Source organism: Sceloporus occidentalis, unplaced genomic scaffold (genome assembly GCF_023333645.1).
Source record: "Sceloporus occidentalis isolate IW3139 unplaced genomic scaffold, rSceOcc1.0.p SCAF_12, whole genome shotgun sequence".
In the NCBI taxonomy this organism is placed as follows: domain Eukaryota; kingdom Metazoa; phylum Chordata; class Lepidosauria; order Squamata; family Phrynosomatidae; genus Sceloporus; species Sceloporus occidentalis.
Genome location: NW_028316992.1, coordinates 15446801 through 15573293, shown reverse-complemented (window position 1 = coordinate 15573293; position 126493 = coordinate 15446801). Strand labels below are relative to the sequence as shown.

Genomic DNA, 126493 nt, shown 5'->3' with positions numbered 1-126493 from the left:
CAGCCGCCTCTTTTTGCCCTGGATTTCATTAGCTGGCTTCTTCTTGCACCCCAGAAAGGATGTCATAGGTGCTGGTGTGCCATGATGATGCCCCTTCCGCCCACTGCCGTTTGGACGCAGCGCCAGCATGCGTCATCATGGCCTATGCTGTGTGGGTAGGCGCGTGCCATAATGGTGGCTGGGCAGCATGGTAAGGGCTGTGAGCGTGCTGACGCTCAGCTCTTACCACGCATTCAGGCTGGCACAAAGTGCTGATCTGTCAAGCCCGACAGTTTCAAATTCATATTCAATCAACATCACCTTTCTCACTGAGATTTACTTTTGAGCACAACTAAAATTTATTTTCTGTTATATTCTTGGTAAAGATAGTTTTTAAAAAATCCATGCTGTAAAATAAAGTGTATGCAATTTGTGTGTGTGTGTGTGTGTGTGTGTGTGTGTGTGTGTGTGTGCGCGGGTACTTATGTCTACTTTTCTGGGGAGGAGGTTTTACAGTTTTCTTCAAATTCTCAATGTGGTCCAAGATCCCTGCAAAAGGGTTTAAAAACCCTGCTCTAGAAGCAGCAGCAGAAGCTTGAAAGTCTTACTTCCTTACTGATTTATTATTTATACCTCTTGTTTTAAACACAGAAGGGCTTGGAGCATGTTCTCAAGTTGCTGTGGTCAGAATCACTCATGCGTGTATCTATGCTTCTCAATTCCAGAATTAGAAAAAATACAACAGAAGGAACAGTAAAAGTCTTGGCATTAGCATTCCACATTATTATTTCACATATAGCACTTGTCTTGATCTTGTGCTCCTCACCCTGTGAAAAGCACCCAAAGGCCTGAGATCTGGTAAAGTCCAGCAAAAGAAGACAGTGAAATTTCCTTTTCCCATTTGCAGCCACAAATACTTCCCTTTAAAGATTTGGGTCCATTTCTATCCTGCATGTTTACTTATATTTAAAGTGAATTGAGAGTGTTTGATATTGCTACCTACCATCAAGTTAATTTCAACTCGTGGTGACCCTATGAAAGAGAGACCTCCAAGTCACCTTGTCATCAACAGCCCTGCTCAGGAATTGTGAGCTACTCCCTGCAAATTCAGAAGGAATTTTGAAATTTCTGCCAGACTGCAGCTCTTCTGTAAAGATAACACTCTGCCACAACTTTAAAAAGTACAGCAGGTCTTTCTATCCATGGGGATCCAGTTCCAGCCCCCCATCCCACCACATATGGGGGGAAATGCAAAAGCTTAAGTCCCATATTATCCAGTGGATGGTGACATGAATGCACCTATATCAGCATGCCCATGTGCATGCAAGCACTGCCACTGGATAACAGGGGATAGGATGATCTGCAGATGCTCAATTCCATGGATGGGAAGGCCGCTGATTCTGAAGGCCTGTTGCACAGTATGTGTAACCTATACCACTTTATATTCACTCTTTCCTTCCCCTTTTCACCTCCTCCTCCATTGCTTTAACTTGTCATGCTACTCTTTCTATACAGAGTGCATCCCTGACTGTGGAACTCCTTTCCATGGGAGATCAGGACGACCACCTCGCTGCTCTCTTTTTGCCAGCATCTGGAAACATTTTTATTTAGACTGGTGTTTGGTGGGTGAATTTTACTTATATAGTGTTGTATGCTGTTTTAAATGTTGTAATGCTTTTTATTTTTAAATGGTTTTAACTATGCTGCTTTTAAAGTATATTTTAATATGTTTTAATACTAGTATTATTTAATTACATTTTAACTTTTGTAATTAATGTTTTAGTTTTATCTTTTTAAATTGTTGTAAGCTGCCTTGAATCCCATTTTGGGTGAAGGGAAGAATATAAATCCCATAAATAAAACCAAATATTACTTAGGCCAAGACATAACCCATATCCTAAAAAACCAATCTGGCAGAGGAGGAACAATACATTAGCATGAAATTACAGAAATCTCATTTGCTTTGAACAGGTTGGGAACCAGGTTTGTCTTATCTCCTTTTAGATCATTCAGAAGGACCTCCATATGGTGTCCTGAAATTTTATATTTGACAGTTTGCTCAATATGCACTGAGATATATCAACAATATATTCTAGTTTTCTCACACACCCCAAGAAAGACACTATTTCTAAGAGTCAGTTTGCACATTGCAGTTGGGATTACGGATATGCAAAGACTAATTTCTCAAGCTGTGTGAACAATATAACATCTGAAAGCTGATCCTGAGTCAGATCTGTCTTGTCTTTTTAAGATGCTGACTCATCTGCCCATAGGTGAGTTTCACAGATCAGCAGTTTTATCCAGAAGCAAGTTCAGCTCATACATTTACATTAACACCTACTCTGTAAATCATCCCTAATACTCTGCTTGTAGCTGTAGCTTGCAGAGAAAGCTGCGGGGTACCAGTGCTCCTGACTGGGATTTATTCCTTTAAGGAATGCCGGTATACCGTTGCCCTTCAAAATATCTATGAAATATTGCTAGATATTTTTGTTTAGATGGGGAGCTCATTGATTATAGATAAAAAAAGAAGAAGGAAGGAAGGAAGGAAGGAAGGAAGGAAGGAAGGAAGGAAGGTAGTTCTCAATACATTGCAGTTAAAGATAGCAGTGCACTTAGGGAGATGAAAGCAAGATCAAAGATAGACAACAAAGCCTATGCCTGAGAACAGATAATCATGACTGAAGCTTTGACAAGACTCAAGACTTAACTAGTATAGGGAGATGTGTGAGAAATGAAATACTGCTGTATGCAGGTATGTTTTAGATGCTGCCTCCCTGAAGGAAAGCATTTCTTAGGCCTGTTACAGACTGCCAGAATAAAGCTGCTTCGAGTCTCTTTGGAGGTATGCTATTTAAATGATGCATGGGTCCAAAGAATCCAGAAGCTGCACCAAAGCTGCACTCCAGTGCTTAGGAATGGAGTGTGGCTTTGGTGCGACCTCCGGATTCTTAGGACCAATGCATCATTTAAATAGCATACCTCCAAAGAGACTCGAAGCAGCTTTATTCTGGCAGTCTGTAACAGGCCTTAGTTACAATTAGGAATGTTCTGTTTCTGGATCTGTACTACATAGTTATAGAAGTTTTAACTGTACTATGGAATCCTGGGATTAGTAGTTTAGTTGAGGTGCTCAGAATCCTCTTCCAGAGAGCTCCTAGGGCTTGCAATTTGAGGAGAGTTTGCACTCTAGCGCAAAGGACTTTAAGTACCTTACTGTATGGCAAACCCCAAGAACTCATAGCATAGAGCCGTGACAATAAAAGTGACATCAAACTGCTATAACTGTGTAATGGAAATACACTCTGACTCACATCCTCTGACAATGCTGCATTGGGAATGGTCAGAGTGTGGAATTAATATGTTACAAATACTGGCATAACTTGTAACATGCAAGGGGTGGGTGGGGTATAATGTAGTTTCAACAACGATCATCTTGATAACTGTATAGCAACTGACAACTATACAGCAACCATTACTTCTCCTTTCCCACATAACAAGCAAATTTTACTCATTACTTTTACTTGTTGAGAAAAGGCTTAAAAACTTGTAGTCAATTTGAGGTCCCTCCTTCAAAATGTTTATGGAATTTTTTGTTTGTTTAGATGGATTTTAAACAAACACACATACACATACATATATATTTTTGTGTTGTTTAATACGTTTTTACATTATTTAAGTTATTCGTTGATTTTAATCTGGAAATGTTTAAATTATATTGTTCTATTTATTTGCTGCCCTAGTGGGATGAAAATACTTTTAAATAATAAATAAATAAATATTGTGCTGATCATGAGCTATAAAGCCATAGAAGGCTTAGGTCCAGGCTATCTGAAAGACTGTGGCCCTATACAGACAGGCCAAAATAAAGCTGCTTCAGGTCACTTTGGAGGTATGATGTTTCAATGATGCATGCGCCCTAAGAGTCTGGAAGCTGCACTCCAGTCCTTAGGACTGGACTGTGGCTTTGGTGTGACTTCTGGACTCTTAGGATGCATGTATCATTTAAACAGCATACCTCCAAAGTGACTCGAAGCAGCTTTATTTTTGCCTGTCTGTATCAGGCCTGTATCTCCCTATATGGACTTACTAGAGTCTTAGGATCCACAGGGAAGAGCTTTGGGTCCCACCACTATCAAGTTTGGTGAGGACATGAGAGAGGGCTTTCTTAGTGGCTGCTCCCACTTTCTGGAATTCCCTTCCATGGGAAGCTTGGTTGGCCTCCTCCTTGCTCTCTTTTTGATGGCAGGAAAAGACTTTCTTGATCAAGCAGGCATTTAATGATTAATAGGTGGCAACGAGCCTTTTATGGGTCTGTCTATATTGCATTTTTAATGTTACTGTTATTTTTAAAGAGAATTCGATACTTTAAAAAACCTAATGGTATATTAATGATATTTCAATATGAGTTTTGTTTAATTGTGTTTTGACATTTTTATTATCAAGCATTTTAACTAATCTTGTTTTTAATCCTATGTCAGGAGAAAGGTGGTGAAATAAATAAATAAATAAATAAATAAATAAATAAATAAATAAAATTTAATTGAAACAAGTACTGGAAACATGCTCTTTTTCAACAGTAAAACGAATAAATGTAAGAATGCCTTGTGAAAGGCAACTCTTCACCCTCTGGAAATGGTGTGGGAGTAAAGGCAGAATCCTTAAAGCTGGGGAAATTTCTTGGCAGAAGGAAACATCAGGAGGAAATGATGCTGGAAAGGAAATCAGAAACAGAGAGAGCAAAGTCTCTTGGTATTCACTCTTTTTCATTCACAGGTATTTTGGTTCTTGCTAAGGCCTAGTAAGGTTCCCATATTCTTAAAGTCACTAATTTACTGGGACTCACCTTCCAACTGTTCCAATTTGCCAAGGACAGTCCTAACTAGCTCTCTGTCATCCCCCTTTTCAGCTGCTTTTAAAATGTCCCAATCTTTCCCACCCATTTTCTCACTTTGTTCTCAGGCTTACTTTAATAGCTGCAAACTGAGTTCAAACTGCAAAAGCAGTTTGCACTCAGTTAATTTGGCACAGAGGAGAGGAGGTGGCAGATTCTTGTCCTTCCCAGTAGGTTAATGCAAAAGCAAACTGCAGCCTCCCCTAGCTTGTGTGTTTTTCCTTATTAATAACTTTTGCCACCCTGGTCACATTTTGATGTTGCATGGCTCCATCTGTCCCAGTTTTCCTCTGTGAAATGTTGGAGAGTATGGACCCCATAACATGACAAAGATGAGTCTGAGCCTAAAACAATGGCATATGTTACCCTTAATGTAGGCTTGAATGAGGGGGAATTGTTAAAACGAGACAAGGTGATTCTGGCTCCTATCAGACCCCATGAACCACAGAGTTTAGGAAATTTCTTTCTGCTCTATTAATACTATTTTAATGCTTGACTCTGGTCACAATACTCTAGCATCTGTGTTGTTAAGACCTCCTTCACTAAAGCTATTTAAAAGATTTTGGCCCAGCTGACTTGGCTAGGGACTTCTGATTTTAATCATTTAATCATTCACCGTAAAAAATCATGACAATTTGCTGTTCATTGATATTTCCCTCCTCCATCTTTTCAGTTTTGTGGACTTAAGTAGGTACTTGCTGACCTGCACAGTATTTTTCTTTCTGATCCAACTTCTAAATTCAACTTTCATTAAAATCCCTATGAAAGTATTTAGTTCAGAAATACATAAAGGGCCTTGAAGTTAGCTCCTGACCTCTTTGAGCTCCAAAGCAGCTTCCTAACCAAAGCCCTGATACATAAAGCTTTACCAAATTACTTATGTCCACCTCAGTTATCCAGCCAATTGGAAAGAAGGGTAGGAGAGATCAGCATTTCATAAGCTTTTTCTCTTAAAATATACTATGAATTCTTAAATTATAATCTGTGTTAGCAGCAATTAGCCAATTGGACAGGAGAGTGGCAGAGATCAGCATTTGATAGATTATTGCATATAATCGACTATAAATCGACTTCATGTATAAGTTGAAGGAAAGTTTTGAGACCCAAATTATGGATTTTGATATGAACTGTGTCTAAGTTGAGGGTAAAACTTAGGTCCATGTAACAAAACATGCAAAGGATGAAGCAAAGGAAACTCATGCCAAATAACATACAAAATTCCAGCAGGCATAACTGTTTGCAATCACACTAAATGATGGATGGATGAGATAATAGAGGGGATCAGTGTTTTCAGGACAGATTACACTCTTGCCTTTCATCAGGGGATGGCTCCTTTATTAAATAAAAGTACAGTACTTACATTGACCCATGGATAAATTGACTCAGATTTTGTGGGTCAAATTTTTGGTTAAATTTTTTAGACTTACACATGAGCATATAGAGCATGCTTTCCCCCCTTAAAATGTAGTGTGAATGCATAAGTTAAAATCTGTGTTAGCAGCAAAATGTGCTGGAAAAAGCTCTGCCTCCCCCTGCCACTTGTGCTAATGAACAACATGCTGGCAAGTCAAGGCACCACAGCATGAAAAATAAAGCTAAGACATGTAAACAGAAAGATAGGAGGCATTAGGGAAAATCCTGCTTTTGCTCAGGAAAAGGCAGAGAGGATGGCGTTCAGGCGGAAAAATAATTTCAGAATCCCCAGTTTATGGATCCCGGCTCCAGATTGTCAGAAAGGACTCCTAATGGGCCCTGTATACTCATAATGTATGTATGAAAACAGATGCTGCAGGGCTCAGAATGAAGTCCTGTGCATTTTCTTATTCACTAAAAGCAAGCCATTTGCCCCGACAATGACCTCGGCTCTGACCCAAAGGGACTCTCTCTGTTTTGAAAGATGATTCATGCCCTCTGCAAGCAAAACTGAATGAAAAGGCAGCATTCAGACTTCAGAGAACGTATCAGCTGGGATTCCTTCAAATTTTCAGTCTGACATGACTGGGTCAGTAACCATGCACTTGTTCTATCTCTTGAGGCTCTAAAGTCCTCCTTTCGCCTTCTTAAGAAGTTCCTTGAAATCGGATTGATTTTCCACGGCTCGCTAATTATTGCTGCTAGACTTCTGCTGGGCTGTAAGAACCATTTATGCAAAGCTTAAAGTTGACAAAGTTAATCATCCTCTATCTAGTGTCAACTTGTAGTCTGTAAACAGTCGCATGGAGATGACTGTTACCCTCTTAACAAACTGCAGCAGCTGCTCCTTAAGATGCACCAAAGATTTCATGGCAAATTGTATAAGAATTATGATCATAGTGCTAATTGAAGGGAAGGGGACATGAAACATATTTTTAAAAGAAAGATATTGTAAGGGGAAAGCATTCAGGCACATCATTTTATTCGATAAATGTTATAAAAGGCATTATTTTTTGCCATATTGAGAACGAATCCACAGTAACTATGGCAACTATTGGACGTGTGTATTCAAAGTCACACAGTAGTATAGGCCAAAGTCTAATGTTTTTAAATTTAGTGGGTTGTCACAATGCCCTGTTAGCTCTGAATTCAGCTCAAGTTGCCATATTTTATTTTTCACAATTTGGGACCTTATTTCACTACCATGCCAAATGTTTCACATGCCCTTATCCAAATCCATGTGACTTCAAGGAGATTTTGTTAAAATGGGAATGTATCTCAGTTTGTTAGCAGAGGCGATGTTGTTTTATCTATTTTAGGTTTAAAATTGCTAAAATTCAGCAGGAGCACTTTACAAGTATAACTCAAAATCCAACCATCCGAAATGTAAGGTGTAAGGTGGTATACACTCCTCCTAACTCTACCAAAAGTCTTGGAGGGAAATCTGTGGGTACTTCCGTAAAATGACTTTAACAATGTTGGCTATTAATACTATGAAAACAAACCACAGGATTTGTTGATATCGTCAAGGAATATCAACCAGATGGTGGCTGTGCCAATAGTTCTGTCAAATAGTTAATATATAATGGAAAACAAAAGAATCACCAGATTTCAAAAGCTGTGCTGTGGCACTACATTTCTTAGGCTAACTTTCATAGACTAACCATAAAATCTCTCCAAAATCTGTCCAAGCTTTAAAAAACTCCAGATCTCTTCACCAAGCAGGATGGGGAACAGTGGTTTTGGGGAAGTCAAGTTGTTTGCAAGTTGTTTTAATATGTAATGGTGAAATAAGAACTGCAAACTCTCAAATGAGGTTGATCAGGTTTTATGTTTCACCACAAATGAATATTATATGTGTTGGAATGGGTATCCAACAGCACTCATAGAAGATCCCAATAAAAAAATTGGTAATGAAACTAACAATAAAAGTGGCTTATGGAGAACCTGATGAAGAACGGTAAGATTTTGTTAAACATCTGAGTCTGTGGAGAAACAGCTACCGACACATGGAACAGCTGCGACACAAACTAGAATTAAATAAAAAGGGACCATTTTTGGACATATATCTTCGGTCACCCTGCTACCTACCACTCCCTTTAGTCCTTTTGCGGCACACCTGGAAAGACACTGTGATCCAGTCTTAGACACATATAATGGTATTTACTATTCTTGAGTATATACACTAGTGATGGCGAACCTATGACACGCGTGCCAGAGGTGGCACTCAGAGCCCTCTCTGTGGGCACACATGCTGTCACCCTAGCAGAGTTTGCCAGAGTTTCTTACTAGAAAGCCAGAGGGACGTGGCACTTTGCAATAAAAAAGTGGGGTCTGGGTTGCAGTTTGGTCATGCAGTCTGTAAAAGGTTCACCATCACTGATACACCAACAGAGGGGTAGTGATGTGCACCAAGATGTTGATCCCACTGAATGCTATGTGAAGTGTGGACAGATTGCTTCCACATGTTCAAATATGCATTCCAAATCACATCCAATTTACCTTTGTGGTTCCAAGTATCATAAACGGTGCATTTGCAGATCTCCTTTTCTTGTGCAGGGCACTGTGCCCACACTGTGACATCTACATATGGCCCAAGGAAAGTAACTAAAGCTGACCAACCAGCTGCTCTCTGCGATCAGATAACCAGCCAACAGAACATTATCATTTTTCCCCAATGTGTTTCAATGTGTATGTACACACATTGGCCATGGTGCATACACTAATACTTAAAGGAAGAACAACACATTAGTCTAATCAAAGAGAAGTTAAGATTTTGGAAGAAACTGCTCTGCACACACATATTCATTGAGAGATATGTTTCACTGCATGATAAAGAAGCTTTAACAGAAAACACCCATCGCATTACACCACTGCAACAGTTTTTTAAAATTCCAGAAAGGCAGGCTGAAAGAATGACAGAAACCAAACACAGTAATGCTGCTCCTCAGTCAAAGCAAAGCAAATTGGAACTACTTCATCTGTCTGGGGAGAATGAGGCTTGAATAGCACATACTGTTGCTCAAATAATATATCTTCTGGCTCCTGTTTCAGAAACCATTTGGGGCTTCTATTTTCTAAATGCACTAACATAGAGCATCTCCCCCCCCCCCCCTTTCTATTTGGCATTCTTCCTGCATTAGAGGAACTGCAATAATGAACAGTTGTACTGCTGCAGTTGTATTGATTTAGCACAAGAAACACACAGAAAAGACCAATTTTTTTTTGTTGGTTCCAGCACTTTTAAATTGCTATGTTTGTTACCATGAGAACTTGATTAAAATACTGCCTCCATTCTGGGGAGGGGGATGGTAAGATCTTCTTTCAACCTTTCAGTAAAAGCTACTTCTAGTACACACTTGCTGCATTGCAGTATTTTCACGATCACCATCGTGTTCTGCAGCAAAAGGCAGCAGAAATGCCTTGGCAGGTTTTATTTTGTTGAATCTCCTTTCCTCAACAATATTTAACTGTCAGAGCAGCTTTCATCCAGTAGTACACATAATGAGTTTGCATATTCATACATGTTATTTAGATTTCATCCTGATAAAAGCACTATTAATCCAAGGATCTAGCTCTCAAAAATAATGCAAGTTCTAGAGGTGTGCATCTTTGTCAAAATAACTCTGAAGTGTTGTATATTTTCATGTTTTTTTTCCTATCGTCTCATTTTTATCTGTACAATTTTACAAAATATATTCATAATGTTAAACAGTACAACAGGAACAGTTTAATAACAGATTTGCCCTACAATTTCGCTTCCCTATCTCATTCTCCCCAAAAGGATACAAATAGCCTTTTAAATTATTAAGGACTATTCTCAAAAGCAGTATTTTAATCTGTAGTAACTGGAGCGTCATTATTTACAGCAACCGTGATGTGAGTTAACCCACCCAAACCTGATGTAAAGAAGGAGATAAATTATGGAGACTAATTATTAATCCAAGAAAGGGGAGGATAAATCTCAACCAAATATCGGAACCAATGCATCAATATGAATTGCATTAATTATGGAGGAGGCCTGAAAAAAGTAAACCAGAATGAAAAGTACTGTTTGCCCCAATGGAATTCAATACAATTTTGAGGATTTTTTCTGGGAACAATATGACAACTCTATGGAGTTTAGCTGCTAACGTAGCACTGAGGAGTGCAAAGAAGGACAAGCAGAAAGAACAGGAGGAAAGGAGGAGCAGAAAAAGTAAGCCTGCAGCACACTGAGGGAAAAGCTGGAGAAGGAGCAAGAGGAGAGAGGTTCGACAGAAGATGACAAGAGGCAAGAGAGGTAGTAGGTATGGATATGGCCACTGACAAGGAGTATTAGGAGAAAGAAAAGAGTATTAGAGTATTAGGAGAAAGTAAAAGAGTATTAGGAGAAAGAAAGAAAGAAAGAACCAGAAGGAGTGGAGGATAAGAAAGAAAAACATGCAAAGAAAGAATGAAAGGAAAAGAGACTGTAGGTCTTGGAGGAGATGAAATGTTGACAACATATTAATTTACTGAAACATGGGTAGGCAAAATTTGGCCCTGAAGCCCTATTGTTCTTCCAAGCCTTGTTTTACAGCCCATTTCACCCCAATTAACCCTTTTATGGTGAAAAAAAAGGGGGGGGGAGAATAAAATTGGCACATTCTAGAAGCTTCCAGGAGTGATTCGCCTTTCAAACTGGTTGCAAACCTTCTGCTTTGTTTAACATTAAAATGCATGGTTTCCTAAACAAGAAGAATAGTTCTGGCCACTTCTGGTTTTGTTATGGGGAGGAAGCATTTTTTGATGCTCCGTGGGCCCCTTTGGGAGTTTCAGGGCAGAAACTAGGTCCCCATACCCACCAAAGTTGCTTGTTACTGTACTATGGTCTTTTTCACACAGGGAAAATTGGAAGGTTAAACTAACATCAATCCAGGATCATCCATGGTTTTCATGTTATTTCGCAAGAGAATTTCAAACGACATCTAAGGCAATGCAAATGCAGTCCAAATGCAATCGCAAGTCATCCCAGGAACAGGTAAATTCAGAAAAACATCAAATTTATAAATCATTTTCCACTGTGAATTTGCAGTCAATTTGCATTCGCCTTAGTATGAAATGTTTCTCTAGATTGGCCATGGGATTCCCTTTGTTGCAAACAAACAACAGTTCCTATGATCCTTTTGTTGTGATTATCCTTACTGTATTCCTTCTTCTTCTTAAAGGGACACACACACACACACACACACCTCTTTCCATCTGCAAGGGCAGAAGCGACCCAGAAGAGGAAGACTGGGGATGGGGGGAAGGAAAGGGAGAAGAGGATGGAGGGTGGGTTGGGTTTGTGGTTGCTTTTGGGTGCCTTCAAGTCGATATGGTATTTTCTTGGCAAGTTTCTTCAGAGAAGGTTTGCCATTGTCCTCCTCTGAAGCTGAGACAGTGTGACTTTGCCCAAAGGCAGCCCAGTGGGAAATCGAAACCACAGCCTGTCTTCCTCTGAAACAGCTTCTGGGGCAAGGAGGATTTTCCTCGCTGGTTTCCCCTCCCTTTCTGGAACATGTGGGCATATCTAAACTTGTGGAAGTGACAGTTTGGAGCATGCGCAGAAAAGGTATTTCTAAGCTAGAAATGGGGATTTGTCCTTATCCATTTGAAACCCAAATTTGCACTCGATACACTTACGTGCCTAAGTAATGTGCTTTTAGCTCCTTGTTGTGCTCTGTGTGTGATAAGCATTAGCAAATTGGCTTGCTTTTCTGGGATGCCCACACTTTAACCATTTTCGGAATGGAAGCACATAGGTCCCTGTGTGAAAAAGTCCTACATGGAAGGCAGAGAAGGAGGCTGGAAAGTGGTGAAATCTACCAAGGAAGTTCACTCTTTGGAAACAAAACTCTAAATTAAACAGTGTATGTGTGCAACGACTGAATTTCCGCCTTGCTTTTGTTGAATAAAACTTTCCCATGAAGAATATTCAGCTGTTTTACCTTGGAGACTTTGAATTCCTTGCTCACACTCACTAAGCTGATTACTGTCCCATAAAGGGAAATGGGGCAAACAAAGAAAAGCAATTGCTGCTTATATAAACATATTTATTTCATTAAAGATATGGGGCATTTTCCTAATAATCTGGCTACTACAGACAGAGGAGCCCTTCTTAACTGACTCTACATTTGACAAGACACTTACCTGGCCCAATGAGGGTCATTTTGTATCCAGATTAAGACTTGCGAAGTTAGGAACAATTTTATTAATTTTAAAAAAGTCCTGGCATTGTTTTCATACTCACTGCCTTACATCAGAAGTGCATACAGCAAAATTAATGGTGAATCTCATCTATTGAATATACAGTCAAAGCAAAACAATGTGGAGTCGCAGGCTTTCATGGCCGGCATCCATAGTTTTTTGTGGGGTTTTCAGGCTATGTGGCCATGTTCTAGAAAGCAGACATTAATCCTCTTTTGCATATCCTCTCATCCTGAGGCCTGCCATTAGCAACAAAACAATATGCATGCAAATCACTCCTCCTTTCCCAGGGTCACACAGTACATATATACCAAACTCTTTTCCAGGCAAGCAGTCTCTGAAGATACCAGCCACAGATGCTGGCAAAACATCAGGAAGAAACTCTTCTAGAACATGGCCACTCAGCCCGAAAACCCCACAAAAAAAAAACTAAAGCAAAACAAATTTGACAGCATATCCTGAATTCAGATATAATATATTTGGGGAGATATTTTTTCTCTGAATCAAATCTACAATGTTCAGTTGTTGCAGAAATAAATTTAAAACCACAAAACATGGACACTCCACTGCCCAGTGCTTCATGGGTTGCTGAGATCAACAACATATTTTATTTTTAGACTGAGTTTGATAGCCAACAAACAACTTGCTATAACAAGAAATGCAGCCCTTATTTAACGACATAGCCATGTTAGTCTGTGGAATCAGTCTTGAAGCACCTTTGAGACTAACTGAAAGAAATAAGTTGACAGCATGAGATCTCATAGATTTGAGTCTATTTCTTCAGATGCATTTGGATTGTGGAAGTAGACTTAAGTCTACAAAAGCTCATGCTGCCAACCTTTCTTTCATTTAGTCTGAAAGATGCTACCAGATCTCTCCACAAACTGAGCCCTTATTTAAGACTACTAAAGACCAGAATTACCATATCTGGAGGCTCTCAAGCCCTTCTCTACATGATAAAAATACTCCTCATTCCAGTCGAATAGAATGTGATCCAGCCACACACAACTTGAAGAATCTTGGGCTTTTTTGCAAGAGGGAGCAAAAAAATTATTTAAACTTCACAAAAAAAGGCTTCAAGATTTTCACCGATGTACCAATGGAAATTGGCAGAAATGTGTGCTATTGTACATGGGGCCATCTTTTTGGTTTGCATGGATTCAGATGGGTGCAGCTTTTCAACAGAGAAAGGACGAATAGTTGCAAATAGGTGTGAATTTGCAAAGGAAAGTGAAGACAGTCAATGCAAATATGCAAAAATCTGCAGCTATGTGAATAATAGACTTAAGTACAGACCTTGTGGGATCATAGAGAATGAATGCCAATTATTTAAGGTGGAAGGTAGGAACAAATGTGGAAAAATTAACAGTAAGATAGCAAAAGCCACAAAGCAGTGATCCTGCAGGATCACTATCACTAACTTCTGAGCCAGCAAATATTAAGGACATTCAGTATTTCAGATATTGATCACTCCCTCTTGCTGGATCCTGGTTTGAGGACTTTTGGGAGGGGAAGGAGGGAGTTGAGGAGATGGTCAAGTGGGACATTTTGAGACTAGACCTTGGAATTGGGCACAGTGAACAGGTTATTTACTGGGCTGCAATCCAAAATGCAGCCCAAACAAAGTTTTATTTCCTCAGTCAGAGCTAGGTCTTAGTTTACTACACGACCCTCAAACCCCACCTACACCTTAAAATCCAGCTGCAAGCTGGCCAAAATAGGAACTGGAAGTGATGTTACTTATTTAACACTGCTGACAAGCTGGTGCAATGCATGCGTATGGAAATCAGCCCTGCATCCCATGCAGTTGCAAATACTCCTGCCTCAGTACCTCTTTACCCTTGACTCAATACTTCATTTGATAAGAAGAGTTCATTTCCTAGATGTGTAAATCTGTCAGAGGCCCAATTCGTGGAACACAGTTGAACCAGAACAAATTCAGATTATGGGGGAGGGGGGATGATGAGGAGAGTATGTTGCTCCTTTGCAACTGGCTTCCAGTGCCAGACAGACAGTTATCTACATTTTCCCAAAATAAGCATATTTACTGTTGCAGGGCTAGGAAGAATGCCACTTCTCATTTATGTCCAACCTCCACTGGGTCTGTCTTACAGTAACCTCAGGCAAATAGAATAGGATGAAAAGTTCAGCTTACAAAACAAACCATTCTCCTGAAATGTCAGGATACTTATCGGGTATTGGACTCCTCCCAACGGAAAAGGTAGTGCTAATTAGGAGGAAAAGCAGTTGCTTTGATTTGCTTTATTTGGGGATTTTATTTATGAATTATTAACTTTGCATTTTGCTAGAAATCAAGCCCAGCTGTGTAACAGATGGGCCCCCAAACAGAAAAGTATAGTGCCTGATTTCTTAGGAAACCAAGAAAAGGCTTTCCCTTAACTTTCCCTTTTGCAGTTGCTGAGGAAGACTTGGCTCATTCAGACAACACTAAACCAGTATGAGAACAAGCCTAACATCTCTATATACTGATCAGCTCATAAAAGCCCATTGTCACTGGGAAAAACCATCAGTTTCTCTTTCATCCACTGTGGGGATTGCAGCTAAATTCAGAGGAAACAAAAGAGTAGAAGACTAATGTTGGTGGCAGAAAATGGCATAATCCATGCTAATGAAAAAGCCCAAGGTTTTGATCCGGTGATCCCTAGCTTCACTATACCATTGGTAGCCCTGATGTCTCTGTGTTTTCCTCATCCCCATGGGTACATCAAGAAAACTTTTCACATCTATTTTTGATTAATGTGTTCTCTAAAGCCAAGCAAACTGTGGTGAGTCTTAACTTTTATGAGGCCAAATAAACTAACATCACACCATAGTTTTTGAAACTGGATTGCTTTCACTAACCATAATTAGGATTAACCACAAGTTGGAGTGCAGATAATATGCTCAACTGCAATTACACTGGACGCTTTGTACTTGCTGGGGTTCTGTTCCAGGATCCCCCGTGGGTACCAAAATCAATGGATGCTCAAGTCCCATAATCTACAATGGTGTAGTAAAATGATTTCCCTTACATAAAATGCCAAAACCAAGCTTTTGTTTTGGGTGTTTTTAAGTGTGGGTGTGTGTCTCTGTGTGTGTAGCTGTGGATGTTTGAGTCTATAGATTAGAATCCAAGGATACAGAGGTCCAATTGTAATTTAAATCAGAAATGATCTTATCATCTTCTTTTCCCAGTCATGCCAGAAGGGCAGTGGGAAGTATACAAGCCTGGGAGTGGCTAGACTTGTTCTCATAATGCTAAACCATCCTTTAGTATTTCATCCAAAAGCATCTGCATTCCATCCTAAAGCAGCTATTTCAATGGTAATAATGCTTCTCATTCATTCTAATCACTAATGCGAGACCAATGCAACATCTTTTATTCCCTAATACTTAAACCCTCACTTTGATCAAGCAGAACCTTCAGAATAAGGGAAGATCCTGCATTATGAACATTTATAAGATAGGTGGGAGCCTAGCAGAGCAGAGTTTGCCTTCTGACTCAGAATATTATAGACTGATGAATGGTGGGACAAAGCTAATAGCAAAAAAAGTCTCACGTCATCTATGAACAAGTAACATATTTACACACCAGTTACATCTAGATTGGACTACTGCAAAGCATTCTTCATTCTTTGAGGGCTGCAGAAATAGCAGTTGGTCCAAAATGAAGTAGCAATAATGCTAGCGGGTCTTTGTGTACACAGTAGTTTTATATAAGTCTTTGTCAGCTCTGATAATCACTTTGTTTCAGGCATAATTTTGAGAGTTGGTAGTCTCCTTTAAAACTGCAAATGAGTTAGACTCAGAATATTTTAGGAACTCCCTATTTCCACATCTGCCTGGCCAAAGGTTTGATAGAAAGCCTAACTATGTCCTAACTATGGGGGGAGTACAACTGATGAGAATAAAAGAAACTCTGGAATTACTTGCCCCAAGAGGCAAGAGGGTCTATTTTCCTACAGCGCAGGACAGACGGTCCCAAAGCGCCATGCCATCACCATTTCTAGGGCTAGGGACCATGCACCAACCACACAGTCCCTAACCCTAGCATGGAGGGGCGGTGGACTAATGGTGGCATCCTGTGTACATGGGCGCCGCCATTTTGATGTAAGCAACATGCAGCATATACACATAGCTGTATGTTGCTTATGATTTGGCAGCTGCGATATCCCTCCAGAGGGAAATAGGTCGCAATCAGGCCGCCCTTTTGGGGCAGTCTGTCCCGGGCCTAGATTTCTCAATATAATGATAACCTTCTTGTTCAGGAAGGCATTTCCTTCTTGAGTTGCATATAATGTTATATTTATACTGCTGTATTATTTTATTATTTTGTAGTTTTCTTGCTATGTTATTTTTGTTTCAATTGCCGTTATCCTTAGTGGTGTTTAAACACTAGGAGAGCAGAATACAATTTTCAATAAAACAGAGAGGAAAATAAACAAAACCTGCTCCCTTCTCACTTCATTTTGAGGCTTTAGTTCCTTCCTTTAGAGAAGGCATTAGGGACTGGTGCTGCAGATTGTAGACAATCCAGGGATTTGCAGTCAGATGAAGCACTAGAGTTCAATGGCTGAGTATTTTAAATGCTACTCTTTAAACTACCCATCCCAAGTTTCCATGAGATGTTGCTATGATAGTTAAGATGGAAGACAGTGCTATATTTGTGAAATGGGAATGAGTCCCAACTCTTCCTTTCTGCTTGTTCACCTGCCTCTTCTGAGGATTACAGCCTTGATCTGAATGACATCCTCTATTTTTCTGTTGTTTGCACTGGGAACATTATGTGATAAAAAGCATGTCTACTTTTGGCACTGAATGGGGATGCAGCAACAAAAATTCAGAGAAGACTACAGGAAGGAATATGTTTTTAACCCAATCAGACCCATGTTCCCTCTAGCACAGTATCACAGGTTCTAACTGCAGTGGCTCTCCAGAGTTTCAAGCAGGATCCTTTCCTAACTCTTCCTGTGAACTCTGGAATTACTTTGTGGTTTTCCTATCCAGGCACTAACCAGCTCTGTCCTTGCTTAGGTTCCAAAATCAAAAGAGATCAGTTGTGTTCAGGGTGCTGTGACAAGTGACCTCCCCTTGCACTGCCCATTCCCAGGCTGAGATTGGGCCCGGGAGGACAGAAAGCTATGGCAGTGGCATAGAAGTGGACTAAGACAAGGGGTTCACTGACTGCATCTTCTATAAATTTAGTCTCCCTCCTGATCCCCAAAAAGTGGAACTGACACCGCTTCTCTAAGGAGAAGGACAAAACCTTGGGAATCTGAAAGACCCGAAGATATCACCTCTGAATTACTCAAAGGTAAGATGAGCTGGTGAGCTTCAATTTTGGCCATTCTGTTCTCCTTTATTTCATGAAGGCATAGTGCCATCAACATAGCCAAAGGGAACTGTAATTGAAACCTTTAAGAAAGTTGTTAGATGGGATCCTAGCCATTGTAGAGCCTTGCATTTTCTTTTTAATAACAGCAAAAATAAGCAAGCAAACAAAGTATGCTCTTTTCTTTGATAACAAACTCAAAGATTAAGTGGTTATTATTTTATTTATTTGTTTATTTATTTTCTGCCTCTCCCTATGTATTGAGGTGGGGAGCAACAATAAGTGAATTACAAATAAGGGTCTGTTCACTCGGTACTGGATCATGGAATAGTTCTGACTTAGCTGGTAAATACACAAAATCAAATTGCCAAGTTGTTTGCAGCTTTTTTAAAAAGGCAAGACATTTTTTACTTGTAGGAAGAAATTTGACACAAAGTTGTTTTGAGGTTTGGAGTTTTGAGATTCAGTGTCACCGATCTACTGACAGCATCCAATGCTATCTCTCCTATCCATCCATTTCAAAGAAGCTGTCTCTGTACTGAATCAGCATCTGTTGTCAGTAATGGATTGAATGAGGGAAATAAAACTGGAACTTAGTCCATACGAGACAAGGCATTCTTGGACAGTTCAAAAGTAGATCAGGGAACAGGGATTCACCTGTGCTGGATGGGGTTTCCCCCTGAAATCTCAGGCTTGCAGTTTGAGTGTCTGGACTAAACTCTGAGCCTGAATGCCCAGGTTTCTGCAGTGGCCAGGAGTACATTTGCAGTTAAAACTAGTGTGCCAGCTGTGCCTGTTCCTTGAGATGTCAGGTCTGGCTATGGTGACACATGCCTTGATTGTATCACATTTAGACTACTACAATGCACCCTAAGTGGGGCTGCCTTTGAAAACTGTTCAGAAAGTAGGTCCAAAATGCTGTGGTCAGCATTCTGACCAAGGCCAGGTATTGGGACCACGTGACTCCCTTGTTAAAAAACTTCACTGGCTACTAATTCATTTCCAGGCACAATTCAAAGTGCGGGTCATGACTTATAAAGCACTATATGACTTAGGTCCATGATCTGAAACACCCTGTCTCCTATACAACCCTGTCAGAATACTAAGATCATCAGGAGGACCCTGTGAATCTTGCCACTAACGCAGGCTCACTTGCTGAATACAAGAGAAAGAGATTTCTCAGTGGCTGCTCCCACCTCTGGAACTCATTTTCATGGGAGGCTAGATTGGCTCCCTTTCTGATCTCATTTCACCAGCAGGCAAATACCTTCTTGTTCAAGCAGGCTTTTAAAGAGGAATCACTCAAGGGAGGCTTCTTATTGGTGGGATGTGTGTTCTATTTTTTTTTTAACTTTTGTGTGCCTTTTAAATAATATAATACTGTTTCAACATGATGACTTTAACTGGGTTATTATTGATTTCTTTTTTTGACATGCTTCCCACCCCAGGAGAAAGGCAGCATATAAATGAAAATTCAAAAGGAGGGGGACAAAAGGGGAAAGTGGTGGTAGTAGTAGTAGTAGCAGCAGCAGCAGCAGTAGCAGTCCAACCTTGATAAACATCTACTATTTCTTACCCTACACACACACACACACACACACACACACACACACACACTCATCCACACACACAACTATCAATCCCATTTATCAGAACAGAACTGCAGTCCTCAAAGATTAAAACAAGACTGAGTTTCAAACATTCTTCCATTCCATTTAATTCATACTTGACAGATTTTACCAGGTCTCCTCAGCAAAACTGATTCTCATCCCCCAAAATAGAACCCTAATATTTGCTTGTTTTTAATTAGTACTGTACTGTCTTACTTTGCATTTTTCTGGTATTATACAGAGATCCAGCATGGAATTGTAGTTTCTGCATTGGACTATGATCCTGGAAACCAGGGTTCAAATACCCACTTGAACATAAAAACCCACTGAGTGACTGTGAGCAAGTCACACTCTCTGAGCCTCAGAGGATGGTACAAGCAAACCTCCTCTGAAGAAACTTGCCAAGAAAACCTTATGATAGTTTCGCCTTAGGTAGCCATAAGTCAAAATTGCTTGGAGGCACACAGCAACAACAAATAGCTATTATTTAGGGCTGTGCGATATCCTCCCCTCCCCAAATATTGTGGAAGAATTAAAAGAGAAGTTATGCTAAATCCATGATTATGGTATTCTTAAGAAGGGAGTTCAGGGATTTATGCACCACTGGTGATCACAGATCGGAGCAATGACATGTTTTCAATCGCCTTTGTTACTTCATTTCACAAGCCTTTCCATGGAAAACGTGGGAGACATCACCAAAGGCTTAAAGTAGAACATAGCACTGAAACAACTGTACAGTCATGTTCTTAAAATTATTTTTTAAGCAACCAGTTGTACATTTTTTCCAGCAGCACTGCAGGGTTATTGCAGTGGTGGGGGGAGCATTTCATCTTCTGTAAGCTATCCCTATTGTAGTTTTCAAACCTGCAGTTTTCTTTGAAAGTTTTCAGACTTTTTGTCACCTTGAAAAAAAGGTGTGTTGTGAGTGAGGGTGCTCCTAAATGTCCTTGAGCAAGCAGGGATCACCAGCATTGAGGCCATGCTATTGAGGACGCAGCTGCGCTGGGCAGGACACGTTTCTAGGATGAAGGACCATCGCCTCCCAAAAATAGTATTCTATGGTGAACTCGCCACGGGTCAGCGTAAGAGGGGCGCCCCAAAGAAGAGATACAAGGACTCCCTGAAACAACATCTCAGGCTTGGCCAAATCGATCACCAACAATGGTTCGCCCTGGCCTCGCATTGGGAGGCATGGAGACGCACTATACATGATGCTGCAGCCTTTTTCGAAAGCTCACGGCGAACAAGTCTCGAAGAGAAACGACAACACAGAAAGAACCACAACCCGGAAACATCACTCAAGGAGACTTTCCACTGTGCATTCTGCAACTGGACCTGTTTGTCCCGGATTGGCCTTTTTAGTCACCAACGTGCTTGTACAAAGCGCGGGATGTGTCCTTCCTGAATCTTCGTTCGTGAAGCAAAGCCAGAGGTTCCTAAATGTGTTGCTAGTGATGCCCTAAATTTGGAGGCTCATTTCACTGAATAGTCTAACTTAGAGCCATGCTATTCTTTCTTGGTTTCAAAATTTGTCAGTAACTGTTCAGTTCCTGTGTGCCCTTATATAAGATAGAAATATTAAATAAAACTCCTTCATCAGATCTTCTTTTTCCCTATATGTTGTCTGGGGATGTAGATACAGCTCACTAACTAAACAAAAACTAAAGTCTCTTTCACACTACACAGTTATAGGATTATGATCCCACTTTAACTGCATGGCATCTTCCATGGAATCTGTGATTTGCACGAAGAGTATTTAGAATTCTTACCCAGAGAGCTGATCAGACCTGATCTGATCAAACTATATACCACAGGTTCCATAGCATTCAGCCATGGCCTTTAAAGTGGAATAAAGCAAGGCTGGATTTCAAACCTCTCCCCATTCCATTAAATCCATACTTGACAGATTTTCCAGATTCAGTTTACAGTGTTATAGCCATGTAACCTGAAAGAAACCTAAACAATCCAAGTTTGCAGAAATTAAACTCATGTCCATCAACCTTGAACTCCATGAATTTTTTTGGTTTGCTCAATTTGTAGCTAAAACGTGTATTATTGTTGTTGTTTGTGCTCAGGTCAACTCCAATTTATGATGATCCTATTTTAGGGTTTTCTTGGCAAGAAATTTCACTAGGCAAAACAGTAATAGACAAGAATTCATTAAACAACCAAGATGATGGTGGCAAAATAAACCACCAGCAAGTAATCATTAAAATACAACAGTATGCTTGATATCCTAAGGGAGGGTCCAGTTTATTAATCCTTAACATCATTTCATGGGTTTCCATGTATGTGAAGAGGGGAATAAGAGTCTCTGTTCTCATTTAAATGACAAAAAAATGGATACCACTTAAAATTCTTCACTGTTCCTAACTACAGAAATATTAGTTCTTTGACATGCTGTAACTGTCCACTTCTGAGGATTTGCAAAGTTTTTTCTATGAGGCTGGATGTTGCTGTTGCACTTTTTGTCAAGTTCCAAAATGTCGACTATTACCCTGTGACATGAATCCTAATAAACTGTTAATTTTAAAGTTGAGTATGACTTTTATTTTTAAAATGTTATTGTTAAAATGTGTTATTCCACCCCATTTGTTACCCTGTATTCTGTAGTTTATTATTTATGTGTTCCACATGACTGCAAATAAAATTTCTCCATCTGATCTGCTTTCTAAATCTCCTCCAATGTGACCAAGCAAAATGCACACTGGTGCAAAATTATGTAAAATAAAAGAAGTTTCATTTCAGTCTCTTTACCTATGATTTAAAAGGAGAGAACATGTGTGTATTTATGTATGTATGTATTATGCACCAGTCCACATTCCATCTTGCAGAGTTCACAGAGAAAAATAGATGCCCCCCTGTTTCCCAAGCAGCTCAAGATTGAAAACAAACAATCAGTTTAAAACCAAAGATCACGAAGGAATAAGGAAGGTGGGTTACGATGAGCACCGGAAAAATAAGTGACATATTCTTTTAACTTGGTTACAGTTAACCAAGTTAATTGAGGATTAAATGAATAAAATGAAAAACTTTACAGAAAAGTTGTGCTTTGAGAAGGAACCTGAAGGTGAAGAAAAAGGAGGCAACATGGACTTTTGATGAGAGGAATTCCATGTCGTGTGATCTAGACACAAGAATAGTCAATGTCATGATGAGTAGACAAGAAATTTTCAGAAGACTGAATGCTGTAGATTTGGAAGGAGACACAAGGATGAAACAAGAAACAAGGGCTGAAAGTTAGAATAGAACCAGGTCGTGGGTAGCTTAAAAGGCATCTGAGTGTCGTAGACTGTTGTGGGCAAAGAATTCTGCTTTAATAACTCTATACATTTTAAACCCTATTTAAAAGGCAAATATCTGGCCTGAAGAGTTTATAATCCAGGTTTAAACAAAATAGGCTTGACAGATCTCCACTCAATGTGAATTTGGATATATCTGGCCCACATGCTGATTCTTAAGCCTCTAATTCCACCCCCAAACTCCAAACCCTTTCATCAATGCTCTGGCTTTCCAGTGTGTTCAATCCTTTATCGCAACAGATATGCAACTTAAGCAATAAATAAATAAACGGGAAATATTTCCCACAAAGATATTAATTCTGTCAAAACACTCACCATGACAGGATGTTAATCCTTATTATCCTGAAAAGATTTACCTGAAACCATGCACTTGTCCCATATTTTCTTATCTGTTGTCTTGTGAACGTGTCTAATTTTCTTGATATGAATGATTCATCTTTATTCATAACTTGTGATTATAATTTTAGATGGTATTTTCTATCCCTCACAAGCAAAATAACTATGGTCCCAAGTGATGTGTCATGACACTTTCTCTAAATTACAAATGTGCCCATCAGCTCATAATCAACTCAGAGACTCCTACTTTAGAGAGTCCACTGGTGGAAAGAAAACACTGGGCCACCTTATCTTTCATAATAATAATAATAATAATAATAATAATAATAATAATAATAATAGGATTTATTTATATGCCACCCAATCACTGGGAATCCCGGTGGCTTACAACAGAGGGGATAATAGACAGTTCCCTGCCCTCACCAGCTACTTTCCCCCCAGCTACTTTCTTAGGATCCCTTGATACCTTTAATCAGTTCTTCAAGAGAGCATTCTACTCCCCAGATGTGAAAATTATTAGATCTAATGTGTACTCAGAGTCATTTTGTTTCAGATTGACATATATCTGGACCTCATGTGTGGCCAATCCTCCCTACAACTTAATAGGACGGAAGAGATAATCAAGCTAGTCTGGGGTAAGTATACACTGGAGGTTCAATTAGTGAAATGTAACCTTTGACAAAGTTATCTCTGAAATGCATTGTGAACAGAAATCTTTCTTTATACAGTAGTTGTGTTCACAGGGACCATATATAGTGTATATTTACACCACATTCATATTACCAAAGCATCCTAGGAGCTCTATTTTCAGTCATTATGTGGAGACATTTCTGACTTGACCACAGAACGGTAGTTCCCAGAAGGGAGTAAAAATTAATTTTTTCATGCTTTTAATGTAATTTGTTTTGTTCTGAAAATACATTATACCTGCTTGACCCATTTCTGTGTAGTAAATGACTATTAGATAAATAATTTTACAGTGCACATCTTCAGCTTAAGTCAATGATGGCGAACCTATGGCACGCGTGCCAGAGGTGGCACGCAGAGCCCTCTCTGTGGGCACATGTGCCGTTGCCCCAGCATAGAGTTTGCCATAGTTTGTTACTAGAAAGCCAGAGGGACACGGCACTTTGCAATAAATAAGTGGGTTTTGGATTGCAGTTTCTAAAAGGTTCACCATCACTGGCTTAAGTGATGAATCAGGGGTGGCTAATACTTTAGGTAAAGTATAATAAAAACAAATCTCACAAGAGCAGGAATCAAAACTAATGACCGTATATTTAGACAACCAAACAATACTCCAAAATATCCAGAAGTGTAAAATGAGGATGGGCAACTATTGCAGGTCCAGGGGCCATCTTTGTGCCCTGGCAGCCTTCAGGGTCAATAGGAATTACTCAAATCTAAAAGAAAAAATCCAAAGTGGCCAGAAATACACTTCTGATTTTCAAAAAATGTTTTGTTTCATTTTGTTTTTAATCACAGGGAGGCCTTGTACCTACAGGCTCCCAGTGCAGAATTTCGCCCTCTTTTTCAGCCATCAAAAGACTGACCTAGAAATTCAAGAGACACTGAAAGCCATAAAAATATCCTTGGAATCACACTTTGCCCACTCCTGGTTGTTGTCATTTCCTCCAGAGCATTTACAATTTATGGCAACTCTAAGGTGAATTTATTGGCAAGGTTTGTTCTGCAGTGTGTGTGTGTGTATGTGTTGTCATTGCCTTCCTCTGAAGTTGAGAGAATGTGACTTGTCTAAAGTCACTCAGTAGATTTCTATGGCTGAGCAGGGATTTGAAGTTTGGTCTCCCAAAAGTCCTAATCTAAATTTGGTCTCCTAAGAGTCTTAAACTCAAACCACTACACCATGCTGACTCTGGTTTAGATATTTCAGCCTATTTTCTGGAAGATAGTAACATACATTGCAGGTCAATTCTCACCCGGGAGGACATTCCAAAGACACAGAAATGAAGAGAGGCCTGACATGAGGAAGAGAGATGCTCAAATTATAACATGATCATGATGAAAGACAAGTACTGCTGGACTTGGTTCCCTTCCCACCACCTTTCCCTTCTCCTTTTGTGTCGTGTCTTCTTAGATTGTAAGCCTGAGGGCAGGGAACCATCTAATTAAATGATCATATATACAGTGCTGTGTAAATTTCAGCACTATATAAATAAAGCTTAATAATAATAATAATAATAATAATAATAATAATAATAATAATAATAGAAATCTAAAGAAATGCTTTAAAACAAAACAAGAGATAAATACAGAGTCAAAAAGGGTCAAGAAATGATACACATAGCTAATATGGTTTTTTCCCTTCCTGCCTGTTTATGAGACCTCCACCTACCCAGAGACTCTCTACCATCACTAATTTTGGTGCTGAGCTATCCACATTTCAGCAGCATGAGGTCTTTTGAACGGCATGTGGAGGTTTAAACCAAGTCCATAGGGATGTGTACCATGTTTTAAAGCAGTACTATTTTTCTGGAACCCTCCAACATGTATGATTCTCATTGAAACCAAGGTATGTTCTTTCCATGTGCCTTGTTGATAATAAAAAACACAGGTTGTGTATCCTTGGTGTGGTTTCCGCTTCCAGCAGCAAACATTCAGTGCAGTGTGGTGCAGGGGAAGAGTGCAGCCCCTTGTGGTTCAGAGGGGAAGAAAGTTGGCCCTGTGATCCAGCCCACTTGCCTGGCTCTGTTTTAAAACAAGGATTGTTCCCCACAACATGAAAACATGAAAACTATCTTACCTATTTATGTAGGTGGTAGCAATTCCTGTGGTCTGTCCTGAAGAAATCAAGAAAAGTCTCAGTATCCTGTGAAAAACAAATAAGTTCCCTTTCAGTTAAGAAGCAATTATTTTCAAAATACTTTTATTCCTTGTCATTGTCACTGTGGATATTTCTATGTCTAATCCTAAACATTTCCTTCTGGGTCAAATGGTTCGCTTGGTTCTGGGCTTAATGTTTGTGTTGTTGTTGTTGTTGTTTTTGAAAGAACTATTTTTCTTCTGTCTAGGTTTAGTGATCTTAGGGGGAAAGCAGACTGGCAATATGCAGTGTCTTCCCAATGACTTGAGGGCACAGCATAAGCATGACGCATGCCCCCAAGATACTGGGAACACGCTGTGAAGCTGCCCCACTGCCCTCATGGTGGAAGTTTTTTGGTGCTCCAGTGGCATGGTGTTTAGACACGTTGCGCCACTAGAGCTCTGAAAAACCACCGCCACAGCAGCAAAAGCACCTTTGTGGGCTTTCTGACGCTTGTTTTTGTGCCGTGAAAATGCCAGGTTGGGGGTGTGGTGTTGCTGAGGTGCCATGTCATGCAGCTCTGCGGCGGCCCCAATCCATCATTTTTGGTCTGTCTGTTTTGGTCCTTAGTATGTTTTATCAAACTTAAGACATGCCCTGTTAGACAAGAATGACTCAATTAATAACATATTAGTTTTTCTATAATGGATTAATCTACTTAAGGATTGTGTTAAGTTTTGATATGACGTCATTTTCACTTTTTTCCACATTTGAATTCTTCTAACTTTTCAGAAATTCCAGTTAAAATGCACTGAAATAAAATTATCAGTCATCCCCAGCTAGAGCTGGTTTAGATGTAACACACGTGAAGTAAAAAAAATTAGGGATGTATGCAAGTCTTACTATTGCCTGTTGATATGGTGACTCCATGAATTTCATAGGGTTTTCTTAGGCAAGGAATACTCAGCAGTGGTTTGGCCAATTCCTTTCTCTGAAACACACCCTACAGTATCTGGTATTTATTGGTGGTCTCCCATCAAAGTACTATGCAGGGCTGACACTGCTTAACTTCCAAAATCAAGTGGGATCTGATGTTTTTAGAGCATTTGCTTGGGATGTATACCTTCATAAAATTCATTTTTGCATCCAAGAATGAATAATTTTACCATTTTTGTCTTCTGTGTAAGAAAGTTGGTGAAAAACTGTATAGTCTTTGACTATCATTCACAGTTCAGGATTTGTCCCATATAAAAAATTGCATGTGGATTTTTGGGTGGAAAACATGATATTTTCTCTACATTTTGTTCAGAAAATATATCTTCTGCACAGAACAAGTCTCAATTGTGAAGATTCTTGTCCATCTAAAATTTTCCTCATCAGTATTTCCTGACATTTAAGAAACGTTTTAGCCATCATTCAAATATCTTTAAATATTCTCCCCTTCCCAAAGAAAAGAAATGATCAGAGAATAAGCTAGAAGAACTTAAGGCAGGTATGAGCCAGCATCTCCATCTATGAGAATCCTCCTTCTCAGCACTTCTTTCACAGCATCTCTGTGTGACAAGTGAGGCTTCTCTCAAGGATGTGTACGTGTGAAAGATTCACACCTTTCTATTTTAGGTACAGATCTAAAAATATATAAAGCATGACAGAGGGAAAAATACAGTTTTGGAAACAAGCACACCCACCCACCAGGTAGACAGGATTGTGGAAAAGGCCTTTGACAACCGACCTGCCAGTGAATTCTCACTTGTTTTGAATTCCAAAAGTAGTTTATCTGTTTGTTTATATAATATGCCACCTTTCTCCCCGAGTAGGACTCAAGAAATCACTTAAAACATGATACAATTAACATTGTCACATTTAAAGCAGTATAAAATTATATTAAAACAGTATAAAATTCATTTTAACACATACAAAAGTTAAAAATAAATAAAAACACCCCCATAAGAAACCTCCCTGATAGTGATACTAAAAGCCTGCTTAAACAAAAAGGTATTTTCCTCTGAAAGCAGGGAGGGAGGCATCTTAATCTAATGTGAAAGGGATTCCAGAGGGTGGAGCAGCCATTGAGGTGGCTCAATCTCATGGCCTCACCAAGCATGCATGTGATAGAGGTAGGAGTGAGATAAAGCCTTCCCCTGTAGATGTTAGCACCCTTGCAAATTTATATGGGGAGACATGGTCTTTCAAATGGTCTGGACCTAAACAGTACGGGGCTTTATAGGTCATAACCAGCACTTTGAATTATATCTAGAAACAAACCAATATCATGTGAAGCTGTTTCAAAGAGGGAGTTACATGGTCCCTATAATTGGCTCTGAGTTACAATAGTCCAAGTGTGATGCTATCAAGGCACATGATAGTATGGCCAGATCTGACATCTCAAGGAATGGGCATAGCTGGCAGACTAGTTTTAGCTGTGAAAATACACTCCTGGCACTGCTGAAACCTGGACATCCAAGATCAGAGTTGAGTTGAAGAGAACACCCAAGCTGTGATCCTGAGATTTCAGGAGGTGTATAACTCCGTCCAGAACAGGCAAAGTCCCTATTCCCTAATCTGCTTTATGACTAACCAGGAGCATCTCTGTCTTGTCTGGATAAAGTTTCAATTTGTTTGCCCTCATCCTTACTAACAACAAACATTGGTTCAGTGCTGATACTACTTCCTTTGAATCAGATGGGAATGAGAGAAAGAGTTGGATGTCATGAATATATTGGTGACACTGCACCCCAAAACTACAGATGACTCTCTCAATGGTTTCGTGTAGATGTTAAACATCACAAGGGACAAAACAGAATCTCAGAGGGAGATACCCAGAGCAATGAACAAAAATTCCTCAGCACCTCTGAGTTCACCCCTGTTAGAAAGACCAGAACCACTGCATAACAGTGTCCCCATCTCAGAGAGTATGCCCAGAATGATACCATGGTTGATGATATTGAAAGCCACTGAGAGGTCCAGAAGAACCAACAGGGACACACTCTCTTATCTAGTTCCCTGTATAGGTCATCCACCAAGATGACCAAAGCTTTCTCCTTTCCTTAACAAGGCCTGAAGCCAAATTGAAATGGATCTAGACAATCCATCTCATTCAAAAAACCCTGGAGCCAGGAAACCACCACACACTGCAGACCTTTGCCCAAAAACTGAAGACTAGCCAATAGCTATTTTTATTATTGGCCTCCCCATGATTCCCTTTAGGCAGAATGGAAACTTTCCTTGCTGCAATGAGGTATTCACCGCTCCCCTTACCACTTTATTGGTCCTCCTCCAGAAGCTAGGAAGAGCAAGGATCCAGTATACACATGGTGGCTTTCACTTTTCCAAGGATCCTGTCCACATTGTTAGGCTGACAAACTGAAATATATACAATAATACAGGAAAGGCAGGCACCAAGATTATGTCCACTGGACCTATCTCAATTACAACATCAGAGCAAATCTGAGCAATTTTGATGGCAAAATGTCTTGCAAATTTTTCAGTGGTCTGTTGAGTGGTCTTTATGTTCTTCTTGTGTGCCCCTGTGTAAAAGGCCCCTGACCACTCAAGACAGCTCAAGAGAACAGTGCTATACAGATGCAATGCTCCCCTGTATAATTTCTTCACTGCCACCATCACATTGTAGGCCTTCCAATGAGCTCTGACACGTGTTCAGCCAGACTAGCTCCAAATCTTCCACCATCATCGCTCTGGTTTCTGTTTCACTTCTTTCATCACTGCCAGCTCCCTAGTGAGCCAGGCCCAGGAGTCTCACTTGGCTACACTTCATGGTGGTAGGTTGCTTTGGGGCAATTGTGTCCACCAACCTGACAGGAGCAATTCTTTTGGGGGGTTTGATACAACAAGGCCAAACTTAATTGTGTGTTAGACATGGAGGAGAGGTGTCTCGGTATAAAAGAGTGTAGATTAATAAGCTTCAGTGTGTTTACAATGAGCTCATGCCAAAATGCTGCTCTATCCTGCAGCCTTTGCAAAGCCCTGGAGGAGGGGGGAAGAGGCACCCGTCATCTCAATGCAGTAATGAGCTGTATTAAAACGAGCTGATTGGAATGAGGGCTATAGCTCACATTGATTTGCAAGCAGTATCCATGAGATGCAGAGGAATTTTAAAACAAATTAATTAAGCATCCTCTGGCTCAGCAGAATGATCAATAGAAGGGAGACATCTAAGCGCCTTCAGTATCAGCAACCTTGCTATGCCTTCTGATGTGCCACTGCAGCAAAAAAAAATATTCAGCATGTTTTAGCTCAGGGGATGCAATCAAGAGTTTCGGTAATAGTAGTTATTTGCTCTAGAGATACCTATTAGATGGAGATATAATCAAAACCATGGTAAGGTCTGCAGCATCTAAACATTCAGATAATAGGGATGAAAAAACAGATTAGATTTGCCTAGTCCACTTATTTTACAAGAAATGAAATGAAATAAGCCAATTAAGAGTTGTAAATTTTTCCTAAAGTGAGGTCTGGTTTTAAAAGCCTTAAAGCTGTATTAAATACAATTTATATATTATAGGCAAGGCATTCATATAAACAAATGTGTGCTTTTTGTGTGGGGATTGCTGAAGATGTTAGCATTTACAAAACCAAATTTGGCTAGTACTTGTCACATGGCCACCTCTCTGCTTAAAATGATCCCTGATGTTTTTATCTGCATAAACCAAAATTATTTTTCTAACATTTCTTAACTATGTTGGGCATTCGAGATTACAGTTACAAATGTGTAACCTAGAATTATGCATTTCCAAAAAATATTTATTATAATTTCACATATAGAGAAAAACATATTTGAGATAGTTATATATCAATATAATAAACATCTTAATAAGCACTTTTACCCATTTCCCTCCTCATGATCCCTATGTACTGAATAATGTAGGGAATATGTAGGGATCATGAAATTCACCTACGTAATCCTGATTTACCAGGCAGCAGCCTCTACAAGGGATGAAGGTCTATTCTCCAGTCAATCATGATGCAGGAAAATGATGTTTCCACCAGCCTCCTGTGAGCGATCTCACAAGTACCCTGGTTCACGCTGTCACACTAGAGATTGCTTGCAAGAAGGAGGTGGAAAATACGGTCCCTGTTGCTTGCAGTGACTGCTGCCCAGTAAGTCAGGCTTGGGCTGTAAGACACAACTTAGCTACACAACTAAGGCAACTAATGTAACTATGTAGTGCAGGCAGAATTTCAGCCATGGTTTGCACAGATGTATTCATTACTCTGCAAGAAAATATAACAGATTACATATTGAGAGCAGACCATCGTAGATAAAATTAGGGGTGCTGATAATAAGGGAGACAAAATGAGGGCATTATCCTCCAAATATGAATTCTGCCTCCTAATTACATGTCTTTCAGTCCCCCAGTTTTTAACATTGCAGAGAGTGAGACACTGAAAATTGTTAACAACTATTTGTTTTGTTCACATTCCATTCATCACTTTGCCTGCCTCTTTTTTCTTTGGATGCCTAAACTGTATAGTGGGTCCTCCACATTCACTGGGGTTAGGGGAACAGGATCCCTGTGAAAGTGGAAAAACTGTGCGCACATATGTATATACACACACACACACACACACACACACACATATATATATATATACACACACACTTTTTTCTTAGTTGGCAGAACACTGGCCTAGGAATCTCTAGGTCCTCCAGTGCAACTGTATGATCAACATCTGCTGGACATTGACCATAGGATTACACTGGATGACCTACAAATATCTAGAGAAGTGTTCTCTCTAGGAATCTCTAAGTCTTCCAGTGTAGCTTTTGGTAGAAGTTGACCACAGAGTCACACGGGATGACCTAAATATTGCTAGAGAGAACATAATAATCAAATTTGTGAATAATCAAATCCCCCAAAAGACGAAGTTGCAAATCTTGAGGACTGAAAGTTCCTTCTTCTAAGTGCTCAACTGAAGTTTTCAATTTCTGCAATGAAAATTTGGGGAATGAAGAAAAATGTCACTGAGCAGAATTTTTATGGGGGGGGGGGACAAATTTAGGGAGTTCTAAGGTGTAAGAAGCAAGGCACTGAATGATACAGCAGACTGTGAAAAGCAATTGCAACAGGACTGCTTGGAATCAATTCAGCTGGTGTGGCTGCCTGGCTTTCTAAGGTGGGTTTTAGGGTGTCAAATCAGGTGATGTAGCTATGATGACAGATCTTGGCCACTGTGTCCCCTTCTCTCCTCTGCCAAGCAAAGTCTGATGTGCTGGCAGGATTTTGTTTTGTATTGCATTTGTTAAGAGAACAACAACAGAGAAAATACTTCAGGGATGGAACATTTAAAGCAAACATCAGGGCTCTGCCTGCACCTGAGGGTGACAGTTACATGGGGGTAGGGGAGACAGTTATATGTAGCACAGCATGGTCACAGCCATAGAAACTCTCCAAACCAGTGTAATCATTGCTGTATAAATGACATTTGTTCTTTGCAATTATGGCCCACATAATATAAGTGAAAAACCGAGGAAGATGTTTAACTTATAATTAATGCTGCGGCACTTACAATGCTTTGCACAGAGTAGCATGTCATTAAAATTACATCTCTTTGGGGGGAAAACAAGGTGCCTGGCTTTGTAGCCAGTCAGACAGGAGTGAGTCTGAGGGTTGTTTTGTTGATCCTGTCAAGAGGAGGCATTTTAATATGCTGCTTGAAATATGTGCCACCTGCTCCTTTTATTAGCTATAATTTACGATGCAACCAGCACTTGTAAATTCTTACAATAGTTTAAGAGACCAATAAAATCATGTGTTCATGGGTTTCAGTCCCACAGATCACCCTCTTTGCCACAAAACCTGAAGGTGGAGGCTACAATCCCAAATGTTTTGTACATGACACTGAGCTTTATAGGACAAATGTCAAAATTAACCACAAAAACTATTGTTGATTTTGGAATTATTTCCAGCTACTGCATTGTAAATTATGAAGAAAAAGAGACTCTGATGGAAGGCAAAATAGCTAACATGAAGGTTTGAAATCCTAATAGACTGCATTAGTTCTTAGTTTTTAAAAACACAAATTGGCACCCTGCCTCAATGCAGACTTTACACTAAGGCATAGTTTGCATTAGTGATAGCTAAACGCTCAAGTGATGTTTTGAACTGCTGGTATTTATGTTATTTATATTTATAGCAATATACGTCTCTGCCTGCTTCATTATCACGTGCAAGAAATAATAATTTCAAAGGTTTTCTCAGTGCTAGGTAAGATTATGAGTTTTTCAATTATTTTTTTATTACAAATATTTATGCACATCTTTTCAGTAGGTTTTCATAGTATTTTCATACTGTTTTTGGAGATAATTTTTTTGTACAAAAACCTTTTTCCATGGAAAGACAACATTTTTGCACAGAAAACAGCATTTTAGCACAGACTATGTTGTTGAGAGGCAGTGTGTTGTAGGGTTTTGAGTGTTGGAGTACAACTCTGGAGACCAGGGTTTGAATCCCTTCTCAGCAAAGGAAACACACTGGAAGACCTTGAGCAAGTCACACTCTCTCTGACTCAGAAGAAGACAAAGGCAAATCCTCCATGAACAAATCTTGCCAAGAGAACCATGTGATAGGTTTGTCTTAGGGTTGTCATAAGTTGGAAATGTTTTGAATGTGCACAACAACAACCATGCTTTAAGCACAAATTATTTTTTGCAAGGAAGTTCTAAATGCAAAAATCAGAGTGTATGCTGCATATATTTTACCTCTTTGCACTTCGTTTTTTTATTTTTCCTATTTGTCCCCTTTTAATTGTGTTTCATGTTTTGGTGGCTCCTTTTCTATTTATCATATAACAGCAAGTTAGTGCTTTGATATACCATGTATTTGTATCTTTTTTTGGCTTTTTAGAGTATTGGAGGAAGGGAAGAGTTCCAGCTGGAAGGATTGTGTATGTAGATCTTTAGTTATACTGTGCCCATTGTATGTTTGGACATTGAAAAGATCGTTTAAATTTGTTGGTTAGCACAAATTGTGGCTTCTCATTATGACTGAATTGATTCTAAGTTAGAATGCCTGAGATGAACTCTCTTGTATATAACAAATGCCATAAGAAAACATATTGTGGCTTATGCCAGGATGCTTCCTTGAGCTCCTATGCTCTGATGAGAGAGATTCTACACTAGACCATTGTTCTTCCTAATTCAAGTATTGACGTGTCCCAAAAAAAAACCTAATGGCCTTCTACTTACTCAATTCATCTTCATCTATTGTTTTAGGATAGGCATGGACACAGTGTAGTCCGTGTGCTGCATGTGAGCCCCAGGAACCAACTTTTGTGACCTCTGAAATTCACTCACCCAAAACCCAATACCTCACATTTTTAAAAAAAATCAGCATGATTTTGGAACAATGTTTACTGCCAAATGAGGCAGAAAGCCGCTCAAACACATGAAATACCCACCACACGCACAGTCACTGCAGAACCCTGTCCTACTCCAAATATCTCAATTTTCCTCTGCATTTCCTCTCAAAAATGTAATTTCCTCTTACATTTTAAGAGGAAAGCAAAGAATTTGGGCCTGCTCTGTAGAGTGTAATCCATTGCCCATTGGCACTAATGAAGTTGCCCACTCTTTTGTTAGGGCAATAAACCTTTGCTTCAGGATAATAATGTGGCCCTGGTACCACATGCACCACTCCCAAGGTTGTTTTTATAGCCCTCAACCCTTTCAGATTCTCCAGAGCACCCTTTTTCTGCTGCTCAAAAAGAGATGAACATTCTTTCCTGAAGGAGAGAATAGAGTAATACAATGTCCCAAAATCATGCTGATTTTTTTTTAAATGTGAAGTACTGGGTTTTGGGTGACTGGGTTTCAGAGGTTACAAAAGTGGGTTCCTGGGCTCACATGCAACACACTGACTACACTGTGCCTATGCTTACCCTAAAATAATAGATAAAGATGTTTGATTTTTAAAATGTCAATTTTTCAAAACCAGAAGGGGATTTCTCTCCACTTCCTTTTTGTTTGGTTTGGTTTGGGTTTTTGCAGTCCATGTGGGCCTGGGGTGATCCACAGTCAGAAACCTGCCCTCTAGATCTGCTGTTAGCCATCCTTATTCTAGGGGATCAGAAAAATGATATATGATTCACTTTCATATTATTCTACAATGGACAGATATCAAACATTACCAGACCACTGTCTTTCAGGCTTTCCTCTGCCATGTTAACATTTCGCAGTTGGCTGCAGAAGCACCCAAAAATCTAAACGCATTCTCATGGGAATATAGCAACAGCAATACCATTTACATTTCTAGACCACTTAATAGTGAAGTCAGCACTCTCTAAGCAGTTTACAATCTGTAAGCCGATTGCCTCCAACAAGCTGGGTACTCATTTTACTTACCTACAAAAGGATGGAAGGCTGAGTCAACCTTGGAGCCCTGGGATCAAACTCACAATGTTGCGGCTGCAGCACCAGCATTTAACCATTGTGCCACCAGGGCTAGGGCTCCTTCTAATCTCCATCTAATTATTTGCATTTACAAAAAAAATAGAATATTTGGGGGAGGATCCCCCCAAAGAAAATTGCATTGCACTGAGCTGAAACAGAGTCACTTAGCAGTGAATCAATTGTGTGATGTCACACATCCACAATGCCAACAGAATATCGTGTAAAAGAGCAAAATATTAATATCTGCCATCTGGCCAACAATAGCTAAAAACCAAAATATACCTGGTACTTGAATTAAAGGGCATAGCATTTCTTTTGAATATAAGCAAAGTGGAATCTCTCTGTCTCTAACCAAAACAATGATATTTATTTTACTATCTCTGTTACACACATTATAGACTCTTGGAATTCCTACAGGCATACTGTATTTAGTTTGAGAATTTTTACAGCAACAAGAAAAATCTGTGGTGAAAGTTTTAGATAGCCATGAAGATTACACAAACAGCAGCTGTGTCGGCATGGAGGAAAATAAGCATTCCACCCCGATGTCTGTACTAAACTGTTTAGATTATGCACGGGGCCAAAATGGATGAAACATGAACTCAGTCCATAGTCCAAGGCAAGAGTAAAAGAGTTTCCATTTGCTCTAAATCTTGGGAAAAACTCTGGGGAATCCCCTGAGCATTGGGACTGTGTGCTGATGTGGGATAGGGAAAGGAGCATTGGCAGATGGGTGAGCTGCTGACCTCTTCTCACCCAGAACTTCAAACTCCCCACTGTAGCACTTTCACTTTCAAGTTCACGTTAGTGCCTCTGGTACCATTCCTTTTGAAGATGTGCACATTGATTCCACAAGCACACATTAGCACATAAGCACAACAAAAGCACATTAGCACAACAAAACCATCAATACAGTGCACTGACACTCAATAGGATGGTTGTTGCCCTCACCAGTCATGCAAAAGAGGGAGAGGAATCTTCTTAGGAGTAGGCAGACAGTGCTGCTAGTATTGGCCCATTGTGGGTGCCAGTTGTGTAGACAGTGGATCCGGAAGCCCCAACAGTAAGACAGGTTTTTCCAACAATGAGGACACAACCATAGAGTGAGTAAGACAAACTGTTTACAGTGGACAATAAGGTAAAAATAATTTAAATTTCCTAGAAGCCCTCAATAGTAATACTCAAATACAAAATTCAAACACAGAACAAGTAGATCCTAAGACTTACAGAGATGCAGAGCAAAAAAAGTCAGCTTCCTCCTTTCCTGGTGGTAGGGCAGTTTCTCACTGACACCATGTTTGTCCCTGAAACATTGTCTTGAGCCTAGCCAATCCAGTGTGAACTTGCCAAGCACAGTGGGTGAGGCTTTAGGGTACTTTGCCAGTGTACAGTCCAGTGCTCTGCCCATTACTGAGAGAAAAAATTCTCAGTAACCAAAATTATCTCATCAAAACCAGTGTAAACATTGCATTACAGTTGAACTTAAAACTTGAGGCATGTGCAGTGGGCCCTTGGTATCCACTAGGGTTTGGTTTCAAAAAACCCTGCAGGTATGAAAATCCATGGCTGCTCAGGTCCCATTATATACTATGACTTAGTGGTGTCCTTTATTTTAAAAAAATGGCAAAATGAAGGTTTGCTTTTTTAAAAAATTTCAAGCCGTGGATGCTGGGATCTGTGGATAAAGTATCTGTGGATAAGCAGAGCTCACTGTAATCGAAAACTCTTAGGGCAGTATCCACTGCTAGGCTTCTGTCAACACATGAGCAGAATCCAGCACTCCCTCCTACAACTCTGCCTCCCAATGTTCCCCCAAAACTGGCCTTGCAGGGATGAGAAACTCTGCAGAACTGGTTTTCAGGCACCACAGAAAGCTGAAGAAGAAAGGGGACAAAAGATCCATTGGGTAACATCAAGCCATTGTTGTTATTGTTGCTGTTGTTGTTGTTACTGCTTTCATTAGGTAGCCATGGCACTGGACTGAGGCCTAGATGCTTAACCACATCACTATAAGGAGACGGTCACCTTTTATTTTTCTAGGGATCACTTTCATTAATTCACAGCACCTCTGCTACAAAAGACTTAACTGCACAGGGATGCTCTAGCAGTTAACAAGACAACCCTGTGAGAGAGCAGCTGTGTTTTGGCTTGGGGAGCACTTGGATGAGCACCCTATCATTACTCAACAATGCCTGTCTGCTCTGCTCTTGGGAAGGATCCCGTGTTTATTTCAGCAAGCTCATTTTCAAAGTAACACAGCAGGCAGACAGGCAGCATGAGAGAATGAGGGGCCGACAAATAAACCTACTGACCTGAATTTCTGCTGCTGGAGGATTGCTTGACAAAGAAATCAGAATCTGCAAACAGTTTATTTTCTTCACAACCAGCTCACCTAGCACTTTTTTTTTTTTTTGAGTCTCTCTGGGTGATTTTTATTACTTTAAGTAATCTATTGACTCTTCTAGCCAAGGTTCTCAAGGAATTATTTACTTCAGTCTGTACCCTGCTTGTTGACCTACAATTCATCCCTGCAACCACCACCAGCATGTATATATATTTCAATGCATGATTAAACAAAAATTAAAATAATTTAATATTAGTGGCCATGCTCCCAGGGAGATTCTAGTAGTTTTTGCACCTTGAGTTCTTGTCCTAGTGCCTTACAGCTCAGACGTCTGATAAAACGGATCAAAGGGAGGAGTCTGAAATATCTTATTGAGTAACTACCTCAACAAAAAGGGGGCTGACTTTGTTCTACTACCACAAGATGTGAGACTGAGATCTAACCCCAGTTGTTACTAGTGGTTTTCGTGTCAGGCATGTGGTGAATCTGGGGCCCTTTTACACTACACAGTACTATGATTCCACTTTAACTACCATGGCAGCATCTATGGAATCCTGGGATTATCCATTGAGGGAAGGGCCTTTGGATTCCTCAGCCAGAAAATCCTCCTCTGGTGCCTCTGACCAAACTACCTCTAAAAGAGGCAGCCACAGCGGCTAAAGTGGAATCATAGTATTTCAGTTATGTAGTATTAAATGGCCCCCAGTCTGAATATTAATTCAGACTTTAAGGCAGTATCCAAAGTGCTGAACCTGTTTTGGGGTAAAGTTACACAGGCTGGATATCTCCTTTAAATCCTGGAATAAAACTGATAATGAATTCACTTCATCATTGACATGAAAGCCAACAGAATGAATACATGTTGCAAATTTGCTAAGGTGCATTTAAGGGAACATGTAAGTCACTTGATTTATAAGAGATATTCATATCTCATTCACATTATCATTTGAGTCTGTTTTTGTTGGCCTATCACCCCTCTGCCATGGCTTTCAAGTCTTAAAAAAATCAACACATGCTCATATCATCTCGACTGGTCTACTGCTGCCATATACAGTCCAAAGTACTTTTGGTACTCATACACCCACAAACTGTTTGCATGTCTGTGGGCCATTGCACAAAGCAAACCTGTTGAGCATGTTACCACAACAAGTGACTCCCAAGTGTATGACTGAAGAGTTCCCAAGTGCTATGTGCAAAAAGACAATACCTGTCACAGCAAATACTCCAACAATTCAGTTTAACAAAACACACACACACACACACACAAAACTGGAATTTATATGATGCATCGCAGAACTTGAAGTCACATTATGCAACTTCAAATGAAGTGCTACTGTTTGTACATCTACTAGATAATAAACTTTAAATTTTGTTATAGTTTTCTTGAAGAAAAGGACCCATAAGTTTCCTTTGCAAAGGAATGGAGTGATCTCCCAGTTGACTCAAACTTATGGATACTGCTTCCTAGTGTTTTCTTGATCAGATTGATTCAGAGGAGGTTTGTCCTGTGTGATTTGCCCAAATTCAACCAGTGGGTTTCTATTGTTGAGTGGGGATTTGAACCCTGGACTCGCAAGTCGCAAACCACTGCATCATGATGGCTTTTGCGGGGGGATACTTGTTGCTCATAAGAGTAGCACAAAAGGTTTAAAAAAGAATTTCTTAACATGTGAGTCATGGTCGGCAGAACAGTTACAAGGCTACCTGCCTCTCTTACTTCAGACCAATTTAAATGACAACCATATCCACTGTTCATGTACCTTGTCACATTATTTCATTTAATCATACTAAGCTGGTGCATAAAGCATGTCAGATTAATCACTAGAAAATAATAACATAGCATTTCTTTTATCCCTTCCAAAGAGGCTTCCATACTTGTTTCTTTGTGATCTTTAGAACGCATTCCACATTTTTTTAAATAAAAAGCTAACTGAAAAATGCCTTTGATGCACAGTTATTCAAAGTATACCACACACAAGCATGTGATGTTAAGCAAAGTGTAATATTCATGCATGCCCCTCATAATCACTGTATGCCATGCAGACACATGATATGGGGAAATGATGTCAGTATCTAGAATTCAGGTTCTGAGTACTGACACCAAAATTCAGATTTTTGTAATCAGGAAACTTAATGGCCAGATAGGTAAGTCACCATCTTTCAGTCTGAGCTACCTCAGAAAAAGTATTATGAAGTTGACACACCACCTTGAGTTCCTATAATCTTCAGAAGGATGACAGAATAAATAAATAAATAAATAAATAAATAAATAAATAAATAAATAAATAAATAAATGTCATGCTCTTGTATTCACATGCAAGCATATGCGTGTGTATGCACACACACACACACACACACACACACACATCTTTATGTTTGCTCTTGCATTCAGGAAGAATGCAGACCCTTCAAAGAATATAAAAGAGAGCAAGAGCAAATGAAACAGAAAGAGAGAGTTCCAACAATATAAAAATAAAAAAGTACTTCGGAAATGCTAAGTTGATTAGCCAAAATACACAAAGTTTAATCAGATTTAGATCCAGTCTCTCTCTATATATATACAATCTGTTTGTGTTTTAAAGGCCTGAACATTTATCTTTGTTACTCCAAAGTTTCTTACATCTGAACAGATGACTTTGTGCAGTCCCATTTGTGGCACTATGATACAACATGCAAAGAGAAATTTCCTTTCATTTGGAGACTTTACATTTTAAGAATGGCAGTGAGATGTGCTAATAATCACAAAAGGCTCCATTAGCCTAGCTTTCTGTTAATTTTCAGATGTTTTCCCACCATCTTCACCCTACCTGACATACAGTAGTTGAAGCAATACTGCCTCTCCTCAGTTCTCCTGGCTACATACAATTTCCATTCTTTCATTCTTTTTCCATCTAATCCCACTCCCCAGAGCTTTATCACTTACTTTCGCCTTCCCTCCCATTCTATCAACTTGTTCTCCCTTGAGCTCCCCCCAAGAAAATCATTACTGGGATATATTATTAGATTCTCAGCATTTTAAAATGTTACCTCCATTACACTCAGAAGCCAGTAAGGGTCTCTGGTTAATGGAAGCAACCCATTAAATGCAGAGTTAATGTCTTTTCTTGTACAAGTATATTTGGTTGGAATGTAACTCCCACATGTTACAAACAGTACTTACAAAAGTGTTAAAAACAGCAGTGAAAAAAAGTTTCAGGGTTTCTACCCCTGTTCAATGCAGAGCATGGAAATTTCCATTTCTAACCAGAAAATAATATTTGCTACATATTTTTTTGGAATGCCATGCTTTGAGGAGCTGTAGCTGATTTTTAATCTGGCATGCTTAATGACTTCAGCACACTCAACCCATGGTAGCGTCACTAGGGCTTGTCTCCTGTTAGACATCTAGGGCCTACCCTTGCGGTTTCATCATCAGTCATCCTGTGTTTCAGATTTGGGCACTGAAATCTCAGATCATGATTTAGCAATATAATTGGTTTTGTTTTGTTTTAAGTGCAAAAAGTAATGTATGAGAGAAGACATGGCTGTGTAGTTTGTCACTAGCAACAACACATGAGGAGCCATGCAACAGGAGCTTCTAAATACAGGGTCTTGTATGCAGATGAATAAATGCATTTTTAAAACGTCAAGAAGTGCACATTTCTGCGGCATAAAAACTGTCCTATTGTGGGCTCAGTGCTGGGAAAAGATATAATCACAACAGAGAGAGAGATTGGCTGTGGGCTTGAAATAAGAACGTTTATACCACACACATGTGCATATACATACGCACACTGATTGTGTGGAAAACCCAAAATAATTGTGTTTTTTATTCTGGCAATTTAACAAAATGGATTTCTGGAATCAACCTATTGTCTCAAAGGTAAAAGGTAATATAACCTTAGTAGACAAAAGCTCACCCAGTCCCATTCATAAAATAAACTAGCCTCTCCTATGCACAATGATCAAATTGGAAATGATAAAGCAGAGTTTAGGTCAGTCATATCCCCCTTTTTCCTCTAAGCCTCTTCTGCCCCCAAATCAGAGCCCTGATCACAGGTCTTACTTTTAAACTGTTGCCTTTGTAAGCAATGGGCCAAAAATGAAAGGATGGATCAGGGTTCAGTGCTAGAGTGCATGTGTTTTTGCATGCCAGATGTCCCAGGTTACATCCTGACAACTCCACTTAAAAAGGGTCCAGACAACAGGAAAAGGGAAAGAACACAGTTTGATAGCCTAAACAGCTGTTAACTGTCACAGGAGAGGAGACAATGTTAATCTAGATCAGGGGTTCCCAACCTGGGAGATAGAATTTCAGTGGATGTGACAAAAATACATGTGTGAATCTGGAGTCAGTCTTCTTTTGTTAATCACGATAAAATCTAGGAATCATCTGAATCCAGAGGCAGAATTACAGGCTGCAGTCAGCAAGAAAGTTCCACGTTTTGACAAAATTATGAATGAGAAATGGGAGCACAGAAGTAAATGAATTTTATGTTCACAATTGGAATTAATTTTATTATTAACATTTTTTTCTGAATAAATTAAAATCTAACTGCTCAACTTAGATTTACATTTTATGCACTGAGTTAAAAGCTTACTTTCTAAAGTTCGATTTATTCACCCGCAGTACTGTACGGTGGTTCAAAGATTAGACATGAGACTTCTTCATCTTCAAATGTGATATTACTTTTGTAAAGGGATGCAAATATTAATCAAACATTTCCTAGGAGTATGGGGCATAGGAAAGGCTGGAAATCACTGATCTAGATGCACTGACCTGGGATAAGACATTCTTTGTCTCACATTTGCAGTTTTAGACAACACCAGAATTTTGTTGGTTGTCATGGTTTCCTTGACTTCGAGTGAGTTTGCCTTTGCATTCTGTTTGCCTTTGCATCCCCACACCACTGGAATATTCAACATACTTTGCTAGGTAGTTGGACAGTGCTGAGAAAGGGCCATAAATTCTAACTTCCAAGTCTATCCAGATAAAAACACACTGCCTATGAACAGAGAACAAAGAGCAAACTGCCTCTGTGATTCTATGTAGTCAATTAATCCACCAGGAATTTATCAAACTCCTTTTTAATGCCACCTAAGCTACTGACTATTGTCACCATAATGGAATTAATTCCACATTGATTCAGCATTACATGAAGTATTATTTTTGTCTGTCATGGTTCTTCTGCCACCCAGCTTCAACAGATAATGGTCTCTCTGAGTTCTAACACTATGGGAGGGAGAGGGGGAAAAATTCAATCCACATTCTCCACACTTTTATACAGCTCTATCACAATCTGTGACCCACCAAGCCAAATGCAATCCACTAGAGACTTGATCACTTGTAGTGAATAACCTCCAGGTTTTAATGTGACTCGTACAAGAACTATCTAATGTACCCATACAAATAAATTCAGCACTTTGGATAGCACCTTTAAATGCATGGTTTCCTGAAGCATATTTGCTGTCTGAGAGGGAGCCAATAGTCCTAACTGGACTAGATCAATACCCAGCTTTTGCAGCCTGCCTGAGAAAGTGCAAACTGGAAAACTGCCCAGCTTCTGAATATGTCATGTGGCTGGTGTACTGGGCTTGTCTTGGTGAAATCACAAGTTGTACAGGCTTGTTCCGATGAGATCTTAGTCTACACTGCATATTGCACTGGATAGCATTTTGCCATCTAACAAGTATAATATAATATGCATGCCATCTGGACAAAGCACAAAGTTCAGTATATCAGAACTGATTGTTGTGACTACAGCAAATCCGAAAGGCTAATTCCCAAATTATCCAAATAATGTGAACATTACCCTCCATCTAGATATTTTCCTGTAGGTCCTTTATGGGATCATTGGGAAGAATGAAGAAAATGAAGAAAAACCTAAAGGTCTATTCAAGGTTGATTACATGTCAAGAAAGACCTGCTAATATGAATAGTGTTTAATAGGTTTTTTTAATGGACACACTTCCAAATACAACAGTATAAAAACAAGCATCCTTACCAATTCAGTACAGTGTTAAGATATGTAAAACTACTTTGGACAGTGTTGCTTTGACCACTGAGAAGGTTTGCTTTTGTTCTCACAGAGAGTCGCCTTAACTTATGTTTTTAAGACTAGATTTCTGCATTCCATGGAAAATGAAGCGGAAGATGATTAGCCATTTCATATTTCTCTGCCACATTTCCCTTTGTCAGTTTAAAAATACAGATATAGCATGATATGGGAGCTGGGCTTTGATCAACGCACACCCCAAAATTAGTCTTGAGCCACCCCAGATCAAATGGCCAGAAAAGTGGGAGGTTGCCCCTGTGGGGTGCTGTATACTGCTAGCTTTTCCACCTATGCAAGTCATGATCCTGAACACTGTTGTCCACAAAGAAATGTGAAGCTGGGATTAGGGTTTAAACTCTTGGGCCCTCAACATGGCCTTTGGAGTAATCCAAATCAGCATGCCCCTTCAAACAATTTGCTGCCTTCTGGGAGACCAGCTGAACAAGGATCAGTCACAAAAGATTATAGTTATTTCTACAACTCTTACTTCACTTGTCATGGTGCATCCAATGACTGCAGAAATGGATACCCTCCTATGTGTCTACCAAACTGGAAAGTGTTAGGGACTTTCTGCTGTGGTTCTAGAGCATGTTCTAAGGGATGGTAGGAGAGCAAGGAGAAGTATATTGTGCAAGCAGATTACTTGTGTACCAATGGATACAGCTTTGAAATGAGATGCAGTTTCACTTTGTTAAATGAGTCACATACTTAGCAAAAATGAAACCCATTTTTAAAAAATATATATGTAAACTTAGATTTATTTTCTTTTTCTTTTTGTAAAATAACACATTGTCAGAAGTTACTCAAAGCAATGAGTCACTGTCATGCTCTCAAGACATTGTAAATGCTAATGAGAAAGTGTTGTACCCCACCGTAATCTCTTCCACTAATTTGCAAACATCTTTGCCTGAAAGATCCAGAGCAGCCTAAAAGACAGTGAAGGGTCTAGGCCTCAGTTTGAAAATCCCAATTTCTTTGAAGAATTTCGCAGAGGTTGCCACCATTGCAATAACCAAAAACATTCTCTACTAGAACAACCTCATAACAATTATGTAACAAGCACAGGCCAGTAAATAAAGTTCCCCACACTGGAACTCTATATATGGAAATGCTTCATATACTGACTTGTGCAGCATACATTGAAAGCATACAGAATTTATTTAAGAGAAAGAAAGACAAGGCAGGAGGATCCAGCCATGTCTTTCCACAAGTGGAACAATGGAATTCAGAGGAACAGGAAGGGTGAGCAATCATTCAGTCCTACTGAAGAATGACACCCCATCCCTGCACCCCAAAACATGCTTGTGGGGCTTGCAAACCCTCTAGAACCATTTTGTAGATAGATTCAGGGGCTTCAGTGGGGAGAGGAAAGGAAATCTGTCATAGATTTAGCTCAAAGTCCAAGGTTAGCTACAGTCGTCCTTTTCTGAACTGTAAAACAGCCTTAGGCAAGCCTCAGGTTCTCAGTCCCATGGTGACATGGGAATATTCTCGGTCATGTCAATAATTAAGGTAACTCTCTTATCTGTCTTGAGACCAAGGTAGGAAATATAAATTCTGGGATAAAATAAAAAGCGAAGCAGGGTCAAGATTAAAAATAAATAAGCAGTTGCACTGTTTTGAGAATAGGAAAAATGAGCTCAGTCCCAACTAAAGGCAGCTACACACAAATTCTTTCCAGGATCCAAATTTGCAGACTGTGGCACACACTTTTATATGCCCCCTACCCGCTTCCAACAAACTACATTTTATCTAAGTTAATTGGGTTCTAATAACAAGGGAACACCTGGGTTAATGCAGATGCAGCACTACACAAAGATAGATATCAGGAAAATGGTGCAACAGGAGATCCTTTTAATGCTTCTTGTACTTCTTGTTTGGTACCAAACCAGCAAGATTTCAAAGCTCTTGACACACCAACTGAAATATTCTTTTATTTTTTAAAGAAAAGATTTTATACTGATGCTAGGTGATTGCTCATGCTCCATTTATTTATTCACACAATTATCAGAAAATAATATAGGGAGGTGACTGAGACACCTTCAAAGGGCATGTCCACACAAGGCTGTTTTGAGGTCTAGAGATCTGTAATTCAACCAAAGGCATCCCAGAGAAGGGAAATGTCCCATAAACCAGTTATAATATGCAGTATAGGCATGCCCTGTCTCCCTTGAGGCCATTATAGTTTGAAAAATTGCTTCTGAACTTTATGAATGACAATGTGAATGCAACTAATACAACAGTAGGATTACTCAAAATAGAATCCCACTGTGCATTGTAAATGTTAATTTAGCATTTATAGTGCAAGCCATTACTTCATTATGTCAGAAAACTAGTAAATCCAGTCACTAGCAATTCTGCTCTCCGTTTTGTCATTTCTGAATATAGAACGCACTCTAAAACCACTTCTTAAGTGGCTTTCCTGACAAGATGACCTCAGCAGTTTTAGCAGAACCATAATATAGAAACTGAAGATTTAAAAACTGGGGCTGTTATCACATAGCTGTCAGTCAAGTAGTCCTCCCAGGTGATTCAAGTAAAATTATAAACAAGGTGACAATTTTTGTTCCCGGGTTATGCCCAGCAATCCAGTCTGCCAAATCGTGTTTTATTGAAACAGCAAAGCGTTTCAATTTAATTATTTATGTTCATTCCCTTGTTGACATATTCAGTTAGTAATGCCTTGAACTTTCCATCTGTTGACAGTCTATGTTCAGTCCACAGCTCAGTTTGTAGTCAATACTACTCATCTCTGGATAACCAAGTATATGAACTGAATGAGTAGGGGTGATTTTGTGCAGAGTTCCATCCTATACCAAAAATAATAACAACCCTGAAACATTTCCAACATTTTGCTTAGGAAGAACTGGGAGGAAAGTGGTAATGAATTCAGAATTCATGAATTCATGGTAATCATTTTGAGCAGTGACATTATCACATAGTCATATCTATGACGGTGGCTATAACGATGGCAACAATGGTGGTAATGTCACTGTTCTTAGAGAGAAGAGGATTTTTTTTTCCATTTCATTGGTAGTAAAACAGTACTAAAGAGCCATTGTGGTGTGGTGGTTTGAGTGCTGGACTACAACCCTGGAGATTTCCCCACTCAGCCATGGAAACTGACGGGGTGATCTTGGGCAAGTCATACCCTCTCAGCCCCAGAAAACCCTGTGATAGATTCACCTTAGGGTTGCTGTAGGTCAGAAAACAATCACAGTCACACAACAACAACAACAACAACAACAACACCCTGGCAACCAAGAGGGGAGTGAAGAAGTTCAAAGACCCTTCAACAATATGGAACTAGAGTATCTAAAAGACCATTTCTCCCTATACAAGCCAGTCCAGGTGTTATGAAAGACTATGTGAAAGCAACTAATACAACAGTAGGATTACTCAGAATAGTCCAGGTTTTAAGATCCTTATGAGAGGGCTTTTTCTCAGTCCCACAACGATCACAGGAACAAGACAGGGAATAGGAGTGAATCTTTTCAGTGGTTTCTCCCAGAAAGTGGTATTCCTTTCCATAGGAGGTCTGGTTAGCCACCTCCCTGTTCTCTTTCTGCCAACAGTTTAACTCCTTTTTATTAAGGCAGGCCTTTAGCTGACTTTTAATCATAGGGCAGATCAGTCCTGTATGTTTTCAGTTATGTTTTAAATGTATTAAATTTTTTACTATCTGTTTGTAATACTATTGTCATTTAATTGTGGTCTTTAAAAAAAACCATAATGTTTTAAATTATTGTAAGCTGCTGGGAGTCCCTTGTCTGAGGAAAGGCAAAGTATAAATTGAATAAAAGAAAAAGAAAGAAAGGAAGGAAGGAAGGAAGGAAGAAAGAAAGAAAGAAAGAAAGAAAGAAAGAAAGAAAGAAAGTTCAGACTATTAAAAACTGCTATGCCTGCCCTGAAAACATATGCAAATAACCACTGATATAGCTGGTGCTTTAACAATTTGTTTTAAATTCACAGATTTGTTCACATGCACACAGCTGGTCTCATCTAAGTGGGGCTACAATTGTTTTAAAGTGTGAGCTTTAAAACAATTGTTTTAAAGTTATTAATAGGGGAAAAAACCCTGAGGTTTCTTTGCACATATTTTAGCTCTATCTGCTTTAATTTTTGTAACCTGCCTTGAATCCCAGGGCTGGGGAAGAGGTGTGATGATAACAGCAACATCAACAGGAAGAACATTTTCCACAGATGTCTACTATATGAATGTCCACTATCACCCAGCAAAGTCAGTGTCCTTGGAAAACAAAGGATTTTTAAGGTCTCCTTTCTCCTAGAAACCCAGTTAGGATTCTGAAGGAAGTATAGCCAACAGAGATGTGTTGTAAGTGATAAAGGGCCACACTACCACGGAGTATTGAAGAAGGGGGAAGTGAGGAAGCTATGGGCTGACTGGTGGGCCTTAAACTGCGACACTAGAGGCACATGGGTTAGGGATCTCTCCACTGTTCACAGCTCAGTAACAATAAACTACAGCTGCAGCTCAAGTCAAAGGTTCTGTAACCTGCAGGCACATACTAGGGGTCAAACAAAGAGCTGTTCCACAAACATCATACCTGTCCCATAACTCATTCTCTTGTTGAGAACTGGGGAACCTGTGGTCCTTCACATATTGTGAAAGACAATGGAGCTGGAATCCAGCATCATCTGGGGGCAAACATTGTTCTGAAACACCATATCTTTCTTTCTCTCAATTTTTATTATGTGTGTTCATGTGAAGGGGGGGAGAATATGTATAGCTGCATGCACACACATAAGGAGAATGGGCTAGAAGCCAAAAGCCCTCCTTCTAATAACGCTCCCAGTCTTCCATCTGTAAAATGGGATAAAAATGCAGGCCGATCATGAAGGGCCATTTAACACAAGTAATATACTTACTGGTATAATATCAAAGCTTGAGATGTTCACTTTTAAAAGCTATTAGTTAACGCCGCAATTTCAAAACTGCCCAATTAATTACAGTCATATTAAAAATGTGCAAAAGTAATGTCTTACTTTTGTGTGATGGGAACTGGTAGACCACAGGCCCGTTCAATTATGCTGTAAATACAAGAAACCAGGTAGTATGAGATTTGGGGACAAAAAAGATACTAGCTGGTATGAAGCATTGTGCAATGTCAATGTAAGAGGACTGAGACTGCATTTACACTGCAGAATTAATGCAGTTCGACACCGCTTTAACTGTCACGGTTCAGTGCTATGGAATTCTGAGGCTGGTAGTTCTGTGAGGTATTTAGCCTTCTCTGTCAGACAGCTCTGGTGCCACAACAAACTACAAATTCCAGGATCCTACAGCATCGAGCCATGGTAGTTAAAGCTGTGTCAAACTGCATTAATTCTGCAAGGTGGCAGCAGCTTGAGTGTTCTTTGCCAGGCTGGAATGAGTACAGTGCCTTGTGAGCAGCAAATCTATGGCAACTTTGGTGTGGACGTGTCCTAATATGAATTGTTCAAACTAATATGGCCATTTTCAAGCCAAGTACTTCCTGATTGCCTTAATATGTCAACCCACTGGGCCTCTCAGAGAAATTTAGAGATGATGATTCATTCCGAGAGAGGATGACTCAATCCCTCTTGGTAGCCACTTTGTCATCAAATGTGATTGAAAGAAAGAAAATGTATGTTGCTTTCTCCCACAGCCCTCTCCCCAGCCTGGAGCCATAATATCACACCTGGCATCACCCGAAAGAGCATCTGCTCTTCTTTTGTCTGCTTGTCTCTATGAACAGCAATGTAAGGATACCTGTGGTCAGATTAAAGAAATAAGAAGTGATGTTCTTAATGTGAGTGAGGAAGGACAAGACAAAAGTCTTCTGCCGGTTCCCTGCAAAGCCCTTTCCTTGATCACAAAAGCATTAAATCCACTACCAGTCGGGTTTACAACCTCACGTAACTCTGCTCTTGTGTACAAAAAAAATCTTCTTCTAGCCAATTTGTAAGGACCCTTATCATGCTGCTGGATAAGAGAAGAAAAAACAAAGAGTGGCACGAAACAATTTTAGTTCTGCTCACTGGGCTTGACTAATCATGATGCTGGAAATGAGCCATGCTGCATGCTGATTACCCACCTTGGCTGATTCAAGGGTCATTTTTGCAGGTCTGTTTCCCAGCAAGCAGCTGCTTGGGACTATATTAAGAAATGCACTTCTGTAGATAATGTTTCATAATGCAGCACATGGCAAACACTCTTATGCAGTTTTTGCCATATGTTCACTCCATCTCTTCAATCTGTACATTCATATAGAGCAGGGGTGGGCAGCTCTGTGGGCCTAATAGTCCTTTTTTTTTTTTTTTTTGCCCCAGGATCCTCCAGGGGCCACTTGGACTGTCAAAAATGCCCCAGCCCTAAAAACCCATCCAAAAGTAATTGGATACCCACTTCTGTTTTTGATTTTTGTTTGTTTGTTTGGTTTTGCAGATGGATGCACTGAAGGATGCACTGCCACTTTGGGAGTCATTATTATGCACCCCAGCTAGAGGGGTAGGAGCCTCCATACCAGCCTGGGGAGGCACAGTTAAAGATAGGAGCATTAGGTGGCAAATAACATTTCATTGCCTTGATACTGTGCCATTGCATTCTGCTGCTACGTAAGGAAGAAAAGAATGGCTAGAGTCACTGTAAAGACACATGCACACACACAGAGGCATACACACTGGGGATGGAAGCAATATTCATAATTTTTCCTTCCCAACTTGAAAAACAGGTTTTTCAATCATCAGAAAACCCTGTTAGGTAAAATCATAAACTAGTGAGAATTTTGAAGAATTTTCTCTTTGTATTCAGTGTCTTGAAGTGTTGTGTTGGGGTTATTCTGTGGGGAAAAACAGATGGGATGCAATTCATGAACAAAGTTACGAATATATACATACAGTTACAGATTCCTAACTGGTTTGTGATCATGAACCCTACATATTCAACAGGGTATAGAGAAAGCATAGAGATGATAAAAGTCCCCCAATCCTGATTTACCAGGCAGCAGTGACTGTGAATGTTGGGGTCTGTTCCCATATTGATAAAGACACAGAAGACCGACATGTCCACCCCTCCTGTCAGTGATCTTTGGTGTGATAGTCAGAATCATCTGCTCACACTGGAAATTGCTGGCAAGACTGGGGTTAAAACATGAGTGTACTGGATCCTGATTGACAGGAGAAAAGACACCATTCACTAGCAGTGACTTCTGCCTGGTAAGTCTGGACTGAAGCATGCCAGGAGACACTGCTAGCTGAGTTAGGAGGTATGCTGTTTAAATGACGCACGCATTTTAAGAGATCAGAAACTGCCCCAAAGCTTAGGGCTGGAGCATGGCTTTGGCATGGCTCCCGAACTCTTATTTAAACATTTAAACAGCATACCTCCAAAGTGACCCAAAGCAGCTTTATTTCAGCCATAATTTTTTGTGCAAAACTCTCCCCTTAATTTTTGAAGCATAAAATGGGTTTCCTCCACAAGCAACAGTGCTTTCTGTAAAGAAAACCCACTTTCTGTACAGAAAACAGTATTTTACACACATACACACACACAGTGTGTTTTTCTGCAAAATAATTCATCTGCAACACTTCCGGACATCTGAATATCAAGTGGAGGAATATCCATCTTTTCCTGTAGTTGGGATAAAGCTAGTGTAATTATTCATTCTCACTAATGTGTGTGTATGTGCCTTCAAGTTGCCTGTTGACATGGTGACCCCATGAATTTTTCATAGGGTTTTCTTAGACAAGGAATTCTCAGAGGTGGTTTTGTCAGTTCCTTCCTCTGAAATGTAGCCTACAACACTTAGTATTCATTGGCAAAATAGTCAACATATAGTCCAGAATATTTGATAAACATATTGTGGCCCTCCAGTTGTGTTCTGACATATAAACTCTATCATAGAATCACAAAATCTTAGCATTCGAAGAGTTCAGAATGGCTGTTGTCCAGTCCCCATTGGCTATCCCAACCAGGTCTGAGAGTAATCCATACCAAAAATACCCGGAAAGCCACAGTGACCCACTCCTGCTTGGGTAACTAGAAATATGACAAAATAACTCCTCTTAGCAAACTCTAGGGTAATTACTATTTTGCTAAAATTCTGGAAACTCATTGAGCTGACAAATTGAGACAAATTCTCTTCCCTCCTGCCCCAGCTAAAAGATTGAAGACTATATTCTCAGCTTATACCAATGGGATTCTAGAATATTAGATCTGGAGGCACTGAAGCACACCTTCTATTTTGGTGACTGTCTGGAGAATATGAGTTGCCTACATGATCTATGGGAATTTTTCCTACCTGTAAGACATTCATGTGAGGAACAGTAGGTTGCCAGGGATCAAACTCTGTCTTGGCTTTGTGACATTGTTGCTTACCTACATTTGACTGGCTGTGTGATGATCTAATGCCATCAAATTGCCGACATGATCTATGGGAATTTTTAAAATTTTAAAATTGTATTTTTTTTAATACTGCTGCAGTTGTTGGACCAAATGTAGGGGAAAAAATATGAAAGGGAGCATTTTCTTGAACCTTTCGGTCTCCTTTGAAATCCCTCCCTTCCTATCTGAAAATCAAGAGAACACATTTAATGCAATCAAATTTAATGCTGCCTTGTGTATAAGTTTTTTCATGGGTGAAAGAGAAGTAGTTGTCATATCATATTCAGTTCTTGAACGAGCATTCATTTCAGTATTGTCTCTATATTGTTCCCATCAAATACACTGAGAGCTGAAGTTGACCAAGGCTAAAGAAAAGACTGTTCTGCATCATAGTTGGTAACCTGATTGTTGCATACAGGAATACAAGCATGAGCTTTGATCTAATTTGAAACTGCTTCACGTACCCTTTATTATATTAAACTACAATGGGGTAAACAAGAGCCACACATTCCTGCTTTACTTTGCCAGTGGCCCAAATTCCTCCCTGGTGAACATGTTTAAAGGAGATGTATTGATCTCCTTTAAGAATCCATTTCAGCCAGTCCAATCCACTTCTGCACACTTTTAATTTATTGTTCCACATGTAGCTTGCCTGCACAGCTCTGAAGACTAGACAATGGACAAAGCATGATGAACAGAGGCAAATGCACAGATGAGGCCATTGTTTGGGGCATCATATGTGGAAGTGAGGAAAAGTAGGCTTTATGGACTACACTGTCCAGAACTCTCCAGCCAGCATGGTCAGTAGCCTGGGAGTTGTCCAAGAAATAACTTTCTCAAACTCTGTGAAGGACCCATATAAGGTACTGATCATTGTTGTGTTTCTATGTGTGACTCCCAAATGTTATGAATTACTCCACAAAAAGAAGTACATTTCCATTAGAAGGAGGAACTAGGGAAAGTATTTTTTCCATTAGTAGAGGATTCTGTGAGTAGAAGGATTAGTTACTGCCCTGAAATCATTTTAGAGCTCTCCTCCCCTTCAGACATGTAAACTGTCTACTATATAAACCAGAAGAACAAATATTGTACCAAATACACAGAGAAATTAGCTCCCATTTAGTGCAGCCAGCAATGATATGGCAGATAGTGTGCATTGGATGACACAGTTTAATAAAAAAAAAGCAGGCATTTAGAAATTTTCATACTTGGAGATAAAAATAAATATAGATTCCATAGGGGACTTCCAATCAATGGCAAGCAAATAGTTTGTCGTCATTGAGAGACCTCTCACAGCCCTTCATTCTGGCACCCAGTTATTTTTCAGCCCTGTGCACCCACTGAACTACAGCGTACAGAAGGTTCCAGGTTTAATCCTCATTCAGCATCTCCAGCTAGGGCTGGAAGAACACTTGTCTGAAAGCCTGAAGACCCACTGCTAGACAGTGTGGATGTCACTGGGTCAGAAGGACCAGCAATCTGCCTCAGGAATGTACCATGTTGCTTTTTTACTTTGTCACATGAGTGCTATCTTGACTTTAAAGAACTAGTAAGCAGAAAGCAGGATAAAATAAAAACTGGTTAAAAAATCAGGAGTTGCAACACTCCCTTTGTATTTGAAGAAAGTATTAGGAACACATTCCAATTTGTATACTGGAGCCTGGAAGCACAAGTTAAGAGTGCAGAGCTGCACAGCATCTGATCAACCATACTGAATATAGCACAGCACCTATATATATCAGGCTAAGATGGCCCCACTAAACCACCTATTTTTGCTGTCTAACTGCAGCTTTCAAGTACTGATGCACTGGGAAACCTCAGTGTTCAGAACCACATGAAGAACTTCCACACATAAAAGAGGCTATCCAACTTTATGCTGTCCCTCTCCACCTGATGAGAGCCACATCAGGGAGAAGAGCCTGGTATAGCATTCCTCTTTCTTGAGTGCCTAGATGTACTAGCTTCGAAGGCTTGTGTAAATTGTTAGAAGAGGTCAAAATAGATGCCCATATTCCAACTTCACCAAGTGGTTAATAATTTGGTTGAATGTCTTCTTTTGGTATGTCCCTTAGCTAAAACACTCGATATCTTAGGACAGGACCTAGAGAGCCAAGATGAACCAAGAACTTTCAGGATAGCTTTGGTAAGGAACCAGACTAGTTGTCTATCTACAAAAGTATGGGCTAGAATTTGATTCTAGTGAAATAACATTACCTGCCCTGAACACTAAGAATAAAATGAAGAGGACCATAAACAAAAAATATATTAATGCATGACTTAAACAAACCTCTGTGGCAGTAACAATAGAAACATACACAGCTTCAAATAAACACGGCCACAGATTTTTTTTTCTCTGTGTGATCATTCATATGATATAATATGATACAATAGAAGCATTATTTCCTGTTAGGCCATTATTTCATGCATTGCTGCTGGAAAAGGGCGTAGAGATCCAGGTCAGGCCCTGCTGAGGTTAGGCTATGGGATCTGAGACCCTCCCAGAAAGTTTATGGCTAACCTTTCCATCAAAACCACCATCAAAACTCATACATAGTTGAGTCCCTTCATTATCAGTCTGGAATGTAATAAAGGATCAAACACTAAGAAATATTAAGGCAGTTTTTGTCATGGAGCCCTCCCAAGAATAGGAAATCCTGCCTTCCTATGCTACATGTACTTACTTGGGAGTAAGCTACACTGAACACATGGAGGGCACTTTTAAGCACAGATTGTGCTTGTAGTAAGAGCCTTCTTATTTAAGGATGTTTCAGTGGCAATGGGGGGGAGAAATACTTGCAAGTAGGCAAACAATTTGCCTGCCAATATTGCCACACACACCCATAAAAACAGTTCCAGCATCCCTAATTGTATGCTTGTTATCAATCACTCCTAGATTACATATGGATTTTTCTTTTCTAAATTTCTGGTATGGATACTGAAAACTGATTTACTTCTCTGCCAAGGAGATCAGCAGGTTTTGCTAAAAACATCTCTCATAACTGGGTGGTTCTGTCACACAAAGGTAATCACTCCATTAATTATGCTTTATGCAACTTGAATAAAGTTGTTTTAATAAAGGGCGAGTGTCACAGGATCTACTGTGCATGACATGACACCTGCACTTCTGAGAAATTTATGTTGTAGGCACAGTGGAGGCCTTATGCCGCCTTTGCCAGTGCTGCAGCAAAAACCCAAATGACATCATCAAGGCCAAGGCCAGTAAACACTAGCAGTCCCTGAAGCACAAGTTTGGAACACTTTTTAAGATGATTTGTTATGGAAACTGCTGTTTCAGCTTGTTGCTTGCAGTTGCGGTAGGTTAAATTTTTAGAAAGGCAAGATAAATCACTGCTGCCCAGCCTTTGACAAATTGATGGGAACTTGCCTGCACATTCCTAATTCATACCTTTTGGCCTTGATGCTTCCTAGTTGCAAAACATGCCACAAAGGAAATATCTGTAGGGGATTCGATGGTGGGGAAACAACAGCAACAAATGAAGAATGGAATTTTGTTGGTTGGCATGGGGTTTCCTAAGGATGGTGGACCATGTTATCAGTGATCCCCAAAAGCTAATGTGATTAATTAGATTCTGACTATAAGAGAGGGCCTAGCTCTGAAGTATGTACAGTACATTCAACAGCTAGGCCATGGCACGTCCATCAGCAGGGACAGGGAAACACCAACTTTTTTTATGCTGTTGGGCCCCAACTCCCATACCTTCTATCCTGGCCACTGGCCATGATGGCAGGGATGATGGAGGCAACACCAACTAGAGGGGTGTGGGTTCCCCAACTTTATTGCAGAGAGAGTTTCAATCCATACAGCAGGTGGAGGATCTGATGTCTAATTGTTTCCACCGATTTTAAACTTTTTCCATTCAGGCTTTGTCAGAGCATTTCTTCCCAAACAATGGATAGTCTGAAACCCTCAGAACCAAGAAGTATCATTTTAACTAGGGAAAAGTGACTTCTAGGAGGGTGTTCAGAAGCAGAAAAGTAGTAGGTGAAATAATATTCAGCCATTTTCCTATCATCTGATTCCCCATTCCAAGTTATCCCTCCCCCCTCTCTCTCACACACACAAATACATACTCACTGTGGGGTTCCAAACAGATCCAAAAGAGCCACCAGACTTTGCTATACATGCAGTATTGTATGGTTTAGCACTTAAATGCCAGCAAGTGGGCATCTCACCCCCTTCCTTTAGGAAGCCAATTGCAAATTTCTGTAGGGGATGGTGATGATGAGCAAACAGAAATCAGCAAGAGGGGACAGAAATTATTTTCAGCAAGGTTTAAAAGTAACAAGCAATTCTGTGTACATTTATCTGGTGTTAACACCACTAAACAGACTGTATTTGGTCAGAACAAGTATGCATAGGACTGCACAAAAAATTTCATAAATACGCTCGGTGGTACAATTTTATCTGCCAAGTTGGGGGGTGGAATGTGGGGTCCTCCATCATCCTGGCACATGACTGTGCAGGAAAACATCTTTTTGTAGGTTATTCATCTGACCACAAATAAAGATTGAGGATTATTAGATCTCATTGGAAGAAGCTCCGATAACACCAAATGGGAAAAGGCCCTTTGTCAGAGGTTGTGGCAAACCACCACCAGTCAGATTGGACCAGGGGTGTGCAAAATGTGGGACTGGGGCTCCATGTAACACCCTGAGGCTGTTTTTGTGGCCCTTGATTCTTTCAGACTCTCTGGAGTTCCCTTTTCCCCTGGTCCAAGAAAGGGTGACTTGACCATCCTGGAACCCTCCTTGAGAGGTGATTTTCCTTTAAATAGTTTGTGGGGCCCACCTGCAACTGTTTGGTTTAAAAATAAAAAACATTGTCAATACCAGACACGGATGTCCAACCACTTTCAAGATTTGTCTCTGTGTGTGTGTGTGTGTGTGTGTGTGCAGGGGCATTTTAGATGCAGTGCACTCTTGTTTTACATGGGGGATCTGTTTTGGACCCCCCTGCATAAAACAAAAACCGCGTATGTTTGTGCCCCAATACAAGTAATGGGGCTTGGGCGCACTGCACTATGGGCACACACACCATTGTTTCTTCTGGTGCATGGCGCTGGAAGAAGCAGCGCTGCTTTCAGCGTATGCTGAAAGCAGCGTATAATGCGTCCGTGTATGATGTGGGAGCACTATAGTCAGTGCAGTCATCAGAGAGTCCAAAGGGTTTTAAACCACGGCCCTCAGACCCAACAGCTTACCATCATTGGACATGTGGTCATTTCCAACTTATGGCAACCCTCAAGCGAACCTATCACAGAGTTTTCTTGGCAAGATTTGTCTAGAAAAGGTTTGCTTTTGTCTTCCTCTGAGATTGAAAGAATGTGACTTGCTGAAGGTCAGTCAGTGGGATTCCATAGCCCAGCAGGGATTCAAACCCTGGTCTCCCAGAGTCATAGTCCATTGCTCAAACCACTACACCATGCTGGCTCCCACAAGTGGATTAGAGACAGTGTTAGGAAAGAGATTAGGAAATACTACTACTACTACTACTACTACTACTAATAATAATAATAATAAACAGACTAGTAGTATAGGAAAGCTTTGTATGTTCGCATTCTTTGAGAAACAGATGAACATAACAACAGTAATAAGGAGCATGTAGCAAGATAAACACAAAGATCAGAGGATGATTTTGAAACCTAGCGGCTTCTCTAGTTTTTTCTAACAGTATCATTCAGGGGTGAGGAAACCTTCTAGTGAGGAGAAAGCCATTCTTTCAGGAACCGCCTCTCCAGGACACTCCAGTGTCCTTGATGTTGGCATGGTGTTAGCTACCAAGGAAACCCAACTTTCCCAGGCATGTGGAGCCTCTAGGAACCCATAGCTTCAGGGTTTACAGGGCACCTCAAAGCAGGGGGTCTCAAACAAGCTGGTTGTGTGTGTGCTCCTCAAACAGGAGATAAAACAGAGTAGACTTCCTTGAGTTGCTACTTACACATGCTAAGAAAGCTTGACATGGTGATCTCTAGGGACCAATTACACACACACACACACACACACACACACACACACACACACACACACACACACCTTTTATGAAAAGGTGATATGCCCGTGGTGCTCTTATGGGGAGGGTCCTCAAAGGACAGGCCATGGCTAGGTGGCCTAAAGCTCGATGAAGCCTGAATATCAGAGGATCCCCATTTTGGGAATAATTGATGGGGAATAATAGAATCATAGAGTTGGAAGAGACCTCAAATGGTGTCACTTTTCTGATCAGCATAATGTCTATGTTTCATGGATGCATACAACACCTAGGACTGTAAAGCTGAGTACACAGATGTAGGCACAACCACATTTCACACACAAACACACACTGTACACAAACACATGCATGGAGAGCCACTTAATGCATTATGAAACAGTAAACCTGGGCTTGCAACAGACAGCTACAGACAGTCGTGAAGCTCTCACAACCAACTGTATCTGTGTGGCATATTTATTTGTAAATACAGCACTGCAATCTACTGAATGGCGCGCGTGCCCATGGCGTGCGTGTATCGCGCTGCCGCAAGCACAAGCTCCATTCTATTGAATGGGGCTTGAGCTTACGCCGTATTTGCCTTACGCTGGGGGGGGGAGTCCGGAACAGATCCCCGCGTAAGGCAAGGCTCCACTGTACAAATGTTCACATTCATACTTCACATGATGCTTTTTGGTTGAACAAACATAATAAAGAGAAATCTTAAATCCATCAATTTTGTGCAGACTGTCACATCAAAAAACAGGTGTTCCACACATAATCTCCTGAAGCATAAAATTTGTGTTCCGCACCCTTAGGGTGGGTTAAGAGTGCCCAAAACAGATTAGGCCCCATTCAAAATCCAATACAAAGGGGCTAAACAGACCGTCCAGATAGAGCAGCATCCTACCGCTCCTTTCAGCGCTGGATTGGCACAGTGGCCTCGATCCTATGCTGCTCCTTTTGAGTGGTAAAAAACTGCCCTTTCTGCAGCAGCAGCGGCTTTTCAACGTTTCTTTGGTGCAGCAATGCTGCACCAAAGAAATTGTTTGACACTACCCACTGGATGGGTGGGTGGGCAGGTGGTGTGACATCGGCATTAGGGCAGAGTCAGGGTGTGCGGCGTGTGGTCGCCAAGCCCACACTCCACCCCGATGCCGGCGCTTCTTGCCAGTCTTTAGAGGCCCAAAGAGAACAGATTCATTGTTACAGAGGGCATGCGCGCGCGCACACGCGCACACACACACATCCTTCTCTTCTTTTCCAAGTATCTCATGTCATGCAGATAGATGCAAAGTATTTTTACATCAATGAAAATAACGAGTGGAGAGCAAGACAATATATGTATATTTCTATGTGTCTCAGCAACAAAATGTTCTGCAGCTTTTGTGGCAACATGTAGGCGTAGGCTCTTATCAACTGATTGAAAAAAATATCAGAAAGAAGGCATATGCAGTTCCCTCATGTACTTGATATGTTTTAAAAGTCAGTGAACAAAAACCAATCACATGGATATACATATCTCTTAGTTACCATGGGAAAGAGGGTTAACAGAATTGTTTTTTCTCCTCCCTATGAAAAATAGCAGCTGTCTGCAACAGATTCTAGTAAAGCAAATCAAGGTATATAATCTTTATACCTTATGGAAGAGAATTTCAACCATCGAAGATTCCATAATTTCATTACAGTTTATCTTTCTTCAGGATAAGGTTGAATGTGTGCATGTGTGAGTCTGTGCCATTTCTGCAGGTCTGACAGGGGATGCAGGAATGCTATGCTTTTTACTTTGTGCCAACTCCAGGGAGGAAAATGACTGGGCTTATGTGAAACCATCTCCATGCATCAAGTAGTTTTGTTTGTTTGTTTTTAAAAAAGAATGCCATCATTACAATGACTGCTAGAATGACACGCCACGGCCAAAACGTAATACCCAGGGGAAACTATATTACAGTACACAGCAGGGTGGAATGAGAAGTCATATGCAAAAGATCACCTGCAAATGAAACACTTCTCCCTTAACTGAGCACAGACAGGTGAAAAACAGTACGCCTTACCTTTTGTCTGCAGCCTAGTCAAACACGAGGAGTATCTCACGCTAGAAAGAAATGGCTGGTGAATCTGCAAAAGAAGCCCCCACCCACACAAATTAAAATCATTACACAGAAAAGGTCTGCTCTTCTACGTCTATACAATCTCCCATCCCTGAATTCAGTTTTTTAAAAAATGCCACAAAAATCCATGCAAAAATTTACCAAACCCCCACACATTAAAAAACAACAACTTCATAACCAAAATATATCTACACCCTGTGCCTCACATACAGAGTCTGACTTCCTCTAATAGTTATACATCCTGCACCTAATAGCAAAAAAAGCTCAGCACGTTGCAGGTATTTAACAAAAGGAATTCACATAATGCTGATGGTAAAACAAAGGGGTTAGGGATAAAAGGGAGAATCATTACCAGTTCCTGTGCTGCAATACCACAAAGGCATATCCTTAAGTAACTGCAGCATAATCATTCTCCCAAAGCAGCGTTGAGATCCGTGAGCTCACCGTCTACTTCCAGACAGACACAGTCTGCCAGCCACCAGCTTGTAGCTTCGGCAAATGTGCCGGGGAAGAGGAAAACTGCAAATCAGACAAAGTCCCCGCAGTGGTGAAAAGGGAAAGAGGCCGAGTGGGAGACACAGAGGGAGCTCGCTGGCCACAGAATTTTCCAGAAAGATGGCAAGGCAGCCAGCTCCGCCATCATTCACTTACAATGGGATGCTGCACTCTCCTCAGCTTAAGCAGCCTGTCGAAAGGATTCCTGGTATCGAATGCCTGACAAGCATTTTAATTACAACCAACCAAAACGTGTCCTCAGTAATCAGGCCTCTAATCCGACGAATACTGTCAACTGGCTTGCTTTTATGTCACTGGCAAAAGCATAGACAGACAACAGAGCACTGTAGTCTGTGCAAATTTATGAACCCAGATTCTTTTTAAAATAATGTTTTACCCTCAGTACTATGTACTTGTAATATTCTACCACCACCACCCCCTTGATTTCTTTTTCATTGTATCTTCCACGTGTTTTCTTCCCTGACTCACAAAGAAATACAAGACTATTTTCCCGAACATGATAACAGTGTGAAAGAAAAGTCTGAAGTCACAAACAAAAGTTGCAACTAGATTTCTGCCATAAGTCAATATCCACTCCTATAACTAGAGACACAAACACACTGGATTAACCACAAACCTTCTGCTGGGGATTGAAAACATTAGCAGGAACATGCTGTGTAGGTAGGTAAAATCATGCAACTGAATGAGCGTTTCAAAGATGAGCCTTCCCACTGAATCACCACAGATTATATACATATAAGTCATCACAGTTGGTGAAATATTTTTGTTTGGTTAAGCGGAGGGCAACAGATGGTGCTCAAATGTGATCTGAATTTTATTATTTCTGTTCTTTCAGAATTGCTGCCCATAATCCTATGTATGTTTTCTCAAAAGTAAACCTCCCAAATTCTATAGGACTAACTTTCTGGTAACGATGCATAGGAGTGTAGCCACCATGCTGTTCAGAAATCTAGTTGCCTATTGAATTTGTTTTGCTTGCGGCACAAGAAATAATTGGCAACTGATTGGGAAGTGCTTTGGAAAGATTATCTTCTGATATATTTGTTAGGCTTCGTCCCCTTTGAGAAGCTGAGAGAAATAATGAAGAAAATTAATCCCCGTTTAATTCTGCTGTATAAGAATGTGTCTGACAATAAGTCTATTTGGCCTAAATCCTATAGTAATTTCTCATCTAGACTAGATCCACTGAAAAGGTGGAACTCACGTAAAAGTTTCCATTGTTTCTACTCTATGGGTCTACTCTAGTGAAAATTATTGATATAGGCTAACTGAATATAGACGGATGAGTATAAACTAATATTCTTTCTCTTAAATGAATATGAATACAATTCAGCTACAAAAGTGTTCCATAAGTAATACTAAAATCTGGATTAGAAATTCTGATATATACTTAATTCTTCCTAAAAACAATAATAGATTTTAGGAAGTTAATTTTAAAATAATAATAATAATTGCCCTCATAGTTTAAAGGACCCAACCCAAGTAGTTATTGGTCCAAAACACACTGCAGAAATAATCCCATTTGAGACCACTTTGACTGCCCTGGCTCAATGCTAGGGAATTCTGGGAACTGTAGTTTTGTGAGACATTTAGCCTTCTCTGTCAGAGAGCTCTGGTGCCACAATAAATTGCAATTCCCAGGATTCCCTAGCACTGATCTAGGGCAATTAAAGCAGTGTGTTTTGAACCATTGTTACAACTGTACATTTTAAATAGCAATTTTTCTATCCTCATTTCTCAGAATGTAAAATACTTTTGGTTACATTTTTTTAAAAATCCATCTCAGTGTTTTTCATTACACAAGATATACTTCGCCAATGTATGATCAAGCCATGTCCCCATGGCTATTAAAATAACTAAAATAGTTACAGCCGCAACACAAAAGAAAGCAAAGGTATCCCTCATTAAACTATAGTTATACGTCCATTGTTAGGAAATTTACTGACTTCCAACTAACTGGTATTAGTAACTAGTTATTTCCACTACCTGAACATTAGTTCTGATTCCTGTAGCACATAACCTGTAGCACAACTCTCCCAAGAGGTTTGAATTTGGGTATATCCTGTTTCCTAATCCAGAATATTGGCTTGGCATAGAGGTTTTTCTTTGCAGTTTTTCCACTTTCATGGAGATCCTATGACCCTAATCCCAGTGAATGTGACAGATCCACTGTATATGCAAATACATATATTTCAAAATCTACAATACAGAACACTTCTGGTCCCAAGAATTTCAGATAAGAGATACCCAACCTGTAACAGGAAACAGAACTGGACTAGAACTAGACATATGCCTCTTTCAGTAGCATTCATTCTATGTTTTGCACCACATGATATTTCCAGAATGTATTCTAGGAGGCCTACACAATTTAATTCCACTCTCTGAAAGCCTGGTCCACATCTCTGAGAGAAACAGTCATACCATGATGGCTTGTTGCTCCCACATCAATGGAGTATTGATTCTGCTCTGGATTTTGGTGTACAGTTTAAAGGAGCCATCCAAAGTGTTTGACTCTATCCCCAAATAAGTTCAGCACTTTGGATACCTCCTTCTAAGTCCATGCCAAAATACAGAGCAAATTAACCACCCACTCCCACTGACATGGTAACCATAAGCACCAGTATGTGAATCAACCATCAATCATTATGTGCACAACAAGAGAATATATAAGATCATTTATTCTGCACTCAGCCAGCCAGTGACCTGTTTTCCAAAGGTTGATTAGATACGGATATTTCTCAAAATGATGTATGGGTTGGTATGGATAACAGTCTTGACCTGAGTCAACAAGGCTGTCGGATCCAGCAGACTCAGGGCAATGCCCTTTTTGATTAAGTCTATCCATTTGGCATGTGGTCTTCCTCTCTTCCTCCTGCCTTCTACCTTCCAAGCATTATTGTCTTTTCTGGTGAGTCTTTTCTAGCCATGCCTTCTCATGATGTGGCCAAAACATCTGGGCTAATGGAATGGATTCCCTATCCCATTCCACATTTCAGTCCCACACAACCGGCTACTCAGAAAAGTTATGTTTACCATACCTGGAATTATGTAGATTAGTTTCTAAAAGAGGACCATGTCTAGTTCATGTTATAGAGACTGTGGCTGCAGGAGGAATGATCAGGAGTGTTTTTGTTGCCCCAGTGGGACAGATCCATGGGCCACCCCTCTCCTGCCATGCTAAGATACTGGCTGGCATCTTGTTAGTGACATAAACAAATGGAAGACATATTATGCTGGCATATGTCTTTTTCTTTTTTTCCCCCTTTCTTTTTGTCATTGGAGAAGTTGGTATTCTTTTCCTCCTTCCACAATGTTCAAAGCTCACAGGACTCCCTGTTGTGCTATGATAGTCTCTAGCCCATGGTCATTCCATTGCTGGTGGAGAACACCACAGACGGGAGAAACATCTGGCCATGCCCCCATAGCCAGATGCAGATCAATTACATCATCCATTGAGACCTTTGGGGGATCCCAGTAGAGCTAGGTGGAAGATTTCCTCAGTAAGCATTCACTATAGGAATACAGTCAGTTGCTTTTCTGATACCCTTCCCCCATTCCATTAGATAAAGAATGGCTGAGGCATGCTATCTCAGTGCAATAGTGAGCCCTGGGGTTAGTGGGGGGGGGGGGGGGGAGAGTAGCAGAATCCCACATGCAGAACTATTAAACTACACTCAACCATGTAGACTTTCAGCAAATATGCCATGTTACGAATGTAAAAGAATCCAGGTAAAATATATATTCTTTTCCTTTTGTATTCTGTTTGCCCTTAATACATCTTGGAATCCATCTGTACAGAGATGGAAGAACAGTGGGCCCTTGTTATCCACTGGGGTTTGGCTCCAGGATCCCTCGTGAATACCAAAATCCATGGCTGTTCAACTCCCATTAAATATAATGGCATAGCAAAATGGTGTCCCTTATATAAAATGGAAAAGCAAGGTTGGATGTTTGGAATTTATACTTTTTTTTTTGGAACATTTTCAAGCCATGGATGTTTGACTCCATGGATAAAAAATCCATGGATAAGAAGGGCCGACTGTATAGATGAGGGAGGAATAGTCACTGTCATGATTCAATCAGAATTAAGGCAAAAGTGAGACTGACGCTCTTACGCTTTTAATTTAGATCTGCTAACATTCAACTGTTAGGCCCATCTAGGGTAGACATTGAAGACATTGTGGCATGTATGTAAGTGTCCAACTAAGCATCCAGCAATTGATTTAATGGGCCTCTTTTAGTTAGGACTAGCAATTGCATTTAGGCGATAGGTTGCTTTTCTGCCAACAGCATACGCAATAAAAGCAGCATACACAATAAAAACTAATAAAAATCAATTAAACAAGCATTTAAAATCACAGTTAAAAGTAACAAAGCACAGAGCGACAGAACATAGCCTCTACAGATAGCAATTCCACAAAGGGTTTAAAAAAAAAAGAAAATAGATTATTTTTAAATAAAAAAACTTTTGCATCCATCTGCGAAGATTAAAGAAATCATTGCGGAGCTTCCAGGTTCAGGGGCAAGGAGCTACTCTACTGATAGCAGTGATACCTGGTGGAATGCAAGGCAGATAAGTGTAACTGGGGAAGGAATCACTACAGATAGAGTCAAGGGGGTAGGTGCAGGGAAAGTGAATGAGATTGAGTTTTCATCCCATCCTTCTCCGTTACAATTTTGCATAAGTAATACATTACAATGGTAGCATCAAACTGAATTTGACAACAGTGTCTTCAATTAGTTTGAAGGGCTGGGTTTTGTCACACTTGGTTCTGGGTGGCCTCTTCCATCCCGTTCCTGATTAAAGAAATTACTTTAATTCTGTCCATACAGAAGCCAAAAGAGAATAGAGCTCTCACAGCTAATGCTACAAATAGTCTTCACAAGCAGCAGCCTATCCAGTCAAATGTAACCCTCACCATAAAGAGCTTGACCAGCACTCAGGTTGCAAAATTTGGGGCAACATTGGAAAATAAATATTTACGGGGTACTCCACAACTTTCCGTGAACCGTACTTGCAGCTGATAGGTTACACTTCACAATTTGGGGAGCCTGCATAAATATAGCTTCTCCCTTCTCATGAAAATCAACAAATCCTAATGTGGTTGAGGACACTCCTGTTTTCCTGGTCATAGAATGAAATGGTCCCTGCTCATTTATTTAGCAACCACAGGTGTATATTTAGGCAGACCTAAAGCAATGCATCTCAGCATACCTGGGTGCTGTAGTCCCTGCCTTTTGTTCCCATCCTTACTCCCTTTGGATGGAAACTACAGCTGAAAGCCCTGAAACACACAAACAAGATGCTGTATTGCATGAGTGATTTCTTTTCTTTTCTTTTCTTTTTTAAAGAGGATCCTTTGTAAAGGAGGTTAAGGCAGAAGCCATCTCTATTACCCATCTCTATGGTAACTTGCATAGAAAGAGATCGCATATTAGAAAGAAAAAAGCAACAGGGAAGCGAGAAGAAAGAAGGATTTCAGACTAGGTAGGCAGCTAGAAAAACAGAACAGAACAGAACCCAAAGTTTCTGAAATCATTCGGGAAATTTTCAGTAGGATAAAAGGACTGCTTTTCTTTGCCTTACTGTCTTACGTTTCTTCACAGGGAGCCAACATATGAGTACCTTATCTGCCCATCTCATTTTGGCAAGGCCTTTCCAGCTCTTCAGAACTGGATTGGCCACTTCTGTGCTTCCCAGATTATTCTGAACTGTCAGCACTTTTCATCCTCTTTCTCATTCTTACATGCTGCTCACTTTCCTTAGCTAATGACACAGCAAACACACCATCCGTCTTTCTGTTTATCTTAGGACCCTTTAGTACTAAGACCATCCACACAGTTTCTGTGATAATACCTCTGCTGTGCAACATCCCAAATTATTGTGCAGACATTGTACTGCAGAATTATTCCTTCTCCCTCCTCGGTTCATATCAGGGGTCTCTACTTCTTCCTTTCCTCTCCTTCCCCATAGACAACATGATTGTGTAATTGACTTTGACTCTCTGCAACACTTCTCTCTCTCTCTCTCTCTCTCTCTCTCTCTCTCTCTCTCTCTCTCTCTCTCTCTTTTTTTTTCTTTCTATGCCCCACTTCCTTTTTGGATTGTCTTCAATGTACCATTTATTTTGTCTTATCCATAGCCCATTTTCTGGGAAAACTGTAACTCTGGATGCATCTACAGTGCAGAAACAATGCAGTTTGACACCACTTCAAGTGCTGTAGCTTCATCCTATGCAATTCTGGGTTTTGCAGTTTTACAATATCTCTAGCCTTCTCTGCAAATGAATGCTGGTGCCTCACAAAACTACAAATCCCAGGACTCTAGGATGGAGCCATGGCAGTTGAAGTGGCATCAAGCTGCATTATTGCTACCGTGTAGATGCACCCTCGGTCTCTGTTTTGGTTATGAAAGCATTTTATTATCCATTGTATAACATTATTCACACTCTACATGTGATGATTTGATGAAACATGTTGATTTCTGGGCCAGTTCTACTAATCTGCTCAGGACTACAGATGTAAGAGTTTCCTCTAACATCAGAGAGAAATCCCATCTCAGTCACTTGGATTCTGAAAAATCATAAAACCTTAACAGAGGAAAATAGTAATGTTAAGAGATCTGTGTCCAGCAAGTATACTACCATCAGTAAGTAACTAAGTACCTCCTACATCTGGTGTTGTTAAGGTACAGATGACCAATACCTATCAGGCAACCCACCCCCCCAAAAAGCAAAATGCAATGCAAAATGTTGTATATTTTTAGACAAACAACATATCACCTGTTAGTATCTTTGATTTCATGGACTAGGAAAGAAGCAACTGTACTGAATTAAGAAATTAGGTTACTTCTGTGTTGCTAGAAATGAGGGTATTTTTCCATTGGGAACAATACGGAGAGATTAACTCACTTTACATTAGGTCACTGTAACATTTTCCCTCGAAATATTTTCTGTGTAGTAGTTTGAGCATTGGACTAGGACTTTGGGAGACCCGCTAGGCCATGGAAACCCAATGGGTGACTTCAACAAATTACACACACACATACACACACCTCTCACCAAGAAAACCCTGTGAACTTCCTTAGGGTCACGCTAAGTGAGAAATGACTTAAAGGCACACATCAACAAACAACAGTTTATCTGCAGAGATTATCGCACGTGCCTTATCCTGTCTTTTTCCCAATGGAATACACACATGTGTAATTTCAAAGATGGGTCTTGTCCTATTCTCCCATATGTAGCCCGGGCTTATCCCGCAGCTTTTCAAAGACAGGAAAATCCCATCCTTGAAAAGCCATGGGTTGCATACGGAATGTATGTGGGATAATACAATAAGGCCCATCTATGAAGTTAAATGTGCATATATTCCATTGGGAAAACCACAGGATAAGGTGTGTGTGATAATCTCCTGCTTCTTCTTCTTTTACAATTGGAAACCTTTAGAAATCATACCTGGCACAAATGGCTGTACGCGCCCACTAATTTCAAAGGCAGTTGAGGTACATGGAATAATACTGTGTTACTGTAGTTTAATTTCTTTTGGAAAGAGTATGAATGTGTTGATTCGTTATGTTCAGTTGCTGAAAATCACAAATACCAAATGGCGCACACCATAGACTTTGAAATATCATTCATGGAACGGACCATTCCATAGATCAGAATGTTGTACAGATCAGAATCTGGTGACCACTTTCATTTCTTCTAAGTTTAGTACTAACATACAAAGTGTGGCAATTGTCATGAAGCTTTCATGAAAATGAGTGCTTATTTTCCTGACAAGTTATGAATTAGGCCATGGTAGGGGTCAGCATCTACTAAAAGCCTGAGGAATATTATTTTACACTTTGTGTTCATCTACACTGTAGAAATAATGCAGTTTGACACCACTTTAACTGCCATGGCTCCATACTACAGAACATTGGGATTTGTAGTTTTATGTGACACTATCAAAGTTTGGCAGAGAAGGCTAAAGTCTTTGTAAAACTACAAAACCCAGGATTCCATAGGATGAAACTACAGCTTAAAGTGCTGTCATACTGCATTATTTCTACAGTGTAGATGCACCCACTTACTCAGAAAAAAGGTGCAGAAATGGGACAGTAGAAAGTTCAGGTGGGTGTCACTTTGGGACACCCAAATCACTTCCTATTTACAGGAGCAAACAAGCAAATACAACCCTTGCCCCTGAGAGTATCCTGAAGAAAGTATAGGGACAAAATTTGAGCCTCTTGGAAGTCTCATTTTCACTCTGTCCACCCGCCATCTTTGCATGATAGTTCCAACATTGTAGAGCATGAGACATTGAAAATCATTCACACTTAAAATTCTTATATAGTTTCGGTGTGTGTATTCCCTTGGTAATTTTGCCTCCTTTTCTTTGAATGCCTAGACTGTAGTTCTAAATATTTAACTGAAATTTAAAGTTACTGCAATTTTTAAAAGTTTGGGAACTGAAGGAAATTTTCATGAGAGGGATGGGAAAAATATTTGGATTTTTTTTTTTTTAATGACTGAAAAATGTGTTCCTGAGCGTTGAGAAACCTTGATGAGAAGAGACCTGGACTGGCGACAATCTTTGTAGTTTAAGATTTATTCTTCACAAAAATCACAAAATAGCTGCTTTGTGCAGGGGGAAAAACATTTTCTCTTGTACAGAAAGTGCTTTAATTGGGAACTTCTCTTAAGCAAATTCCATTACTTTTCTACAGAAGATGCTGTTTTCTGGGTAAAGTCACCAAAATGCAAATTTTACACTGAATAAATCTTGAATTGTGAATAGTCTTCAAAATCTGTGCACTTTTTATGACTTCATCACAGCAAGAGAAAAATTACTCAAATTACTTGTAGCATCCTTTGAGAAGAAAATCGTTGAAGCATTATATACTGAGTTCCAGGATTGTGTTTTTCTGATAAAGAGTTTAGACTCGAGAATTTTATCCATTCATTTTATAAAAACTTGCTCTAAATTTCTTAAGCTCCAAATCCTTACTCTAGGTTTTGTACTCTTGTGTTTTCCAGTGCTTTTTCAGCCTACCTTTTGAACCATATGTGTGAGTGTGTATATATGGCAATATCCATTATTAATTGGAACATAGATTAAGTATTTTTTTACACACAAAGTTTTTTCTCTCTCTCTCTTTCTCTCATTAAAGCTTGAATTGAGATGAAGCTTGGGAAAGTGTTCTGCATTTTAGATCAAAGAATAGTGAAATGGTTCTGCTGCATGTCAGTTTGGTTTATTATATTCTCCTGAAAGACAGAATTATGTTTTATTAATCCCCTTGTCATGTTTCACAAGACAGCTGTAGCTACTTGCTACAATGTTAGATTTGTAAATAAAATATTGATTTAGATCCAAATGAAATGGCTTGGTTGATTTAAATTCTTTCCAGCCCATTTCAACATACATGAAAAATAAGAAAGGAACTATGATGATAATTCTAAACATCAATTGGGATTCTTCAGCATTTTAAAGTTTAAATTGATTTAATTTTCATGACTTCTCCACAGAAACCCCCCCATACCATTCTCTTAGAGGGTTAGTAATCTTTAGGGATGTAAATCTTTGACTATGATTCCATGCAGGAATGAATACTTTATATTCTCATCCGTAAGTCTAGAAATGTTGGGTAAATAACTGACCCCCCCAAAATGGGGTCAACTTATTCATGGGTCAAACTAGCAGAGCTAGTTTCTTCTTCATCCATCCAGCCTTTAGGCTTGCTGTAATCTTGTACATTCTTTGGCATCATTTTGCTTTGCTTTGCCCTTTACATCCTTTGTTACATGTTCCTTGATTTATTCATGGGTCATATCAACATCCATAATTTTGGCCCCCAAACCAGCCCTTGAATTTTACATGTGGTCAACTTATAGCCAAGTATATATGACAATTTCAAAATTTTCTCACCATCACAAGCATTTTAATGCATTTTTGATGTGTTTTTTTCAGATTTGGGGACCTTGGAAGAATTCATTTGCATTTAAAAAATCCTTTGGTTTTGTACTAAAAAATTCTCTCTCTTTTTTTTTAAAATGCATTTCATTCAAAATTCATGGTTTTCTGCCTAAGATGTCATTTGTAAAAAAGTTGGGAGGAAATTGCACAAATAATTTTTTTTCATAAACAAAGTTTCCACAAAAAATAATATCAAAGTGGAAAAAAACATTGACAATTTCTTCATTGATGTGTCTCAGTGTGTCAAACATCATTCTCAAAGCATTGAATGGGCTCTAGGATGCCTTTAGGTCTAGTGTGTGTGTGTGTGTGGTACTGTGGGAGGTAAGGATGATATTCGTGGTACAGTTTCTTGGTATATTTAATCTTACTTAAAAACCCTATTGTTTTCTCTCCTGTATGTTGGATTATGGCCATTATTCTTGCCGCTTTATTATTGCATGAGTACAAGTTTCAGTGCCTTCCCTGTTGTGTTCAATTAAATTATGCTTTGGTGGTAGCATTTCAAGGAACCCCAGGTTTGGGTCTAGCACAATATTTAAGACCCTTTTAACATACATATCATTATGGAATGAAAAGGAGATTGTAGTGAGAATTGCAAGCACAATATAATTATTCTGTATTAGGAAAGAAGGAGTTATAATGGGCACCAAAAGGAAATATAAGCTTATATTTCACAAGGGAGGCTACCTTATTTTAAAAGAAATCAGTTCTGCTCTGCACAGCTACACTCACTAGTTGTATTTTAAGAAACAGAATGGAGAGTGGGGCGGGTGGGAGAGCCCATGTTGTCAAGCTTAGGCATTTGAAAGCTCTGGCTTCCAGTGTTACTATATGGGATGCTGGCTCTCCATTCATAGTTGTAATGAAAGCTAACATAATGTTTACTTTTAAAACTAGTATATACATGATATTAAATGTTTTTAGCAGAGCAAGGCACAGTATATCTTTTTGTAAAAACACAGGCTGCTGTCATATTTTCATTAGGTTTGATGACCTCTGAAAGTTTATCTGGTTACTGATAAGCACCTTCTGCAGATTTAAATTCTCCCACTTCTAAGGACTTTATCATTGTTTCTGAGTGTCTTCAATTTATTTCTGACTTATGGCAACCCTATGGTGAACCTATCATGGGGTTTTCTTGGCACGTTTCTTCAGAGGAGGTTTGCTATTGCCATTATCCGAGGCTGAGATAGTGTTACTTGCCAAAGGTCACCCAGTGGGTTTACATGGCCAAGCTGAAATTTGAAGCCTGGTCTTCAGCATCCTAGTCCAATGTTCAAACTACTACGCCACGCTGGCTGTAATGACTTTATCACACAAGGCTAAAAAAGCAGAATTTTAACAGGATAAAAGTGTCTTTGGCCGGTACTTATCACATGACATCAACTCCTCCTGCTGCTGCCTTGCATTCCGTTTGTTACTACAGTGCACCTTCTCATTGATGGGTCAAACCAGGGATGTAGCCAAGGGGAGGGGGTTCTTGGGGTCCGGACTCCCCCCTCCATTAGAAAAATGAATGGTGTGTGCTGCTGCGCCTCCGCACCCAAGCCCCATTATAATGGTGGCACTTAATCTGGACCCCCCCCCCTTCCTAAAATCCTAGCTACGTCCCTGGTCAAACCCATCACTAGGCTCTCAATTTTACTCCTATTCCATGACTGCCTTTGTGTAATAGGCCTTTTCCACTGCAGTTCTGCTTCTCAAGTAATCACTTGGTGCGAATGACCATGATTCTGTTCCTCTTCCTCTCTCCCCACTTCCCCCACATTGTGCTGCCAACAGCTTCCTGAAGCCAGCTGTTGTGTGCACACAGCAGTCCCACATTTTGGAAAGGGGAAAGAAGAGCACATTCACACAATAACCAGCTTTGGAAAGTGGTTGGCAGCTGGGATTGCTTGTGCCACTCCATCTTCTGAAAACACAGGGCTGCTGTGTGAATGGGGGTGGGGAGTGAGGAGGAGTGATCCTGGTCACTAACACCTTCCTAAAGCCAGCTGCTGTGTGCACATTCACACAACAGCCAGCTTTGGGAGGTGGCTGGCAGCCAGGCTCACTTGTCCACTTACCTCCCAAAGTGCACGTCTGCTGTGTGGATGTGCACACAGCAGTTCCATGCTTCTTGAGGAGGGAGAAGCAGCACATGCAGGTGGTTGGTATCTGCCATTGTTCGTTCCTCCCCTTCCTCCCAAAGGTGATATTTGACAGTGCAGAAAACAGATCACGTGGCCATGTATTGTCAAAGAACTATCATGGGGAAAAGTGTGATAAAAGAAGGAGGCCAAACCAGCATGCTTCCATTCTTAAACTGGAATGATAAACTAGAATAAACTCATTTTGTGAGTTTAGATTTTGTGTGTTAGAGTTTGAAACAGAAATTGATATTCCTTGTACCAAATAATGCTATCTTCTGTAAAGAATAAGCCCTGACCTGCAAAAAGTATTTGAAAAGACATCCTCAGAGAGAGAGAAAAAATGTGAAATTATTCATTGCTTACTTCAAGGAGGAAAATGGAGAAATAGTATATCCATAATCTAAACCCAATCCCCCCAGATAGCTTGAGAAAAGATTGGCTGACCAGTGTAGGATCCACTTCTGCCCAATTATCTTGTCACCTGTGATGAAGTAGGTAGCATGGCTCTCCAAGCTGGGCATGTCCCAAACACCTATAGCCTACAGTTCCTTAAAGAGATCCCCAAAACTATGGGTGACAGGCACTCAGGCCCAGTACACCCAAACTGGGCCCTGCTCCATGTTAAAATGACTGAAACTGGGACAAATAAAATTTCTAATGGACAAAATTGTTAAACTAGAAACTAGGGCATGGCACCTGCAATACTAGAAAAAAAGAAAGTAGGGCAGAATTATCCAAAACCGGAATGAGGGTTATGTGCTGGGGGGCAGAAAGAACACTTCCTAGCCTCACTTTTATTATAGAAGGTCTGACCTCATAATTCCTATTTACTAGTTTCCCCACACCCCCAAAAAAGCCAAAGCCCACAGGTAGGAGCGAGAAGTTTTCTGGACCCTGCTGTGGGCTGTTCCCCACTGCTAGGCACAAATAAGATCCACAGGTAAGTCTCTGTTTGCATTCTCTTTCTTTTCTTTCCTCCTCTCCTGCTTCAACTCAGACTATAAATATGTAGAGAGATCTTAGCACCTTTGAGACTAATGGAAAGAAAGAAGTTGGCAGCATGAGTTTTCGTAGACTTAAGTCTACTCCCACAGATGCATTTGGAGGAAGCTCTCAAAGTTAGTCTCGAAGGTGTTACAAGATCACTCTATATGCTGATTCTACAGACTAACACGGCTGTATCTTTGAATTCTCAAACTATAAATGCTTAATTTCAAATGTCTGCTTTTGAATCAGGATTAAATCCAATAGATGAAAGAGCAGAAGGAAAAGATGGCAACCACACCAGTGACATTCTACTGCTCAGTCATCGTCAGAGACTTGGCTCATATCGCTGCCACAGAAACCAGAAGCTGTATTTGCAAAAATGCACTGATAGTGACAGAAGGAAAATATTGCCCAGAGACAAAATATCTTGTCAGCATGTCCCTAGTTCCCAGCACTGAGCAGGTGCTTGCCAACTGAGCATGCAGGGAGCTGGAGGGAGGGCGGTTCTTTTTCAAACTCCAGGAGTACTCATCAGTTATTCATATGTCAATATACAATATCAAGAATTCTACCTGTTTTTAGAAAAAAAATAATTTGGGGATCATATGTTTGTAAACATGCATATCTGCATGTTTGTGTTCGCCAACATGATACTAATAATAAAATTCCTATTATGGAAGACATGTACTGTCAGCTCCAGTTACAATTCACACAGAAACTGTCTTACAGCTGTGTGTTGCTGGGTGGCTTGTTCGTTTTTTAAACATGCTGATATTGACTTTTCTATTCCCCACCCTGCTCAAGCATAAAAACCCACCAAGCTAGTCACACTCTCTCAGCTTTGGAGGATGGCAATGACAATCCCACTCTGAATAAATGTGTTAAGAAACCCCTATGATAGGTTTGCCTTAAGTAACCATAAGTTTAAAAAAATGACTTGGAGCTACACAACAAAAACAGCAGCAACAACAACAACAGGGTCAGAGATGGTAAATTCTGTTGGTCTCTCTCTCTCTCTCTCTCTTTCTCTTTCTCTCTCTTTCTTTAAAAAGGTTTTCAAAGATATCACCCCTTTCAGAACAATAATGGTTTTTTTGTGTGAAAGAAATGTATGTATTTTGAGAGTGAAAAAGTTAAATGAATAATAATGTACAAAGTTCATGTCTCAGCAGCTTAAGTAAGAAATGGGGTGCTTTCATGCTACACAATGGTATTATTTTAGCTGTCATGTCCAGGTTCTATAGAATCCTTCTGGGTTTTGTATTTTGTTGAGAGGCATGAGAGGAGCTCCCTGGCTAAGGAGTCTAAGGAAGCCTTATTTTCTGAACTTGGTGTTTCTGCTGGTCTTGAAAGAAGTTCTATTATTATTATTATTATTATTATTATTATTATTATTATTTATATAGAGCTGTAGATTTGCACAGTGCTGTATATACAAACAATAAATAGATAAGAGTAAATCTGCTTATGGCGTACATCTACATCACACCTGATTCCAGGATTCCAAAAGCCTACAAGCAACCAATCTATTCCTTAACTGTTTTGCAAAGGATTGTTCCAAAGTAGTGAAATTCATATGCTCTCCTTATTCCTGTAAGATTTTTTTTTTTTTTTTTGGGGGGGGGGAGACTTGGAAACACTGCAGTCAGTTCAGTAAGCCAAATGTTGTTTCTATTTCTGAATGCATCTAAATGAAGACCTATGCCCTAGCTAGAAAAATAAGCAAGTGCTTTCTTTCCTATGTGGTATAGAACTATCAATTTTTAAGAAATAATAGAGGGGTGAAATACCTCACCTCCCCCCAAATGGTTTTCAGGGGGGATGGCTAGTTAGTCCAGCTGGAAACTACAAACCTGAGAATGATTTAGTCAAAAGGCTAGCCTTTGGAATTCATACAATGGCAAGCAGTAATCCAGTATATTAAGCAGGATGAAACAAACAAACAAAAATCAACAGCCACTGTTGCACTCTCAGAACAGATAGCATGATGGAACAAAGGGGCCCAGGGTAGCACAATACTAAATTTACATGTATATGTGCATTTTCTATAATTTAATCCCAAACATCCATGTTCCAAGTGACAAACTCTGCTTAGCAATTACTTGTATGTAGGATTGACATTTGTACCTAGGATGCAAAATCACTGTTAACATGGACTGCCCATGAGTCCGACAGTAATGAGTCTCAGACCTTGGCTATCTCTGTGTGGGCAGCTTCATCAATTGACAGTTCTGAAGGGCTGAGATCTAGATCTGGGATTTACAGATGCTGAGTCTTGTAAAGGCCATTACCTGCAAGTCTCAAAGCTGTCTCATGACATAGCTTCCGTGAGAGGTTTTGAAAAATCACTTTACCATGGAAACGCCAATTCCACTAGATAAAATCAAGAATCTGAAAGTGCTTTACATTCACAACTGTGGGTGTTCACATAAGAACAAGCCTGAAGTACTCTTACTTTCCAGTGGTTATGATGACTTCAGAGGAGCTTTAACTGAGGCTGCATCTACACTGCAGAAGTAATGCAGTTTGACACCACTTTAACTGCCATGGCTCAATGCTATGGAATTCTGGGGTTTTAATTTTGTGAGATATTTTGCCTTCTCTGTCAGAGAGCTTGGGGGCCACAACAAACTACAAATCCCAGGACTCCGCAGCATGGAGCTATGACAGTTAAAAAGGTGTCAACATACATTAATTCTGCAGTGTGACAGCAGCCTGAGAAACCAGAACTGATGCACCACAAATGAATATGACTGATTATCAAACAAACATTCATTCTGAAACACAATGGCTGCAATCCTGAATTGCCCAGTATTGTGTAAGAGGCAAATGCAATTCCACAATGGCTCCCCACACGCCACCTCCAGGAATCATGATTTTGATGCAAAATTACCCTTAGAAGGCCTTTCCATGGCTAATTGTGAAATGAGGTAGGTGGGAAATTATCGCATTTCAGCATCAATTAATCAACTTCCTTTGACAATTTAATATTCATGTGTTGATGAGAACACTAATGTTTCAAGCTTCAGTAGGTAAATCTGAAGGGTCAGAAGAGAGGGAACAAAATATTTAAAAGGAAAAGGACGGGAGCCAAGGAGCAGCAATTCCTCCTGTGAATCTCCCCACAACCTATCCCCCAAAAAGAACTGATCTGCCTAAAGTGGTTTTACTGCAACAATATAGTCAATATCTTGTTAAAGTCTCAGTGCAAACAGTATATGTTCAGAATCTAGTCCTTTGGCTTTGAATAAGGCTCAGGTTATTCAACATTGCATAACATGTAGCTCTTAATGGCATGCTGAAATTGGCTAGTGTGCTGAACCATGCCAAAAAGGTGAGAAGAAAAACCAATGAAGCACATCCATGAACTTCTTCATAATGACCATGAATTTGTATTTGAACATTCAGTCACCAGGGGTTTCAGCACCTTCTAGACACCTTGCTACAAAACGTGCTCTACAAAAAGAGCAGATGAAGTGGTGAAACTGTTCCTTGATGGTACCACTGGTGTCTTTTATTAAGTAATGCAGAATACAGTACTAGTTATGACACTCCATGCATTTGAGACAATTGCAGGTAGGCATAAGACAACTGAATGCTCCCCCTTAACAAATTTCTCACATCATTTTATAGGGAAAGGTGTTCAAACACGTAACCTCTCCTCCTTCAGTTTGAAACATGAAACTGCTAACAATTTTGTTTGTTTATCTGCCGTTCGTATAGACTAGAGGTGGGACAAGCGTGGCCCTCCACACATTGTTAGAGTTCCCATCAGTCATTGAAAGAATAACTAATCTTAATGATAGGTTCTGACAGTAAATTTGCAAACACAGTAATGTGATTTTAACTTCTCTTAATTTGTTGTCTGTTTTACCGGAATTGCATCAGGGTGGGTTAAACACACATCCAAGCTGATATCTTATTTCTAGGAAAGACACAAAATGTGTCTTCCTAAATATTAAGTTCTTAAAATGGTAGCACCCAAATGGTCGGTTTGGCAAATCACAGTAATAGAAATGGCATCCTAGTGTTCTATAAAGTGTATGTTATCAACAAATGGCGCGTCTAAGGTAATGCAGCCCAAGGGACTAAAATGATTTTATATCCAAGTCACAGACTGGCATTAGTATGAACACCATGGTCCTCCAGGTGTCTGGGAAAATAAAGCAAAAAAGAACTGTAGAAATTTCATTTCACTTCTAGGTCAATGGCTGACAATGATAAATGGGTAACAAGCTAAGGCAATAGGCTTGTTTGATTTTTTTTAAAAATGTTGGGAATTATTACTCCAAACCTCCTCTTTCCTGAACCAGCCAACCCACATCAATGGGATAGTGAAGCAATTCCAGATTTTTGTCTGATCTTTAAAGAAGCCATCCATGGTGCTGAACATATTTGACAGGTTGGATTCAGCACCTTGGGTAGCTCTTTTAAAGTTTGGACCTACCAATTGTGCAGCGTGAAGTGCCTGAATTCTCCAGTACATAATTTTGGACTTATTTTTGTATGCTTCCCCCTTGCACCCCCCCCCCCAAAAAAAACCCTATGAAGCACTTGATGTAGTAAACATCAGGAGAAAATATGTGTACACCCTAATCCTGATGTGCTATTCCATTAAACACAGAGGCTCCTTCCCTCCCTTCCCCTACCTTGGCGCTTTCAACCTTAACCTTCTTCAGTAATTGTCCCAGGTCCTTGTTGGTTTCTCTTAGTAGTACTGTGTAATCTGCATATCTTAATACAGTTACTGTTCCTTCTCCTGAACATTCCCTGCAGTACTTTCTGGAAAAGTGATGCTGGTGTTGGATCAAGCCCCATTATGTTGATACTGAACAATGTGGGAAAGAGATGTAATGTAATACCCATGACACAAATTAAATGACTGGATGTCTCACTCTCCTAACATCAAAAAGACCTGTAATTCCTTTCCAATCACCTTTTAGTATTTAGACTAAATGCCAAAGTAAACAAACAATGTGTGTAAATGAGCCTTCAAGTCAACTTATGGCAACCCCATGGATTTCTTAGACAAGGAGTCCTCAGAGGTGGTTTTGCCAGTTCCTTTCCTTGAAATATTGCCTACAGCACCTGGTTATTTGTTGGCAGTCTCCCATCCAAGTACTAACCAGGGTTGACTCTGCTTAGTTTCCAACATCAGACGGGATCTGGTGACTTTATGTTATTTAAGCTAAGCAGACAATACCTATATAGAAAAATTCACCCAACACTTTATTGTGATCTTCAGCATTTTAGGGTCATTTGTATGCTTCTTCGGGATGTGCTCAGCATAATGCTGCCCAAAGTATTTTCTGAGATGGTGGTTTTTGATGCACACTATTTTGAATGTTATGGCTTATGGGAATGCACAGACACAGTGCTGAAAGCCCATGTGTTAAGATGGAGTGAATAAGCACAACGGCTTCTTCCTTTCACACAGCAGAATAAACAAGAAGAAAATATTACATGAATTCAGAAGCTCTTTCAGCAAGCCAAAGTGCATGTCAGTCATATCAAAACAAACCCAAAACTGATGCTCTCCTGCCAAAAAGATGAGGTAATTCAGAACTCCAAAATCTGAGGAGAAATTCATACCGTAAGAACTCTGCAGTAATCTCTATTAATTCCTAGTGCAAACATTTCCTGAGCCTGGTAGAGAAAGACAATCATGCTGCAGTCTCTGCGGGACATTTTCCCCAGCCAGTCTGGATGGACTAGCCAAGTTGTAGCCTAGAACAATTTACCTGATCCTCAGCCATTTAAAAATTTTGGTTTATCTTTGCAACTGCATTACTTTTAATTAGTAAGTCCACTACTACTGCAGTACTTATTAACACTGATGCGTAAAAGATTCATGTGTTTCCATTGCAGCTCCAAGCAACATGGTACCATCACTACTGGCCATATTCTTCACTTGGGCAATTAGATTGTACAAATCCGAAAGGTTTAACTGCTTGCAACTGCCTGAAGGGGGGAAAAGATTTCATTTTGAAATTACAAACTTACTGGACTGGGTGAGTGACTATCATGTTTACTGTCTCTCCATAACACATTTTAATAATAAAAACTAAACAGTGAAACATTATATTACCTTTGCAAATATAGGACAAACAGTCTAAGTCCCTATTTATTTGAAAATTTACAGCAATAAAAATATACTCCCAGCAGAAAATGTATTGAAGCTTAATTTATGGTAAAGAAATGCATCATTAAGGGTGTATGATTTTAAGGAAGGAGCAAACAGAAAATTACAAAAGTGACAGATACCCTCTAGTAAGAGTGCTAATAAGAAAATAAAAACTAATTGGTTTTTAAAGAAAAGTAGGGCGGGATACATACCGGCAAGAAGTAGTGTGGCGGCGGCGGCGGCAGTAGAGTTAGGGAGCACGCACCATTCACACGCTCCCTAACCCTAGTACGTACTAGGGTTAGCCTAATACATACTGGCGGCCCAAAATGGCAGTGCCCTGTACACACGGGCGCCGCCATTTTGACGTGATGGATGCTTAGCATCCACACATCCTGGCACGTTTGTGACACCGCAAGTGCACCATTGGTGTATTGCAGTGTCACAAACGTGCTGCATTAAGAACCTGCTTTTTAAGGGTACTTTTTGTTCCATGGGGAAGCCCCGCGGTCTGGAGGCTGCGGCTTCCCCGCGGAGCAAACCTGGGCGCTCTGTATCCCGCCTAGGTTTGTCTATTCTATGATCATTCTTTACTTCCTAACCCTTTCTCATCCCACTGTTTCCTCAGCATTAGAAAAATGCTACACACAGAACCTGATGAAATCTTGATTTTAAAAGCAGATAACCCGGGTGACGCCAAGCAGTTGAGCCAAGGATAGCTGTGAGTGGATCCCAGCTACCATTTTTGGGCTCCATTTCCAGAATCCCTATGCTGGGTTGGTAAATCTCAGAGTTATAAACAAAAGAGATAACTTTTAAATGTTCCGATAGAGGCTGAAAAATATCTGGTGAATTACGAGATGAGGCAATGCAGAATCTGGCAAATTTGGGCACATGACTGACCACTAAATCTTTGTTAATGCGCCTCTGAACAGTGACTACATGTTAAGACTTGGTTTGTCAGAATGCAAGTGTGTGCATTTAAATGAGTAACACAGTAGAAAATTGTCTTCTCATAGGGAGAAAACATTTCTGTCTAGCAGTAAGGTAAATGTGTTGTCTTAAATACTCCTGTATATCACTGTGTGGAATAGAATGTAGGAGTGTATTGCTGGAAGCATATTGAATTCAAGATCATTCCTTAACAGCTAGATTGCAATAAATTTAATATACATCACTTCCACAAACCTGACAAAGCATCAAAGGGGCATCAAACCACTTCCACAAAGCATCAGACCACCTCCACAAAGCTGTCAAAGCATCAAAAGGGATGCATCTGGACTGTAGAAATAATCCAGTTTCAAATGGCTCAATAATTTTCATAACTGCAGTTTGTTGTGACACGAGAGCTCTCTGACAGAGAAAGCTAAACATCACACAAAATTACTATTCCTGGAATTCCATAGCACTGAGCCATACCAGTTAAAGTGGTGTGAAACTGTATTATTTCTGCAGTGCAGATGCAGCCTAGGAAGATCATTTTAGACATTTTTCTAAACCATGTTCAAGACAATTTAACTGTGCTTAGACCAGTCTGCCAATGAGTTTACAAACCAGTTTGTGTTCATCCAAACCATATTTACAATTGTTGATTTTGCTCCACAAGCTGCTGCACAAGGAATACAGAATTCTATTTATCACCTTATGAAACTGTGAAGGTGGAAAACAACAGCACATAAGCAGCTCTAAATCATAGATTATGTTTAGAAGCTCAAACCATGAGTTTTACACTATTGTCAGTGTAAATCATGCTTTGGATTGATATCTGAATTTAGTCCTAATATAGTAGTTTCCCTAATTTCATATAGGTACATATTTGTCTAACCTTAGGATACAGTAATGGAACCAAAATCAAACAAGTAAGTAGAAAGTTCTCTTTTGCAAAGTCTGACTAGGCATTAATTTTCTTTACCCTGAAGGGCCGAGATTAATAGAAATACATATTTCATTCAACTTCAGAACATTACAAATGCAATCACATACAAACACTACAATCCTGTAGGTCCTTCATGCAATTTAAATTCGTTTGCACTTAACTAAATTGGAGATGTGCTAAGACCCATGGTTACTTAATTTTGAAGATATGTAACCAATGTCCACTGGAAATGCCTGATGTGCACCAGAACCCCTTTGTGGGTGTCCCATTGTGCATCAGTCAATCTGTGATGTGGTTGAGAAGCAGTAGTCCTCTACCAACTGCAGATGTTGCTCATCTTTGCAATTTGATTTCCCACACACATAAGTCAATTTACAAGCATGCAATTCCCCAACAAGATTCCAGCCAAAATATGACATACCGCTACCAAAAATTAAGATTTCTTGTAAGATGTTCAGAAAGGTTATATTATGTCTGAAAACATATATACAATTTAGTATCAGCACATACATACATGTATATACATTTATAGATGAGAACCAGTATAGGTGGGCACATGTGTCGTCGCCCCAGCCCAGTTTGCCAGAGTTTGTTACTAGAAAGCCAGAGGGACACGGCACTTTGCAGTAAATAAGTGGGTTTTGGGTTGCAGTTTGGGCACTCGGCCTCTAAAAGGTTCACCATCACTGGACTAGGAATCTGGGAGACTAGAGTTTGTATTCCTTGGTTTGTATATAACACAGGTCTAAGCTATGTAGAAGGCCATATCACCCTGTACGAGCTGTCCCAGGCTCTGTCCCAGATTTATCTGTCCTAATACTATTGCAAGCATAGTTGGTGGAGACATGAGAGAGGGCTTTCTTGGTGGCTGCCCCCAGACTGGAACTCCCTTCCCCAGGAAGCCAGAATAACCCCCTCTTTGTTGTCTTTCCATTGGCGGGCTAAAACATTTTTATTCAGACAATAAAATAGAAAGTCTTGAAAAAATAGGCTGGGGAAGTTATACTGTTTTGATTGTATTGCTTTTAAGAGCTTTTATCTTTTTAAAACTGCTTTTTATTCTTTTGATGAGTACTGTGTTTTAATACTTAACAGTTTAGTTCTATTTTAATGCTCAATTTTGTATGTTTTTAAGTGTATGGTTCTTTTAAATTGTAAGCCGTTTTGACTCCCAGTTTTTGGGCTAAAGGGAGATGAAAATAAATATAGTAGTAGTAGTAGTAGTAGTAGTAGTAATATATTTGCTCAGCCATGGAAACCCACTGGGTGATCTTGATCAAGTCATACTATCTCAGCCTCACAGGAAAGCAATAAAAAACACCCTATGAACAAATCTTGCCAAGAAAATCATGTAATAAAGTCTACATGACTTATTACGGTCAGTATAAGTCAGACATGAATTAAAGTCACGCAACAAGAATTTGTTGTTGCTGTATGCTTTCAAGTTATTTCTGACTTATGGCGGAAATATCATGAGGTTTTCTTGGTAAGACTTATTCAGAGGTTTGCTATTGCCTTCTCCTGAGTCAAAAAACATGTGACTTGCCCAAGATCACCCAGTGGTTTCATGGCCAAGCTGGGAATTGAGCCCAGCCCAACACTCAAACCACCATACCACACTATAAAGAAAAATAATTCACTCAGTTATTATTTGTTACCTCGTTCATAGGACTATCTTTCCCAATGTCAACCACGGCATATTAAAAACACACTCCAAATTCCTAGATCCAGTGAATCAATGGGATTTACAGAAATGTTGACTTACCATCTAGCAATTCATTCACTGGATCTATTCTAGTTGGGTCTAGTAGGCTACATTTAAGCTGCAGAAATTTTTATAATGTGAACTACATCTTGGGTCCATTAATGTCAAGGACCAATATTCCTTGAATTCAGCTGGTGCAAATCACTTAGAGTTTTCATCAAACGCCACACAGAGACTTAGAATCCTTGTATTAAAATATACTAAGCAGCTTCAAAATAGCACTGTTCTCTCCAACATTTCCTTCAATGAAAGTACTGAGTTCTAAAGCTAGATAACAGTGCTATTATTTCTTAAATGTTTCTCACCCACCATCATAAAAGCAAGAACGACTAACTTACAACCTTCAGGCTGAGTTTACAGCTTTTGATGTCTAGATTCCTTTGGCTGAATGGAAGACAACCAGTCAGGTGAAACATCTGTAGGTTGCCTCTTGAAGTAAGTTGCTTATAAACATTTTATATGTTTTTGAAATTAGTGCAGACTTTATCTGTATGTATTCTTTGTATTTGTTATAGTTTTGTTCGTAGCTTGTAACACTGGCATATTAATATGAAGGGAAGTTTCTATGAAAGAAGTCTCTGTACCAAATGTCCACACAGGCCCCAGAAATGGTCATCTGCGGCCAGAATTGACCTAATATTAACAACGCAAACACTTGCAAAATTTTTGAAAGAGATGGAGGTCATGCCAAGATTAATATCAGATCACAACCCGCAAATACTAACTTTGAAAAATATTATAAAAAGAAAAACAACATTTAATTGGAGATTAAATATAAATATTCTAAGAAATGAACAGGTAAGAAATACGATAAAGAAAACAATAGTAAATTATTTTAAGGAAAATTTAGATAGGGGAACAAAAATGGATATCGTTTGGGATGCGGTGAAGGCTGTAATAAGGGGAAGTTTGATACAACAAAATGTAATTATAAAAAGGGAAAAGAAAGAGAAAATGGATCAATTAAATAAAAATCTTAAAGAGAAAGAAATATTACTAAATAGAGATCCAATGAATAAAAAAATATTGAATGAATATAAAGTTCTAAAGGATCAAATAACGATGGAATTGACAGAAGAAGTAGGAATGGAAATGAAAAGGGCAAACCAGCAATATTTTGAGAACGCGAATAAGCCAGGGAAATGGTTAGCTATAAGATTGAAAAAAAGGAAACAAACAAAAGTGATAACAAAAATTAGAAAAAACAATGAGTTGATAACAAAACAAGAATTGATTATGGAATACTTCAGAGAATTCTATGGAAACTTATATTCTAAAAATCAAAACAAAACCTACTCCATGAAGGAATTTATGGGAGATAAGGAAATTTTCAAAATTAATGAGACACAAAAGGCAGAATTGGATAAGGAAATAACGCAGGAAGAGGTAGAAAAAGCGATAGAAAAGAATAAAAATGGGAAGGCACCAGGGCCCGATGGATTCCCAATAGAATTCTATAAAAGCTTTAAAAATGAACTAAAGGAACCTTTAAAACTAGTTATGAATGAGATTAGAAATGGAAATTTTCCAGAATCATGGAGAGAATCGGAAATAATATTATTACCAAAAGAAGATAAAGATGTATTGGAAGCAGCAAATTACAGACCAATTTCCTTATTAAATCTTGATTATAAAATATACGCTATAATTATGGCTCAAAGACTCAAAAATTGTTTAGAACATTTGATTGACGAAGATCAAAGTGGCTTTCTACCAAAGAGATATATGAAAAATAATTTAAGATATTTATTGAATGTATTGGAGTACTATGAAAAACACTGTGAGAAAAAATTGGGATTAATCTTTGTGGATATGGAGAAAGCTTTTGACTCAGTGAATTGGAGAGCATTAATGGAAATTATAGATAATATTAATATAGGACCGAATTATAAGAATTGGATACAGCAAATCTATACAAGACAAAAAGCAAGAATCAGAATTAATGGAGAACTAACGAAACCAATTAATATAGAAAGGGGTACAAGGCAGGGATGCCCTCTGTCTCCTCTTTTGTTTTTATTAATAATGGAAACCCTAATAAATAAGATTAAGAGTTCGGAGGAAATACAAGGTGTAAAAATAAAGCAATTTGACTACAAGATTAGAGCCTTTGCAGACGATATAGTAATAAATTTGGAAGATCCCCAAAATAATATAGGAAAATTGATGGAAATAATTGAAGAATTTGGAAAATTTACAGGTTGTAAGATTAATAAATATAAATCGGCGATTATTACAAAGAATATGAGAACGGAAGAAGAGACAAGATTACAAGAAGAAGCGGGGATTAAAATAAGCAAAAAGGTAAAATACCTGGGTATCTGGATTTCAAAAAAAACGAATGAATTATTTGAAAATAATTATGTAAAACTATGGACGGAGATAAAAAAAGATATGATAAATTGGAAAAGATTACAATTATCTCTATTAGGTAGAATAGCAGTAATAAAAATGTCGGTACTGCCGAAAATTTTATTTCTGTTCCAGATGATTCCTATTATTAATTCAGAGAAACCATATAAAGCTTGGGATAAAGATATTACAAAATTTATTTGGCAAGGTAAGAGACCAAGAATAAAATTGAAATTAATGCAGCATGCCCAAGAAAGAGGAGGTATGGCTCTCCCCAAATTACAACTATATGCGGAAGCATGCAGTCTCATGTGGTTGAAGGATTGGATAAATTTAGAGGAAAGGAGGTTGTTAGAAATAGAAGGGGAAGGTTTAAGTTATGGTTTCCATGCATATCTAGCATATGAGAAAGAAAAGGTTAATCAAACTGTAAATGATCATAGTGTGAGAAGAAATTTAATAAGAGTATGGAGTAGATATAAAAATAGGATTATATATAGATTTCCTATGTGGCTTTCACCTCATGAGGCCATTTATAGGAAAGAGATGATCCGGAGAGAGAAATGGTTTAAATACAGTGAATTAACAAAGAAAGAACAAGGTAAGATTAAAATAAAAACACAAGCAGAAATGGAACAGATAGGATTTGATATGGGGTGGTACGCATATAGGAGAATATATGAGAGAACATTAAAAGATCTAAAAACTTATGGAGAGGTAGAAGATAGAACAGAATTAGAGAGGTTATTAACAAAAGATCAGGATAAATTGATTGGGAAAATATATAAGAAATTATTGGAATGGGAAATGGAAGGAGAGACTGTTAAAGATACTATGATTAAATGGGCCAGATATATTGGATATAATATACAATTCGACCAATGGGAACATGTATGGACAAAGGGATTAAAATATAGTGCTTCTCAAAATATAAAAGAAAATTGGTATAAAATGTTTTATCGATGGTATCTAACTCCAGAAAAAATAGCCACAATTTATAAAAATAAGGATAATAAATGTTGGAAATGTGGGGAAACAGTAGGTACGTTCATACACTGCTGGTGGAACTGCAAAAGTATAAAGAAATTTTGGAGGCAAATCAGAGACAAAATTGAGGAAATACTGCAAATTAAAATGGAGTTAAAACCAGAAAGCTTTCTTTTGGGAATATTTGAAATTAATAACGAAAGGAAATATGGGAAACAACTCTTTTATATGACCACAGTAGCAAGAATTTTGATTGCGCAAAGCTGGAAAACAAAAGATATTCCGAAGATAGAACAATGGATTTCAAAACTCATGGAGATGATAGTAATGGATAAAATGACACAAGTAATAAGAGATGAACGAATGGGGAACATAACACAAAGGATTAAGGACGAATGGTTATTAGTGTTCAGATATGTGAGGAAGCAATATGGGAAAGAATTTATTTATGATTATTGATTGACTGAATTAATGAGATTTGGAATACTCTGATTTGTGGTTTAAAATAAGAGTAGGATATCAAGAGGATAGGGTAGCAATCGTAGTGGAGAACTAGTAGAAGTACAATAGACAATATATAGTTAGTATTAGTTAAGGGTGAAGGTAAGAGATACACAAAGAAGAAAGGAAATCAAAGGGGAAGGAAGTCAAATGGATGAGTGTAAGTAAGTAGGGGGTATGAGTGGGATAAGGAGATGTACAAATTGCTTAGAGTAAGGGGTGGGAGGATATATTGGGGTGGGGGTGGGTGGGTGATTTATGTCTATGTTGGAAAAAGATTGTGTGGTGTTATGTTTGTTTCCTTTTTTGTTTTGTGTGTTATCAAATAAAAATTTTTAAAAATTAAAAAAAGAAAAAAAAAGAAATGGTCATCTGCCAGGGACTAAAGACCATTTTACAAGAAGTCACAGATTTGTTACCTACTACTACCTAATAGTTTCTTTCATGGTTGTTGCTCACCTTAGGGTTGCCATAAGTTGGAAATGACTTGAAGGCACAAAAGAATAACAACAACAACAAAGTGACTAGAGCATGTACTTTTATATCAACATATCTTTTTTGTCCAGAGATAGAGGTTGCTTGTTCTAAGAAGATACATTAGACTTTGTGTATTTTTGTATGTGTGCTGTAGTGGTTTAGCAATAGACGATGATTCTGGAGGCCACACATTCAATTCTTCACTTGGCTGTGTAAGCCTATTGGGTGACCTTGGAAGAATTACAATGCCAGAAATCCTCATTAAAACCAATAGTTTCTGATTATTTGGTGCTCTTTTGGAGGAACCAAATAAACATTATTGAAACAAACTGAGGAAATCAGTAACTAAAGGAAAATACAAATAGATCCTGACATTTGTGTTGTGAGAAGGAGAGAGGTTTTGTCCCAGTTTTGCTTTGCTTTGGTTCAATTTACAAAAAAGGTTTCTCAAATTGTCATCATCTTAAGAATGTAATTATACAGCAGTCGAGAATCCAAAATGCCTTAAAAGCAATCATTTTCCCCCTTCTCCCTGAACTCTGCTTTGTTTACCATCCAACCTAGTTCTGTAAAATACCAAAGCTGAGTCACCAACTCAATATTTTGTGACATTTAATTGGTTCTAATAATGCTATCAAGATAAAGATTTTTTTTGCTATATATTGATTGTTCTTTTTTCTTGTTCATCTCCAAATGAAATGTTGACTTGTGTGGCTCATGTACATGCAAGGGATTACTTTTTCAATGGCAGGAGGATTGTGCTATACCACTGCAGCATCCACTCTGTGGATTCATTCTTGGCTCAATAGCTGAGTCTAATTAAGCACCTTTGTGGCAAACTGTCACCATTTCTCATGACCTCATACATCTCTGACTTGGTTCATCAGCCGCTTCTGGTTTATGGTTTCATTCCTCAGCCTTCCAAGGTTCTTTGTTGTGCAATTTTAAGCTCCTTACAAGGTGCCGAGAAAATATTAAGTTTGTGCTTTCAAGGTTTCAAAAAGGATAGGTTCTGAATTAGGGATGAGGGATAGATTAGAACGATCTACTTCCAACATTGGAAAGTGTGCTCTGTGAAATCATACATGCAGTCCCAGCATCAGCACCCAGCATGGTGGAACAAACGCCAGGCCTTATAGATCCAAATATTTAACTGCAACACTCAAATTAGCAAGGTGAAAACAAGTGGTAGGTAAATCGATATAGGCAATGATATGAAAATATATATATATATATATATATATATATATGCACGCTGTACTTCATCCACCCCTTCTCTTCTCACCACCAAGCTCAGTGTCTTGCTGCCCATCTACCCTCACTGCCCTCAGTAAACTCACTTTAGGGCAGCTCCACAAAGGGGGAAAGTGGCAGAGGGCAGCTTGCTAAGAACCCACAAGTCCGATCTTAGCCCCATACATTTTCATAGATATGAAAGTTGAGGGTAAATCCTTATCTGTAAGAATAAACTCTTGGTATATGAAACATTCAAAAAGATCTCTAGCTGTGTTGTGCCTTAAAGAGGAAGGACAAAAGGAGAGACTAGAAAATATGGTAATGAATGATTTTCCAACATAGAAATAAGAGACAAAGACACAGTGACAATTACCAAGGAGGAGGAGGTGGTATCCAAATTAATATGAATTTTGTTTTAATTTTAACATAACTTTGAAAATTCTAGTTTAATGCTACATTTAGACCAGTGTACAAAACAAGCTATATTATAGTATATTAATAAGCCAGCTTCTGAAAACATGGTTTGCAGCTGACTTGTATGAGACCAGAGTTAGAATTTTAAACTCAAATGACATCTGCACTGCAGAAATAATGTAGTTTGACCACATTTTAACTGCTCTGGTTCAATGCTAACAAATTCTGGGATTTGTAGTTTCGTGAGATATTTATAGCCATCTCTGATCAGAGAGCTCTGTTGACACAACAAACTACAAAACCCAGGATTTCATAGCACTGTGCTATGGCAGTTAAAGCAGTGTCAAACTGCATTATTTCTGCAGTGTAGATGCAGCCTTAGATTCAAATCTAGTGGGTTCAAAGACAATTTAAACTGGGATTCATTCCAAGTGAATGTGAACCAGACCTGGGATGCTGCTCCTTTCCTCCTGCTAATGAGTTGCTTTCTTATTTGTTGCAGCAACAAACTGTAACTTTGCCCCCACTTTTACATTGTTGGCTGTAATGGCCATGGTTGTAATTTACTATTTTCCACAGGATCACAAATAGGTTGTCTCCCTGTTAATCATTACAAGGTATGTGTGCTGACTCAGTCTGAGCAATGTAAGTGGGGGCATGTTACATGGGTGGCTGCCTTGTAACTAAAGTTTCTATTTTCTAGTCGCTGGGGTTATAAGTCAGATCCCCATGGGCCAAACTGGACCTCCCAAAAGTCTGCAAACAATCTGCAGGCTACACAACACCCTGCTCTAAACATCTTATATCAATGGGCCTCATTCTCCATCTTTCTTTTCCAAACACTTCATTCCTTTTCCTCCCCCACTTTGTTTTTTCCTCCTTTCTATACTCAATATTCAGTTAGTATTCTTTCCCACTGAGCATACTCAGCCCTCACTGGACTGATGAGGAAAAACATGTTATGGTTTTGCAAATACTCCTGCATCTCCTGATACTGTTCTCTTCTGTATGACTGTTGAAGTTCTGGCTTTTGACCTCCCCTTGGAAATGGAATATAGGATATAGATGGTGATGTATTTTTCAAGCATTTAAAAAGAAAGATAAATGTATGACAGAGAAAAGTGAAAAGACAGGTCTTGTAAATACTAATATGTTAGCTACGGTATTTATTTATTTATACATCTGACAAAATAAACTTCTAAAATCCATATGGCCTCCTACCAGGATGATGATAATCATGAGACTGCTCTCGAACTGAACTGTTTCTCTCTCTCAAATGACAACATCTAAAATGCAAGGTTACTGAAACGTCAGAAAATCTGGCGTTTTAAATTAAAACTAGGCTGGAAATTTAAGTCAGCAAGGTAATGTGAACTAAATAGAATGCATGGAAGATTATGATGCTGACTGAGCAGAATGAAAGCTTGAGTCCAGGCAATCAATCTCCAAGCTGTTGAATGGAGCACCAAAGTGAAGATGTGACCTAAAGCATTATCCAACGTGATTCAGTTTAATTACTTCATATACATTTATCCATATGTCAGCATTCTCTCTGAATCCTGAGAGTGGTGCCAAGGAAATCCTTTCCTGCTCTAAATCAGAAAATGCTACTTTCAATAATCTCAATTCTTATGCACTAGGGACTATGCCATTTGTTCCTATAGGAAAACCCTTCCCAGAATAGTGATACCCAGATATTCTGGATTACAGACCCCCATCTGCCTCAGATAGCATAGTTAATGGTTAGGGCTAAATGTTGTTGTTGTTTGCGTCAAGTAATTTTCAATTTATGGTGACTCTAAGGCAGTTTTCTTGTGGGGTTTTGTTGGCAAGATTTTTTCAGAGGTTTGCCATTGCCTTCCTCTGAGGAAATACATGGATGATATTTCACTGAGCAAGGCTGCTATAGGAAGATGACCATCTCCCATGGATGTTCTGGCCTCCCATGAGGCCCAGGAGAAGTAAGAGTGTAACAGGAGGACTCAATGGGTGTTCTGTAAAGTCAAAGCAAATCTAGCTGCTGTCAGCATGCTGCTGAAGGTGATAGAAGGTGTGTTGTTTCACAAAGAGAGCAGCCTACAGTCAACTAAACCCCTTAAAAGGATGGCAGAGCCTGGTTGGCACACTCCTGCATAGCTGAGAGGGCAGGAGAAGCTGAAGAGGACCAATCCTCAGTGTCAAGACATTGGGTTTGGCTATATGCTCAGGCTGGGAAGACACACATGAAATGGGATAGCCTGATATCTGTCTGATACTTTAATCCTCCCTGAGACAATGTGGAGTTCTGGAACCAGGAAACACAATTGGTGCCAGATATAGAAAAGCCAAAGGTCATTCTATGACCTAAGCCATAGAATGCTTTACTACAGTCCTGCATTGGTACCAAGATGTTTATATACAGGTGTGAAGATACACATTTTCCAAGCTAAGTTGGCATATCCTGGCTTCTTTTTGCTCTGTTTTTTGGCTTTGTTTGTTTCTAGCAGCTTTTGAGGTGGGCATCATCTAAACACCTCACCTTCAAAGTGGCTAGAAGTCACTTTAGTTTGCCTGTCTTTTTCACCTCATATCTGCGAAATTGAGATAATTTGCTGCCTTTTGCATGTGTTCTAAACTTGGCTGTCTAAGAAAGGCTGCCTTGCCCTGGATAAAGGTGTCTCCTTTAATAACATAGCCCAGAAAGGATGAAAAAAGAAGAAGAAACTTAGAACTTCATTCCAAGTTCTTTCCATTTTGTTTACTCCAGGACCTTGTTTTCAAATAAATTTATGCCATATTCCTCTTCTCCTACTTTAGGCTTTCTCACTGCTAAGTCTTTCTTAGTAATTTCTTTTACAGCCTTGTGTGTGTGTGTGTGTGTGTGTGTGTGTGTGTGTGTAAGAGAGAGAGAGACAGACAGAGACAAACAAACAGATACACAGACAAACAATATGTACTTTCAAAAGCCGTGGTCCTAACAAGAAAGCACTCCAATTTTTACCTAGCTTTGTCCAGACAAAATACCTGAACTAAGCCTGTGATATGTAAATGACCCCAAGTAAAGTTCAGCACACCGTTGCAAAGTCCACTTGCTTTTCTGCCTCTAGCCCTGTGTGAGCACTCATGTTACACAACCCCTCTAACAATGTGCACAGAGAAACCATTTCACATGCTGGTATCCATTCCTCCAAGAAATTCATTTAATGAGGCCTGTTTTTCAGCACAGTTAGAAGGGAAACAAGTATCTCTCTGTGCATCTAGAAATCAGATGAATATGATGGCTGGGGTCAGTTTGCCTGAGTCCTTGGCACAGTGAAATAGGCAGGAGAAACAATTAAGTAGTCAAATTTAACGGAAAATTGATACATGCTGGAAAAAAAATGAAAAATAAGTATGAACAACAACCAAATCCCACTATTTATTACTGTATTTTCCTCACCGTTCTTTTCTGCATCAGAGAAGTGGAAAATTTCTGCAACAAAAAAGTGATTTCTGAAATCTAATGAAGATGTATACTTTGTCCTTTAATATTTCTGCTCACTATGGATAGTATGCCTTATAACAGAGCTAGTGTGGTGTAGTAGTTTGAACACTGGACTACGACTCTGAAGACCAGGGTTTGATTCCCAGTTCAGCAAGTCACATGCTCTCAGCCTTAGGGGAAGGCAAGGGCAAATCTCCTCTGAACAAATCTTGTCTGCCTTAAGGTCACCATAAGTAAGAAATAACTTGAAAGCATGCAACAACAGCATAAGGGTAGAGACAAAGTACTACACACAATGATCACACAACACTGATAAATAATATAGCACATGCAGGAAAAAATGCCTTACGTTCAGCAAGAGCCCTATGTTTTACCCCACCCTTTCCAAAAGCAAAACTTGAACATGACAATTTAGGATTATGCATGTCAATGAAACTATTAGGCATGGATGCATTACATAGGACTCAGCTGTTGTTTCAATGGTACAGCATTTTTCAATACCTGTGCCAGGATCAAGGACTGGATAAATTATGCAGCAGTATCTTTGCTTAAATTTGCGTAACCTATTAAGAATTCCTACATTTTTATTCAGAGATTTACTCTCAGGTAAGACTTGATAGGGATGTAGCACTAATCTGCTTCTAGTACAGTAATTGTGTGCTGAGGCCAAATCCACATAGGGCACTAGTTCTCTAACCACATTCATATGAGCCACCTCATCCTTCATTCCCAACTGAACAGTTCTACCTTCTAAGATTTCACCAGATATTGTCTTGCATGCTTTGTAGCCATGATGGCTAGAAGCCTATTTTCTCTCTTTCCCTACTCCACCCACCTCTTGTTTCAAAATTAAAGTTGAGATCCTGAGGAGGTTAACATTCTGGGCTCAAAACCAAATATTGTACTTGGTTGGAAGCAGGATTTTATTGTGCAAAGTAGTTGCACTTGGGTCACTCTGAAATCAATATAAACTTAATTTAGTCACAACTGACTTTGTATTGATTTCAGTGGGAACAAGCGTGATTAACTTTCTTTGGATTCAAACCTCTGCTTGGATTCAAACTTCTGCTTTAATGAATTCTCAACACAGTATAATTTTATAACACAGTTCCACAACAAGTTTTCATCTTCCTCTCTGTTAAATGGTAAACTTGTTAGCAATGAGCAAAGCAAGCCTTTCTGTTGTGATTTCTACTTCCCATGGAATCCATGGAAACTCAGAAGATGTTGGGTATCTTTGGTTTCATAAGCCATAGGTCTAAGATGGGTGTGTTTCAGAACATACATGAAATATCCATAGAGAAAGGAAATCAAATTGAACTGGACAAAAAGTCAGTTTGAGATAACTGTCTACACCAGTGGATTGACAATGTTCAGTTGTTCTGCAATGTAATCAAAATGAACATATGAGGAGGAAATGCACTAGCCCTCACCCTCTGAACTCTCCAGAAAGAGGGCATCCTCCTCAATGGCCTTCCACATGATTGAGGACCATGAAAGATCAGAGTGTCTCCGGGGCTCTAGTCATATGAAGAGGCTCCAAATATAGAGGAAGCTCTCCTTTTCAGCCCATAATTTTGCACATGAGGAGAGGAGACACAATTGCCACTTAACCCAAAGAGGAGATCACCTGACTAGAGCAAATACCTTCACGGAAAACCAAACCCACCACATCACCACCGCATTCAATTCCTTTTTTGGTTACAGACTCCATTCTTTTAAAGGTCTGCTCTTTATCTTTAGCTGCCTACCCTGGTTGAATACCTCTTATCTGAAACACTTAGGACCAGGTGTTTTTTGGATTTTGGAATGTTTTATTTGGAATACCTGTGTTTGCATATAAAGTGGGCCCTTGTTATACGCTGGGGTTTGGTTCCAATATCCCCCGAGGATAACAAAATCTGTGTATGCTCAAGTCCCATTAAATATAATGGCATAGCACAATGGTGTCCCTTATAAAAATTGGAAAATCAAGGTTTGATGTTTGAAATTTATACTTTTTTTGAACATTTTTAAACCGTGGATGCTTGAATCCGTGTATAAAAAATCTGTGTATAAGAAGGGCCGACTGTACATATATAATGTGATATCTTGGAGATGGAACCCAAATCTAAACACAAAATTGAACTATGTTTTATATACAGATTATACACATAGCCTGAAGATAATTTTGCACAATATTTTTAATAACTTTGTGCATGAAACATTTATGTTCACTGAACCACCAGAAAGCAAACTTGCCAGCTCACCACAGAATTCAATTCCTTCCTCCCTTTTTCCCCCTACTGATTCCATTCTTTTATAGAACTGCTCTCAGAGAATATCAATGACTAGTGTGATCTGCATTGTACAGAAGTTTGACTATTTACCTTTAACATGCTCCCCTGGTACAAAAATTAAACAGCACAGTTCCTCTAAGAAGCAAATCTCTTGAAAGCTAACAGTACTCCAGAGTGCTTATGAACAGGAAGAACAATCGCAAGGGAGTGCTTATAAAAAGAATATCCATAAGGGGGAAAAACCAATCCTACTTTAGAAGCTATTCTCAACTTTTTCTGTTATGCAAGCAAAACTTCAAAAAGCTCCCAGTCTCATTTTCTTCAGAATGTGAATTCTGTGTAATGTAGCCACTGTGGAAATTTTATTGAGGTTTAATGAGGAACAATGGCACATGGACCACCAATAAGTGGTCCTAAGAAATCACCTAGGTGAGATACAGTGTTTTAATAGCAGTTTTCAAATACAAATGGAACTGTTATTTTTGTTGTGCTTACACCAAACAATATGATATCCTTAAAGCTTACCAGAAATTATGAGCATAATAATAGATTGTCTCTACAAATATTCTTCTCCAAATTAGTATGTCTTTTGGGCGGTATATAAATAAATCCTATTATCATTATCATTATCATTATCATTAGTTTGTTTTCTGCCATGATGGGACCCAGGTTCTTTGAAAGAATGACTGGTGAGAGATATGGAGGTATGAAGGGGATGAGAAACACAGTTCCATTTATAAAAATAACTCAAATTCCAATACCTCTTGACTTAATTTTGTGAAGTAGGGAGGGAAACCTCTTCTTAATCTGAACAGAGTTCTGCAAATGTATTTTGCCTGATACTGCATCTTCTATCCACACTATACATGGCTGTTGAGCTTAAAGCTTGGGCTTCAACCTGAGCCTTCATCATTTTGGACAGATGCTTTTTGTTCTTGTTTAATTCACACCTTACCTGCTTAGAAACAAGAACCTCTTGTTTCTCTTAACCCTGATAAGTTGGACCAAACTAAAGCTGAACTGGTTTCTTAGCAAATAAAAGACACCTTCTGAAAGACAACACAGAATTAATAGAACTAAAGCTGGACCAGCATCTGTGCACTTCCTCCAAGTCTAACGCTTACCAAACCCCTCCTAATAACATCTTCCATTTTCTCTCAAAAGTGGCCTGTGCCACCTTGCAGGTCAGACAATGGAGAAAGAAATTGAAACATGTACTGCAAACCTCTTGTAGCGACAGTTATCAACCTTTTGGAGCAAGCAAGACAAAACTGAACGAAAACCTGGAGGCAATGCTACTGCAAAACATGTATAGTATACATGTAGAATGGTTCCCAATTGGCAAAAGGGTCAGCCAAGGATGCATTCTATCACCCTAGTTATTAAACCTGTATACAGAAAATACCATGCACAGAGCAGGCTTAGATTCAGAGGCAGGAGGAGTAAAGACTGGATGAAGAAACATTAACAACCTAAGATACGCAGACAACACCATACTACTAGCAGAAAATTACAAAGACATGGAACAATTACTAAAGAATGTCAAAGAAGAAAGTGCTTAATGTAGGCTTAATGCTAAATATTAAGAAAACAAAAATAATGACCATGGAGGAATTACATGAATTCATCCTAGATAACAATAAAATAAAAATAGTCAAAGGATTCTCATAACTCGGATCAAACATTGATCAGAGCAGAGACTGCAGTCAAGAAATCAGAAGAAGACCGAGTCCCTGTGCACACCGGCCATTTGGGCTGACATGGGGGCAGAGTTGGAGCATAGTGTTTACACAACACACACTCTGTCTCTGTCCCAGGGCGGTGTGATGGCATGCCGAGGGAGCACCGTAAAGCTGGGCACCACGGCTATCATGGCCTTTCTGCTTTTTGAAGCTCCTTTTTGTGTCCCGGAAAGGCCAGATTGGGGCCATGGAGTGCAGTTGCTGTGGCCCCGATCTGGCTGTAAAAGAGGCAGCTAGAGACCGCCCCTTCAGGGTTGTATGTACAGCCCCTAATACTGGGAAGGATAGCTATGAAAGAAGTAAACAAAACCCTAAAGTGCTCAATACTAAACTTAAGATACTCCAAATCTTTGTATTCCCCATTACTATATACGGATGTGAGAGCTGGACAGTAAAGAAAGCAGATAGAAAGAAAATCAACTCATTTGAGATTTGGTGCTAGAGAAGAATGCTGAGGATACCAAGGATGGCCAAAAACAAGCAAACAAACAAACAAAGGGGTTCTAGAACAGATTAAACTTAACCAACCCCACCCCACCCCCGGAAGCCAAGATAACTACATTGAGGCTGTCGTACATCATGAGAAGGAATGACTCATTGGAAAACATAATGATGTTAAGAAAAGCGGAAGGCAGCAGAAAGAGAGGAAGATCACACACCAGATAGATAGACTAAATCAAGGAGGCCAGCGGCCTGAATTTACAGGACCTAAGCAGAGCAGTGAAGGATAGAGGGTCTTGGGGATGTCTCATTCACAGGGTTGTCACGAGTCAACATTGACTCAAGGACAGTTAACACCAACAATACATGCAGCACTCTGTACCTTGGTGTGGTCTTGCCTTGTCTGAGCCAAAGAGTACATACCAGTATAGCATAGGAGAGGCAAGATATAGTCTCTCCTTGCCCACAACCAGGCCTGTTGGCCTATTCGTGCCCATTCATTCATTTCAGGAATCCCATAAACTCCTATTGCCTCTGTTCCATTTTCATGGAACATGTGCCACTGGTTAATGGGATAAAAATAGGCATACTGGATGAGACCAAAGGACAGTGTAGTCTACTATACATGAAGTAACCTGTGTCATTTTGGGAACTTTCAAGATGAAGCTGATGTTATTCACTTCTACTATAGACAAAATACAGACTAAATTTTGGAGTATCATTTTTTTAACAAACAACATCACAAATGGTGGGTAGTGTAGCATAAACCTAAGGAAATGGTTTCAATTTAAAATCGTGTATGGATTGATGCAGACATATGGCATTTGTACCGAAGCCAACAAATTAGTCAGAGGGAAATCTGCCTTTGCATTCCTCATAGACCTCTCCTCTCTCCAAAATGCTAGATATTTCAAGAACCTGACAACTCCAAAGGATCAAAGGCATTAATTGATAATGGCAGAAAATCTTTATTTAGGCACTGATTTACCCAACCAGCAGCAACATACTAAGAAGTCCCCTCCCTGTCACCTGAACAAATGTGAAATTGATAAGTTCATGTACAGAAGGAGACTCAGCACATGAGCAAGACCCCTGTTTTTCCAACCTCTTTGCTCACTCAGAGAACCTCCACACAAACAACAATAATGAAATGGGGCAAAGCTAAGCACTCCCTTCTTCATGTGGTGACTCATACTAGGTGAAACAACACTTAAACGGTGCAAATGCTATTAAGGTACATCTAGTGCCTAGATGTGAACAGACATGGTACCAAATTAATTTTTTAATAGATATTGCTAAGAGTATCCATAGGATTAACGCCGAATCTACATTTTTGTCTGCAATGCTGGATCTTATTCTTGTGGAAAAGACTGATCATTGCTAAGCACATTCTTTTTCTTCAGAATAGCAGCTCCTTTTTTTTTTCTCTTCCACAAATTTTTATACCCCCATCATTATAGTGAAAGAGGTCTTTGGATGTAAAGTCGACATATTGCAAGAGCTCATTGTGGGGTGCAATGCATCTCTGTGAGTTCCAAGAGGAAGGAAATGCTATGATATTATTTAACATTACAAATGGATATGATATTATTTAGCATTACTCCAAGTTAGAGTTTCCCCCTCATTTGTTGCTGCCCAGGCTGGATAAGCTCCCCTACTTTGAATATGGGACATTTTAACCTTTGTTGTTAATTAGACTGTAGTATAATACAGCTTGGCCTATTTATCCTTCCTCTCAAGCTTTCCTCTCCTCAGTTGCTCTCCCTATCTGTCAACAGCATCAGCATTCACCCTGTTGACCAGGCACACAGCCGTGACGCTGTCTTATATTCTTTGCTCCCCAGTCTGCATTTCAAGTCATACTGCTTCCTAGACAACACTGTCGAAATCTGTCCCTTTCTCTTCCCATTCTCTTGCCTAAATTCTAATTTAAACTCTAGACTGCTATAGTTTCTTCTACACACACACACACCCCATCGCACTATTCTCATCTCAACTCTCCTATTGCTCAGGCCATAAGAACACATCCCCTCTTTTCCATGTACCACAAATCCTTTAATTGCTACCCTGGTTCTATCCACATCTACCATAAAGTCATTTTTACCCTTAAAATGTGCCCTGGCTCTAAACTCTGTTTTGGCTCTCATTTTATTCCATCCTTGCCCATAACTTCCCTCTTCTTCAACCTTACCACCCTCAACACCACATTCAAAGTCTCAAAAGCAGTGCAAGATCCCTTTGCATACAGATTTTTCAGACTAACATGGCTATGAGCTTTATCACACTAGCGAGATCCCGTGGGAAAACAGATTTAAATGAGAGTTAAATTACATTTGAATGTAAACAGAACCCGCAAATTCGGGAAGTTTATCACACCGAATTGCTGCTAAAGTGAAATAATTTTCCTGCCATTTTTCTCCGGTTTAACCTCAGTTTAACTTCGCGTTATTTCACATTAACAGCAATGTTGTGTGATAAACTTCAGGCATTTCCAGCTTTTCTTTAATTTAACTCTCCTTTAAATCCCGTTATCTAATGGTATCTCTCTAGTGTGATAAACTCCTATGTCTCTGAATTCTATCATACTACATATTTATAACAGTTTGATACTTCTTTAACTACTATAGAATTCTGCTGGTTGACTGTCTTCAGAGAAACCTTATCCCACAGCAGTTATATCCATGTTAGTCTATTGGTGATTTTCAGATGAGTGAATGAGAGTTAGCTGAATGATTCATGAGTATGAAAACATTGTTTTTCATTTAATCACTCTGCTACCCACACAAAAGAACCAGGGAAAATGGATCATTATGCAGCAGTACCTGTTGTATAGTTGTGTTGCAGCCTTCTATTAATCATTTCTGTGAAGCTATGAAGCATGATACTTGAAGAATGCATGTTTTGTACTGTGACGCTTTTTCTGTATTTGGCACGTAAAATGGGTGACAAATCAGAAGACCTGACTTTTAGTGTTGAGTGCGATGTTTGTACAATGAGGGGAAAACAGAGCATAGTGTAAGTATGCATTCATTCCAGGTTTCTAGTGCATGAGGGACATTAAGAGGGATCACAGAGCACCCTCTCATAACTTTATTAGTTTTTCCACAAATTATCCCAAATTGCTTTTCGTCAAGCATCTATCAGCCTTCCCTACTCTATGACAGATGGATCCAATGAGATTAGATGGCAAGAAAGAAGAAATGCATGACACCTCTCATTGTTTCTGGCTGGAAGATTTACTACTACATTTTAAAGAGCTATTTCCAAATATTTAAGCAGCATACCCATACACGAGTGCAGAAAATGTGACTGGTTAGAGATGGAGCCATTGTTTAAACCTAGACAAGGTGGTTTTCATAGGAAAAGTAAATGGTTCAACTCCTGTTAACTCTAGTTAACCAGGTAGAAGGGTGGCAAATACTAGGGAGCCAGGAAGTTACCTCCTTTCTGGGCAGTAGTGAGCTATATGGTCTGACTCAGTATGAGGCAGTTCTCCAAGTCCAAGAATTATTCTGGTTTACTGAATACCAGCTCAAGCTTTAGGAAGCCAAGTAAACTAGTATTTTGGGTCTTTCCTAGTTCTGCCTTTCAGGTATTTAAATGGAATTCTTTAAAAGTGACTACGAAATTCTAACTGTAACTATTTCATATTTACAATCACTACTTAGTCATGATCTTGACACTATTTCTTTTTCGTTGGCATGGCCTTAGCACAGGTTCAGACCATGTTCAGGGCATGCATTGTGTAAACACCAGGACCCCAACATGGTCTGAAACTGTGTCATTTTGCCCATCTGTTTTGGGCCTATGACTCTGAAGGCCAGGGTTCAGTGCCTAGTTCAGGCGTGAAACTCACTGGTTGACCTTGCACAAGTCATATACTCTCAGCCTCAGGGGAAGGCAATGGCAAACCTCCTCTGAACAAATCTTGTCAAGGAATCCCAATGATATGTTTGCCTTAGGGTTACCATAAATTGGAAATGACTTGAAGGCACACAACCACAAATACCTTTTAACTATTGTTTTTGAATGGCTTTCAATCTGTCTTAATTTTAAAAAATCCTTAATCCCAACTAGAGTAGATTCTCAGAAGCAATGGAATTTAGGTAAGTGTTGATTTACCTAATTTCCATTGATTCAACACATTTAGTCTAGTTGGAATTAACCATTTAGTTCAGCCTGCTGACCACAAGGTAATTGTAAGTAGGTGACTCTGTGTTAGAACACAGATCAACAATGGAGAACAATCAATAGAATGTCTTGAACAAAACAAAATAGACCTTGAAACATTATTTACCTGACATTTTAATCCAAAGCAACACATTCAATGTTATTTGAATTTGAAGTATAAAAAATACTTTTTAAAAAAATTAAGTGGCAAACAGATAGCTCCTCCAAACAATTATGGATGGAATTGAGTATCAGACTTATTGGTGCATAACCTGGTGTTGCACATCTGTAGTGGATCTGTATTACACAGTTCCTATGTAGTCACACTCATGGCACTATTGCCTCAATTGTAACAACCCTCCTCAGGTCTACTTTACTGGGCATCAGCCATGCGCTGGGGGAGGGGGGTGTCCATGCTGCTGGTAATTAGGGCATGGGCAGATGACATTCCCCCCCAACCCACCCAAAAAGCCAGCAAGGCTGTCATAATCAGAATCAGGACCCCTGTTTCACTTTCTTGTCACAGCCTCACTGGCTGGCAGAAGTAGTGGGAAACATTCACCCTGTCCTGATAGGCAACAGAATGGATCCTCTTCTCTCCATACAGCAAATGCTCAGTAAAGTATTAATTTGTAACTTTCTACACAACAATGGTGCAGTACAGACCGCTGAGAAACGGCGGCCTTCCGACACCTGTTTTTACTCTGGAAGGACAGCACAGCCCCCAAACCATGAACCATCACTCCAGAGTAAAAAGAACCCAGAGTAATGATGTGAGTGCGCCAATGGCGTACTCTTGACGTAACTAGCGTGGCATGACGTGCAGACACTATGCATCTATTATGTCATAATGGCGATGCCCTTGTACACGGGACGCCGCTATTATTGCACCGCCAACACATTTTAGGGTTAGGGACTGTGCGGTTGCTAAGTGGTCCCTCACCCTAAAATCGGCGCCAGCACGGGGCTTTTGTGCGGTCTGTACTGCACCAGTTATAACATAACTAAGTTGTCCATATAGCACTCCTTCCAGCATAAGTACAAACAGAAGGTTAGGTTTCAGAAGCAGAGATTATTAGACACAATCTGTCCCCACCTCTCTAACCCTCTGCATAGGGTTTAAAGAAAGTGTTTGTAGTTTAGATCACAGATACCATCAGAATACATGCAATTTCTGTTCATATTAAAAAAAATTAAAGACACATACATATATAAGATGTAGTAAGAAAGGAAAAAACAAAAATTTATTCTTCTAAGAAAGAGAGTACAGGATATGGAATACATTAATAACAGAGTTGGATGGAAATTCAAAACCACAAAAAAGAGGTTTGGAACCACAAAAAGAGGTCTGAAGATAGCCCTGTCATAAAACCATACTTAAGAATTGTCTCCATGTATTACCATGAGATCTTCATAAAGCAGGAGAGAGTTCCCTATGCAAAAGAAATGAAATACTGACAAAGCAGTTTGTTTAACAACATTGAGTTGTTTTCAAGTGAAACTTGCTACATACATGACATTTTGTCTATTCTTAGGTTCAGGGAGGGAGCATCTGGGCATACAGCCATGTGAAAATATGTCAGTTCTGCTGCCTGCATTTGTTTTGAGAACCTACAGCCACGCATGAGTCTCCATCACATGTAAATGCAGTCAGATACAAATTGATGCTTTTATTTTAAAAGACTAAAAATCAATTAGTGCAAGTGATATCATCCACTTGCATCATGAGTACAGTACTTACATTCAAGGGGCCCTGACTAAGTGAAATAAAGTGCCCCACCTCACTTGCCCTGTCTAAGTGCATTTCTGAGTTTACATCATCATAGGTACATCAGGGAGAATGGGAAGTCTTATGCAATCCCTCCTATAACTCCATCCAAGCTTTTTCTGGATGGCTTTCAGTCACCTATTGGTAAAATCAGAAGCTATGGACTTTTCAGAGGTAACAGTGTGCATGGGCACATGTGCCTTTTCCCACGTGTCTCAAGCAAGTGAACCAAGGAAGCTGCTAATGATAAAAAAAATCCTCAGCCAGTCAACCAAACTTCCTTATGTGATCACTTCTTCCACACCTTCAGCATAACAATAAAATAGGATAATAAATGTAAGAACCAAAACTGTCAACAGAACCTCCTGGAAAAGTGCATTACTTAACACCTGTCCCAACACTGTAAAGCAAAGGTTTATATTTAACTATTATAACTGCTTAAATAGGAAAAGTTGCAGCTGTGGCTTTTTCCACATGTTTGCTCCATTTTGCTTTTATCTTAAATTTGTACAAGAAAAAGAACCAACCCAACAACCCTGGCAACCAGAGAATTTGTGTTTGTTTGTTTGTTTGTTTGTTTGGTCAGTAATATATGTATCCAGAAGCACAGAGAGACAGGTGAAAGTCATGTTGCAGCTGATGCTTCCAAACTGATTTCAAAGTCAGCCCCTTTTGCATCACTTCCCAGAAGACCAGTCATCAGATATCATCAGTGTACACACACATCCTTTGCCTCCAGAACAGGATGAAGTTATCAAATCTCTGAGGGCCAAAAGAACATTATACAGTTTTGATTCTTGGCTTCTTTCTCATATTTGTCAGGTGGGAACAAATCAGAGAAGGGAAGCCAACCACTACCAATGATACCAAAGAATAAATCAGCCACAGAAGGAAGCTCCTCCTCAGTTGGAGAAAGTGAGGCTCACAGGCTGCATATGGTTTTTGGGCCTCCATGGCCTCCCATTCATGCTTTAAAAAAAGAAAAGTGGCTCCCAACTCCTCCAGGTCATTTCGTTTAGACTTCTCCTGGACCTAAAAAGGGGGACAAAAATATTCCAAAACTGCTCCTCACATTCAAAATTGCAGCTTTCCAAAGCCCAATGGAGGGATCCGCGCACATCTTGGGTAGTTGGTGCTGTTGGACCTCTCAGTGAGGTTCAATACCATCGACCATGGTATCCTTCTGGAACACTGAAGGGGTTGGGAATCAGAGGCACTGTGTTGCAGTGGTTCAGGTCCTACCTCTCAGGGAGGTTCCAGATGGTAGTGCTTGGGAATAGCTGCTTCTCCAAAAAGGAGCTGTTATACGGTAGACCACAAGGTGCCATTCTATCCCCAATGCTATTCAGCATCTACATGAAATCGCTGGGAGAGATCATCTGGAGTCATGGGACAGGGTGCTATCAGTATGCTGATGAAACCCAAATAAACTTCTCAAGTCCTTCAAAAACAGCTTCAGCTAAGGATATTGTGTCTCCTCAGAATGAATGATAGGAAGATGTTATGGGTTGGATAAAGAAATTGAAACTGAATCCAGACAAGACAGAGGACCTATCAAGGGTCCTAATCTGGGGCTGGAGGTGTGCTCTTGGATCTGTCCCTCCAAATGTCAGCTCAGAGAGATGCAAACGTCAGGAGTTATAAGCTTCCGCTGATATGCCAACTGCACCCCTTCCTAGAATCAGAGGACCTAAAGATGATGGTGCATGCACTGGTAACCTCAAGGCTGGATGTCTGCAATGCACTCTACATTGGGCTACCTTTTTAACAAGTCCAGAAACTTCAAGTGGTTCAGAATATGGCAGCCAGATTGACGGGTACATCCAGGAGTGATCACATGACACTGATCTTAAAATCACTCAACTAGTTCCAATTAGTTTTTTTGTGGGTTTTTCGGGCTATGTGGCCATGTTCTAGAAGAGTTTATTCCTGATGTTTCACCAGCTTCTGTGGCCGGTGAAATGTCAGGAATAAACTCTTCTAGAACATGGCCACATAGCCCGAAAAACCCACAAAAAACTATGGATGCCACCCATGACAGCCTTCGACTTCACATTAGCTCCATTTAGTTTCTGTGCAAGGTACAAAGTGTTGGTTATAACCTTTAAAGCCCTACATAGTTTGGGTCACCTTCTCCCATACAATCTACCCTGTACACTCAGGTCCTCTGGGAAATGTTTGCTCCAACTGGCCAGGAATAGACTGGCAATGGTTTCCCAGATGACTTTTTCATCTGCTGCCCCAGACTGTGGAATGACCTGCCAGAAGAGACATGACAGCTAGAAATGATGATTGCATTTAAAATGTCACTAAAGACATCCTGCCAATTTTAAATTATGACCTTTTAATTTATATCTGAGCTGTTATGAATGAATTTTAATGGTTTTATCATATTGTATTTTAACTGTGAGTTTATGTTGTCTTAATTATGTTTTGTATTTTAACATACCCTGTACCCTGCCTCAAGCCTTGAGGAGATGTGGGAAATAAATAAATGAAATCATAAATCATCATCATCATCATCATCATCATCATCATCATCATCATCATCATCCACACCTGGTTTAGACACTTCCATAGGAAGTAAGAGTGTTCAAGCAGCGTGCATGATCACACCACTCATTCCTGACAAACCCGAGTTCCCACAGTTCCCTGGCTTCTCTTGTGTGAAGGCAATCATTGTATGAAGTAGTTCTTTTACAATAATATATGACAACACTTATGTTAATGTAGAAAAATATAACTGGCAAAGTTCCCACCCACCAGCACACCATCTTCCCCCTTTTCCCTTGCAACAATCCAACTATATAGGTCCAGTGTGACTGGTTCCCAGGCCATTCCACACAGATGAAGATTCCTTGCCAGTCTTCTAATCATGGCTGACACTCTCTAAATGTTAAAATAAATACACAAAATTTTCCCCACTATCACTTTCCAAAGGAAAGGAAAGGAGGAAGGAAGGAAGGAAGGAAGGAAGGAAGGAAGGAAGGAAGGAAAGAAATAAGGAAGAGCCACTGTAAGTCTGTTTCTGGCTAGCAAACACATGCCGTTAATCCTTTCTACTGTTGAGGATTTCTGTATCAGAGAGTGTTACAAATAATTATAAGTTAATCATCTCTTATCCTTACTACAGAAATTCAAGTACACTGACCTGGTTGTAGTGTAAACGCACACTCTCCTCTGGATTAGTTGCCAATGTTAAACACCAGCCTCTTAGCCCAGCTGAGGAAAAACAGGGACAAAGTTAATGCAAAGTGATATTGGAATTACCCCTTGAAATGTATTCATAAGAAATGCATAATGATCAGTTTTAAAATAGTCTCAAAATAATCTAAGGAAAAGAAAATCTGTTTAAGTTGCTTAACTAATGGCCAAGAAGCCATCTAAAAGGGAGTTCTAGAAAGGAATCGGTTATGTAAAGAACGGAATTGTAACTGACATGGGAGGGGTTGTTTTAATTTCAATTAATATTTTATTTGTAATAGTCAAGAAGGAAGCCTGTCTTAGATCATCCATTGTCAAAACCATATAAAAATGAGGGTGAAATCTGTTAATGTAAATTTATTTGAGGAAAGTTCTGGCATTTTGAAGAAAGAGCCAGGATATTCTGAATCACATTCACACGGGTTTAAGAAATGGGAGAAAAATGGAATGCCCTTGTCATGATCGCACCATCGTGCGAAGGTTTTCACACGACTTTGGGCTCATCCAGTACTTCTCCTGTCAATAACTTGGAATGCTCCTGTAACTTCTTATTAATGGGGAAACCCTGTGTATGGTTTACCTATAGCATTTCAGTCATGTGAAGGTGCCGAAGCCAATAACATTCAATTCATTCGATTACAGAGCAATCTGGGACCTTTTCCCAGACTGCATTTCAGTACAGGCAATTCGTTCGCATTGCTAGGATTCTTTTTGGAGTGGCTTTCAGCCTTATTCCTAGGTGTAGGGCATGATTTTGTTTCAAATGGATAAAAATAATGTTGTGAAATATATACATTTTATTTTGTTTTGTTCGGGATTGAAATATTATTTTCAGACATGCGCAGTCGCATCAAAACAGTGCATGCATGAAACGTTCCATAACGATATACTAACAATACACGATGTCTGCAGAATGCAATTGTGTTTTCCTTTCATTTTTATATTGTCATTATCATGCAATTGCGCAACTGTGTAAAAATATTGATCACTTTAGTGCCTTGCTTCCACTATCTTCCAATAGCACGATTCGTGAGATAATCTTCACTGACTGGAGTGACATTTGTGACAATCTTCAATACAACCTGGAATTAGGTTCATTTAAGTGGGCTGAAGAGAGAACTGCCCGTATCATGAAGTTGTACCTGATCCAATTTTACCTTTTACTGCATATAATCATGAACAGCCCAGGTTGCCATAAATCTGACAACTGGCTCCATCTCTCAGATGGTGTGTGATTTCTTCTGCCAAATTTAAAAAAATGAAGTTTTATATTACCGTGTGCATATCTGTCTATTAATATATCTAGCAGGAAATGTAACAAAAACTAACACAATAAAAATTAATTCCCTTCTACTCTTGGCCATCTCTTTGTGATTGTCTATCTCTTATTTTAACCAGTGTTGTTATATTTTTCACTGTTGGCAGGTCTTTATTTTATTTTATTTTATTTTGTATTAACTTAATTGATTACTCTGTGCAGCGTTGTGTAAATTTACAACACTTTAGAAATTAATAATAATAATAATAATAATAATAATAATAATATATCTGTGCTTAACAATGCATTCTTTGTGAAAGGAGGTTGCACTGAATTCCTAAAGAATAAAAATGATAGTATTTCCTGTTTTAACAGTGAATGATTTCTCATAAAGAGGGAGGAGAGCTGTAATAAAAGAGCCCTGATGGCTTGGGGCATGCTTCAGCTAAGGATGCAGATGGCTTTATATATGAGCATCTGAAGAAGACCAGTTTTTAGTTGAGATTAGTGGAGGAAACGGGTGCTATTAGTGTATTCAAACCGCCTGAAGCAAATATAACTTTCTCCCACAAAAGCTGCTGACTTAAAAGAGCCATTTAACAACCCTGCACAAGCTACGGCTTGAATCTTACACTGACAATATCAGTGCAATTGTGCTACTGAAAAGCAAACCTTTTATCGGTTACCTATGGACCCAGGCACCGTTCAGACTAGGTTATAAACCGGTTTGCAAACCAATTTATCGAATTTCCCTGATCTACTTGGTACAAAAGTGCTAGTGTGAATGTGGCCTTAGGTAAAAATAAATAAATAAAGGTGCTAGTTGTCAAGGCAACCATAAATGAAAACTATTGGGGAGAAGAGTAATTTGGGAAGGGGGGAGGGAATTAAAATTAATTAATTAAAATTCTTTAAAGAAGTTAAAGCACTGTTAAAGGTAAAGATTTCTCGATAGACTGATGGTCAAGGAGATTCACATTATCCTTGCCTTTATTTCTATATCCAGGTAAGTGCTGCATACAGAAACAAAGAAACTTGTGGAATCTCAATAAATAACAACTTTATTTGGCAGAAGCTTCTGAGGGCTGGCTTATGGTCCATTATGCCAGTTTGTACATGTTGAGTTTACCTTATCTAAAATATTTGGGACTGGAAGTGTTTGGGATTTTTTGAGATTTTGGAAAACCTACATATATATATATATATATATATATATATATATATATATATGTGCGCGTGCACACACACACACACACACACACACACACACATCATGAGATATCTTGGGGATGGGACCCAAATCTAAACACAAAATTCATTTATGTTTCATATACACCTTATGCACATCACCTGAAGATAATTTTGTACAATATGTTTTAATGATTAATTTGTGCATGAAATGGTGTTTGCATACCTGTACATTAAACCATCAGAAAGCACAGGTGTCACTAACTCAGCCACCCATGAAAATCATTTTGGATTTTGGAGTATTTCAGAATTCAAGATAAGGGAGACAACAGGTCTGGCACAGGTCAAACTCCTCAAGGATCTTTTATGCCACCCCCAACTCTACATGTCTGGCCTGCTCCGTGCCTCTGTTTTCCAGATGTTCCACAAAGATCTGAAGATCTGGGGATGCCACCCTATTTATCATTTCCTTTAGTTCCCCTTCCCTTATTACATTGTTTCCAATTTTCAGGTTTTAGATTTTAGACTAACCCTTTGGTACTCTCTAAATATATAAGTATGCATATACACTCACATACACATGACTCAGAGGCATGGGGCCAGAGGAAACCAGAGGAAGGCTCGAGAATTTATAGGCCCCAGAATGTATGTGAACAAATGAGTTCACCCTTTGGTCTCTGGAGAGCATGAAAGACTGACCCCTGGATCCTAGGGACAGGGAATGACAGTGTTTTGGTGGCTCCAGCCACTTATACATATTATATGTACATCTGTGTGCATTTGTCATAAAGCCCAATCTTTATGTGTACATCTGTCATTAAGCCCAATCTGAGTATAAATACAAATCAAGCAGACACAACAGCAATGACGTCAAACAAAATAAACAAATGCCCAGCTCTTTTGTTATTTTCAATATACTCAAAAAGAAATAAATCTTTTAAAAAATAGAAAGTTGATCTCTTTTTTGTCGACAGCAGCTGGACTAGAAGTGGCTAATAATTGGAAAACAGGTCTTGTATCCCTGGATTGCTGATGGAAAAGAGTTTGGGATCAATGGCTTATGGAGAAATTAACAGATAATATGAAATATAACTCAAAACAACAAAATCAAAGACCTTTTCAGGAAAAATGGTCTCCTCTTATAGATTATATTAATACAAATTTTACACCCGTTTCTCCACCATCTAGCTACTGTTCTTTATGGTCAGATTTATTTTAAATAAACTGAATTGTGTAAAACTTTAATAAGGAAGGTATTTCAATGATAGGAAAAAATTTTATACCATTGTCTTATGATTGTAAGATTTTGTATGATATATTTTAAATCAAGTAAAAAACAAAAACAAAAAGTTAAAGTTAAATGAATTAATCCTCTAGTTCTTCTTTAAAAAAAAAAAAGCAGGGGTAGTGAAAGAGAGGGTCCCAAACTGCTTGGGCCTTGGAGCTAAAATATATGCAGGAATGATTAGAACAGAATACAGCGGATTCTATCCAGCAGTGCAAATGCAAGTATGTTTCTGCTTGCACAACAGAATGTCTCCCTCACCTCCTCCCCACTGCAATAGTCTCTTTGCCCTCTGCAGATCTGCTCCAGAGAGTTCTTTGACCTTTAGGAGCAGATCTGGGGATTGCAATGGGAACGTGGGGTGGGGAGGGAGTGGAGTGGAGAGGAATCAGTTCAGTTGGTGACAACCATTCAACGGGCTGATGAGCACAGATACAACTGAATGAAGTTTATTTTTGAATAACATGTGCAACATTTAGCTGCACAATTACAAAATCCCTTTAAATCCCCCTTTTTACTCTATTATCCATCATGCAATTGGCTCTTGCTAGTGCTGGAAGATACCTTACATCTTGTTCTTGTACTGTATATGCATTATCCTACTTGAGAGTATGTATTTTCCCTGGAAAATGATTAACCATCCATGATGAAGCCAAGCCCTCCCTCCAGTCCATCTGCCTTGGTCCAGGCCTTGGAGGTAGAGAGGAACTGCTGGACCTCTTACCCTTTCCCTCCACCACTCCCTTCTCCTTCTGTGTCATGTCTTTTTAGATTGTAAGCCCGAGGGCAGGGAACCGTCTAACTAAAAAGACTGCATGTACAGCGCTGTGTAAATTTACAGCGCTTCATAAATAAAGGTTAATAATAATAATAATTGTTCTCCATGCAGGCGAGACAACCAATAAATTCCAGTGTGGAGAAGTATCCCAGTGGGACTACATGCTGTGTAATTACAGACCAGAGTTACCACATTAGTATCAGTTCTCCTGCCCTCCAGCAAATACGAAGTCAAATACAGGAAAACCAAGAAGATGTATTTCAATGTTCATGATTAGGGTCAGCACCATTTCGAATTCTGACTCATTACCTACTTGATTTATTGTGCTTCTCATATTCAAAAGAGTAAAGAGTCTAGACCATTTTTCTTTACAATGCAGTGCACAGTCTCTTCACTGAACAGAAAAACCAGTGCATTTTTTTCATCAATAAATGTAAAATCAATAACAAGTTTCTGTCTCTTTTTGCAGAAGGCAGAGGGACATTTTATAAAAACATACACTGGGTCCTTGCATCCACTGAGGTTTGGTTCCAGGATCCCCCATGGATACCAAAATCTGTGGATGCTCAGATCCCATTAAATACAATGGCTTAGTAAAATGGTGTCCCTTATAAAAAATGTCAAAATGAAGGTTTGCTTTTTGAAATTTATATTTTGGAAAATATGTGGATACTTAAATCTGTGGATAAGGAATCTGTGGGCCAACTGTTCAACCCAGATTATTAACCAGTTAAAAAAGCACCAACACAAAATGCTATTTTCAAATCATTTTTAGTTCTTCACCTGCAAAATTTTAGTGATGTGTGCACAATATTTAATATAAACAAATATAAAGTAATCTACACTGATGTGCCTCCACATACAGTATGTACTTAATGATGTCTGAATGGACAGTGATTCACCATGAAAGTGATCCTGAGGGTCAAGACAGCCCACTCAGACAAAATAATAATACATTGTTTAGCATCATTGAAAAAGGCAAACAGCATACTAGAGATGAATTTATTGGGAAACCTGATGAAAATAAGACAAGCCTGTATTGTAATGACTTTGTATACATTTATGGGCATGAATCCCAGGAAAGATTCCAGCACAGATCATTAAACAGTTTGTAAACACTTAGAAAGGAATGTCATGATCACTAAAAGTAAAAAAAGTAAAAAACAAAATGATCACTAAAAGTCAACGTGAGGTTTTTTTAAAGTTAAAAAGTTTTATAAACTTGGGTAACCTAAAAAAAGTCATGCCAGATTAATTTTATCTCTCTCTCTCTCTCTCTCTCTCTCTCTTTTAAATAGAATTACAAGATTGACAAGGTCCTCATTGAAATACAGCTAATAATATGCAGTTTAGACAATTCTACTGTTAGGTGGATTTGTAACTGGTTGACCAACTGAACCCAAAGGGTGCTCACCAATGTCTCCTTTTCATCTTGGAGACTAGTAGCGTGCCTCAGGGTTCTGTCTCAGGCCCAGTGCTATTCAACATACTTAATCAATGACTTGGATGATGGATAAATGTTTATCAGATTTACAGATTAGACCAAATTAGGAGGGCTGGTTAGAGGGGTTTTAATAACTGTATAAGTAAATATGTAAGAAAAGTCACGCTATAACAAACTAAAGACCTGTCTAAGCCACATATTAGCTAACCAGTGCATGAAATGGATAAAGATTTTTCTATCTGTCTACCACATTCTCTCAGAGAGAGAGAGAGAGCTCTACAATTCAGGTTTACCCAATGAAACTGATTGGCAATAGATTCAGGACAGAGGAATGAAAGTGTTTCCTCATGCAACACAAAATTAACTTATGGAGTTTGGTGCTATACAACACGGCAATGACCACAGAGTCAGGCAATTTTTAAAAGGGAATTAGGCAAATTCATAGAGGATAACTCTATTGAAAGGTAATAGCCATATTGTCAAGAAGGAGCTGCAAGTTTCAGGAGCATTATATGACCAACTATTATTTGATGGGCTTGTCAGAAGCACCTGACTGCTCCCGGTTGGAAAGAGAATTCTGGACTAGATATACCTTTGGGTTTGGTGGATTTATACACAAGAGCTCTATCAATGTGATACTGATCTTTTTGCACAATAAAAGTATACGTTGGCATCATTCTGATGAGCACTGGATAAGAAAGAACATTTGAAACAAACACAGTTGTTTCAGGCATATTTCGAATGGCACAAACAAAAGTACAAAGCAATACAATATGGGTTTCCAAATTGATGAAAAAAGTTTTAAAAAGACACCAAAACCCAGGGTTTTTAGTTTAACCCAGAGTGTTTGGGGTTGTTATTGTTGTTTAAACCAGGTTTTTTAAATTAATGTTTTCATGAAAAAATGGAATCATGTTTGTTGTGTTAATGCTGTGAAATATTATTTTAAGTATTAGAAAGTTTCATCTACCATGTTTCTATCCTTTTTAGCATTAACAATCCAATGTGATTAGGCTTTGATATGACTTACATCTTTTAATAAAGTCTTAATAATAATAATTATTATTATTATTATTATTATTATTTGTATACCGCCCTATGGCAAACCAATCCAGGCGGTTAACAACAGTAAAATATAAAATATAACAATTAAAAACACTTTGTCCCTCCCCCCCTTAAGACAATATTAAACAGTATAACATATTAAAACACAATATCAAAGCATAAAAACAACAATTAAAAGCTAAAAACCCTGATGTCTTTACTATTTATTATTCCGATTAAATCAGACTATATGTTGACTATACATAATAAAACCTATAAAGTTTGTTTTCACGGGGGATCCGTTCCAGGCACACACACATACGACACGAACATGGAAAACCGTGCATATTCAAGCACTATTGGCTTGAATGGAGGCATGCTCACATGGGGGTGTGCAGGCGTGTGCCACAAGTGTGCGCCTCATTTTAACTCCCTCCATTCACCCCCTGAGGATAATGAATCTCAATTCCGCGAGAATGGAGGGAGGACTGTACTCCTAGAGAAAGATGAGAATATGCATAAATTACTGTTAAGTATTAATTCTACTTAGTACTTATAGGAGTATAGGACTGCAACAAGGAATATAGGACTACAGCAATATAGGAATTAAAGAGCAAAATGCAGTTCAGATGCTCTGGCCACTAGCTTAGACAATAAATGTCTTTTAAGAAGTGCTCTTTTAAAGCAAGTTGTTCTGATTGAACTTAGGATAACTGAAGAATATATATATATATATATATATATATATATATATATATATTTGCTGAATGGCATTTCTTGCAGTATAAAATAAAGTGACGAAAAAGAAGCAACAGGCACTGGATACTGATCTAACAATGAACAACTGCCAATAAGCTGTTAAAGTTAAAATGCTTAAATTCAAACAGTCATTGTTGTTCCAGTAAGAAGGCTACAAACCAGACTTCGCGCGCGTGTGTGTGTACTGAATGGATGAATAATCAATTTATAAAAAACACAAGACGTTTTTATTTTAAATGCTTTTAGTTTAAATCAAGATTTAAACCATGGTTTAACACAGCCTGGTTTAAACCAGCGAACCTGACATACTTGCATGTTCCTCAAGGAAAATATGAATGTTTCATGAGCCGGAAGCTGCTATATGTTGCTCTTGCTGTGGAGGCTGAGTGCTATATAGCAGCAGCTGCTATAAAAATATATTCTATTATCTACAGCACCATCTATTGGCCTTGATCAATTTTACAAGACATTGCCAATTTGGTTAGCCCTCCATTTACTCGCACTCCTTGCAATAAGTTATAGAGGGTCCTTGGTATCTCCTGAGGTTTGGTTCCAGGACCCCGGTAATACCAAAATCCGTGGGTGCTCAAGTCCCATTACAATGGCTTAGTGGTGTCATTTACATAAAATGGCAAAATCAAGGTTTGCTTTTTTGGAAATTTTAAAAATATTTTCAAGCTGTGGATAGCTGAATCTCTGGATGCAGAATCCATGGATAGAGAAGGCCAACTATGTCTATCAAATAAATTAGGTTTTCCTGCCATAATGTAAAGGCAAACTCTTTTAAAATTATCGTGGCTAAACCTTTGGCATGCAAACCTTGTATGCTGTTTTATACCGAGCTCCAATCATCTGTCTTTTTCTTCTTCTCCTCTCCTCACACGGCCAAATTGTCACAGATCTGTATAACCTCAGATGCAAACATGTTATCAGTTTGGGGTTGTTGTTTTTTACTCAAAACCCACAAATCCGCACAGTCCTAACTGGTAAGGATGGCCCAGGGCCAGTTTAAATAACACTATGCCAACAGAAGCTGTGATAAATCCAAACACATCCCTAGTCTAAGGATATTGGAAATTACTTAAACCTGTACTCCACCTAAGCCTAACTTTGTGCTGGCACCGTGGCTGTGTCCAGGGCTAGAGGAGGTTTGGATCTAGCATAACATGACTACTTCTTAATCCAGTTTTGGCTATTCTGCTGGCAGATCAGTCACCATACTAGCTCTCCCAGAAGATTGCTCCAACAGAGCCAGGGTTATGTAGAGGTTTGAGCGCTGAGCAAGAACTCCAGGAGACTAGACTTTGAATCCTAATTTGGCCATGGAAATACATTAAGTGAGCTTGGGCAAGTCACATTCTCAACCTCCTCTGAAGAAATGTTGTTGTTGTTATTGTTGTTGTTGTGTGCCTTCAAATCACTGCTGAGTTATGGCAATCGTATGGAGTTTTCTGGGGCTGAGAGTCTGTGACTGAAATAAATCTTGTCAAGAAAAATCATAATAGGTTCATTTTTGTCACTGTAGCAGATCCTCCAGCAGAAACGTATTTCTGCTAGCAAAGTAGGCTTGCAATTATTTCTGACCCCTTTACAACTGGTACATCTTTGAGACAGAACTGCACAGACTGAGAACAAGCCTATCGCAACAGTAGAGTTCTCAACAGCCATGATATAAGAGTGGCTCTAATTTGGTGATAAGCAAAACAAACAAAGCAAAGGCATGATGCTTTGGCATACACAGAGCTTGGTTTCAATCCCTGGTATCTCCAGTTCAAACTTCTTGGATTGCAAAGACTATAAAAAGCTTTCATTAGTCAGATAGCCCAATAAAGATTAGATGAACTAATAGCCTGACTTGGTATAGGACAGTTCTTTGTATGGTGGTTATACAGCCACTTCCTGGCTTTCCTCCGAAAATTTTACCATGACTAAATCTGCTTAAAATCCCTGAAACTCTGCTCCTCAAAGTGCTTCACTGAAGCAAATCCAAAGCTTAAAAGCCCTAATTCTACAAAGAACACTCTGTCCTTAATTCTCAAATCAGTCATCTGTCCTTAACTCCTTAGGTGGCATTTTTTTGTGGCTGTAAAAAGATTTATTCATTTTCGGGTCATGAACATGTCACTTCATGAGTTTTTTAATGGCTAAATTATATGTTTAAACAGAAAGTAATTATATTTAATAATGGAAATTTTCATGCAGAATAATCCTAAATGGACGTCAAGACAAAATATTTAAGCCACATGTATATTCTGTCCATGTTATATTCCACCCATTCATGTATAGTTATTAAATATACATGCATTTGAGAAATAAAGTCCCCTTCTTCCTCTTGCTAGGATCTGGGCTTGGGATAAGGGTACATGACAGAAAGCCACATTATTAATTCCTCAACAGCTGCAAGTCATGACTATACCAAATCATGTCAGACTAATCTGATCTCTTTTTTTGATAAACATTACCAACATGGTAGATGAAGGGAATGCTGCAGACATAGCATATCTTGATTTCAATAAGACCTTTGTCAAGAATTAAATAAACTGTGTGCTGATCAGTCCATGGCTGAAAGCCACAGCACTTGGGATGGGAAGAATGTTCCAAAATGGTCACCAAGTAGTCAAAAGATGTGTTGGAAACCCTGAAGAGAAGAATCCTGGGCCTTTGAGATACTTTACAGTTTAGCACCTGTTCTAGATTTGCATGTGGCTGTTTTGCACAGAAAACAGGTTTTTTTGTGTGTGCAGGAAATAGCATATTTTGCACTGAAATGCTGTGTGCTGTGCAAAAGTACCATGTATGAAATTTTCCTGGAATAAGTCTACAACTGCAGAAAGTCTTGTGTGAAGTTTTTTTAAAGATTTTCTTGCAGTATGAAGAAAATGGCCAAGATTACTCACTGTTTCAAACAAGAAGAAAATCAACGAAGAATTATATTGCTGCATAGCACCGAGGCAGCATTTCCATCCTGGAATCAAAATGAAGATTATAATCCAGTGATGCCTCCTTAATACCCAAAGCACCTGCCATTGAAATCCCTCAGATGTTTTACTCAAAAAATAGATTTCCAATGTTACCCTGAAATACAGCTTGAGGTCCAGCTGTCCCCTGCTTTGGCACAGTGAGGAAAGCCACTGAGTTAGATTTCCCCCCAGCGAAGGCTTATCATAACCCTAAGGCAAACTGCATTGGCCAAAACAGGAAAGGGAAAAAGTTATCCCGAATAACAGGACAAATGCACTTGGACTGTGGCATAAACAGCACAGCATTAACATTCATTACTTCCGGTGGACTATTAATTGTACAGATAATGGACCACTACCGTGTCATGTACAGAGCCAGAATGGTATAGTGGTTGAAGTGTTGGATGAAGACTCGGGGAGATCAGGGTTCAAATCCCCATTTAACCACTGGGTGACCTTAGGCAAGTCACACATCTCTCAGCTTCAGGGGAAGGCAAAGGCAAATGTCCTCTCAATAAATGTGATGAGGCAGCTAATAATGCCAACACAGGAACATAGTGTCTAGATTGAGGGAAGTAATAGCACCACTCTATTCTGCTTTGGTCAAATCTCACCTGGAATATTGTGTCCAGTTCTGGGCACCACAAGTCAAGAAGGATGTTAACAAGCTGCAGCATGAAAGGTCTGGAAACCATGAGTTATGAGGAAAGGTTTAGAGAGCTGAATGTGTTTAGCCTGGAGAAGAGAAGGTTAAGGGGTGACATGATAGCAATGTTTAAATATTTGAAGGGATGTATTGAAGAAGGAGCAAGCTTGTTTTCTGGTGCTCCACAAACTAGGAAACAGAGCAATGGATTCAAGCCACAAGAAAGGAAGGACTTCCTGGTGGTAAGAGGTATGGACCATACATTCTTGGAGTGTGGTGGAGTCTCTTTCTTTGGAGGTTTTTAAACAGAGGGTGATGGCTATCTGTCAGGAGTGTTTTGATTATGTACTCCTGCATAGCAGAGGGTTGGGCTGGAAATTTTGCAAAATATGAAATTTTGCAAAGAAAGCCCTATGATAGTGTTGTCTTATGTCAACCGCAACTTGGAGGCACACAACAAGAACAGCATAGCACCATAACTTCCTCTGAATGGTATAAGTGTTTGGTAACCATTATACACACACACACGTGCGCGCACATGCACACACACACAGAGAGAGAGAGAGAGAGTGTATGTGTGTGTGTGTGTGTGTGTGTGTGTGTATATATATATATATATATATATATATATATATATATATCCCTATGTTTAGGAACAGAAAGATGGGTTGTTGTTTTACACTAGTCTTACAAATATTAGGCTTTTCCCAATTAAAACAAAAATTAAATTACAATAAGATTGATAGAAATGTTTTCTACATGATGTTTGAACCCTTAACGTATGGGGAAGGAATGATTATTTTTCATTCTTCCTTTATTCTGACATCAAAGCTCGCTACCAGTATCTGTATTTTGATTTCAGATTGGCACAAATATTTTTCCACATAAGAATAGCATAGGAGAATTTAGCTGAAGGGAAAACAGCCCCTACAGAATGCTTGTTACATTAGGATCATACTAGCAACCCTACACTGCTTTCCATCTGGTATTTGTTGGCAGTCTCTCATCCAAGAACTAACCAAGTCTTAACGTGCTTAGCTTTCAATATAAGACAGGATCTGGTGCCTTTGGGGTATTTAGGCCTCTAAATGAATGCAAAGCCCCTAGCATTTCAGATGTATACATGTGGCCAAGCAACATCTGAGTGTGGTCAAGATGGCAAAAGTTACTAATGAGGAAGAACATACAAGCTAGGAGATGTTGCAGCAGTTTGTTTTGGCCTGAGAAAGCTCGAAAGATTCGAAGGATTCTGTCCTTCTCTCCTCTCCCTGATGCCGAGCTACTTGAGCGCTATCTATTTCTGCATTTTGAATTCAGCCTGTAGCAATCGAGGAAAGCTGCGGAAAAAATGGGAAGTGTGAGGAGGAGATAGAAAATGGGACATTTTAAAACCAGCTGAAAAAGTGGGACAAAAGATGACAAATTGGGACTGTCCTTGCTAGACTGGAACAGTCAGAGAGTATGTGAATGGAGCTTTATTCCAATGCAAACAGCATGTGTGGGCACCTTGTTCCAAACCAGAACTATGGGAGAAGACAAAGACTTTGAAAATCTCTACCACATGCCTGTTGTTTACTTCTTGACAGCCATTAATTCAAGTGCCAGTTGCGTGAATAGCATCACATCTCCTTGGACCCCCACATTCTTCTTGGTAATAAAAGAAATTAGATTGTGCAAAGAAGAGGGAGGCTTTAGAACCTCAGCTGATGAATGCACAAATGTATGGATATGTGTAGAAATGACAACCTGCAGACAGCTGATCCTACGATGTTTTTTCAGAACTAAACTTGGATTTACTTCCCAGTAAAATGCTTCTGATTAGAGCTTTTGAAATGAAAAGCAAAGATATTGTAGCCTGGCTGTGTGGACAAACCTCAGCATGCAATCATAACTATAACCTTTAAAAGTGTGGGGGGGCAGAGAATGAGTGGAAAGTGGGCATCACCATATGAATCCTGTGAATGTGTCCTGTATAAATTGGTGGCAATATAAATATTAATTATAGTAAACCCTATTGGCAACAGTATGTTTGAGCATTGGACTATGACTCTAGAGAACAGGGTTTGAATCCTGGCTCAGCCATGTAAACCCACTGGGTGACCTTGGCAAGTCACACTCTCTCAGCATCAGAGGATGGCAATAGCAAACCCCCTCTGAAGAAATTTGCCAAGAAAACTTTGTGATGGGTTCTGCGTAAGTCTGAAATGACTTGAAGCCACACAACGACAACAATGCTTAAATCAGACTGTGTATGAAGCGGGCGGGGCGGGTGGCAATTAAAAATCATGGAACAAGAATTTTTAAGTTCAGGCACAGGTCACTTTAACATCTGTAATTCCTTCAGTACAAACATGAAGCCTTTTAAACCGCCACACTTTGAAGGAGCCATTTATATTCATTACTGCAATAGTTAACAGCTGACAAGAAAAATGTAAAAATCCTGACATCTTCTTGTCACATTATCCCATTTCTTCTATGAGAAGTGGTTTTCTACTGTGAAACTTAAAAACTTGACACAATGAAAAATCAAACATCTCCCCAAGAAATGTATCCAGCATGAAAATGTCTATCTATTAGGGATACCCAAGGGAAGACTAAAAAATAGCTAGGACATAGAAAGGACAAGGCATGAGAGGGACCATAGTTGTTTTGAGAACTTTTCCACATAGTTAAAAATTCAATGACAAAAATTCTAAAACACGTTCTTTGTTTCTGGCAGCAAGGAGAGAACAGATGTTCAGAGCAAAAATATAATCAAGTAGTTGTATATTTTCCTTTTGGTGTCTTGTCAACCTGGATGACATTGTGGTTATTATATGGTGTTTACCTCATGGGGGATTCAAAATCAGATACTCTTTTAAGGGAGTCAAATTTGTCCACACATATGAACACACAATAATATAGCAGCTAGACTATTTTTCCTGCTTTAACACAACCTTTTTCTTCTGGAGTGATTTTATTTTCCTTTCCCTGTACAAAACATAATTTAATGATGTACAACCCTCATTGTTTGCGGCTTTTCTAGGTACATGTTCAATCATCCACAGGCCATTTTGGTCATAAATGTCACTGGTTATATGTGTACATTTTTTGAGTGTTAATGGCTGCATAAGTCTTCCACTTGCACGGCAGTCTCAGACTTGTTTATTGGCTTTCTTCCATCCCCTGACATAATAAAATAATAATAATAAAACTTTATTTATATACTGCTTTTCCAAAACGATCAAAACGGTTCACAACATCAAATATCAAATAGCCATCACAAAACAGAATAACATAGACATATTTTAAAATATCATATAAAAAATCCTGAGTATCTTGGAATTGCTTGGAAGCAGCACCTCATGAGGTAGCAAAGAAGGAAATCTTGCCCTGATCTGGTCAGGAGCAGAAGAGCTCAAGAAGCAATGTGCTCTAGCAACTGCATTCAAATGGAAGGTGGTTGCCTTGCTCCTAAAGATGGAAACAAGATCAAATGCATTTTTTGTTGTTTTGTGCCTTCAAATCTTTTCCATCTTATGGTGACTCTAGAGTGAACTTATCATGGAGTTTTCTTGGCAAGAGGAGTTTTGCCTTTGCCTTCTTCTGAGGGTGAGAGTATGTAACTTGCCCAGGGTCACTGAGTGGATTTCCATGGCTGAGTGGATATTTGAATCCTGGTCTCAAGAGTTGTATAAAAATGCTCAGAGCTATGCTGGACTTCACATTACATAACATTGCATGGACAGATATACTAATTCCATCAACTTCTGTAGCCTTCTCCAAAGAATGTCCCAATTTTCAGGAGAGGCTATCTTAGACATCTAATTATGAACAAAGTATTGGGGATATCACTTATTTGGTAATTTCCTGCACAACTGTATTTTTCAGTGACTAAACTCTCAACCAGTATGCTTCTTGCCTCCAAAAAGGCTGAAGGGAGTATGTTTGTGTTAGCCTACTTGCAAAAGTGGCTTTTTGCCGATTTTCTTTCTCTCAATTCTCGCTAGTTGCATCCACTTCCATATTCACCACCTCTGGCCTAAACCATGTTGCAGCTGCATTATGAAAAGTGTAACTGAACATTATTTTATTGTTTATTGATCTGGTTACACCAATAGTCCAGAGTTAAGAATTCACTTGTGAGAAAATGCTAAATTTACATGCTAGGAATGCTTCTGATCCTCAATCATCTATTCCCAAGCAAACGTCACATCCGAATCCTGAACAAATCCAACCCATTTTGCCGCTGACAGAATGTTTACCAGCTCCTTTCTTGCAACAAATATTCTTGGCAGCTATTAACCCAAATTTAATAAATGGTAGCAGCAGTGCACTCTGTTTTGGGCTTAATCTACAGCATTTTACACAACATGCCAAGCTTTTTGATGTGTTTAACAGCGACTGTCGGCAAAACAAGGTCTTCCTGGTATCAAAAGCATCTGTAAAAAAATATGTCAGTGAAAGCAATGTAGGAGTTTTATTTCATTTGAAAGTATGGCACAATTCCACAACCCATCCACTATTAGTCGGGTTCAAAAATGAGTTCAACATTTAATTTAAATATAGTATATCCTCCAACTGCCTCGGTTTGGCAGGAATCATCCAGCTTAATCCTCTGTCATCCCACTTTTTCAGTTGCTTTTAAAATGTCCAAATTTCTTTCTTCTTCTACTTCCCCACCACCACGGCCTTTGGCTTACTCCCATTGGTGCAAACTGAATCTAAAGTCCAAAAGCAGTTTGCACTCATCTCAGTGGGGAAAAGGAGAGAGGATGAGGCAGAAACTTACTCAGGCAAGAGCAAACAGCTGAAATCCTTTCCTACTTTGTCTGTCTATCCTAGCTTATCATTAATACTTTTTGCCATCTTGGCCACACTCTGATTTTGCTTGGCTAAATGTGTCCTGGTTTTCATCTGTGAAATATTGGAAGGTATCATATATGCAAAGCATTTCAGAAGGACTTCTCACAATAGCCAGCATTTTCTTTTCATTCAGAAGCTCCTAGTGCAGTCTTTATAGGATCGAAAAATGCAAGCAAGTGGCTCCCTCCTCATGTATAAAAATGCACAAAATAGCACCTTAGGGAAAAGACTGTGCCAGGCCTTTTCTTGCTTTTCTATAAAGAGAACGCTGCTGATGTGAAGCAGGTCATAGGCTGCAATCTGATGTACACTTGGCCATGTTAAATATAGCACAACTTAATTCACAATAAAAGTGCCTTATGCATTCACTCCCCTGCATCCTCAGCTGATACATTCTTACAAGGAAAGACCCAAATCAACATGATTGATTTGTTTTATTTATATACCGCTATTCCAAAGATCATAGCGGTGAACAGCAAGTAAGCTAATTAGCAAGTAAGCTAATTTGCCCCCAACAGTCTGGGTACTCATTTTAGCGACCTCCTCGGAAGGATGCAAGCCTGAGTCGAGCTTGGGCCCTTTTGCTGGTCTTGAACTCGCACCCTTGTGGTCTTGAGTGAATGGCTGCAGTACAGGCATTTAACCACTGCGCCACCAGGGCTCCTAGGAACATAAAGCATCCCTTAGTAATAAGGAATTATTCATTAACTCCAAATAAACAATACTATAAACTGTTTATTCTTCCTATACACTCAGCTTTACAACTCTGCCAAACCTGAACAATTATAAGAAACTTTCCCTATTCCATTCACCTTTAATGCAAGTTTACTCATCTATTATTAGGCTTATTTCGACAAACCATTGCAAGCCTTCCTACACTACATTTTCTTCTTACACTACATCTGAGTGTGTGTGTGTGTGTGTGTGTGTGTGTGTGTGTGTGTGTACTTCTTCCCTAAGTTTTTTCTTGAAGGGAGTGACAAATAATTTCAGAAATTTTCTTCCTGCTGTAAAAAAAGTCTTCAAAAACTATTAACAATCCAGGACTTATTCTGTGCAAACTTCACAGGTGGCTGTTCTGCACTGAAAACAACATTTTATGCACAAAAATCAGCATTTTTTCCTCATGGAAAATATGTCAATAAAAATATTAATTAATGTGCAGAAAATGCTGCTTTCTTCACAGAAAATGCTATTTTCTATGGAAATAAACTATGTGTAGATTGTACACAGTTAAAGCACAAAAAATTACATTTTCCGCATGGAAGATATTTCAGTGCAGAAATATTAATTCCTGCATAGAAAATGCTGCTTTTTATGCACCTATTGTACTTTGGCTACTTTGTGAGAATGCAAGAATCATTAGAAATGACAATGATGCTGGGAAAGGTAGCAGCAGAAAGAGAGGATGGCTATATGTCAGATGGTTAGACTCGATTAGGGAGGTAATAGGCCTGAGCCTCCAGGACCTGAGCAGGGGAGTCGAGGACAGGGAATCTTGAAGATGTCTCATTCACCAGGTCACCATGAGTCGAAGTCACCTTGAGGGCATTTAACAACAACAACAACAACACAAATCAAACCTGTGCAAATTTTATGCAGAGTAAACCCCCAATAACAACATTTTCTGTGCTGAAAATAGTATTTTCCACATAGGAATTCCTATTTCTGCACACAACAACTTCAAACTAAAGTTGCACAGGATAAGCCCCAAACTACAAAGATTCTCATCAGTCCAGGATTCTTTACCTCAGGGTTTCTCAGCACTTGAAAAACATGTTTCTCTACCTTTTTTCCTAATGAATATTTCCTAATGTTTTTTTCCTTCCCTAGTATGAAGTGGGAAAAGCTGCACCAGAGTATTCCTTTGTCACCAGGGTGACCCGATATCATAACTGCAAAGGAGAACAAGGCACTGCAAAATGTAGTCAAGAAAAATGTAGGACATTACCAAATAAAAGCTAAAAGCACTTATATAAATGTAAATTCATGCATCTTAGTCATGCTCAGAATGGAGGACCTTTTGAAATTCCTCCTGGATAGAAGGTTGAAATGTAGGACATATCCTTGAAAAGGAGATCCGTCACCTTGTTTGTCACTCATGAAAAGAAATCAACATCATCAGCCAAGTGTTTACCTATAACTAACCTTCCAGGAGTGTGGACCTATATGTATAAAAGAACTATATGCCATCCTTTAGGTTATATACCTGGGCAGGGGATGGGGGGAGAAGGAACAAAGAGTGACCCTCCAGTTGTGGGATTATAATGCCCAGCAACTTCACCATTGGCTATGATGACTATGAATGATAAAATTTTCAATATAACATCTGAAGGGGTGGCCCTTTGCCCACCTTTGATCTAGGTCAATCAGAGCTTCCAAACAATAGTTTTATGTTTATTAGCAATGAAGATTAACCCATGACAAAACAGAATACTCACCTTTTGGTGGATCTCTCAGCCAGTGATTATCTCAGTTCAGATCTACAAGAAAAAAGCAGAAATCTCTCATCAAAGCTGGAAATACCCATAAAGTTCAATTTTAAGATTTGTCAAGCAAAATCAAGCCACAACTGCAAGTTCCCAACATTAGTGTGACACTCAGATGCTTAGTTTCAGGTTTTAAGGATTCTTACATAGTTGATTATGCTAAGTAACGAAGTCACTCGGATCTTCCTTTATACATGTACTACTGTAATTACCTTATTTGATAAGAATATGAACATTTCACAGGTAGGACTCTTGTTCAGCATTATAAAATACAGGAGTGGGGGGACGTCACATTTTTAACTTGAGAATCTTCAAGTGACATAATTTGAAATAATGATGATAATGATCATCATCATCATCATCATCATCATCATCATTTTAACAGAAAATGGAATTATGTTTTTCACATGCATATCTACTGTTACACATTTGTTTTCCAATGATGTTTGACCATCGTGTATTTGGCCAAATACAGTGTAATCTGTAAGTCTGCTTTCAGGGATTTGAAAGAAGACAACTAGATGGGCTTGTTATAGGGCAGGGGTAGGCAACCTGCGGCCCGCGGGCCGGATGCGGCCCGGCGAGGCCTTGGGACCGGCCCCAGCCCGGTCCTGCTGCCGATTGCCGCTGGGGCCTTTGGCGTCTCGCGCGAGGAGCATGGTGGGGCAATTGTCTATAGAAGCCTCAGAAACATGCATTTATCTTAACATTTTTTTAAAAATTAGCAAATTTTTTTTTGCGTGTCCTCCATTTTTTATTTAAAAAGTGCCCTCCATTTGAAAATTTTGTCCTACATTTGTCCCGATTTATTTATTTATTTAATTTAAAAAAAAATTAGTTATTTATTTTTTGGCTTCGGCCCCCCAGTTGTCTGAGGGACAGCAACCTGGCCCCCGGCTGAAAAGGGTTGCCTACCCCTGTTATAGGGAAACAACAAATGTATAAAATGTATACAACATACAACAAATATATGCTGTATAACTGTATCATTCTTCTCATCATGAATGGACCACAGACTTTACTTAATGAAGCACCCTCTCTTCTTTCTGTGAAGACAGTAATGCAACCATGTAGGGTAAATCACATGTATTAAAACATTTCCCTGTTGAATTGAGCCTTCAATAATTGTAACTTGTTGAGATGTTAAGTTAAATTTCCATCTATTCTTAATGAGCTCCAAAGCATCAGAATAAATAAGGAAAGTAGCTCTAAGTGTTGACAAGTGAATTAAGTTTCTGTGGTAAACATGCCCTTCACCACAATTACTCGCTAGAAGGCACTGACCATTTAGAGATGTCAGCTTACTT

At 39.3% G+C, this 126493-nt stretch overlaps 1 long non-coding RNA gene across 1 annotated transcript; it reads right to left on the bottom strand.

Moving 5' to 3' along the window:
* Positions 1-25839: 25839 nt before the first annotated feature.
* LOC149305329 (uncharacterized) lies at positions 25840-125180 on the bottom strand. Its single transcript, XR_016271791.1, has 4 exons — positions 125139-125180; positions 106438-106508; positions 60037-60100; positions 25840-25906 (listed from the first exon to the last, which is right to left on the bottom strand). It is a non-coding gene; the product is annotated as an uncharacterized LOC149305329 (long non-coding RNA).
* Positions 125181-126493: the final 1313 nt, after the last annotated feature.